Source organism: Odontesthes bonariensis, chromosome 22 (assembly GCF_027942865.1).
Source record: "Odontesthes bonariensis isolate fOdoBon6 chromosome 22, fOdoBon6.hap1, whole genome shotgun sequence".
NCBI classification, from domain to species: Eukaryota; Metazoa; Chordata; class Actinopteri; order Atheriniformes; family Atherinopsidae; genus Odontesthes; species Odontesthes bonariensis.
The window spans coordinates 6,415,393-6,558,413 of NC_134527.1; the positions used below are offsets into that span (position 1 = coordinate 6,415,393).

At 41.3% G+C, this 143,021-nt stretch overlaps 6 protein-coding genes and 1 long non-coding RNA gene across 12 annotated transcripts; 4 read left to right on the forward strand and 3 right to left on the reverse strand.

The window, feature by feature from the left end:
• Positions 1–4,648: 4,648 nt before the first annotated feature.
• stom (stomatin) lies at positions 4,649–19,146 on the forward strand. 2 transcript variants are annotated; one of them, XM_075455687.1, is made up of 8 exons: positions 4,649–4,857; positions 5,647–5,679; positions 6,014–6,123; positions 6,254–6,326; positions 8,986–9,068; positions 9,274–9,477; positions 16,946–17,080; positions 17,486–19,146. In XM_075455687.1, exons 1-8 carry the CDS (start codon positions 4,797–4,799, stop codon positions 17,672–17,674), a joined length of 888 nt encoding a protein of 295 aa, XP_075311802.1. In that variant the 5' UTR covers positions 4,649–4,796; the 3' UTR covers positions 17,675–19,146. The 2 variants fall into 2 exon arrangements, with proteins under 2 accessions (XP_075311802.1, XP_075311803.1); XM_075455688.1 differs by lacking the exon at positions 5,647–5,679.
• A 62-nt stretch (positions 19,147–19,208) lies between these two features.
• On the reverse strand, positions 19,209–39,000 carry gsna (gelsolin a). Of its 2 annotated transcripts, XM_075455685.1 has the most exons (17): positions 38,868–39,000; positions 31,234–31,434; positions 30,048–30,202; positions 29,771–29,932; positions 29,510–29,659; positions 29,343–29,432; positions 28,626–28,758; positions 28,180–28,484; positions 27,928–28,061; positions 26,786–26,876; positions 26,546–26,572; positions 24,289–24,459; positions 23,030–23,204; positions 20,945–21,066; positions 20,654–20,731; positions 20,291–20,351; positions 19,209–19,892 (listed from the first exon to the last, which is right to left on the reverse strand). In XM_075455685.1, the coding sequence occupies exons 2-17, from the start codon at positions 31,427–31,429 to the stop codon at positions 19,723–19,725; spliced, it is 2,220 nt and encodes a 739-aa protein (XP_075311800.1). In that variant the 5' UTR covers positions 31,430–31,434; positions 38,868–39,000; the 3' UTR covers positions 19,209–19,722. The 2 variants fall into 2 exon arrangements, with proteins under 2 accessions (XP_075311800.1, XP_075311801.1); XM_075455686.1 differs by lacking the exon at positions 26,546–26,572 and having other exon boundaries at positions 38,868–38,999.
• A 5,460-nt stretch (positions 39,001–44,460) lies between these two features.
• Positions 44,461–47,227, reverse strand: LOC142372361 (uncharacterized). 2 transcript variants are annotated; one of them, XR_012768225.1, is made up of 3 exons: positions 47,081–47,227; positions 46,780–46,894; positions 44,461–44,549 (listed from the first exon to the last, which is right to left on the reverse strand). It is a non-coding gene; the product is annotated as an uncharacterized LOC142372361 (long non-coding RNA). The 2 variants fall into 2 exon arrangements; XR_012768224.1 differs by having other exon boundaries at positions 46,780–46,897.
• A 1,843-nt stretch (positions 47,228–49,070) lies between these two features.
• Positions 49,071–61,836, forward strand: ppp2r2ab (protein phosphatase 2, regulatory subunit B, alpha b). Its single transcript, XM_075455580.1, has 10 exons — positions 49,071–49,377; positions 51,650–51,718; positions 54,164–54,261; positions 54,386–54,551; positions 55,444–55,556; positions 56,745–56,922; positions 57,031–57,195; positions 58,564–58,733; positions 59,072–59,163; positions 60,568–61,836. The coding sequence occupies exons 1-10, from the start codon at positions 49,371–49,373 to the stop codon at positions 60,845–60,847; spliced, it is 1,338 nt and encodes a 445-aa protein (XP_075311695.1). The 5' UTR covers positions 49,071–49,370; the 3' UTR covers positions 60,848–61,836.
• Positions 61,837–62,714: 878 nt separating this feature from the next.
• Positions 62,715–76,412, forward strand: bnip3lb (BCL2 interacting protein 3 like b). The gene is made up of 6 exons (XM_075456668.1): positions 62,715–63,039; positions 68,465–68,678; positions 70,621–70,699; positions 71,106–71,209; positions 71,961–72,110; positions 73,942–76,412. The coding sequence occupies exons 1-6, from the start codon at positions 62,985–62,987 to the stop codon at positions 73,988–73,990; spliced, it is 651 nt and encodes a 216-aa protein (XP_075312783.1). The 5' UTR covers positions 62,715–62,984; the 3' UTR covers positions 73,991–76,412.
• Positions 76,413–84,376: 7,964 nt separating this feature from the next.
• dpysl2b (dihydropyrimidinase like 2b) lies at positions 84,377–114,429 on the forward strand. Of its 3 annotated transcripts, XM_075455179.1 has the most exons (15): positions 84,377–84,475; positions 84,781–85,156; positions 98,039–98,127; positions 99,127–99,311; positions 100,527–100,691; positions 102,193–102,254; positions 103,928–104,008; positions 104,378–104,446; positions 106,158–106,278; positions 106,849–107,005; positions 107,102–107,243; positions 108,079–108,249; positions 110,093–110,272; positions 110,524–110,689; positions 112,251–114,429. In XM_075455179.1, exons 2-15 carry the CDS (start codon positions 84,890–84,892, stop codon positions 112,340–112,342), a joined length of 1,947 nt encoding a protein of 648 aa, XP_075311294.1. In that variant the 5' UTR covers positions 84,377–84,475; positions 84,781–84,889; the 3' UTR covers positions 112,343–114,429. The 3 variants fall into 3 exon arrangements, with proteins under 3 accessions (XP_075311294.1, XP_075311293.1, XP_075311295.1); XM_075455178.1 differs by lacking the exon at positions 84,377–84,475 and having other exon boundaries at positions 84,666–85,156; XM_075455180.1 differs by lacking the exons at positions 84,377–84,475; positions 84,781–85,156 and adding an exon at positions 87,845–88,192.
• A 14,761-nt stretch (positions 114,430–129,190) lies between these two features.
• adra1ab (adrenoceptor alpha 1Ab) lies at positions 129,191–137,602 on the reverse strand. Its single transcript, XM_075455523.1, has 2 exons — positions 136,352–137,602; positions 129,191–131,057 (listed from the first exon to the last, which is right to left on the reverse strand). Exons 1-2 carry the CDS (start codon positions 137,247–137,249, stop codon positions 130,609–130,611), a joined length of 1,347 nt encoding a protein of 448 aa, XP_075311638.1. The 5' UTR covers positions 137,250–137,602; the 3' UTR covers positions 129,191–130,608.
• Between the last annotated feature and the right edge of the window lie 5,419 nt (positions 137,603–143,021).

The window sequence follows — 143,021 nt, forward strand, 5'->3', positions numbered from 1 at the left end:
AATCTACTGTGTGCAAGTTCCTGAAGATGATACTGGTCAGGTTTGGAAAGAGATGAGGCTCACCTCAGTAGAAAACTGCATTTACGTTTTTGCTGACTTTCTCAACACGTGAGTGTTTCTTATCAGCACCTGGGTCTCACTTTGCACTGATCGCTCAAGGTCAGCGTCCACTCACTGGATTCATACTCATTCATAAACTCTCTGACATGACTGAGCAGATGTAGAGTAAAAGGAACCACTGCCTCTCCATTTAAACATGGAAACTGACTTTTAAATCCAATTGAATTGAACTGTATAGCGATGTTACATGTTCACAAACCTTTTCACAGCTTTACCAACAGAAATACCTCAAACATAATTCATTTCTAAGAGTAATTTCATTTATAGAAAGGTTTTTATATATTTATGTATAAATGTAACTGATCCACTGATATACAATATTTATAATATTGGAAACCCATAATATTCAATAAACTATGCATTGCTCTCAAACTAAAGTTGAAAACAATAAGGCTGATCATTTTGAATTTATTGACTTATTAATTTGATTCTCTGTTAGTTTGTTAATTGTTGAATAGTTTACGTATTGCTGAGTATGGTTTTGGTTGTAAGTGCTGATTGTGACACCAGAGATCTCAGTGGAACCTCATCATAGACCCCTGGTGGTCACTTCTCCAACCACTTAACTAATGACTCGTGTTGCTTTCAAATATTCATTTATTCTTTTGTCAAAACAGAAAATAAAGCTCTACCAAATGTAAAATTTCACACTTGCAGGATTCCATTTTTCATAAGAGTTGTATCGTTCTCTCTCTTTTGGGACAATCACGAGAGGAGTTATTCTATGAGCTTCGTTGTTGGAGCAGTTCTGCATGATCACGCTTCGGTGGTACCTTTTCATAGTTCAGTTTGGCATTTTTTAAAATATACATACAAAAAAAAGGACAACTAAAAAAAGGCTAATAACCGAAAGTGTATGGAGATACAGCAAGCTATTTGAACCTTCCATGCCTAAAGAAATGAATGGACTGAAAAAGGTTGAACACATGATAACTACACAAAATACACTACCATCAACAAATAGATACAAATTAAAAATACAACATACAAATGAATTAAATGTATGTCTGTATATGCGTATTGGTGTTACATTGTGTGTCAATCCGGTATATGTAGGCTATTATGTACGTTAACTTATACAGGAATGATGACTTGTAAATTATGCTAATAGAAAAATACACATCACTATCAGTGAAGTAAATAAAATCTAGATACATACACAACAACACTAAATTCAAAATCTTTTTTTAACCCCCAATATCTAATCAAAAATAGCCTCTGAATTTGAGAAGTGCAGAAATATGAACCTGAAGTTTGACTAGATAAATAAGAATGAATGTGTCATGCGTGTGAAATTCATATCTGAAAAGTACTGATGTCTGTCTGATTCTCAAACAGGTACTGGAAATTATCAACTTTGGATGTCGTAGGATGTGGATTTGTTTATCTTAACATCTTAGAATCTGAGCTGAAGTGCTGTAGGAACTTGTCGTTGATTATCTAGAGCCGGTTATTCTTATAGGATATAAACAAAAATTTCTCCCATAATGTCTAATGTAGTTGCTACAGTGTAGAGTAGAACCTTAAAACAAGAAACAAAAGACAAAGATTCCCATGTGTAAAGCATAAATCAGGAACACTACCATCAACCTTAGGACTGTAAATTGAAGAAAGTCCTCATTTGAAGGTCTTTTGTCAACTTTTAGACCACTGCAGCTCTACTTTTGATGTCTGGCAAACCCATGAGGATTTGGTAGTTGATCAAAATAGATTAAATCCAAAAATCTTAGATTAAAAAAAAACAACTTTATTCTATGAACATTAAACTGTTCTGTCTCGATCCTGTACGAACATTTGTGCAAGCTGCACAGACTATTTGGCTCTCAATTGATTCTTTTGTTCACCCCAATCCCCATCAGCATGAGGCTGAACCTCCATTATAGGCTAAGAAAAGAAGGGATGGAGAAATGGCCAGATAGAGCATGAAGATAGTTGGGGCATGAGGAAATATAACGAGGAGGACAAAGTACCCTGCAGGATTAGCAAAAAGGGTGGATAATAGGGAGCAAGTGTGGCCACAGAAACAGTGGTCTATCAAGTGGGAGTGAAAATGGGGAGAGGAGTGGAAATGAGCGAATCATATGCTGTGACTTATCCTCCCAGTTCACCAAGGACCAAAGGCGCCTCAGTTTGAGGTGCAGGAGGATCGAACTTTCAGGTAGCCGCGGGGAGATGGGAGGGTATTTTTTCACACTTGAGAGGGTCTTGGCTGTACATAACTGGCCACGTTGGCCACCAGTATTGTGCACTGGTCCCAGCACGGTGCTTTGTCAATGTGCTGTGACTAATCCAGGTGGGATCCCACGTTTTCTTTGTCCCTAATTAAAAGAGGATTAGATGGAATGGAGCTCCAGCCCAATACACATAGCCACCGTCCCTTCGCTCTTCTAGGACAACCGTATTTACTGGATTGCCCGGATTTTCTGTGCATGCCACCAGCTGAACTTAACAATCATCTCTGACTCTTTTCGATTTTTTAGTAAGACTCAAACAGGCACAGAAAAAATGGACTGTTCTAAAAAGACAGAAAGTATAGTTACATGGCACAAGAAAATAACAAAAGTATCAAAAGAGGTATTGTGTTGGTTCAATCCAAACCTGGACTTTTAAAATGCATGTGAACACGTTAGCCTGAGCAAAATTGTACGAAATTGAGCTTCAAAGTCTTGGGCCCACCCAGATAATGCGGTTGGGGATCATATAACTCCTGCATGTAAATGCTCAGCTAGACTCAAATAGGCCCGGGCTAATCTTTTCTTTTTAACAACAAGAATGCGTAGGTGTGTACTGATACAGCCGAATTCCCAATAAAGCTGTCAGACAGCTAAAGGTGTCAGAAAAACTGTGATTGAAAATTTGCCCATTTAGACCATGTATTAACTAGTGGTAGAGTGGTAGTCTGTCATAGGTAGAATTCCAAAAATGCATGAATAAAACTGAACTCGATGTAAGATAATTTGTGGTCATCAAACAAATTACACAATAGAATAAATAAATCATAAATAGACAACAGCAGAAATTCAAGTCAATCACTAATAATGGCATCAACTTCCCCTACCCATTAGAAAAGTCATATTCACTGTCACTCTGCACATGAAATTGTATCATATTTCAGTCAAAGAATGTTTGAGTTCACATTTTCAATTTATTTTGATGTTGTTTCGATGTCATGAAATAATGTATGTCCAGGGAAATATATCCAATCCATGCATGGAATATTTTTCATATTGTGGTATGTCAGTGGCTTCTTTCAGCTGTTAACTCACCCTGAATTGTTTCCTTGAAATAGCCAGCTAAGATTAGTAAAGTGCTGATTGATTTAGCAGTCAGCTGCCACACACACGGCTGTTTTACTCACGCTGAACCATTGGTATGTGGGGAGGCCTTAAAAAGTAAACATGTTGCCCTGATCTCAAGCCACACCATTAAGGAAGATGGTTAAGGGTCGTTTTCAGGCCGATTTGCAGCTTGAATTGTTATTCAGTGTTTACTTCCAGACATAGCCATTCAGCTGGCAGCACAAAGTGGTTTGTCAGTTATTGTTACAATAAAGACCTAAAACAGAGCTCAGCGGTTATGTTGAAGATATATACATCATGACTGTCTTTTTTCCAAAACTTTCCACTACATTCTAACCAAAAGTGGACGTCCCAGCAAGTTCACCCCAAGGTCAGAGCGTGCCATGCTCAGAGAAACTGCAAAGTAGCCTACCAAGACTCTGCAGGCCTCAGTTACCAAGTTATTAACTGTTAAAGTTTAAATCAAGAAAGGCTGAACATACAGTATATTTGTTTGTTTAGAAAGGTTTTTAGGAAACACCCTCTCCTCTCTAAAAAGAATATGGCAGCTCAACTTAGATTAGCAAAATTGCATCTGAACAAACCAAACAAACTTCTGAAACAATATCTTTTCGAGAGACTAGTCCAAAGTGGAGATTTTTGTTCATATTGCACAGCAGCACTTTTGATTAAAATCAATCACAGCACATCAGCATGAACACCTCCTACCAACTGTCAAACATGATGGAGGAGGGCTGGTAATTTGGGCTTGTTTTGCAGGCGCAGAACCTGGCCACCTTGGAGCCACTGAGTGAACTAAGAGCTCTTCTACAATTAAATGTGAGATAAACAATCAAACTTCTGTAATTAAAATGCCCGAGAGTGCTGTGTATGAACAAATGCCCACAAACCTAAAACAAAAAAACAAAAAAACGACAGTGAGTCAAAATGCCCAACTGCCAGAGAGACTGAAAACGTCTTACAAAAAATGATCACCTCCAGATTTTGCTGCTAAAAGTGTTTTTTTCGCACACACTTGCATCTTTGCTTTAGTTTTTATTGATTACTCGGTGTAAAATGTCCGTGTGTTGTTATGAAATGATATACTGTGTATGAATAAAGTCATGTGTCAAGCTGGTTTTCGACTTGTTTCTTCAGCACAAAACCGTTGAAATCTACATCCGCTTCCTTGTAATCATGGTTCCCATAATGTGTTCTTCCGCTGCCGTTGCCCACCTTTTGCTGGGAAAACTGCGTGCTGCGTCACAGCGCGAACTGGGACTAATTTCAGGACAGATAGACCTCCTCACACAGGCAGGACAGGAGCTGCCCACGGGGATACTACAGTTCAAATAAACAAACGCTTTCACTTAGTGGCTGTTTTTTTTTTCTCGGACTATGGATGATAATACCGAAGTGGTTGCAATGAAAGAATCCAAACGACGAGCGCGTCAATCAGGTAGTGTTTTTCGGGTATCTTTTGAATGGCACAGGGAATATATCGGTAGCATAGCCGCAGTGAACATAAAATGAAGTTTTTTGGATTTCTCACGTAACAGAAACATAGCTTTCGGTTGGTTCTCTACCTGATGTGAATGTCTTAACCGAGTATCAAATTATGCAATGGCTTCATTTATTAAAATACTGTAACATGACGAGCTGGACGTGAGGCTAACGGTAGCAACCGTTGCCTAACCGTACATACAATGAAACGTTTTCATATTAGAGAAAAAAAGTGTTTTAATGAGAAACAAATGCTTTTCAACAGTGGACAACAATAATTGCACTGCCTGTATCTGCACCCCGTAGGTTGTTTATGTGGAGTGATATTCATAGATAAACGTATACCGTCGAAAAAGCTGAGAAAGATGACGTCCTGTGCGCGTGCGTAGCTAATTTAATTTTGTAAGGTGACACGCGATATATGAAAGATAACGGGTCAAAAAAATTGCTTCGGTTTTTTTTTTCTTTTGCACAAAGCTGATGTATAACTGGAAGCTAACGGATTTGCCGTTATCGACAGGGTGGGTAATGTTTATGATGGTGTTGTAATAATTACGATCACGTCAGTGACGTCATTACGTAGACCCGTCCCGTTGTGGAGATCTGTGCCACATTTTGAAACAAATAAACCTTGATTTAGTTCATTTATTGCAAGTAACAAATGACTGACTCTTAGGTCAGAGCCTACCTGTAACTTTAGTCTACGTCGCCCAATGGCTTTTTTGACTTATAACTTTGTGTGTAGGTCCAGGCGGGTATGATTTGCATGATGTTGAAGGTACGAACCTCGGCCATTGATTGGTTGCATGTCATAATCAATTATCAATTATCAATAGGTATGACTGAGTGTCATCTAACACCGGAGCACTAAGTGTCTGTGTAGAAGTGGGTTCATGTGGCATTAAACCTGACTAACACAACGCACACGAAAGCGTAGTGTTTAGAGATGGATGGAGACATGACTGGATTAAAGCTGAACTTCTAGCAATGAGATGTTTTGCATCTTAAATGAAATGAACAGGTTTTTTTTTTTTTTACAGGCCTTGAGTATTAGATTATTCAAATGATGATGAATTTGTTTCACTATATGTGTTTGTCCTCTGTCCCCCCAGAACTGGAGAATTCAGACTTTGACATTGGCTTATGTGGGTGGCTGCTGGTTGGATTTTCCATCCTTCTCATGCTGGTTACTCTGCCCCTCTCTATATGGATGTGCATCAAGGTCAGCTGCTTGTCAGATCCTGTTTTAATTTACCACTCTACGAGCAAAGCTTAATAACTGAATACTAACTGCTCAGGTTTTGACCTTTTAACTCCGACGCATTACAGTGAGGTATTTTTGCTCTCTGCAGATTGTGAAGGAGTATGAGCGAGCCATTATCTTCCGCCTTGGGCGCATTTTGCGTGGAGGGGCCAAAGGACCAGGTCAGAATCTCTTACTTTTTTCTCTTCTTCTTCTTCTTTTTGTCAAATGAACTGATATCTGTCTTTTGTTCCATCAGTATCTTAAGCCTTATTGTGCCAAAAATGCTTCTCTTGTCCCCATATGTCTTCTTGTTTAATTTTTCTGACATAAAATGGGGGGAAATTGTTGTAAATAGATACTTATATCTGTTATGGATTCTTTTCTATGAAGCTGATCAGTGGATGGCTTTAAGCTGATACAGGCTGCTTTGTCAAAGGAGCCCGAGGATGCCAAGAATTGATTCTGGGGTGTGGCGCTTCGGCTGAAAAAAGCAGCAAGGGGTCACGTGACCGTCGCTTCAGCTGGTCCTTCATCTGTGGTGCAGCTAATTCATTTAGATTTGATGGCTTTGTTTCCTTGTCTGCTTAATGACTTTGGTTGCTATGACAACTCGGAGGCTCAAAGAGCAGTGCTGAGGTATAGTACACAGAGCAGTCTGTACTTAAGCAGTGAGAAATGGTTTGTTCTGCTCCTGCACTTGAAGAGAATTGGTTTGACGTTAAACTAAAAGCTTAGCGTTCAATTGGGGTCGTGTTTACATCCACTTCAGTTGAACTGCGCAGGAATTGCAGCTGCATTTATACACAGCACCCGTGTGTCAGCGCTGTGTGGGTCAAGATATATTAAGCGATGTATATTAAAACATGTCAACGTAAATCTAAATATAGTATCCTGTAAACGGCACAAGCACAGTTTGTACAACTCTAATTACTTTCAAAATAAATATTTGGTGTGATCACCTTCAACACCACTTTTAAAACGATTGTGTGTATATTGTGAACCACAGTAAGAGGCTGAGTGTTTCTAAAGTGAGCAACAGGAAAAAGAACCTGTCTGAAAAGAATTTGGAGATTTCGACATCTACGGGTCAGAGAATCATTCAGAGACCGATATTTTCTGGAGAAGTCCCATGCTGTCAGCACGGAGTTCGAACACGCCTGCATCTGCGGTGGCATGTGAGCGCACTGGTGTACATTGCAGGTTTCGTGGGGAACACGTGCTGCAATCAGGGCAACGTCTATCACTGCTTATTGTAGTCAGACAGTTCCACACCACATTTTGCACCTTTTACAGTAGCACGGCTGTACTGTAAGTGAATTTGGGTGGTTGAATTGGCCTGTCAGCAGTTCAGAGCTGTCACCAGCTGAGACATTTGGTGCGTTATGAAGTTGTATATATATATGTATATATGTTAGATGTATATAATAAAAAAAAATCAGACTATCCTTAGGATGCCTTCTCTTGTACCATAGCATACATTTATCAGTTTATTTTGGCAATCTGTGCAGCAGAACCATAGAAAGCACTTAATTTTAATCTTATTGAGGCTGTGAATAGCTTTACAAGTTTGTGCCAGTCCACAGTCATTGAGATGTTCCCTTTTGTGCCAAAACCACGAACAAATTGGCCAACGGTACTGCATTGCTGTCCCCTAGAGCCATGCCACAAGATGAAGCAGAATTAGTGGGGGAATGTAGATGGTGAGAATCACACATGGTGGGGTGAAAGGATGTCCTGTTGTACTTTCCCACGGATCCACATCCTGCAAGTGGCAGATCCACAAAAGGCAAATCGGTGGTATAAATCTAAAAAGGAAAAAAATATGTTGGTCTGATGTCAGCCACACAAGGATATTCCAGTAAAGAGTTCAGTCAGGTGACATGGATGGGTAGAAATGCTCTAATAATGCGTGTAATCCAGAAGATTGCTGCATGTTTTCCTGTCCTGTTCACACCCACTTTAGTTTGAAAAGAGAAAAAAAAAACGACTTCTGTGAGGTTGAAAATGCATGCATCTCCAAACTCAATGTGTCTTTGTCAGATTTCTTGTTTAACTAGATCTAAAAACCTGCCATTACGGTCTCAAAACCCCTGAAATATGACTCCTGTGAGCGCCGGGGGACTGTGTACATGACAGCACAGGGTTAATTATACCCATCTGCCTGCCAACCTCACGTTCTTGAAAGGCAGGAATAGTCGGCACCAAAGTTGAATCACCTTTACTCCTCTGCTCTCTCTCTGTCTACAATAGCTGTTATGCAAGAGGGGATTTCGATGTGTTTGCTGTGTGTTTTGTTTAAAACGAGCTCTCAATACTGTTTATGGACAGTTTTTTACTGCCACAAAAAGTGCTATCCACTCACAGTTATACCTATAAGCAGTGTTTTTCTGTTTTCTCCGATGTGGCCTTTGTTATTCGGGTGACTGCTGTCATCTTCACTCCCCCTCCCGAACACATGGTCGGGATCTCAACATTTAAATTCACAATATCCTGACAGGAAGAAGCGGCCAACCCCTGTCTTGCTGTTGCGGTGTTAATGTTTGCTAAACGATCGCACACCTAGCATGTGTGTGCTTCGCTGTGGCACATGCTTAGCATTGTCTGAAGCGCTAATCCATTCAGGGCTGCTTGAAACGGGCTAATGAAAGCCTCAGAGTGCCGCGGCTTCGCCTCGCTGTTAACACAGCTGCAGTCTCATGAAGGGAGCTTGACTTGGCCTCCCGCCAGGATTTCTCTCGTCCCAGTGTTTTCAAACATTTGCGAAGAAGCTTCCTCGTTATTGTGTTTACCGAAGCTTTAGTCTTTGCTCAACCTATTTGCATTTTTGTGGTTCTGCAGGTTTGTTCTTCATCTTGCCGTGCACCGACAGCTTTATTAACGTCGACATGCGCACCATCACCTTCGACATCCCACCACAAGAGGTAAAGATGTATAACACGCACTCCTCCAGTTGAACCACACGGAGGATTTTAATTCTTAAGTAAATTGAGCCTTCAGTCCTTTAGTGATTTGCTCTTTGTTGAATAAATTAGTTAGTTTTATCTCTTGTTCTAAGACCCTCTTTCCTCTTTACATCTTGATAATGTAACTGTATAACTTGCTGATACAATTGCTATCCTATCCCAGGTTTTGACCAAGGACTCTGTGACAGTGAGTGTTGACGGTGTGGTTTATTACCGGGTCCAGAATGCCACTTTAGCTGTGGCTAACATCACTAATGCAGACGCCGCCACCCGACTGTTGGCCCAGACCACCCTGAGGAACGTCTTGGGCACCAAAAACCTTGCAGAGATCCTGTCTGACCGTGAGGAGATTGCACACAGCATGCAGGTAGACTATATTAGCTTTGATATCCACTCTGAGCTGGTATTGTTATCCAGAGTACAGTACTTCCTTCCCAATCATTCCCAAATTTACTTGTGTAAATGTTTTGGGAATTTGAAGTGTTAACCTATGCCCAAGTTGTAAACAGCACAGATCCCACATCTTTTGAGACTCAGAGATGTGTCTGGTATCATTGGAAAGGTAACACTCTCAGGAATATTATAGAAGTGTCTGTGTGATGCTGTGTCTTACTGACCCAGAGTGGGAGGGGTTAGAATGATGGGGTTGTTTCCCCGTCCATATGTTTGCCTATACATTAAATTGGGTAAAGCCATTCAGGGACCTCTAGGCCTCTATAGACACAGCTAGGTCAGAGCCACATGTATTGACTTCATGCAGTCCAAATTTGGAGTCAAAAGACCAAAAAATTAATTGTTCAGAGGTATTTTTCAACAGGTATGTCTATGCGTTTTCCTTAGTTCCTTTTTGGAGTCTCCTAAAGGACACTTGGTTACCAAAGCTGTATAACTAGAATCAAACAATAATATAATATAATATCTATCTATCTATCTATCTATCTTAGGGCTGGGCGATATGGACCAAAAGTCATATCCCGATATATTAAGGTTGAATTTCGATATACGATATATATCCCGATATTTTTTTCCGCAAAGTGAGAGCTGTGAAATTAAATGCTCAGTCAAAGTCAAAGCCAAATACGAGTAGATTTATTGAAAACTCACTATAAAATGTAAACATAAACACTGTATAACAAAGCTCCGTAAGGTGCACATTTAAATAAAAAAATATCTTAAATAAAATTGGCCTATAAAATAAGATAGGTAAATATTTTTCTGAGGGCAGCATTTATATATAAAGAGATAACAAAATAAAGTCCTCAGTTTAAGAAAAACGTTTTTAAACATCAGCTTGAGATTACCTGTTTCCGATATTTGAACTATATCGATATATGCGATATGGTCTAATTCCATATCTTATTTAAAAATATATCGATATATCTTAAATATCGATATATCGCCCAGCCCTAATCTATCTATCTATCTATCTATCTATCTATCTATCTATCTATCTATCTATCTATCTATCTATCTATCTATAATAGTATCAATTACAATATCTGCAATATTCTATCTATCTATCTATTACACAGTATGATATAATATCTATCTAGCTAGCTATCTAGCTATCTATTACAATATCTACAGTATGATATAATATCTATCTATCTTTCTATCTGTCTTTATATCTTTATATCTTTCTTTCTATCTTTCAATCGCAAAACCAATATCAAAATCGCAAATCTCTTTGTGTGATTCAATGCAACAATCTGTACGCATTTACATTACGCACCACACGGGGCATTTCCCCTATGATCGATAACGCATGGATTTGTTTTGGCACATACAAGCTTGATAGTATAGTCCCATACACCGTTGGAAACGTTAGACTATTGGCTAAAAGGTTATCAACTTGATTTCCATGGAAATTGCCATTGGCTGGAACTACTGTCATTCAAAGTACTATTGTGGGTAGTGAAGACGCGTGTCCTCATTGGCTTTCAAGACGTGTACTGCCCACTAACCATGCTCCGATTGGCTTGTGTCTGGTGTCAATCGAAGCTACAGTACCTGACACACCTCCACATTGAGAAATTTGTAAGCAATGGACTGGCTTGTGACTCGGAGCCGGCTTGATAAGTTACTATCTGCGTCTTTAGTCGCCCACAGTACGTTTTGCGGTTGGACAATACATCAACATTGTGAGGAGAGGATTAAGTTTATAAGAAAAGGGACTTCATATTTCATAACCATGGATACTTGGCAAGCTTTACAAGGTGTCCCCGAGTCACGAAAAGGTTTTGGTGGATAACAGTAAGGCTTGAAAGGTAGGTTGACATGTCACACTGAAACATGTTAGCTTAGAGGGTAGCTGAGCTAACGTCTGTTTAGGGCTGGGCGATATGGACCAAAAGTCATATCCCGATATATTAAGGTTGAATTTCGATATACGATATATATCCCGATATTTTTTCCGCAAAGTGAGAGCTGTGAAATTAAATGCTCAGTCAAAGTCAAAGCCAAATACGAGTAGATTTATTGAAAACTCACTATAAAATGTAAACATAAACACTGTATAACAAAGCTCCGTAAGGTGCACATTTAAATAAAAAAATATCTTAAATAAAATTGGCCTATAAAATAAGATAGGTAAATATTTTTCTGAGGGCAGCATTTATATATAAAGAGATAACAAAATAAAGTCCTCAGTTTAAGAAAAACGTTTTTAAACATCAGCTTGAGATTACCTGTTTCCGATATTTGAACTATATCGATATATGCGATATGGTCTAATTCCGTATTTTATTTAAAAATATATCGATATATCTTAAATATCGATATATCGCCCAGCCCTACGTCTGTTACTGTTATGGCTGTGAGCAACCATTTGATTCGGGAATGGTCTTGAATGAACCGGGTGAATCTCAGCTTTCTAACGGTGTATGGCATGAATATACCTGTTAAGGGATGGCGTTTCAGGATTGAACTAAAGTGCATACCGCCCAATTCCAATCCCAAGTGTACCGCTGACTAGAACCTGGATCGGGCCGGATTTTTCTGTCCGAGCCCAGCCCTCAACCAACAGAAAAGTTCTCAAATCCGACCCGAGCCCGAGATTAATTAAAATATTTGTGTCCGAGCCCGCCGGAAGCCCGAGACCAGTGACCAACGCAAGACGGCGCACCCTAATCAGTAAATACACATTGGTGACAGCGCACCATTATCCACCATAATCCATTATAGCTTGATTTCCCCCTCTCATTTTCCACGACTTTCAGTTCTCCAGAAGCTATTTTTCTTTTAATGTCCTTCATAGCGCTTCCAGCCAACTGAGCTCGGCTGCACTGATCGCACGTGTTTAATGTAAAGTTGTTTGAATGTTCGATATGCGTGCGTGCGCACCGAGCATGCACAGACCACAGATGCACACAGATGCATGCTGCACGGCATGAGGCACGAACAGCCTACCAACATTTTCATTTATGCATATTCAATTATTTATGTTTATCACAAAAACTGATGTTTGCAATGAACTGAAACCTGTCCTCTGGCTGTTTATAATTTTCACAATGTCTGCTTGCTTTCGAGCCCGACCCGAGTCCGACAAGACATTCTAATTTTTTGTCCGAGTCCGGCCCGGCCCGGCCCGGCCCGGCCCGTCGGGCTTCGGTCGGGTTGCCATACTCTACCACTGACGGCACAGCGTGCAGTAACAGGTTAAGAAACCAAGATTAGTAACATCTATAAACCCTAACGTGCTCTATTGGCTCCGTCCTACTAAAATAAGGCTCTTTTCTATTAAAAGTACCCAGAACTTAAATGATTCAGTTAAATTAAGATAGTTTATAAGGAACGAAGAGATTATTTCAGCTCTTGGTCATCTGCATTGCCACTGAGGTCTAAGGTACATGGTAGATGAGGTAAATCAAATGGAGTGTCCAGGCTGCAACAGAGCAATCAAACCAGTTGGTGCACTCAACCCAAGTCTTCAGGGTAAAAAAAAATCTCCTTACTGAGGTCATATCTGCAGGTAAGATATGTCCCCTAAAGAACTGTTTTTTGCGGTGGAAATGGACATTGCAGAAAGATTCCTGCTTTCAAAATGGAAGAAACACTGTTTATATTTGATAAATTTCAGTATTTCAAAAACCTCATCTTGGTGTATTTAACCATGATGAGTTAAGGAAAGTTAAAGCTTTTGCTGACCAGCGGCAAACAAAAGTCAATACAGTCCACATGGCGCTGTTTTTAGTTGTGGATTCTGGTGGAAAAGCAAGAAAGGAAGCAAAGCAAGTCCTCACAGGTTTCTAAGCGATGATTGACACCCAGTACAGACCACTAACTAATTGTGCCTGTTATTTCTCCCATAGCGAGTGTAAATGTTTAGGCGAGTAAGATATCATTAAACGTGTGTAATGGGGGAGTAGATCCTAGGAGCAGATCCTGGTGAGTGTAGTTCTTGCTAAATAGCCCATAATGTGATTTAAATCAAACCCAATAATTAGTTTATTCTACAATTCTCACTCCACTTATCTTCATGTTTGCAAACGGAATTATCATTGGCCTCACCCCTGATTTCTGTTGTCTTTACCACTCGAATTGGACTTATGTTCAGATTGAACAGAAATAGTTTTTATTGGAGTCTTTAAATAATCTATAACATCTATATAACTAATGAAAATGATTATATCTTAAGGCATGCATGTCATGTTAGTTGGGGTTCCTAATAGCGGAAGTGTAGTGTATCAAACAAGCCATTTAAACAATGTTGCACGGAGCCATGTTGTCAGGGTCCAACATGTAGTTGGCACCTGAACCGTCGGCATCAAACTGTAGTTAAAACTGTGCACGTCGGCTGTCGACCACAGAAAATGTAAGTAATCCTGTGTTCCCCTGTCGGGCCCAGCTTTCAGTTTGCGTTTTATTTTAATTATTTATTAATTCATTAAACTTTTACTCCCAGATTATGCTGAGCTACTCTAAATGATTAAATATTTACTCCTTTGCAGACCCAGTCAGAGGGTTTGTAAGTGATCAGTTGGTGGCTACGGTCATGTGAATTCCCAGATGACCAATTTTACTTTTTTTTTTTTTTCTTTTGGGGGGAAGTTTCAGTTTGAGGGTTTGTTTACATTTCTGTTTGTCTGTTTATGCTATTTATAGCCGGCTTCATCAGGACCCAGCATTTCCCATAGAAATTTCCAGCTCTCATCGGTGTAGAAGTGAAGTCAGGATACTCGTCTGCAGTGACATTTTAGTACTAATAATCCTAAAGTTTGAGATGCTGGTTGAGTTTCCACGTACGAGTGGTGGCCTCTACTTTGGGCTGCTAATGATGAACGCTAGCGTAGCCACTTTCTGTTGGACATCGACATTTGTTTGAATTAGGGCTGGGCGAGTTAACTAGTTATTATCGCGTTAACTCGTTAATTATTTAACGGCGATAAATATTTTATCGCACATTAATGCTTTTTTTTTTTTTTTTTTTAATAATAATTTTTTTTTAAATTTTGGGGGCTTTTGTGGCTTTAATGGAAAGTTCAGAGAGACAGGAAGCAGGGGGCAGAGAGAGGGGGAACAACATGCAGCAAAGGGCCGTCCGATGCGGGACTCGAACCGGGGCCAGCTTCTGCAAGGAATATAGCCTCTTGTACATGGGGTGCCTGCTCAACCCACTACGCCATGGACCACCCTTGTTTTATTATTGTAAAAGTCTGTTGCTCACAGGCTTTTATTTTGTAAAAGTCTGTCGCTCACAGGCTTTTATTTTGTAAAAGTCTGCTGCTGTCTGCTGCGGAACCGGAAAAGAAAGTAATCGGCGGATCCACCAAACATGGAGAAGGGTACGGAACTTTTACTCGGCCATTTTCATTTTAAAGTTCTTCCAGACGGCGGAGTCGACAGAACCAAAGTCATCTGTAAACTCTGCCAAGTTGAATTGTCTTCTCAGCGTAGTAGTTCCAGTCTAAAATATCACTTAAAGGCAAAACACACAACTGATAGCAGCAAGTCATTCAAGGAAACAGACAGTGGAGCGAGGCTTCTACATAAAAACTACAGAAAGATGCTGATGTTAAAAGTGTGTTTGCACAACAAATGTTATGGCACTTTCATTCATATGGCACCACATTTAAAATAAAACTAAACGCTAAAAGCTATACACTACTTTTGAATTCATTTTTGGAATTAGCTTACAAATGCGATTAATCACGATTAATCAGGGAAATCATGTGATTAATTAGATTAAAAATTTTAATCGTTGCCCAGCCCTAATTTGAATACATGTCATCACTGAGGTGTCATCTGTGTAGTTTGGATGTCAGACCACTGCTGAGGATTAACTTGATCATTAAGTTGCTTTAATGCAAGTGCCTGTTAACTGGCAGGGAGTGCGTAACATATTTCATAAGCCGACACAGTTTCCTGAGGTCTTAACTGGTGCAAAATAGTTTTGGGGCGTGACATGAGCAACTCTGCACCCCTCGCTTGTCTTTTCTCCAGTTTGTCTTAATCTAGATCTTTCATACAGCTTGGAGCTACTGTTCTGACATAAATTTGGACACAACTTCCTGTCATTAACCCTTGAAGTACGTTATTACTCTATAGACGCATACAGTACTTTGTCAGAGAGCTCAAATGACCTCATAGCCAACCCATAGAGAAATGCAATTTTATGTTCAGATTCTTACTTTTCCACACCAGTCAAAAATCCATAAACCCTGGGCTTCCTTACACTGAGTACCAAGTCCAACAGACATCAGTACAAACGCATCGTCCAAAATTCTTAAATAAAACATTACAGAAGACCATCTTTCTAAATACAAAGTTTATTCATTGTTGTGGACATGCCGTTATCGTTTCCAACTCATTCACATCTTTCAGTCTTTTAGTCTATTTTCTTCAGTTCATAGGGGATAATTTAGTGGTCAGCACTCTTAAACATATACATTCTTCTTCTTTTTCCCACCCAATCCCTATCCCCATGCATTGTGGAAATGCATTACTTAGGACTACGGTACTTGCTCCCATATGAGCTGCTTTTAACTAAAGTTTGATTTTGTAATAGCATCTGAAATTAGAATATCCAAAAGTCCAACCAATATCCAATCCAAAATTTCAAGAATCAGAATCAGAATCAGAATTACTTTATTAATCCCTTGCGGGAAATTCCTTTTCTGCAGTGCACTCGTTTACAGAAAAAAAGATTAAGTCAAGCAATACAATAGAGCAAAATAAATATAATACAATAAGACAAAATAAGATAAAGTAAAGATAAAGCAAAATTACAACCCCATACAGTAAAATAAAATTACACCCCTCCCATATTAACAGTGTATTACAACCCTTCCCATATAAACAGTGTAAAAATAAGATATAAGATAAGGAAAATCTCAGTATATATAATAAACAGTATTTACAATGCTGCTCAGTACCTAATTACCTAATGCCAGTTAAGAAGCCACATTTCCCAGCCTGGATATCAAACATCAAACGTAGCACTGGTAGAGCACTATTTGCCCATTTCTTGGCAGAGCAAAATATTTTAAGCTTTCCACTCGAAAAGTACAGCGAGTCAGTTGAAATTGAAGTTTGAAGGAGAAAAAATGAGGAGGCGGGATCACTCTCATAACCAAAGATAATCTCAACAATTCCGGCAGAGCAAGTTTTATCCTATGTTGCGTGCTTTACATGCACCTGGTTTCCACATGTATTTACACTCCTCTAAACATCATCTGAAATCTGCCGGGCTCAGCGCCATCTGCTGGGCGGTTGTTAGAAATGCACCAACACAGGTTTTCACTGAAGAGGGAACTTTATGGAATGGCTCTGGTAGTCTTAAACCCAGCCTCTGCACGTGGGGCAGCACAAACTGTATTGTTTCTCTGTTTCCTCAGTCCACTCTCGATGATGCTACTGACGACTGGGGGATCAAGGTGGAGCGGGTGGAGATCAAAGATGTGAAGCTGCCCCAGCAGCTCCAGAGAGCCATGGCGGCTGAGGCTGAGGCCAGCCGCGAGGCCAGAGCCAAGGTGAGTTGGACTGCCTCACCCTTACTCAGATCCTAAAAAGAGGAAGGAATAGTTCATATAAAGGGACTTTCTTCTTCTGATCTGAGCTGGCACAATAAACGAATGCATACAGAGACCGTACAGTGGTTAATTACCATGCATTTACAAATTATTTGTATGTTTCAGTAATTCTTTTGAACGGATTAATATGCCATTCAGTCTCACCCCCACAGGTCTAATCCTACTAAACAATGATAGAGCCTAGTGTGAAAACGGGGGGATTAAGATGAGAAACGGGATTTAAAAGTCAAACAAGAAATCCGGCCTAAGCCCGGTAAAAAGACGCTCTGAGAAATGTCTGTTGCTGAGGCCTCTTCCACCAGGATGTGAGATCAAGGCCCTCTCTGCTCCCGTTTCCTTCTCAAGGTGATCGCAGCAGAGGGGGAGATGAACGCGTCGCGGGCGCTGAAGGAGGCCTCCCTGGTGATCGCCGAGTCTCCATCGGCCCTGCAGCTGCGCTACCTTCAGACCCTCAACACCATCGCCGCGGAGAAGAACTCCACCATCATTTTCCCGCTGCCGCTGGAGATGATGCAAGGTTTCATCAAACGCTGAGGAGCCTAAAAAAATTACTTAACACTCATAGGGATCTGTTAGGCATGTATCTTTTACCCAGCAGTGCATTCAAATTAGCCGTTCTTTATTTGTTTCGCAAACACATTTTAATTATTTATTTATTTTATTTGAGCACAATTAGTGCGTTTTAACATGATTTGAACCGAACAGGAAGTAAACATTTGCTGCGTGACTGAGCAGAGGTCGGGGGCCGTCGGTCCAACATCCAGCACAATCTACAGCAGTCGGCCGGAGGTGCCTGCCAAACACTGACCACTGACTCGCCAGATTTAGCGTTGAAAGAACAAAAGCAGCCGTAGTGCAGCGCGCGGTTCAGTTTTATTCTTGTTTTCTGTGTTCTGTGCCACATGTAACATTGTCAAAGCAGCAGTAACCTCCAACCTTCTTCATCACCTGTTTTACATTTTTAAAGGAAAGTGCCTGCTGCATAAGAAGCCTGCACCTGATAACACACACACACACACACACATCTGTCCTGATGTTGTAACACTGCTAAGACTACTGCCAGCATCACAGTGCTGAAATGATCTCGTACCCTTTTGATTCTATCCGTGCTCTGGCTGCAGTGGCTTCATTGACGGTCCTATAATGGGCCCCCGTCAGCAGCACTGCAGCCTACAGCTTTCAGTTGTGCCTTTCTGTTTTTCTTTCCTCCCTCTCTCTCTTTTTCATTTCTGCTTTGGAGATGCAGGGGCTACAAATCCTTCAGCCAGAAGCCTTAACTTACTGCCATCCGTTCACCCTCATCATATTCTATGCATCTCCTTGGGCATTTCTTTAAAGGGTTATAGTTACTTTTTTTTTAAAAAATCTGATCATACTCTCTGTGAGTAACACAAGCCAAATGGACTTTAGCATCTTTGTTGATACGTTAGACATGTATTCTTATTCTGTTTAGAACGTTACTATATGTACTTTATAGTTTTTAGTCTGTGTACTCTACGATGTTTCGTATTTATAGTATTAGTGTGAAGTTTATTGCTGGGGATGGACGATGCTTCATCTCGCAGAGCTACAGCACTTACTTTTTGTGACTGAATGGAAAGGCTGTTATTTTATACTGCATTAACATGTTGTATTTTTGTGTTTACTGTTGCCATGGCAAGATTATTTTGCTCCATAACCCGTGTTGACTATGAACTGAAAAGTCTGCTCCAGGTAGAAGAGAAATGGACACACAAGCCCTTCAACTTTGCCAAATGTGACACTTGTGTCTTCTCCACGTTCTCAGTTAGCAGCTGCGTCCACGGGAGTTACTTTTTACCTATCAGTTGTTACACTTCAACAGGTCATTAATATGAAGCAGTTCTGCAAAAAAAAAACGTGCACATATCAGTTTTAAAGCTTTATTAAAGGGTTAACAGCTGCCAATACATTTTGCACAGCTGGATTTCATAGTTGAACTTGAATCCACATGTATGCAGACTTCCAATAAAAGGTGTTGTCCAGAAGCATGTTTGTGTGAGGATTGAATTAATTTTTGTGAGTGCAAGAACAGAAAACACATGACTGATTTAATGTGATTTAATCTGGTTTAATGGAAATGATAGTGCGTCACAGGAGATGTAACTGGTTTTAGTTTGACACTGGATCAGGGGATGAAACTTTTTATTATGTGGCATTTTTAAAAAATAAATACAAAAGTGATATCTAAAAGGTACAGACAGCAACTCGATAAAGTGATCCTTTTCCTGGAACAATACCTTTTTTATAAGGGAAAAACAAGAAAGGCTTACTGTAAATTACATTAAAGGAGTAAATGTTATTATTTTTTACAAAATTAGAATATTTTTCTAATCAGTAATTTATTTTTTTAAGTGCAAAACTCATCGGTCAAAGCCCTGTTTCTACTGGTTGGTTCACAATACGTGTGAAGGCACTACTGTAGCATGTAACGTAAAAAAACATTTTAAAAAATCCTTTTGGTTTAACGGTGCATTTGCAGGAAAAAAAAGGCAGATTGAAGCTCGCAGCGCAGCAGAGGGGTCGGAGGGCAAGGCAGAGAGGAGGCAGGGCGAGGCCAGCGCTCACAGGGCCAGTTCTGCCATGGCGCGCTCCAGGGGGTCGCTGGTCCAGTAGTCGTGGTCCCAGCCCAGGAACCAGCCGGTGAACGTGGGCGGCTCGAAGCCCTGCTTGAGTTTGACGATGGGCGTCCTGGAGTCTCTGTTGGCCGGGTCCGTCTCAATGTAACGAACAGCTGTGGAAGACGAGAAAAGCCTGAGTCGGTCCATTCATTCATGACAACGAAGTGAGATTACGCTTTAATGTTTGGAGCTTTTATTGATAAGGAAAATCTTCATGCATGATGGATGAAAGGACTGTGGATATCACTTTTGCAATTTCCGATATTTTTGATTGTTTGCCGATGTTCAACACTGATGAAGTTGAGGAATTGTTGTAATATTTCTGTTACTGTGACGGCTCTAGTTTACAAAGTCACTGGAAAAGAAATTTATAGATAAAAACAAGTTTGACTTGCATCTAAAACATGCCATGTTTATCTTTTTTCAGCCAAAATGACCCACGTTTAAAAGAGCAGTCCCTCAAAGTTGAATGAACCTATGTTAATAAGAAGAAGACATTGTATTTTCTTACCAGATGCCATGGCTTCAGTCTTCTCTTCCTCCTGGGCTTCATTTCCAATCCAGACAAACACCTGAAGAGGAAAAAGGTTCATTTATTCAGATGTTTTTAATAGGTAGTAATGCTCTGAGCGGTGGACTCCGAAGTGAGATTGGTGACTCAGCGAGCTATGTCAGAGTTTTCAGTCTAATGAAGGTGGCTCTTTGTTAACCTGGTTAAATCACCATGGTAACTTAGGTTAAACATAATCACTGTCTCTTAGAGAAGATTTAGGCTTTGGTGACCTGACAAACATAAAGAAAGTTTGGCTGTGTTCAGCTACCTTCTGAATTAACGCGGCTAAAGCAGTCAGGACTTTTTCTTTTTCTTTTTTACCTGCTCCCAAGCGTCAAGGATCATGACATCATCAGTAGCGAGGTCGTCTTGGGTCATCTCCCCAGGTACCTCCTCAATCTGAGAAGAGGAGAAAGCTTTAGTGGTGTGGTCTCAACCCAAAGTAACCTGGCACATTTACATCTATGCTACAATAAGTGGCACAAATGCAGTTGGAAGCCTACACAAATGACACTGAAATGATACTTGAAAGATCGTTTGTTCAAGGGTGACAAGTTGGAAAATTGTATAATATGAGAGGAGAGGGAGAGGAAGCGAAATCCAAAGACTTACAATAAAGTTTCCGGTCTTATTGGAGCAGGCGAAAAGACGAGGTGGATGAGCATCCATCTTGTCCTTGAGTCTGGTGGAGGTACGATATTCTGTCTTCCCACCCAGAGCCTCCCAGAACTGGTCTGTAACCATGACAGAAATACCTTGTTTTTATAGTATTTAAGTGCATCCTCACCAACAATTCTTAAAACAACAGTTTGACTTTTTGGTGCTTAAAACCACCTGCCCCACGCTGTACAGGTCCTCCTCATGTGGCCAAGAAAGCTCTGACCAGATGAGGCGTGCTCAGCAAGACTTCTGAAGCAAACCCTAAAGGCCTGGCATCCATTGAACACAAGTCTTTTTCCAGCACATCCCACAGATGCTCAATTTGTTTTGGATAGAGGAACTCAAGAGACCAGGTCAATACCTTCTACTCCATCATGTTATGATAGATTTGCCGTAGGTACACATTATTACGGACCTATGGTTCACGGGAATGCTGACCCTGTTATGAGGCTATGGAATTCCAGAAGCAGCCAAGTTGTGATGGTGTTTTGACACCTGTACGTCTCTCAAAGCCGCAGTTTGTGCTGCGGTAGCTCGTCTGTTGGATCAAACGATACAGGCCAGGCTTGCCTTTTCATGTGGATCAAAGAGGCTTTGGAGCTGATAACCCTGGTGGTTCGGATTCATTTAACCACTGGATACTAGGAACACCCCAGCTGGAGATGCTGTGACCCAGATCACTGCACTTGTCAAAGGTGTTTGCTCATTTTTGCACGCACCAACTTTAAAAGCTGTTTTGTTCAGTTGGTGTTACTGACAAGTCCCACTGTAATGACAAAATCAATGTCATTTAGTCTTCTTCTGGTCCTGTATTAGTCTTCTTCTGGTCCTGTATTAGTCTTCTTCTGGTCCTGTATTAGTCTTCTTCTGGTCTTGTATTTAGTCTTCTTCTGGTCTTGTATTTAGTCTTTTTCTAGTCTTGTATTTAGTCTTCTTCTGGTCCTGTATTAGTCTTCTTCTGGTCCTGTATTAGTCTTCTTCTGGTCTTGTATTTAGTCTTCTTCTGGTCTTGTATTTAGTCTTTTTCTAGTCTTGTATTTAGTCTTCTTCTGGTCCTGTATTAGTCTTCTTCTGGTCCTGTATTAGTCTTCTTCTGGTCTTGTATTTAGTCTTATTCTGGTCTTGTATTCAGTCCTTTTCCAGTCCTGTATTTAGTCTTCTTCTGGTCCTGTATTAGTCTTCTTCTGGTCCTGTATTTAGTCTTCTTCTGGTCCTGTATTTAGTCTTCTTCTGGTCCTGTATTTAGTCTTATTCTGGTCTTGTATTCAGTCCTTTTCCAGTCCTGTATTTAGTCTTCTTCTGGTCCTGTATTAGTCTTCTTCTGGTCCTGTATTTAGTCTTCTTCTGGTCCTGTATTAGTCTTCTTCTGGTCCTGTATTTAGTCTTCTTCTGGTCCTGTATTTAGTCTTCTTCTGGTCCTGTATTTAGTCTTCAGGTCTTGTTGAACTGTTCTTGGTGAAAAGGTCCTTGAAATGGCTTTTTATACTTTATTTACTTCAAACATTAAAATAATATGAGCAGCTTTTAACAGCTTTATGGGTCCAAATCGTTATGTACTTGTATTTTTTTACACAACCACATGAGGTTTGAATAGGAAAAAGTTTAAACCATCAGGTTCAGCTTGCAGAAAAGTTGAATTTCTCGTTTCTCTTTAGCAGCCTTCAGCTGAGACTAATCTTCAAACATGGGGTGTTTATGAAAAATTGAGTCTTATGTTTTAGCCTGAGGTGCTTTTATGTGGAAAATGTTCAGCAGCAGGTTTTCTCTTCTCTAACCTGACAATCAAATCACACGTTTATTGGTAACAGCTAAAGGGGTGATGCAACAAGGCCCCCCTTTGTTTTAATATTGATGAAGATAAGCACTCAGCTGCAGTACAAGAAGAGAACTATTTAGCTCCACGTTATAGTGCTGTTTTAACAGCTAGACCACACTTAGACCTCGCTGCAGCAGACACAGATATGACTGAGTATATAAAGGGCTGAAACCCACAAAAAAAGAGCGGAAATATTTGAGGCAACTGTCGTGTTTGCTCACCAGTCTCTCCTCCCTCAGGCAGCTCGGAGGCCGACACTCCCAGAATGTCACACAGCTGCTGAGATCCCTGCTTCTCCGTGTCACTGGCACCCACTCCCACCCACATGAAGGTGCCGTCGGGGGTCACCAGAATAAAAGCATCATTGGAGTTCAGGTTGGATGCCGCCGCGTCAAGCTGGACGAACACAGACAAAACTGCAGGTCAACGTGTCGCTCTGCTTTTTAAAAGAGGCCTTTCAAGCTAGTTTTCCATTTTTCAACTTTTGCTAATCAAATCAAATCAAATTTATTTGTATAGCACATTTCATGTACAAAACAATTCAAAGTGCTTCACATAAAATAAAAGCATTGCAGCAGGGAGTGGAAGAAGCATTAAAAATACATAAATATAAAGAGAAACATATAAAATCATTTAAATGAATATGGATACAGCAACTTAAAAAGACAGCAGAAGATACATCTAGAGGAAAACTAGATGCGTTTCTGGCAGCAGCCAGACTTTACTGTGGATCACACATGCACAGTAAGATATTCTGCTGGTTACCAGGAGACAAATTAAATTAACAAAATAGTGTTTTTTTTGTCCAAATGACATTAAATCTGGGCATTTGCACCCAAATCATAGTGAATCTAAAATCTAAAAAAGCTTTAGTTTTCTTGAAATTAAAACGTAAAAAGCTGCTGATATGTACTGATATGCTCCTGTATTTGCAATTATAATATTTATAATCAAAAACAGCTTCAGCCATCTGCCTCATTTTTATCTTTTTTTTTGGATCAATGTTTTCTGTAATAAGCCTCAGCCTCTTGTGTGAAGACGTAAAGCTCAAACACTGGAAAACAAATATAGTCTCGCACCATAAAAGTCAATAATTTCCTAAAACAGCATGCTATCAATCTGTACTCAAACATGAGCAAATGGTATTTGGGGTGTATTTTCAGCTGCAGATTAATACAGATCTGGTTTTCCAGCGTGTGTGTGTTCACAACAGCAGGCTGGCACATGTAAGCTCCCCGAAAATAAACTAAACTTCACTAATGAAGCAACGTGTCTCTAATAGCTAGATCTCAGTACAGCTCTGTGGCACAAAAGAATAAGTCATGAAGCTTCAGCGATTAGTTCAGTGCTGACTTTGGTCCTTACATAAGGATATGGAGACATGAAAATGATAAAATTATACAATTTCAGCAGACTTGTTCTTCAAAAGTTAGCTCTAGCTGCAATGAAGTTGTAAAGTGAACGATGTGAGTTCTCTTACCTCCACCGCTCTGGTGTGTCCGGTAGAGTTGGAGCGCACCTGGAAGAGTCGGATCTCTGCGGGAGCAGACTGACCTCCATCCCTGGAAGTTCCTCCCTTGTACACCACCATTGGTTTTCCTCCAAACAGGCTCATCAGATGGGCCGGCTCCTTCCCCTGCACCACCCTCACCTGGTGCACAAACTCCAAAAGATTAAAACTCTGGACCTAACTCGATGGTTGTTTCTGTGAGTCAGATCACACAAACCTCGTGCGTTTGTGAGTTTTTCCAGTGCGGTGCAAACAAAATCACAGCAGACACATTTCCCCTTGTGTCTCATGTGAAATATGCACGAACAACATGTGACAGACGTCTCCTGCTATATCTAACTGCAGACACAAGGTGGCAGCATGGAGCAGAGCCGTGAGTTCACAGGAGGGGGTGAAGATCTGTCAAATCTGAAGTTAGGACATGAAGAAACGCTGCAAGTCATGGCCAACGTCAAGGTTTGAGCCTTCGACTTTTTGCCCCTAATTCTTTATAGTTGAGAAGCTTTGTAAGTCTGTTGCTCTCAGCCAACAATGCAAATTATGGTAATCCTCATCTTGCACGAGCAAACAGATGCAGGGTAAATATTAACAGATGAGTTTACATCAGATCAGAGAGGAAAAAGAAAAAATATCACAGGAAGCTTAGCAGACAAAACTGACAATTAAACTCCTGTTCTGCAGTTTGATCAAATATTTGACACTTGCTGCTTTGTAGCTGTTGGTACAATGTGATTTCCTGTTTCGCGTCGTCTCTCTCGGGATCCGGACATGTTCTCAGGAACCACGAAAAGGTGTCCCAACCCCAAAGAAAAACAGGCACGAAATACTAAATACAATTTTGTTTCCTATTTTCTATTTATGTACATATTTCTATATAATGTTTTTTTTATACCTTTGTTGTTAAATGAAAAATCAGAAAAACTGTCTATTTATGTCATTGTACCTATTCGACATTCAGTCATTGTACAAGTTTGAAGATTTTGCATTTTGAGATATAATAAAAAATCATCTGGCGCTTATGAGGTTTTAAAATTGGGCCTCAGAGGAGCAACAACACGTGACATATTACACCGTTTCAAAGTTTATTTAATAAAAAACAAGCCTAAATGCAGAAGCAGTGTGTTTAAAAGGGTGGAGGGACGATGATTTCGGCTTCTTTTGCAGTCACAGGACCTGGACATCTGGCAGTCATTTTGTTCACCATGAACTCCTCTCTATACCAAATAATTCTGGAGTCCAATGTGAGGCCGTCTGTCTGACAGCTAAAGCTTGGCTGAAACTGCGTCATGCAACAGGACAATGATCCCAAACACAGCAGCAATGACCCAGTCAGAGTCCAGACCTCCACCTGACTGAAGTCTTGTGGTACCTTTAGTGAAGCGACACCGTAAAGGAGAGTGTTGTTGTGTCACTTCGGGTTACTGCTGTTGAATCATGGTGTTTTTCAGACACTGCTTCTGCATTTTGGCTTAGCTCTCATGGGAAATAATGACAAAGTGTCATATGTCATGTATTGTTGTTCACCTGAGGTTGTAATTACCTGACTTTAAGATCTTGTAAGGACCAGATCTTTATTTTTTTTTACTACTTTTACATGACATCACGTACTGAAATTCAGTTCTTGAACCAGTGATTCTATTTAAAAAACATTCCTTCATTCCAGTCAACTTTAATTTGACAGTCTGTGGAGACAGATGTGACATTTGCTCTAAAACTGGAGAGTGAGGGAAAGGGTACATCTGGAAATATTAATGCACGTCTTAATGTGAACGGATGGATTTAAACACGCACAGGCTGATCATGGCACAACATGAACATAAAGGTTGTCCAAGGCAAGTCGGGAAAGAAAATGACGTAAAGACTCACATGAGTACAGAGCCACTGTAACATTTATGGATGGAACTTGTTATACCATCTTTGCATCTAACAATTGCTGACTGAAAAAGTATTTATGATGTCGGTCTGTTTGGAAACAGGGCTGGTGACAGAGGAGGGAGTCTCCCATTAACATCGGCACTGGAATGTCCTGTTTGTGTTTGACTGAGTGGGTTTTACTGTATATCTGATTAAATCACCACCACGTCCTTATTTTTTTCTGTATCTATCCTCACGCATCTAGCATGGAAACAGAGAGACGATATGTTCATTGTCTCTTTGTGGCTCTGGACAAGTTCATGTGAGTCAGTTTGCAAGCAAGAATGAGGAGCAGCGGATGGCAGGACAATACCTGAGTGGTTATAGGAGCACCAACAACCTGCAACCAAGAAACCAAGGAGGGAGGTAGCAACAGCAGCAGGGAAACAATGTGGGAGAGGAGAAAGAGTGAAAGGATGTAAAGGTCAGACATGATGCCACCGCGCTGAGCAAGCCAGAGGACAGCGCACATTAATAACGCGGATGAAAATATAAGATTATGAAAACAAAACGCAGGTAAACACAAAGCCACTGCAGGAACACCTTACTGTACCTGCACAGGACCACCGCCGAGCTCTTCATCCAGCTGGGCGCCGAGGATTGCAGAGGCCCCGATTTCATCCTGACTGGAGTCCATTCCCTGCCTGGGAAACTAGACCAAGTTAGAACCATTCGGACACACTAGGTGGCACACACTGGATTATATTAGAAAAAATTAGATTTCAGAACAAAGTGAAATAAAAGTCCAGATTTAAACTCCAGTGAGAATCCTTTGGATGTTCTGGAGAAAATTTAACACGCATCCAAGTCTCCCATCACCAATATCTTGGAAAAAAAACTTTTTAAAGTTGTGACTCTGTGTAAGCTTATCGAAACGATACAGAGGCAAAAGTCAATCAAAGCTAAAAAAAAATTCTGAGGTTTTGGTGCCTTCAACTTGTGTTATTTTAACTTATAGTTCCCTTTTTATGATATTTACATGAATATTTTATTTTGCATTCAATGTATGTGTGTTATTGAGCTTATTATAGCTGGCCTGAGCTGGCCTGGATGCTCTTGGAAAAGAGATTTTACGTTGAGTCAACAAAATACATCTTTATAAAGTAGGCCTATACGTTAAGGGTCTGACTCCAGCAGTTATTAATCATCTGTGTCACTTATTTTGGTAGCCTGGTAGCGCTCAGTAGCTCCTGGTAGCGCCCGGCCGGCCTAGCCACAGATACTAGCAGCTAACTCGTGATACAGCCGCTAGCAGATACGGCAGATAGCAAACACTGTGGCTAGCATTGTTAGCAAGCCAAGCACCAGCTTTCTAAGACTGTTGAAAGCCATAGAAAGTTCACACATGCCCATTCTGATATTTTTACTTGCATGCAACCCCTGCTGTTTGGTATGTTTGCGATTGGTTCCTCCTGTGTTTTATGTGGAACAACACCATGTTTCCCTGTGACGTCTGATTCCCAAACTCGCTCGTTTCCCTTTTGATTCTTTGGGTTTTTTATTTGCATACTCCTTAATGGAGATCACCCAATTGTTAATCAAGACTACAGCCAAAGATCTAAAAAAAGGTCCAGTAAGTCTAGTTTTCTGGATTCAGTCAAATTTAGCTGCTTGATGACACCAAAAATAGGGAAACTGGTGGTTAATGCTGTTGCAATCTTTACTGTTCCCTAATTCAATGGGTTGCTTCCTCACCACATGTAGATGATGTGTCCCTGACGTCCTCCGTGACGGTAGTTATACAGGATGATGTAGCTGTCTCCTCCGTAGAACCCTCCATAAGTGGATGGATCCACTGGAACCTTATCAGATCCCTCGATACGCCAGATCTATTGAGGTGGAGAACACGTAACAGTTATCAGGCTGTAGAAATTCCTCAGGAAAAAGTTGTTCTGTTCTTGACAGACGCATCTCTGACATAAACGAGTGTAACAAACCGACTCTGACCTGTTTCTCTCCGCTGCCATCATCCACCATGCCGTGCTGGGCGGCCATGGCGGAGGACTCGTGAAGGCTGGCGGCATCGAAAGGCACCTTCTCGATTTTGGCGATGCTATTGGCGATGTACGCCACGCCCAGGCCCTCTGTTTGATCTCTATCCCGCCAGTTTTTGAAGAACTGCTTAAATAGCGGCGTCTCGCCCATTTCCGGCAGGATCTGGACCTGCGTCTGTTTGGGGTAACCCATCTTCTTGATGAACTCGTCGGCTGCCTTCATTGATGCCTTTCTCTCGTCCATGTTGGCATCTTTGCCTGCAGAGGAAAGATAGGGAGGCTGATTAAATGGAGAGGGGGAACTTTACAAATACGGATCAAACTTTTTGGCAAGTAGAAATAACGTCTTTGGCTAAATCAAACATTGGTGAGTGAATAAAAGTGATACCGTGCACCGACCTTTCCAGACAAAGATCCGTCCGTCCGAGCCATGATCCAAAATGAAGCAATCACCGGACTCCAGGGCGCTCTGGGCGAACGGGTTCTCTGCTGCCACCAGAGTGATGGCCATGCCTCCGTTGGCATTTGACACCTGCAGAAGGGGAAGATGGAAGAGACAGCCGTCAGTTGGAGTCATGAAGCGTCCCTTCCACTGAGATGAAATGCAGTTTGGCTGCTCTGCTTCCACCCGCTCTGCTCTGCTTTTTTTAATCTTCTCACTGAATTTGTATTCATGCACAGCTGCAGTGATCAAATAAAGTGTGCGGTACAAACTAGGCTACACCTGTGTTTAAACTCATTTTTTGTACACTGTTATTTGACTGGCCAAACTACACAGAACCTTGAATATTAGCCCTTTTTAGCAAGTGATTTATTGCAAGAGACATTCATCCTCCTTAATTTTCCACAAAGACCAGTATGATGCATGGGATGTCTGCAAAACAGTTGACAGCCCCCCTGCGACTCAGAATGAGGTTGGTTTTTGCTCTTCCAATCAATGGCGGTCTCACATTGTACAATTTCCACTCAGCATAGTAGTGGAAAGTAGTGTTTTTTTTTTGTTTTTTTTTTTTGCTTATATCATCATCACAATATTACAGAGCCTCCAAACTTTTCTGGCTGGTTTTTATTTGAAGTACTGTATGTGGGCGCCATGTTTAATCCGTCAATAGGTACCTTGTAGAGTTTCGCCCTCTTCCTGTTTGAAGCGTCGGCTTTGATGTCATCAGAGACGCCAGCAGGCAGATCCGGTTTGGGGCCTAAAACCTAAGGACAGAGGCAGCCATTTCATTCGAAAGCCTGAGTTTGTGACTGAGTTTGTTGCTGCAGTTCAGGAGTCTCACCTCTAACATCTTCTCTCTCTCCACCCCCTCATCGCAGACGTAGACTCGAGCCCTCCCACTGCGCTCGTTGTCACGGATATCCTTGGCGACCTGCGTGGCCTTCAGCTTCTCGAAGCGGTTGCTCTGAGAGCCACACCACTGATAGATCTCCTGTGCAGTGAAAAGGTGGAGGAACAGATTGCAAAGATAAGTGACTGAAGTCATGCAGTGTGTTGTTTGCCACAATTCATATCTGAGGATATGCTGCTCGGTCTGACTCACATCTCCCAGGTCCAGGATGAAGCAGTCTCCCTGGTTGAAGCTGTCCCAGCTGACAGGCACCTCAGTTGCCCTGACAACACGACGACCTTTGACCTGGAGCACCCGCTGCACCGTCACCTCGTTGGTGACGACATGCTTGAACCCAGATGCCACGCCTCCTGTCTGGAAGAAAAGAGCAACAACTCAACATAAAGTAAGTAAAAGTAGGACGTACAGAGAAATTTAGATGCAAACTGACAAATTAATGACAGGAATCCATCAATATATGACAGCATACCATGTATTTGAGTCCAGACTTGAAGTAACCCAGAAAGGTTTTGGACTCATGTCCCTGCACCTCTCGGTACTGGATGGGTTTTCCGCCCAGGAAGTCGTCCATTTGGACTGTAAAGATGGCCGCCGAGCCTCTCTCATCCTGGGTGCAGAAGTCACCTGCGCCAGGGAAGTGCAGACACCCTCCATTTTAATTCTGCTTCCCATTTTATCTCAGTCTCATAGAGTTCATGTACACGGTTTTGTGTCTGAAGAATTCTTGAGGAAATGACACCACTGAGTCAGGAGATCGATATGTGGGTGCAGCAGAAGTCAAACCCTCGCACGCCAAAATAACTAGTAAGTAAGTATTATCAATGCAGAACTTCTGTGCTTTGAGAAGTAATGGCAATATTAGAAAGCGGTAAAAGGTTGACTGTCCCACCTTTTTTTAGTCTGTGTCGCAGGCCTGAAATGCAGATAGGCTTTTCCCATCACGCCCTTTTCTCATTGCAGCTTTTGAGTTGAATACGAATTAGATCAAACTATCACTTAAAACTGAAATTTTACATATTAATCATAAATTCTGCATGAAGTTCAACCTGTGGTGCTTCTGCACATTTTGCTGACAGACTTAGAAGTGGAACTTATATATATTTTGACAGTTTTACAATGTGTTGCTGTGTTTATTGCAGTATACGATCTTAATAAGTCATCCATCACTGGTAATATAACTGTGAAAGCTAAATGATGTTGCAAACTAGATAAAACCAACATAACTAAAATTGCCTTCCTATAAAATTCTACTTCCACACGTTACTTTTCACAAGCTGGTGAATGAATGGCAGAGCAGCCATTATCCACCATCACCTGCTGAAACGGTTTGATTTTGGAGACAAAGCCGCTTCTCAGAGCACACTGTGTGATTATCACACGTAGATCTGACTGGTGTCAGCATGTACAGTGTATACTGCAAAGCAGCAACACTGTCGAGTGACATTATTATAATGGGACGCGGTTGCACAGCCTCGTCCGCTTTGCAAGTCAAACAGGATGGTAGCTGCACGGGAAAACAGATCATTTCTTGGTTGTTTTCCCAGATGAAACGATAAAAATGGACCCAAAAACCAAACAGAATCCAAAAAGAGGAAAAAATTATAAAAATCCAGACACGTTTTTTTTCCTGTTATTGTGTGTCTCACTGCACTCACCCAACCAGAAGTGGAGGTCGTACTGCAGGTTGCCGGAACGCTGTTTGATGGTGTTGAGAATGAGGTAAGCGTCCCCGGTGTAAAGTCCCCCGTACAGGTTCTTGGGAACAGGCACCAGGTCAAAGTTCTCCACCCTCCACACCTGGAGGCCCGGGCTCTGTCCGGCCTGCTCGAACTCTGGGTGGTGTGCTGCCATCCTGCCTGCGTGGAAATAACATAACCCAGGGTTGAGGAGCTTTGTAAAAACTTTCTAAAAGCGAGACGGGGACGCCCCATTCAAGTGACACTTGCTCAGGGAAACACAAAGCCACTCCCATTAAGGCTCAGCTGTTTTCATGGATGCAAAGATAAAGTTTAGGGTTATAGTTAGTCATTAAAACGGAGGAGAATGAGTCACCAGTCACACGTATTTCCTCCACTGAGCAGCAACAGGAAATCCTGTTAACTGTTAGTCATGGCTGTAAATTAATGTGGGTACAATTATATATAGAAAACAGCTGTTTCTTGCTCTCAATGATATCACAACTATATCATAACTACAGGCTGTCACATCTTTTAACTTTCGAGAGAACTTTGAAGTTCTACCTTCAATAGGTCGGTCACCGAGGTTCACGTCTTTTGAGTATAAAACTAAACCAACTAAACTAAATGTGGTATAAGGTTTATGTTAAGAAAAAAAAACTAAATTCACTTCATAAAACCGTCAAAATCATATCAATAAAACATCTCCAAAAATGTTTCTGATCATTAATTAGTGCAAAAAATTGTCTAATGCTAGCATTTCTCAAATGCAGTATCAACTAAAATCTGTAATTTCATTTGTTTGAGCACATACTGAGCAAGCACAAGTCCAATTAAATGAATTTCTTCTTTTTTTTTGCTTTGAAGTTGGTCAATGTAGACCCTTAAAATAATTTCTTTGCACGACTCAAACAAATTCTACGACAGATTTAAGTTTTTGTTGTAATTTAGAGAATTTTCCAACTTCTCTGCATAGAGGGTTTGAACTCCAGCCATTCACTCTTGTACATACAGTAGATGAAAAGATAATGCACACATCAGCTTTCAGACATTCATGCACACAAACACTTCAGCTGTATCTGACAGCACAGAAGACACATGGCGCCCAATCAAGTAGTTTCAAGTAGGTGTCTGTGCTGCACTGAATTACAACCCTCTGGCTTCTTAGTAGCATGAGTGGATGTGTCAGTTTTGTATGATGAGAGTCGCCGATCGATTAAACGCTCTGTCATGCTGTACGAGGAGATTACATTTCATGTTAGCTCAGTTTTTAAAAAAGGAACGCAAATACACTTACTAATCTTAGCGAAACATTTAAAAAACGCTTCCTCCTCTTGCGACTGTTTAGCAGCTCCGGGTTAGTAAAGTAGGACTGCACCATTTATTCCAAGAAGTAATTCTTTAGTAAAAATATGCAAAAGACTTTGCAGCAGATTCCAACCCACACGCACTCCACATTAATTGCTAGTTGGGACAATAATCACTGGAAACCATAAACAAATTCTTAAAAGAACATTGAACATGACATCTCTGAATAGTTTTTACTTGTACTCTTGTTTAGTACGCTTTTGCTTTTTTTTTTTTTTTTTTCTTATATGATAAAAGCTGTATAAATAGGAGGCCATGTAGTTCAAAAAAGAGCACAGAATGTAGTTTTCCACAGGAATGCTGCCTTCCAGTTTGTGTGACACTGCATCAAGAATCGGCCAGTCTTCAAGGCAGCCATTTGCCCACAAACATGGTAGGAATCTGCTCCTGACCATGGAACTGGGAAGTGGCTCGGAAATCACACAGCCAGGCCAACCAGAGTGGGGTTCTTTTTTCCCCCCATTTGTTCTCTCTGCTTATGCAACTGCCAGACTCGGTGCCGTGCAGCTTCCTACGGGCAGCTTCAACGTGGAAAACAGGCGGTTTAGTTTTGGCGACAACCTTGCTCAGTGTCAGACTTTTCAAGTTTTTATGACATATTGGATTTTCTTGAGACCTTTTGACTATCTTCTGTCATGATAAGGAAAAAGAATGTACTTTGATGCGACTCTGTGTCAGACCTCGATGACCTTTCTGACTTAAAGCTCCATTTGACTTCACAGTGACACAGACAGTACGGTGCGCTCACAGTCAAAACATTCAATGTCCTGGAGACTTTTGGGGCTGTGCACCAACTGAACTTCCATCAGCATCCACAGCTGTGTTTGGCTGGATTACTTGATCTTTTTTTTTTTAATACTTTATAAAAAAAAAACAACACACAGGTCCAGTAAAAATTTCTAGATTTTAGGTGGTAGTTTGGTGTGTGATGATGGTCTACAATAGATTCTGTAAGTCCAGACTCCAGCCAACACGCTATATTTGCAAGGCGTTGGTATGCTGCAGTTAAGTGCATGTTTGCTACCCTAGCTGTTTAATTCTTATCAATATGTCGTTTGTTTGGTGAAATATAAAATTTTTATGGTGTTCTTGGTGTCTGGGCTGAAAGGCGTGAGCCACCAGCGTGCTGTGTTGGTGTCGTTATCTGTGAAGCAGCAGAGAGGAAGGTGTCACATCGCTGTGGCCGTGTCAAAATGTGCCAAAAAAAGAAACGAGAGACAAGAGATGTCGGAGAAATGAAAAGGAATTTCCTTATCGAACGACACTTCGACCAGGAGGACAGAGTTGCTGGCTGATGACCTCCTAAAGCAGCTAACGATGACGTTAAAGATGCACAGAATAGAGCAAAAGTACAAGCAAGGCAAGGCTAGCAAGACTCAAGACAGTACTAGCAGGGACAAAAGCTTGATATCTCCCCCAGTTATGTACCAGAATGATGGCAGGTCTACCCCTAACATCCTCCACATAGGCATCTTAATAAATAAATGGAGTAGAAATCCAAAGTTATGTGCATTTGAAAGTATGTACCATTTTAATCAAAATGTATTTAAATAATACCGTTAAACCAAGATTTCTAAGCTGTGTCCACTTTATTTTAACAGTCTCACAGCATCTGTAATATCTACCTCAATCAATTTGATTGTGAACATTATTACAATTTTATAACACCAGTGACTAAGAATGTTTCTAATGTGGATTTTCTTTAGAAAGTTCCAAGTTCCTGTTCAGGCTGGTGAATGGACTGACAGGATACTATGGTTCCCTAATTAACCACAAGCCAAAGAGAGCCCTTAGATGTGTTGTGTCTGAATAAACCTAACATCAAAACATCAAAAGTAAGCTGACAGATCCCCTACTGGTCTCCCACATATAGCATTAATTTCTAAAGATGTGCACAGCTGACACACCAAACAAACACAGGATCCGTGTTAAACATGCGTATGAGTAGTCAACAGCAACTGTTTTTTAAGCTTTAGATTGAGCCAATCTAGCTCCAGTTGGACTCTTTTTTTTTTTTTTATGATATAGGCAGCATCGACTTGTATCGTATTCTAGCATTTAGGAATATTCAAAGTTCATCTAAATGAACTAGCAACCACAGCCTTAAAATCTAAATATCTCGGGAACTGTAACAACTGGTGAGAGAATACAATAACACAGGGTGTCCAATCAGCCGTAAACAAATCAATAACTTCCACTTGACATACTGCAGCCGCTTGTTAATTTAAACTACCCAGACTCTGGAAACAGCTTGCATGCAGACATACTCATTAAAACAGAGACGGGCACACAGCATAGATGTTGACTTTAATTTGAAACCAAGCCCCTGACGGTAAAAATAGAAATTTAAAAACTGGTCATTACGCAGACTTTCAGTATTCTACTGTAGGGGGTAATGCAGTTTAAGTTTAGATACAAAAGCAAACCCAAAAACATGCTGAATACTTTCTTCTTTTTTTTTTTAAAGTTGTTTTTTTGCTTGAGCTCTTCTGAAAATCTTATTCCCCTCACCTAATAGGTACGGCTTTAGAATATAAATACACCTTTGTCTACTTTGACCTGAACAAGCACACACAACTCAATGATCCTCAGCTGCTCCGACTGACTGAAGAAGAGGTAGTTTGTCTGACTCAACACACGCACAGCTGCAGGCGTAAATAGAACTTGTCACATGATTAGCGGTCAACGCCTCTTCGCAGACGTAATGGGAAAAGGAGACGGTGTCTGCAGCCTGTCCCGCACCTCTGCAGAACCGGAAGTATTCTCCCAGTCTCCTCATCTGCGGGCCCACCCATCCCCCCATCATCTCCTCACAAACACAGAGTGAGTGTGCCATTCCTACCTCACATATTTTGTCCCCTCCCCCCTTTCTCACCAGCCTCACTGCCGTGTCAGCCTTTGCTCGAGGCCGGAATGAAAACTGAAAATCTGATCCACTGTGCAGCAACTGTGGATTCATATAACAACAAATTGAAAACTATTACAGGCCCTGTGATATGTCTACATAAAAAAAAGTCAATTTTCTATTTTATCGGTTCAAACTTGGATATCTGGGCTTTAACAGAATGCCAGTCCTGAGTTTCCACCCCCAACCCCCTCAAAAAGAAGAGATTCCTCCCTCAGGAAAGGGGGGCTTTCTGATGACTCATTTTCTCCGTGCATGCCACTCTCAGCCTCTTGAGGGCTGATGAGGAGCTCTGCAGCTCGATCAGGACTCATCAGATAACGCACTGCACTAACTTTTTACTGGCCACGCTGCTTCCTTAACATCTGTTGACACAATGTGGGACAAAGAGAGACAAAATGGCTGTTTATGGCTTTGTAAACAGCCCGTTTGATATACAGATGGTTATTAAAGGATATGAGATGGTTATATCAGGAACCATGTAGCTGAAAACAGATCTGGGAAACAACCACAGCTGAGGTGCTCTGTAACCCGTTCTCTTGCCTGAATGAATCGAATGAAGCAAGCAACTACAAAGTGTCCAACACCGCTGCCTTGTCCTAAAAATTTAGGACACAAAGACCTCAGCTGCAGAACTTTGCCCTTGATTTAAGGGGCGTGGCTTTGTTTCTACCAGCAGGGAAACGTTGCCCATATTACAGTCAATGGTAAAAAAGCACTGTCAGTAAATATTTCCAACAGACAGATATGATTCAGGTTTTCTGTCAGTGCCTCACCCAGCAACCAGCCAAGTTACTGTCCAAAACAGACACTCCCATAAGCCGTTAGTGGTAGACTCTGGCATCCATTGTTCTCTTTGTTACCAAACTGAACAACTGCAATCAAACCAAGATATAAAAAGCTCTGTAAAGTCTTCTGGCAAAGGTTGTAATTACCTTTAGTTTGGCCAGTTATTATTAAAGGTTCTGCTAATCAATATAAATAAGCAGTTGGTTATACTTCAAAGGAAACCATCTACGAGTGGCACAGATTTGAAACAGCAGCCTTTTTATCGAGGGCTTTCCGTACCAGCAGAAGAAGAACATTCGATGTTTCTGAGATCCTCGTGTTCCATCACATCATCTGTAGGTTACTCTTGGGACTGTTGGTGGCTCAGTGCAGAGATTGTACTAATTTAACCTGCTTGGGAGGCATGCCGGATAAGATTTTATGCCATCCACAAAGAACATCAGAACTAGAACTAAACTGCAGAGGCAAAACCCAGGTCTGCAGAGTAATATGCACCTCTCCTCTCTGTTAGCCATAGTAAAAGCAGACATATATTGGCAGAATCCAAAGACATCTTTTCACGAGGAAAAACTTCATCTCTGAAGCACAGCGGTGGAAATGTCAGGGTTTGGGAGAGCTTCACTGCCTCACAGATAGGGCAGGTTGCTGTCAATGATTCATCTTTTAGCTCTCGTTTATCTCAAATACAAGAGTGCTTAAAGATAATATTAGGCCGTTTCCACGGAGGTGTATGTTGACCTGGAAGTAGAGCCTTTAAAAGGGGGAAATCCCATGCAAAGCCACAAAGGAGTGGCTCGGAAAAAGGAACATGGCCGTGCCAAAGTCTTGATTTAAATATTGGGTTGATATTTGAAATAGCTAACTCTTTGTTCAGCTCTGTAGGTGCCATTTAAAAAAACAACCCAAACTATACTACATATCAAACTATTGACCCAACCTCCTCTCTGACACTTTTTGCTGAATTACCTTGACATTAACTAACTCTTGTGGACACAGACGACAGCATGAAGTGAAAGGTCACTTAACAGGAAATGCAAAACAACCTGCATTTAAGTTTACAACCATTACAAGTCGTGCCGTCCTTCATTGTGTGAGGTTAGGCTGCCAAATAGGAATTACTGGATTCAGCAGTTGAAAGCGATCCAGAAATGTCTCCCGCTGTTGGGTTGCAAACACACCCCACAGTTCAGCCTTTCACAAAGTATGCCCTCCGTTGTTTGGGACTTAAAACAGTTGGTGAGCTCAGGAATGCCACAATCTCTGGGCTCAGTATCTGATACAGCTCCTTCTAACCAGCCAAGAAAAGTCTGTGCATGTCTTAACACCGTCTGACGTATTCACGTCACGGTGGACGTAACAATCAGCCCCTTATAGGGTGTTGGGCTCCTAAACTTCCTCAAAACAGTCTGTTATTTGCGCATCTCCATAGCTACACAGATGTTTTCCAAATACTGTGAGGGATTTGCATCTGCAGAGGAGAAGCTGTTGAACCGAGCTCCTCACACAGGATACTGCACTGCATGAAACTGCACAATGAATGCTTTTGTGGTTTTGTGTTTCAAAGACAGAACTCGGCTCGTGCTGCAACGGAAGATGTGAACACGTCTGTGGTGACAGTGAAGTCACACGGAGTTTTTTTAAGCCAGTGTTTCTGCAGACTGCCCATAAATGGTAGCTAAATCTCTAAATGGTTCCACGTAAAAGAATCAGAATCCTGTTTATTGGGCAAGTACGTTAACACACACACAAGGAATTTAGTTCCAGCTGTTGGTGGAAAATACAGTAAAGCAATAATACACAACAATATACACAATAGTATGTGTTTGTGAGGGTGGTGGCGTGGGGGAAAGAACTGTTCCTGTACTAATTGGTTCTGACTGTCTCCAGGGTGTGAGGGGTGAGAGATGATTGTTCCTGCTTGTTTCCTCGATCATGATGTGCACAAGGAAGCAGCTCTTTCAGTCCAATGCAGTCTGTTTCTGCCCGTTTGCTTTGTCTGCACCAGCTGCTCCTGGGGGAGACTGTACCAAAGCACATCCTCTGCGGGGCTTTTTTTTTTTTTAGGATGGGGGAGATGTTGCTGCCCCGCTCCAGGGTCTAACAACAGGGTTGACACAGGGCTGCCTGATATTATGAAGGGAAGAAGTGGTGAGGGGGGAGTTTCTTCAAGTCTGCAGTTTGTTCAGCTCCAGGTTGTTCTGCCTGGCTGCACCACAGAACCAGCCTCTCAGCCTCTGACTCTGGTGTCTTCTGCTAACTTCAGGAGTTTAACAGTTGGGTCCATAGAGGATGCACTGTAAAAGCTGCCCTGAGATGTTTTTTTTTATTTTATTTTCCAGAGAACGCAGAAAGAACAGGTTCGGTGTAAAACTAAAAACACTGCGTCATATTGTGCCAGCACGTTATTCCAGTCTGAGCCACAGACGGCAGGTCTGGACCAACGGGCGTTAAATAACGCATTAGCCTAGATTTTATTTTAGTTCCGCAATCTCCGGGCATCACTGTTACATTGAATACAGAAGGGGTAAAAAAAACCTACAGCCGGTCTTACCTGAATGAGGAGGTCGTGAGACGGACGGGTGGACGGGTCTGGACCTGAGTGAGCCGCGGAGAGCGTTTCCAAGCTGCAGCGGGAGCGGAGAGGCGGAGAGTCGGCAGCGCAGCAGAGCTCAGAGCCGCTGTTTATGCCTGTGGGCCGCGGCGGGACACTCCCTGTTACACCCCCCCGGCCTGCGGAGGGACGGCCAACTCCATTAGTCTCTGTTTCTATCTATCACTCCAACATGCACCACTTTACTGAAAAAACTGTTAGCAACGAGTACAAAACTATGATTTTTTTTCATTTTATATTACAGTAGCTGGAAATGTTATCTCAGCCACGATGCAAAGTCCACATTTAGGAGATAGGAAGGTTGCTCGTTGCCTGGTTGTGGTGCAAGAATATACCGCAGAATACACATGAAAGTGCTGACTGCACATGGAGCATGCAAAGACTGACTCAACACAGTCAAACAATACTGTAATAATAATAATAGTTTTTATATAGCGCTTTTCCGAATGCTCAAAGACGCTTTACATAAGGAACAAACAGAAAGCAGAGACAAAACGAGACATTATAAACAAAAAGACAACAGAACAAAATAAAATAAAAAACAGAATACACTGTTAATGACATTATAGGCACAAAGGACATGCAGAAGCCATGCAGGGATACTTGGCTGCACTCTCAGAAATAGGGGTACAGTACGAGTCCTTTTTTGTCCCCTGAGGCTTTTTGAGGGTCCTAAAGGTACATATGTACCTTTTTTTTCTACATGCTGGGGTACAATAGACATTCTGTGTTAGGCCACTTCAGTATAAGGGTACAAAATTGCCACCAGAGGTACAAGATTGGTCTCTGTAAGGTACAAACCACAAGGGTACAAAACTAAACCTTCTAAGGGTACTGCCCCAGTGACAAAGCCATCGTATCCCTAAAGGTACAATTCTGTTCTTTATTTTCTGAGAGTGTGCTTACTGAATGCAGAGCTCTTGTTTGGGGTTATTTTTCTCCCATGTGCACTCCTACGGTCCATCACAGGCATGAGCAGTCTGTGTTTTTTGTTTTCGAGAAGGCCATACTGACTAATTAAGTAATCAGCGGGCCACACATTGGGAATGAACTGAAACACGGCCACAGCACACTGGCAGACCTTATGATATAATTGAAACAAAAGGCATTTTCTTCTTCTTTTCAGTCATGACAAGTTTGAAGAACAGTAGTTCTCTTGCTGTTGTACTCCTGAAAGCAACATTCTCCTCACATATCTAACATAGCACCTTTGAACTGTCCCTTGTGACAAACTACTCACATGTCTGCTCTTGGTTGCTTTTCTTTTTTCTGAAGCATCCATCCTACGATATGTTCTGTCATTACGCCTCCATGACAGCTCGAGGCCTACTTTAGTCCAGTCTAAATCCAGAGAGCTCTCTCTGCTAAAATCAGGAAAAACACACAACAGACTGTTTTCATTCAACTCAAGATTCACTGATGGAATACAGATTTTTTTCATGTGATGATGTCTATGCAGCCTCTGGTTCCCGAGCTGTATTTTGCCCATATATGGTCTATACTAAGGAGTCCTTACACTCTGGGGTTCCAACTGTTAATCCGCTTTTTGTAAGATCATCCAGACAATCAGTAGGCCTAGGGCTCCACAAAGTTCAACATACGCATGGGAATCTGTGCTCATTACTCCTGTCCTGAAGTCGCTTCAGTGGCTCCTTGTTCCATTCACTTCAAAATCCTCCTGATGGACCATAAAGCTCTTCGAGATTTGGTGCATCTCTTTCTCTCTCTCACTGTCTATAAACCGATGAGATGTCTCAGCTCATCAAGTGAAGGTCTTTGCCAGAATTAGATCCAACTTTACTTTCAAGGACAATTTTTTTTTATTCTCCCAGGCTTATAATCAATAAATATGTGTGTGTTGGAGTCTGTCTGTGTGTGTGTGCCTTTGAGTGTGAGCTTGTATGCTGCATCTGCCTATAGTTGTGAGGCATGAATGCTATACTACTGACTTAGCTACATGGAATTTAAACTTTTATTGTTTGATATGCTGTATTTCACTTGTTCTGTTACTTACCATAACTAGTATTCTGTTTGTTTGTACGTCTGTGTTTGTGTATTTTAGTAGATGTTCATATGTGTATTTATGAATATATAAACAGTAAATATACATGTTTTGCATATTTTCACGTTTCTCTTTTCTGTTCAAAACACACTGAGATGATCCAGAAACTGCCATTGCTTGTTTTATAGAGTGACATTTCAACGTATGTTCTTGCAAATGACGACATCTTCCCACAGAACCCTAGATTTGTGCCTGGCATGTAATTTCCAACGTCTACATAAGTGATTAGCAAAGCTGTAGAGAGAGAGAAAATTTTTTTTTTTCCAATGTATTGAATCTCCGAGAGGAGATTTATATATTATATATAAATATATATATAATATATATATATACAGAGTTAGAAATGGTTCCACCTTGTTATAATCAGCGATTTTGTGTGCTTAGAAAGTATAAATCTCACAAAGATTCTATATTTCATTCAGCTTCCATCCATACCATGGCTCAGTGACCTGGAGTAAACTGGTTTTGCATGGATTGCAAAGCTGTCAACATGTTGCAATTGTCAAAAAACTGCTTTTTCATAATCAAAGTTGATAAATGCTGATATTAGGACGCAGAGAAAGTAATAACCAGGTGGCGATTCAATTCAAATCAACTTGCAAGTCTTCAAAGCTTGCTTGCCCTCTAGTGGTCACAGTGACACACTGCAGGTTTGTTTTTATCCATCCACACAAAGCCAGCATACTTAGATAAAAGTGATACAGTTGACTGAGCAACAACAGAACATTTAAGACGAGTGATGTGATTTTATCTCCTTTCCCCTATTTGTATAGATAGGTTGAAAACAACACCTGGTAAGATTATGTATTTATCACTCTTGAAGGATCTTCATTAAGCTGTTTAATTTAGTTTAGAAAAAGTTCTTCTTATTATCATTATTATTGTTATTATGGTTAATGTTGTTACTGTTATTATCATTATTATTGTTATTGACATTATCATTACTAAACATTGTCATGGACCATTTTTTTTAATTTTCTAACATGAATCTTCATTTATATTGAAATCAAGACAGTTGTGGCAAGATTCATTATCGTCCTGAAAAATGACCTCAGTATCACCACATCTGAATCTTTTGATTTACATTTTGGACACTTTTCTTCTTCCTTCCATCTGTGCCTGTGCTATCTCCCCTGGTCCTTTATCTGGCATCAACCCCACATCATGGATGAATGAGGAAATGTGCTTGTTTTCTTCAAGCATTTGTTTTTATATGATTCATTGGACCTACACCCAACAGAAGTTGCATCACCATCACCATCACCCACATGATTTCTGCTCTTTAGCCCTCTGTAACCTTGTTTTGTTGTTGGTGCTTTACGTTTGGCTGTTTTAAGGATATGAATCCCATCCATTCAGCTGGGTTTTGTTGCAGTTTGGTCAGAAACGCTGACACTGACTCCTTTTGCTGCGCATTTTTCATTTACAAAGTGTATTGCTTTGACACTTCGGCATCTTCCTTGGTCGAACTGTATGTTTCCCTTTTACATTTTTCCCATTTTGTTCATACCAGCTCCACATTTTTGACATAGCTGACAGTTAACCCTCTTTAACTGCATTGTACAGGCTAAATTCAACCTAAAATGTGATCCCAAATGTTTTTTTCATCTTAGTGATCTGAAAACTGTTTTATTTAATGTGTAATACATGTTTTAAAAAGCCAGAATATTCGTCTATGAAACAAAGGTTTTGTGCCACATCTGTGATAGTTTTGTTCCAATGAAAGAAACCAGGTAAATGAACATCCTCCAAGAAAAGCGATGCCATATTCTTTGCCAGGGGTTGCATAAGGTAGAATAATGAGCATATGTACAGACAGAAGTCATTTTTTACCACACAGAAAGACACTCAAGAAGCTTAAAAATGCATGAATACAATATGCAAAGGTGACCAAAGCAGTGTGCTATCTATATGAACACATAAGATCATGTTTAACAACTCGGTGCAACGTATTTATGGAATTTGCATGTTGATTTCAATGGATACTGTCTGCTGTATTGTTCTCATTATTGTCTCCCACAGTCTAAAAGCTGTAATTCCTGCACACGTTGGAGAGATCCAGTTGTAGATGAAAACATTCAAACAAGAAAGTCTTGTTTTTGTGCCTTGCAGCTTGAGGCAGGAACGCGTGCCACCGTCAGCCTGGAACAAAGGAAGTTGTGCAATCCTTAACTGACAGAGCTGATCACTTAAGATGCCCTCTGTGGATGTCGTGGTAGAACTAAAAGGATCAGCTCAACCAAATCAGAGCAAGTGTTTCAAAGTGTTGCAGCCTTTTGGGGTACACTGACATTTTTTTCTTGTTTTTCTTGTTTTTTTTTTTTGTATTTTTTTGTACATATCATCTCCTGAAGGGATTTGTTTCTTTAAAGAATGGTTCCCGATGACTTTGATTTTAAGTTTAAGTTACATTTCTTCTATTACCACCAGCAGCACACAACTTTGTCGTCTTTATTATGAAATAACTTATTATCTTCTCAATGGTTTAGAATAGAATATAGAATTTGCACAGACATTAATGGGCTGGATCCTCCTGGTATTGATGACCCATAAAAATGTAATATGTCTGCTGTGTTTGGGGTCATTGTCCTGTTGGATGAGCCAGTTTAAGCCAAGCTTCAGCTGTCACTGACTTCAGAATACTTTGGTATACAGAGAAGTTAATGGTGGACTCCTTGACTGCACGGTGTTTCAGAGGTATGAGGTGTTTGTGTTTGTCTGTGCATTGTAACCAAACATCTCCACTTTGGTCTGGTCTGTCCAGAGGAAAATGTTCCAGAAGTCTCAAACCTTAAGCTGTGCTGCCATGTTCTTTTTAGAGAGAAGAGGCTTTCTCCTGCAACCTTTCCAAGCAAGCCGTACTTGTTCAGCCTTTTTCTAATCACACTGTCATGAAGTTTAACATTTAACATGCTAACTGAGACCAGTGCAGTCTTAGAGCACTTGTTTTTTTTTTTTTGTAGTTTCTCTGAGGATTAGACAATCTGATCTTGGGGGAACTTGCTGGGACGTCCACTCCTGTAAAGACTGATAACTGTCTTCAATGTTTTCCACTTGTGAATAATCGTTCTCACCGTAGATTGACAAACTCCATTTTGTCCGTAAATAATAATAATAATTACCAAATAATAGTGATACTAACGATTCAATTCAATTCAATTCATTTTTATTTATATAGCGCCAAATACAACAAATGTCATCTCAAGGCACTTAGATAGTAAGTCCAATTCAAGCCAATTGGAATTCAATTAATTAATAATAATCATAATTCATAAAATAATCCAATTCGTTCATATAGAGCCAATTCAAAAACAATTTCCTAGCTAAAAAAACCAACAGATTGCACTGAAAACTTTTTGTTTTTCGGTCCAATCTCCCGGCCTGAGCGTGCCTGAGGCGACTGTGGAGAGAAACGACTCCCTTTTAACAGGAAGAAACCTCTGGCAGAACCAGAACCAGGAAGGGTGGCCATCCGCCTCGACCAGCTGGGGTTTGAGAAGACAGAAAGGGGGGGAGGGGGCTGCCGCGGCGGCGGCACTGTAACACCATTCAAAGGATATCTGTTGGAACAGGGAAACACGAGTTAATGACCAAAATAATATCACATATACATAAAGAGAGTAAAGTGAGGAAAGGTGTGACAGATGAGGCCCCCCAGCAGTCTAGGCCTATGGCAGCTTAACTATGGGATGTTTCAGGATCACCTGAGCCATCCCTAACTATAAGCTTTATCAAAAAGGAAAGTTTTAAGCCTGGTCTTAAAAGTGGAAAGGGTGTCTGCTTCCCGGACATTTACTGGCAGCTTTTTCCACAATAGAGGGGCCTGATAACTGAAGGCTCTGCCTCCCATTCTACTTTTAGAAACTCTGGGAACCTCAAGTAAACCTGCAGTTTGGGAACGAAGTGCTCTGTTAGGAAAATATCTTATAATGAGATCTTTAAGATAAGATGGAGCTCGGTCATTAAGAGCTTTATATGTAAGGAGAAGAATCTTAAATTCTATTCTGAATTTAACAGGGAGCCAATGAAGAGAAGCTAAAACTGGAGAAATATGATCTCTCCTGTTAGTTCTCGTCAAAACTCTGGCTGCAGCATTTTGGATCAACTGAAGGCTTTTCAGAGAATATGTGGGACAGCCCAATAATAAAGAATTACAGTAGTCCAATCTTGAAGTAACAAATGCATGAATTAGTTTTTCTGCATCACTCTGAGACAAGATGTTCCTGATTTTAACAATATTACGAAGATGAAAGAAGGCAGTCCTAGAAACCTGTTTTATATGCGAGTCAAATGATAAGTTCTGGTCAAAAATAACTCCAAGGTTCCTCACTGTAGAACTAGAAGCCAAGGAAATACCATCTAGAGTAACTATATAGCTAGACAATTTCTCCCTGAAACGCTCAGGTCCAAAGATAACGACTTCAGTTTTGTCTGAATTTAGCAGCAGACAGTTCTGAGTCATCCAGGTCTTTATGTCTTTAAGACATGCTTGTAGTCTGACCATCCTATTGGGTTCATCTGGTTTTATAGATAAGTACAGCTGAGTATCATCAGCATAGCAATGGAAATTTATGCCATGCTGTCTAATAATGTTACCTAATGGAAGCATGTATAAAGTAAAAAGAATCGGTCCAAGCACAGAACCCTGGGGAACTCCATGACTTACTCTGGTGTGTGAGGAAGATTCTTCATTTACAAGAACAAACTGAAATCTATCAGATAAATATGACTTAAACCAGCCTAATGCAGTTCCTTTAATCCCAATAACATGTTCAAGTCTGTGTAATAAGATACTGTGATCGACCGTATCAAATGCAGCACTGAGATCCAACAGGACAAGCCCAGACACAAGTCCGATATCATACGAGATCATTGGTAACTTTCAGCAGTGCAGTTTCTGTGCTATGATGCACTCTGAATCCTGACTGAAACTCTTCAAACAGATTATTTCTGTGTAAATGATCACAAAGCTGAGCTGCAACTATTTTTTCAAGAACTTTAGACATAAAAGGGAGATTAGATATAGGTCTATAATGAGCCAACACTTCTGAATCAAGAGTAGGTTTTTTAAGTAAAGGTTTAATTACAGCAACCTTAAAAGTCTGAGGTACATATCCTGTCAACAAAGACAGATTGATCAAATCCAATATGGAAGTGTCAATTAATGGGAAAACCTCCTTGAACAGTCTGGTTGGGATTGGGTCTAAAACACAAGTTGATGGTTTAGAAGAGACTATTGCTGTTGTTAGTTCAGAGAGATCAACTGGGCAGAAGCCGTCTAAATACAAATCAGGTTCTAAAGATACTTCTAAAGCTGCTGTACTTGATGATACATCACTGATAATAGTGGGAAGGACTCCATCAATCTTCTCTCTGATAGAAACAATTTTATTAATAAAGAAGCTCATGAAATCAGCTTGATATCTGTTCATAAGTAAAACCATGCATTCCACATGGCTGTATCTGCAACATCAGCATGATAGCATGTTTGCTGTGATCATGCTAGCCTATGAACAGAAATTTGATTTGAAACAATATATTCTGTATAATCCAGAGACATCACTCCGAACAGCTGAGATTAGAAGATTAGAAGAAACTACAGATTTAGACCTATGAGTAAAAACGGCTGACAGGTGAAATGGGCAGCAAAGCATCTCTTTGGGCCTACCAGTGGATGATGTCCCTCACATTCTTGCATTTCTGAGCCTGCTACAGTGCTGTATTTCTCTCCAGCAGGCACGCTTTCTCAGAAAAAAGATAAAGGATCTGATCGTGGGTGGTGAAGCTCACCCAAGTCAAGGCCTGCGTGTTTGTGCTGCGAAGAAATTTCACAAGCTCTCCAGTCCCTCCAGAGTCCTCCAGCAGACAATTGATTTTTTTTCCCAGCATGCATGACTCACAGAAACTACTGGAGGAGGAAAAATATCTTGCTGAGAAACTCTGACAGGCAAGAAAACATACATGTTTTGCTTATTACTGTATAGTAATATCATAGTTTATCCGTGCCATGTCACTATTTGAAAAGGTTTTGTATTAGATTCTGTTAAATATATATCAAGTTTAGCATCCAACTGTAGCAGTTATTACTCACCTAAAAAAGTCGCCTGTGTTCCTGAAAACAGGACGTGTATGTTCCTGCAACGTCTTCCTCTTTTAGTGAATGGGGATCATTGATTAAGCTTAAATGGCCCCACCCAAATCCCTGTCCAACAGCTCTGCAAAGTCTCCTCCAACTGTGCAACACTAGCTCTGCTATGCTCATATTGTAAAGACAAAAAAGCAATAGAAAATCTAAAAAAATCCTACTTACTGATGAGACTTATGGGCTTTTCATAGCAACACTTTACGCTACTCACTTCATCTTTGGCGAGACTCTGACAGAGCTGCCCTGGATTCACTGACTGGAGCAGGTGGGGCAGAACTTTCTCCACCTGGGGCAGAGGGTCGGTAAGCACATTTACAGTGTTTTTCTTTCTGTTCTTTAACTTCTGCAGTATTCTTCAAAGTATAATCCGGTTCAGGAGCTCCAGAACAACCCAGCACAGAGTCACCTTTAACAGTTTGTTCAGTTTCTTCAAATCACTGGCTCTGATGCTGCTGCCCCAACAGACGGCTGCAAGGCTGACTGCACTCTGCACAACAGACTTGTAGAAAACATGCAGCATTTTGGTGCAGAAGGACCTTAGCAAAAAGTAGAAGCAGAGTTACAAGTCTCTCATGCCATTTTTCTTTCAAGACAGCCTCTGTGTTGCACTTCCAGTCCAGTCTGCTGCCCAGGTAGACTCCTAGGTATCTGTATTCAAGAACCTCCACCTCTTCACTGAAGATGAAGACAGTGTTTGGCTTTATTTCTGGAGATGACAGGACTCAGGAGTTATACAGGAAGTCTGAGGCGCGAAGAGAAACGGTGAGAGTACAGTCCCCTGCGGTGCTCCTGTGCTACTGACCACCTCCTCAGACACACAACCCTTCAGTCGCACTTAAGTTGTCAATAATCCACAAAGTTATATGGAAGCATCCATCTGTAATTTCTGTATCTTCAACGTGGTCCTCACTGTGCTGCCTGTTTTGTCTAGATAAGAGCGGGCTTACTCAAGCAGGTAGATGATGGCATCCTCCACGCAAACCCCAGGATGATTTAAGCAAACTGGAGTCGGTCCTGAAAGGCCTTCACTTGTTTCCTTAGGTGAGGCAATAACCGCCTCCCAGGACATTCATGTGGGATGTTCTAGCAGGGTCGGCCCAAGCCTTTATGGGGCCTTAAGCAGAATTTCATTTGGGGCCCCCCTACCATCACCTCAGCTCCAGATGCCTCATTATTCCATAGGCTACACTGTTATGTGTGTAACGGACCCACAATCATTAGCATTATTTGTAATCATCTTACATTATACAGGTGTCAGCAAACTCATAAATATGGTTTAATTAACTTCTACATAAAGAGTGATGTATAAGTATTGCTCATTAATTTAACTATTTGAAAGTAACATCAGCAGGCTGGAGACTGACTTTGTAGTAAACACGTTAAATAGTTTAATTTCTTTCAGATGTGCAATGGCGTGCAAAATGTTCAAAATACAAATACAAAATAGAGTCAAATGACATTCACATTATCTTACAGAAAAATAAAGTTGTAATCAAAATTAAATTCAAAATTGCTCTCGAGGCCCCCTGGTGGCGTGGGGGCCCTAAGCGACCGCATAGTTGGCATATGCCTTGGGCCGGCTCTGTGTTCTAGAATTATGTTTTAACAAAAACATGGAAATGGGGAGTTCATCCTTTGCTAGAGAGGCCATTTAAAAAGTGAGTTTATACCCTCTTTTCCAGGCACTACTACACTAGGGGTTATTCATTAAATAATGGACAAAGCCGTATCCGTTTGTAAGACTTGGACATTGCGACTCAGTAACAAACGTACCTTTTAAGGGAGCTGAACACAGCAATTATAAGCACCTAAATTCATTGCTTTTTTTAAGTAACAGCATTAGTTTACAGATTAAGAAGGGCAGTTCTCTCTCCATCCAATGCCAGATATGGAGAATATACGCGCGTGCCTTTACATCTGCTGTGCTATGTGCGCGCGCATTATAAAAAGCCTTTGGTTCACGTGCGGAAGAGAATCTAGTGGGGTGGGATGCGAAGTAGCCGGCGGCGAGAGAGGCTGATACACAGAGGGAAACAGCGAAGGGAGTAGCGGGAAATCAAACGGGAGAGTAATAATATACCCAGTGAAAGGCTTCATTTGAGGCCTGACATCCAGCTCTGAGCACACAGTCAGCGGGTACTGAGCGGAAGAAAAAGTTCAGATCCCACGAATCAACGCGTGGGAGTGGGAAGCAGGATCGTGACTGACTGAGGCAAGCTCCACTGTCTGTCTCGTCATGGCAGGTAATTACTTCAACCATTGCACTCATAAATGTGTTCAACTGAGTGGCGTCTCTCTCTTTTTTATATATATATATTTTTACTGCACGGCTTTGTTTCAACAAGCTCTCAGACCTGGGAGGTGACAGATTTAGCTTAAGCAGCCGACTGGTGATTTAGCTAACGGCAGCAAGCTAGCCAAAGTTAGCCAATACTAGCCTAATGCTAATGCTAATGCTAGTCTTAGCTAGCTAGTAAACTCGAGTGTCATCGCCCATTTGGCCTGTCTTTACCGGCTAAAGCTCGTTAGCCATCGGCTGTTAGCATCCGATAGCTGGTAAACCGACCCGAACTATTATTACAAGCTAACTATGCATACTCTTTTAGCCAAAAATTGCGATAATTCTTTGACACCATAACCGTAGTTTTAACGGCTGATTCTCAGACTTTTGCATGGGTCCTATGAACTGCTTATTTACATGTTCTGGTATGTTGCTAATGTTCAGAAATAAAAGTAAATAGTCAAAGGTTGTAGGGGCGGTGTCCGCACCACTACATTTCTCTTAAACACTCCTAAGGTGAGCTAGCTTTAGCGCAAACTTTGACATTGCCCACATGCAGGCTAGCAGTCCAGGCCTGCCGCGGACTGAGCTGGCTGTTTTGTGTAGTTCCTGTCCAAAAGGACCGAATAATCACAAGGAATGTGTCTGGGACATTTGAAGGAAGAGAACGAACCGTTCATAAAAGACGGTTGAGAATTAATTGAATCTCGCCTTGTTGTGCTTGTCATTCGTTAGCTTATCCTGACAGTGAGGGTGGAGTTGTTGTAGTTATTGAAATGGGTGTGCGCCCTCAACCCTGCCTTACCTGTTTAATCATGTGGCCCTTCAACGGTGGCAAGACATGTTTCTAGTGGATGCATTTTGTCCATTTGGCAGTATAGACGACGCTTAACTTTAAGCACTGTCATTGGGTGTTATCCCAAAACTGAATTTCATCGTTGAGACACTTATTGGCTTTTCCTGGCACTTTCTTGGGTGCCAGCTCTGTCCTTCCTTATTGTTTCAAATCAGTTTCCACTTCACTACATATGCCTGGCGAATAAGTGTCCTTGATTATTTTTGCATGGCTTTTACGATATGTGTGGACATTATCAGCGTATGAAATCAGTTTTTAGTTTTGCAGAAATGGAAAGAACGATGTGCAAAAACATGTAGGATCATATCTTTCTTTTACAGTGAGCTATGTTGAAGGAGAACCTGTGGAGACGGGTGTTTATTATCAGTTAAGACAGGATGCTTTGTTTTTTTTCCCCTTCCAGCTGATGTATGAGCCTGGCCTCAGAACATCTCCTGTCATTACTAGTTTACAAGTCGTAGAAAAGATGAAAGTCTCTCGGTGATTGTTACTGTGGTCTGGAGTTCATTCTGTGTGGTGTACATGATTTGTACCTGACACTTCCCATAACAGAACCGGTTCTGCAGGTGTCACGTGTACATGGAGTAGTCCTGGAATATCTCTCTGTTTGTATTGCGTGAGAATTAAATGTCAGTTTCATTCTTTTGTGTGAGACTTGCAGAAGTCGTGTGAGGATGTGTTAGGGCTGGGCGATATGGACCAAAAGTCATATCCCGATATATTAAGGTTGAATTTCGATATACGATATATATCCCGATATTTTTTCCGCAAAGTGAGAGCTGTGAAATTAAATGCTCAGTCAAAGTCAAAGCCAAATACGAGTAGATTTATTGAAAACTCACTATAAAATGTAAACATAAACACTGTATAACAAAGCTCCGTAAGGTGCACATTTAAATAAAAAAATATCTTAAATAAAACTGGCCTAAAAAATAAGATAGGTAAATATTTTTCTGAGGGCAGCATTTATATATAAAGAGATAACAAAATAAAGTCCTCAGTTTAAGAAAAACGTTTTTAAACATCAGCTTGAGATTACCTGTTTCCGATATTTGAACTATATCGATATATGCGATATGGTCTAATTCCATATCTTATTTAAAAATATATCGATATATCTTAAATATTGATATATCGCCCAGCCCTAGGATGTGTGCACATCGATGATCACACACAGTTTAGCAACTGGTCTGCCACCAGTCTTTAGTTTCAGCATCTGTGTTCTTCATCAATGCCTTTTATTATTCTGCTGTTAAAGTTTGCATGTACATAAACAAGAGAAAGAAGAAGGGGCTTTCTTTTTCTTTTTTTTTCTTAATGATGTCATAAACCTGTAGCTAGCCAGAAATGCAGTTTTGAGTGTTTGTTCCTCTTTCAGGACCTGGTGGTGACATGCAGTGGTGCTTCTCTCAGGTGAAAGGAGCCATTGATGATGATGTAGCTGAAGGTATGAACTCTGATTTGAGGGGGGAAAAAAATTTAAAGCATTTTGGGAAAATATGTCGGTGTGTCGATGAGATACTGAGCAAACATTCGCTAAACAGCACTGTCACTATTTAGCAATCCCAGGGCGTGACAGTCTGTTACACATTTTAAATGCACACGCCCTGAAACAGGACCGTAATGTCATAGGTTTTGATACGAACTCTGAATACCTTAAATAAGCTGTGTCATTGCTCTGAACTTGATGACTCATCTTTGGTGTTCAGTTTGAAAATGATCAGCGAGAGCGCTGCTCGTTCAAGATTTTAGCCAATATTAAGATTTCAGCTTCAGTGTAACTCGTGTTTTGTTCACACTCCAATGGTCCAGGTTCCTGAAACACTGGTCTTATCAGAGCTGTGTTATAATTATGGTAGTGCCGCTGCAATCCAGACGCTTCTTTTAATTTTAGAAGCTACCTGTCATTGAGCAAAATTGGACACCAAGCCTTATGTTATCTCGTCTCTTATGCCTTTATGTAAAGTAATTGAAATGCAAAGATTTTTGAGAGGAATTCTTTTCGATGGTAAATTCAGAGAGCTGTATAAATGCTGCCCTGTTGGTCACCTGTGCTGTGCCCACACTGTGCACTCTTTTGCAGTTCACGGCGCAGCAGGTGTCGTATTAAAGAGCCATTTGGTTCTCATTTTGTAAAATAACAATTACTGACTTGCACCTAAATCCTCTTCAACAAGTCAAACACCATGGTAATTGACTTCTGACAAAGCGTATACGGAATATTGGCACTGAATTATAGGCTTCGTGCTGCTAACTTGCTGGGTAGCATCGGGGTCCGTTTAATAGCTCAAATATGTTTCTTTGCCCTGTCAATTGGCATTTTTAAGTGCTAATCAGTATTTATAAGCGGCACTACAAATGGGATTCATACAACCGTCTCAAGTGGGCAGTATTATTGCCAGTTGGCGACATTAAAACCCTCAACAGTGTTTGTAACAAAGTTGCGAGTTCAGTTCAAATTCACTGAAAGTGATAGTTGTGAATACGGCACATGGGGATGCGTTTATAAATGTTGCCGTTAAACAGCAGGAGAATGAAAATCCATGTTTTTTTTTTTTGTTTTTTTTGTTCTGTTTAGAAATTGAGCAGTTTGAACAATACACAGTCTCTGAATATGTAAACGTGGCTTTTTAAAACCTTTTAGTTGGTTTCGATTGGTCTCCGTAACCTCGCCCACAGTCCCAGATGCTTCTTTGCTCTGGCCCAACAAAGAGCTGGTCCTGCTGTAGCAGCCGCCAGAGAGTCAAACAAAGAAAGAGGAGAGGGAGGAGGTGGGGGGGGGGGGGGGTTGTAAGTAAGATTCTGGCTCTGAACCAGCATTGCATCTACTTTTAGAGGAAAACCCCCTCGAGAATTCGTCATCACAACACATTCAAGAATAAAGCTCGATGTTGCTTGACTTGTGACAAAAGATCCATCAGAAGAACCTGATTGTTTAAGAGGAGCTGGGACTCCTTTTTACACATCTGCCTGTAACTATTCCACTTGCCCCTTGCTGTAAATAAGTCGGATTCAACTGTCTTTACTTGCCAACCCTGCATATATAATGGAACTCAGTGGGGTGCAACCTGGTGTCTCAAAGCAGACGACTAATTAAAGTGAAGCACCGGCTGATGTAAACTGACGCCGTATAATTTGTTCACACTTGATGCGTCTTTTAAAGACTTTATACTTAAGAATATAAAGTTTCTCTTCCATTGTGACATTTTCTCAAGTAGTAGAAGCTTATTATTTCGACTCTGTGATGTTCTTATTCCTTAATAAGTGAACGAATCTGAAGTGGCACCACGGGACTCTTGGTGTGTCATCAGTTGATGAGTCTACTCTAATCATGGGGTTCTGTAGCACTCCGACATGTTTGAGTTTTGTCGAATGTTTGAACCTTTTTAACACAAAATGCCTGAAGTTGGAGGATCCACAAACTCCGTTCATCTCTTTATCCTGTGTATTGTTGCCTGTTCTGCAGGCTGCATGCACAATTTTTATCCACTTTCTTCTACCACACTGAGGAGTTAGAATCGCATAGGGATGGGCGACTTGGCCAGGGTATTATATCTCTGTATGTTTAGATAGAATAGAGATGTATATATCCTGGTATCCAATGGGAAAGAAACACCTAAACAAGTGCTTATGTGAGTGAGAGGATATTTTAATGCTGTCAGTAAGGAGGGGGGGTAAAGAGAGAAACTAGGTTAGTGATCATCTCCTGTCTGCTCTACATTCTGTGACATCTCTCTGCATTTCAAACATGTCCGTTTATCCAACGCTCCTATTACCAGAGAGAGAGAAATCCAGGGCGAGTTCAGAATGAATGCTTTGTCGGTGTACTTGGTATAAATAAAGTTTTTATTTTTATTTTTTAATAACCTTTCTTTTGTCTTTTTGTTTTCAGCGGACATTATTTCCACTGTTGAGTTTAACCACACAGGGGAGCTGCTGGCCACCGGAGACAAGGGTGGGCGTGTAGTCATTTTCCAGCAGGAAATAGAGGTACCCTCACATTCCAACAAACTATCACTTCCTCCTCCTCCTCAGATGCTTCTTTCTGTTTGTAATGCACCTGATCATTTGACAAAGCGAATGTTAATGTGCATTTTCACATGGCTCCCGACAGAATAAGAACCCGCCTCAGTTTCGGAGCGAGTACAATGTTTACAGCACCTTCCAGAGCCACGAGCCCGAGTTTGACTACCTGAAGAGTTTGGAAATAGAGGAGAAGATCAACAAAATACGCTGGCTTCCTCAGAAGAATGCTGCTCAGTTTCTCCTGTCAACTAACGGTAAATCAGTTGCTGGATAAATGTTAACTGCTGAAGTCTGTGGTGAACCAGTTTTTAAACGAATAGGAGCTGTTCAAACTGTGTTTTCACAGAGAAATTAATCACAGACCCTTTTAGACTGAAGTCAGATGTGAACATGGTGAAGATCTGCAGATGGAAACTCATTATTTACAGATTTAAAGTAAAGAATTGTGCAGATTTGTAGTATTTTGGTGCTTAGGGCCTGTTCACATTTTGTATTATGTGTCCTGGGTGGTCCGATCACAGGTGGACAGCTCTCTGTACGTACGTATACAGCTGGCATTAAAATACGTCCCCACAGTGCTCGTTTGGGATCAGGGGAGCGTTCATGAAAATTCCAAGTGCATAAGCCTGCTCCCTGTCATGACATTTCAGGAAAATTACCAAAAGATGTTTAAGAGGCTTTGGAGTTCCATAAGCGGGGGAAGAAAAGGCAGGGATCGTGTTTTTTAAAGAAAAGTGCACCTCAGTGCTTCAAAAATCAATTAAAAGGACACAAAGAAGGAATGAAACACAATATAAAAAAAGAGAATCACTTCATTTTTATTACTTTTTTTTGCAGATAACAGTAAGATTGATACAATCTGCAAAAAAGCAGAGAAAAAGAGATAAAAGGGTGACAAATAATAAGACCAAACATACCCCTAACCCCCAAATAAGCTAAATTTTCATCTTAGTCACATCACAAAGAGATGCCAGTGTTTGATACACATTACAAAAATACCACATGCCAGAAATGTAATGAATCTCTATGTTAAGATATTTTTTAACTGGGTAAATGCAGCTGTGTCCCTGTGGTAGGATCACCCAAAAATGCATGTTTAAATCAAATGTTAACGGGGCCTAAATGTGATATTTTCTCTTCACACAGATAAGACAATTAAATTGTGGAAAATCAGTGAACGAGACAGGAGACCAGAGGGCTATAATCTCAAAGAGGATGATGGAAGATACAAAGATCCAAACACTATCACGGCGCTGCGGGTCAGTCAAAGATGCAAAACATACGTTACATGAGAAGGAATACAGTGAGGCATAGAAATCGTATTATCAAGATATTGTAAAGAGAGTAAGCAGGTTGTAGACTTTTCATCATCTACAGTAAATAACTCAAAAGATTGAACGCAGAGAATCTGTGTTGGGTACGAGGCGGCATTCGTACCAACAGAAATGGCAACTCGTACATCTGAAAAGGCCCCATGAGTGCTGAAAGGTGTGTTTTAGGTTTTAGAGCAAGATATGCTCCCGTCTTTTTCAGCAAGACGGTGCTAAATCCCATACTGCATCTATTCCAACAGCATGGCTTTGTCTTGGTGCTGGACCGACCTTTAACCAAAAGAAACATTAGATGAATCATGAAGCACAAAATACGACAAAGAAGACTCGGGACTGTTGAGCAACTAGAATATTAGTCATCTATTTATCTTAGTTGTTATTTTAGTCAGTCCCGTTCAGCACAGGTCAGTGTTGTGGCCATTTATGTTTTGTAAATCATAAGTTCTATCAATTTAGTTTTTCTTTGGGCAGTTAGAATATACTTTAGTTTTGACATTTTTATATTTGAAATTGTTTAGATTATTTTGGTAACTTTTAGACCCTCCCATTAATTAGACAGATTAAGAACACACCGGGGGCGTGTTGGAGGAGCTCTTTTTGTTTGTCGGATGTCCGGTGTGAAGGCGGGAGGTGGTGGTTGAATGATTTAATTTTTTTTTGACCGCTTTTAGAGCTTGTTAAATCAGATTAACTTTCGTTTTTCATCCAAATTGTAAGAGATTTTTAGTTATTCTTTTGTTCAGATTTTTTTTTTGTCAGAAATAAACTACATATATTTTTTAAACAATCAACTGTGAAGTGCGTGCAAGAACAAAACCACCTGCTGCCACCCACGGCCTTTGTTAGAAAATATAGTTTGGAAACTCAAAAAGGCCGCGACAGTCAGCCTCTGTCTTTTTGTTTGTGGAGATAGAATTTTGTTTTATAAAAACTGAGAAAAGAAAAGAAAAACCTGAATAAAAAGGGTGCTTTTCCTCCATTTTCATCTAGCCAATAGAATTCCACCCAACCTACTTGTAATATGCTCTGCTGAATAGAAAAATAAGAAGAGATTTTAGTGCTTCAGAATTCAGCTCTCCTAATATTAAGATGATCTCTTGCTTTTTCCTCCCTCAGGTGCCTGTTTTAATACCTATGGACCTCATGGTTGAGGCCAGTCCACGGAGGGTGTTCGCCAACGCTCACACCTACCACATCAACTCGGTCTCGGTTAACAGTGACAATGAAACCTACCTTTCTGCAGACGACCTCCGCATCAACCTCTGGAACCTCGAGATCACCGACCGCAGCTTCAGTATCCTTAAACGCACGTCTGTCTGAGCACCAGCATCTCGATCCGAAATCGAGAGTCAGACTCTCTTAGGAGGCCGTGTCGATGTGTCCTTAACCGTGTGCTCCTCAGATGTCGTTGACATCAAACCGGCCAACATGGAGGAGCTAACAGAGGTGATCACAGCAGCAGAGTTCCATCCTCTTCAGTGCAACACCTTCGTCTACAGCAGCAGCAAAGGAACCATCCGCCTCTGCGACATGAGGGCTTCAGCCCTCTGTGACAAGCACTCCAAGCGTGAGTACTTCCTGTCTTTGTTTTTATCAGTCACTCTTCTTCTGTGCTTAATTCAGGTAGATCAGTGGTTCCCAAACTTTTTTGGCCTGAGTACCCCCTGAGCCTTCTTGTCACACCACGAGTACCCCCTCACACATACAACGCGTGGGATGATTCTCCAAAAGTAGAGCAACACAGTGGTTATTACATGAAAATCATTTTATTTAAAGAAGAACTGCAGTATTTTCAACACTAAGCCTCTTTTATGAATCGTCTGCAATGTTTTAGAACCCCCCTCACTGCTTTTCTGATGTTTACTGCTGTCTCCGGTATTTGCCTAATTTTGATTCTTCTCAACCTGCTTCAGAACGGCAAGTCATGCGCATGTCTAGAAAGGTCCGTAAAAGCACCATAAACGTCCGTTTTCAAAATCATCAACTCACCGGAGTGGTTACTGGTGTGCACTGGTAATCCATATCAAATTTCGTGGCGAAAAGTTGCTTCTGTCGTGTTTTATTTGACATTTTGTACTGGATGTTCGTTGATATTACTCCGCCACCACTAAGAAAATAGTGCGAGCATGAACGAGCTGCCAAATAAAACACGACAGAAGCAATTTTTCGCCACGAAATTTGATATGGATTACCAGTGCACACCAGTAACCACTCCGGTGAGTTGATGATTTTGAAAACGGACGTTTATGGTGCTTTTACGGACCTTTCTAGACATGCGCATGACTTGCCGTTCTGAAGCAGGTTGAGAAGAATCAAAATTAGGCAAATACCGGAGACAGCAGTAAACATCAGAAAAGCGGTGAGGGGGGTTCTAAAACATTGCAGACGACTCAGAAAAGAGGCTTAATGTTGAAAATACTGCAGTTCCCCTTTTAATATCCTAAACTTAAACATAAAATTCTCAGGCTTTCTTTCTCTTTTTTTTAACCTCAGTTGAATTCAACATAAGAATAATAAAAATAAAAAATCTTGAAATATAAATAATTAACCAAAATAGCATAAATACTAAATCAAAATAATCTTCCCTTGTTATCTAACTTAAACAAGTAACATTTCTCTCTCTTTTTAAGAATACAGGCCTAACTCATGTAACATTCATCACAAAACTGGAGTCTCCTTCATAAACAGTCCTCCATAAAAGTGTGACACCTTAATAAATAAATAAATAAATGAAATAAAAACTCCCCGTGTGCCGCGTACCCCCTGCAGTACCTCCGCGTACCACTAGGGGTACGCGTACCACAGTTTGGGAACCACTGAGGTAGATTAAGCACTGAAGCCGTTACGATGAGCAACCAGTTGTCAGCGAGCTGTGCGTCCTTTAACACCGGACTGCACTTTTGATCGGCGTCTCCTTCTGCTTTCAACCGTCCAGTGTTCGAGGAACCAGAAGATCCCAGTAACCGCTCCTTCTTCTCTGAGATCATATCATCGATCTCAGATGTGAAGTTCAGCCACAATGGGCGCTACATGATGACCAGAGACTACTTGTCGGTGAAGGTTTGGGACCTGAACATGGAAAGCAGGCCAGTGGAAACGTATCAGGTGAGACTGCTGAGCAGATGCACGGCACCACCATGTGGTGTGAGGCCTGTTACACAATAAACCCATGTGATAGAATTTAAAGGTCAAGTGCAATCTGATGGCCTTGTTGACACAAACTCCACAAAGTACAAAGCAGCAGGTCAGATTATCCTTTCATTATCATGCTCCAAACCACAGACTATTTTCTTTTAACAGCATTAATGCTATTCAGTGAAATTCAACAAATCTAAGTGCCATTCTTACTGCATGGCTCACAGAAACTATGAGGTGTGAACGGTCTGTTCACACTTGGTGCTCCTCCACACCTTCCTCTTATAACAATCCTTCAATCATTGCAGGTCCACGAGTACCTGAGGGGCAAGCTGTGCTCGCTCTATGAGAACGACTGCATCTTTGACAAGTTTGAATGCTGCTGGAATGGCAATGACAGGTACAGACCAGTCCTCCCGGAAAATACCACGCTCTTAAAATGTCCTCACATTCCTTTTTCTGCTGATGCGCTACTCATTGTTGGTCTCCGAATAATTTAGTCGTTCCTTTTTGGTGTGACGTTCACAAACCGAGTTTTTTTTCCATCTTTGTTGTGACAAATTATTTTTATTTATAATTAGTAGCTGAACATTCTGGCTTTGTAAAACATGCACTCAAATGTCTCTTTAGAAATGTTTCTTTTTCATCAGATGAAGTAGAGTTAAAAACGATACGGTCTAATGAAACTGAGTGGACTTCTCTAATGAAAATCAATATTCTTCATCAGTCGGGTTGCATCTCTCTTGTAGAGCAGGGGACGGACCAGCTTTCCAGGATGAAGCCTCATCATTGAACTCTTGTTTGATTGAAAAATATGGTGGATATCAGTGAAAACAGATTGAGATCAGGACTATTTGCTGCCAGTGAGTTGATATGTGTTCTTAAGAAAACTTCAAGGTTAACCCTAATCCCTGATGGGGGACATTTTTGTCCACTTGGGGTGTACTTTCTCCTCTAATTTCACACTGTTGATGGTGATACTCATCATATTTGGTCCAGTTGTGCATTTTTGACAATTGTTTCGAATTTCAAACGCACATCATATACAATGCAATTTTTTCATTGTGTAGAAAAAAAACTTAATTTCTGAAAAGGGACATTTTTGTCCCCTTTTTAAAATGACCTAAAAACATCATATATTAATATTTTTTTCCACTTTTGTTTATTTATTTCATAAATCTTATATTCCACTTCAGTTCTGATCATAACTACCAAGTTTTCTATTTTTAAAATCAGGCATAACAAAAAATAAAAAATCCCTAAAAATCTATGTATTTGCTACTCATTGACATATCCCAGACCATAATTATCCCTACTCAATAATTCCACTTTGCATTCTATATATTGAAAATATAAGTTTTTTTTACAGAAATTGGCGTTTACATCATATAAACCAATATTTAAAGGGTTACATTTTTTTAAATAATTAAAAACTTATGATCAGAACTGAAGTGGAATAAAAGATCTATGAAAAAAAAAGCAGAAAAAAATATTAACATATGTTTTTAGGTAGTTTTAAAAGGGGACAAAAATGTCCTTTTTACAGAAATTAAGTTGTTTTAAATCAGGTATGAGGGTTAAACATCCTTAAAACTTATTTTTAAGGTATTTTACAGAGCCAGAACGTTCAGCTATCAAATAAAAACAACCTGTTGTCGTCGTCTTCTTTTTCTTTTCTCACAAAATAAAAAAAACAAACTGAATGACCATCTTCCACGCCTGGCGATTTGTGATTATCGCCGGGGGTTGTAGATATTATCGCTGTCCAAGGCTCACACCCTCTCCCCTTGTCCCCTCTCGTCAGTGTGGTGATGACTGGCTCATACAACAACTTCTTCCGAATGTTCGACCGCGGCCACAGGCGGGATGTCATGTTGGAAGCGTCCCGCGAAAACAGCAAGCCCATGCAGGTCCTAAAGCCCCGCAAGGTGTGTGCTGGCGGCAAACGCAAAAAGGATGAAATCAGCGTGGACAGCTTGGACTTCAACAAGAAAATCCTTCACACTGCCTGGCACCCCCAGGACAACATCATCGCAGTGGCAACAACCAACAACCTCTACATATTCCAGGATAAAATAAACTAACCGCAGGGCGATCCTCGTGTGTGTGATCAGGCAAAGGTGTCGTCAAACGTGCCACTCGCAGCCTCATCCGGGGTGATCTGTGGTAACGCCGACAACCAGCATCCCTGTCCGTCGCTACCGAGTGACCAGACTTTGCCACTTTGTTCTAGATGTGGACAGATGAAGACTCTGTTGCACATCATCGGTCTGTCTGAAGCAGAGTGACGTCTGCCTTGTCGTTTAAGTGATGTTGTGCCAAGTTTTTTCTTTGTCATGTCGTTTTTTTTTTTTTTGTTTTTTTTTTCCCTTCCTTGCCCTCTGCCCCTTTGTGTTCTAACTTCTCTAATGTGGGTAAAAACAGTTTAATTTCCTTCAAATTCTGACTACAGACATGCTTATTTTTATAACTCCCCCCCCCCCAAAAAAAAATTGCTCTGTAGTGGAAAATAAACACTTGAGTATGTCCCCTTTTTGTCCTGTGCCATTGTGGTGTTTAATTTTTCTAAGGAAAAAAACTACCTTTTCTGTATTTGTACACTTTTTTTTTTTTTTTGAGGTTCTTGTCTCCGTGTTTATTAAAACATGCACTCAACGGTCACACAAGTATGCTCAGTTAATTTATTACACATATATATATATATTTTTTTTTGTCCCTTCCCACACACTAACTGTTCATACAGGACAGCAACACCTCAACTGTGGTCTCCCGAGGTTTTAAGTACAGTGCGTGTTCCCGGATTTCGGCCCAGAGAGGTGTTGTCCTGCTCGCTGTCGCTGTGCCTCAGGCTCTGGGTGACCAAAACGGGCCCAAACACCAGAAGAGATTTGTTTTTTTTTTTTCTTTTCTTTACTCCCCTTTTAGATTGGCTCTTTGTCTTGACATCTCTGTGCATTGCTTCCTCTTCCCTCTTTTGTTTTGTGTTCAACAATAGTCAGGTATGAGAGATAGAGCCTATACAAAGATAATTATTATAATTGTCATATTTATATTAAAAAAAAAAGTCTCCTGATGTGTTCCGTCCCATTTTGTGAAATGAAGCTGGACCTTTTGACATCTTTCTTGAGTGATCTTAAGTATTGTCTTCCCACGGTGTACTATAAGCTCCCGAGCAGCGCTTCACAACAGGGAAAACTTTGAATCTGACACTGGACTACTTGGATATCTGTGTTGTACGGCTGCAATTTAAAAGAAGAAAAAACAAAACAACATACATTATTATTTGGGGCATTATGTCGTTCAAAGCATCTATTTGAACTACCGCAGATGTTATTGCTTCTTTATTTGGCGGTGCAATAAAGCCACACAGGCAACTTCTGCACTTGATATCTGCAAATGATATTTAAAAATGTGGGGGATTGAGCTATCGATGCCTCTGGTAATGTATAACTGCAATTTTACTCTTGACAGCGAAGGAAAAAAATAATAACAATAAAGGACTACTTTTGCATCCTTGTGATTGCCTGATTAAGCATGTCTTATCTGTTTTAAATCCCTCTCTGGTTACAGTAATGCTCTCATTTTGTTTTTTTACGCCATCAGATTAGTGTTGACACTGCTTAAAATAATGTGACTCTAATTGAACATCTGTTGTTGTAGTTTATCGCACCTTACATGGGATTTCTGATGTAGGCGCTTTGGGAAATCGGCCACAGAAAACTGCAACTAAGCTCGCGTCTGACTAATTAACGTCACGCGTACGTGGAGGCACGCACGCCTCCACCAACACTGGAAACTTGGGCTGGCGCCAGTCTGGATGCCACACGACTTCACGCGTTTTTTTTTACTTTAGTCCGGAGATTATACATTTCTGCTTACAGCTTATGCCTGCAACATCCATCATATGCGCGATTCTTTTTTTAAGTCATTACGTAAATAAGTAACTCAACTCCCTCTCCCTCTCGTTTCAATCGGGCGGTGTTACGTCATCACCCAGCTCGGGAGGAGGTGTGATCTGATCGGCCCGCTGCCGCCAGACCCAGCTAACCCACGAAAACAAACGGCTGTGGCGCTTTTTTTTTTTTTTTTTTAGCTCAGCTAGCCCTTTTTATTTTAAACACAAAGACTGCGGACGGTTCGGGCCACTTGTGCTACCGCGCGTCTGAATGTGTGTAGATAAGGCGGTGCACATGCAACCCACCCTGCTCACCAGGCACGACAATGTCTGACGCTGCTAACGTTACTTCCACAGACAACGGAGACTCGGGGCTAAACGGTAGGCTGAGTGCTGCTCTGTAACACCCTGTCAGCGTGTTTTTCTCTTTGTGAACGCGACATTATGTCTCGCTGAAATGAATTTGTCGGGTTGAAATCAGTAGGGTCTGCTTAATGTGCTTATTTATATATATATATATTTTTCAACGCGAAGCTTTTACCGAACGGGGAGCCGTTGGAACGCTATGTTCCGTGTGTACGTTGACAGCGCTGCGACCAATGGCGATCCTCCGTGCCTGACTGACAAGCAAACGAACCAATCACAGATTGGCGTAGAGGGTGGAGGCGTGTTGAAAGCGCTGTCAACAAGGGTGAAAGGAGGATGAAAGTGAAAACTGGTGAAAACGGTGAAAACGGTGCAAAGGCATTTTGATCATTTACACACACTTACGATATATTATAGTCAGTACATTCAAGATAAACGAAAGTTATGCATCATTTCACTAATTTTTGTATTTTTATTTCAGGTAGTAAACTTGATAAAGTTGAGAACATTGTTGTTTAAGTATAAACACGTTTCAAATCGCTCTTCATCAGTTTTACAGAGTTGACCGTAAATTGAGACAGAGCTTTATAAATTCTGCTTTTTTTTTTTTTTTTAACTAAGGGGGTCTTATGTGTCAGACCTCGGCTTATATCGGTCATTGGAGACGTAAACAAAGGGGTGTTTATTACCCTGCTGCACTGCCGGCAGAGCTGCTGTGGTAAGTTTTGCAAGGCTATGGGTGGCCGTGACTTGGCATACTATTTATGGCCACAGCGGCGGGGGGACAGAAGTTTTGGACATGATGAAGACTAGGGAGGTGTTTTATGCACGCAGCCCACGGAGCCTGGAGACAAACTTTCCAGCATCTCATCTGAGATGCACATAGATGTGTGTTATTTTGTTTTTTTTTAGTGTTTGATGGTCGCCTCTAAAAATGGCCATCTTTTGGGAAATGGGTAATAATGTTTCCCCCTCATTATCACTCAGCAGTGACTTAGGCCTTACCTCCTCCCCCAGCTATGAGATAAAAGTAACAAGTGTTGACTTTTATTAGCTTGTGTTAAATCATTATCCTCAAATTCCTGTCGTTCTCCTGTGTGTCATGTCCAACAGCCCAAACTTTGTATGGATATTGTATCTTATTGTATACATTTCTGCCCGTAAACGGCATGTAAACTCTCTGCCACGCAACATTAATCCTACAAGATTTTTAGTAAATCTAGCTCTGCTATTTGGCTGATAAACATGATGCTCATGATTGCATCGGACTTAACCTGAACTCTGTTTATATTATTTGTAGCTGGTACATGCTGACGCACAGCTTTAAGGAGAACGAGGCCTCGTTTTTTTAATCAGATGGGAAGGATAGCGGCGTGTTTCTGTTGTGAGACAACAGAAGATGCTCATAAGGGTTTTTTTTTAATGTTATGTTACAAAGTCTCCAGGCAAGAGGTCACATCATGTCTCCCTTTGCTAAGCCGATCCAACAGCTGATAACGTCTCTGCGGCCAGAATGTTCGGAAGCGTTAGCGCCATGGCAACGTGGTTTTAGTCCACGGAGTGGAGACAATGGGCTGTGGACAGCAGCTTGGCCTGCGGACCGCTGTGTAATCCACAGGATGAGTGCGAGTGCTGAGTCGATGCCTGTTTATGGGGGAGAGGTTCCCTGCGTTGGCGGCGTGGGTAACACGCTGTTTACTCACTTTTACGGGGTCGTGTGACCCGCTTCGAAGGCCCTCCTCTTTGTTTGTTTTCAGGGGGGGAGAAAGGAGAAGTGTTTTGATAGCATGATGAGGGGTGGCAAAGAATTTCTTCCCCACCCTGTCGCTAACCTGCCCCATCGCTATATTTGTCACCCGGCTCTGACGTGCTGTGCCTTTTCAGCTGCCAGTCCATGCTGGAGCTCACGTACAAACCGGGAAAGCATTATGTATCCCAGTCAAGGTCTACGTGCACAGCACAGCACAGCACGCACGTACACAAGCATTTAATGCTCTCTCATCACTCAGCAATAAATAGAACTTTACTCCTCAGCGTCTTTGACTGACAGTTCAAATTTTTTGCTCCCAGCTTCGGATCGCGATGTAACATCTGACATTTTCCCTCCCCCGCCTTCGGCCTTCTTAGTAAAAAACTTTATGTGATACTCCCAACTTGTCAAAAACTACAGGTGGGCATTTTGACACGACATAACCGGCTTACCCAGCACACAAGAGGATGGACGTTGTGGATTTTTTAGTGACAAATACGAGGAAAACTTTGCTCCTTTGGGAAGATTTTCTGAACAGGATGTTAGTTTTATTGGTTTGTTGACACGGATTATGGTTCCTGTCTCTTCAGAACACCCAGTCAGTTGTGTCCACATATGTTTAAAACAGAGAAGTTCTTTGACAAGCTATGACAAGCTTCTTTGTTCGGTGTATTTTGGTTCGCTCATCTTGTGTATACCTAGTTGAGCCACTGTTTTGTGCACAAAATGCTTACTTATGTAGAGTCTGTTTTCACCTCTGGAGGTAAATAAGTGAAAGATTGAAACAGAGCTGAGACTGGGATGTGTTGGTCATTGGAATGGGAACTCTTATCATTGAACAGCATCTCCTGTCACACATTATCATGAATGTATGTTCAGTTTCTTGCAAGTTTCCTCGTTTAGTGTTTGAGTCTCGTCAGTTGAAACTTTCTTCAGAGAATTTCAGCAAAACTCACAAAATAATGTCTGTTTTAGAGAAAATCTTTTACAGTGAAACAAACCTTTTTTTTTACTTATTTGTACCAAAGTCATCCATAAGCGTTGTTGCCTCAGTGTATTTGCTTATGAGGTTGCTCCACATATGCAATTTGCCTGTGTAAGCTATCATAAATCGCATACGTGATCCTCCCGTAGTGGGATCCCCGTTTCCCCACCCCTCCCCGTACAAACAGGTGATGGTCACCAAAGTGACACAACTCAAAATAGCGCCATCGACATGGTTTCTCCAGCTTCTCTCCGCTTAGTGTGGGAGGCGCTGATCGAATATAATAAAGGGTGGCTTGGAAGAATGGATTTGTCTGGAGGTGGACACATTTTCAATGCTCATCGTGTGGCCTAGAAATGATAGATTAGGAGAGGAAAAAAGAATCCTCTCTGTCGATGTTGGGATTACGGGAGGTACAAGATAGGGAAATGAGCTAAAGGCAGCTTATTGTCTCCTCTTTTATTTTATTGAAACATATAAACTTACGGCTGCAGTGTCAGCTCACAGCACGATGGGCCTGGTTTGAATGTTGCATGGGGCCTTGCTGTGTTTGCTGGGTTCTCTCCGGGTACTCCAGCCTCCTCCCACAGTCCAAAAACACTGGTGATTTGTGCGTGGTTGTTGGTCTCTGTGCTGGTTCTGTGATGGACTGGCGACCTGTCCATTGTGTGCGCTGCCTCTTGCCCGATGGCAACTGCGATAGACTCCATTAACCCCCCCCAATCCCTACTTGTGTTCCACTATATTTTGGGGCGACACAAATAAAGCAATCCTATAACAAGTAAGTCATCCAAAATGGGTGTAGGTTGAATCAACAGCGTAATATTGACTACACTTCGTACCAGGCATATTTTTTTTTTCTCTTTTATCTGAACAAACAAAAGCTAAACACTCATATAAATACTTTCTTAAGTCTTCTTTTCCTCCATTTTTTAAAAAAAATTTTTTAAATTTATTTGTTTATTTAGTCATTTATTATTATTATTAGTTAGTAGTAGTATTTTTACTAGAATTGGTATTATTATTGTTGTTGTTAATACAGTCATTGTAAATATTTAAAAAAATGTTGAGCTACTTCACTAATTTGAATTTCCCCCATTGGGGGATGAATAAAGTATTTTTCTATTCTTTCTTCTTCTTCTTCTATTAAAGGGGAACTCCGGGGCATTTGAAGCGTGTTTCCATTGCTAGGGGTTGTCAAATAGTGATAGTAGGACACAGAGAGGTGCGTATCTGCGCTCCCTGTGTGGAGATCGCTCTGTCCGCACAGCATGTCATGCGAGGCTAATACGTGGTGGCTAAGGGGCAAGCGCTAACCCTTCCACGTAAAACAACAACTTGCACACTGCAGAAACGTCACACCACTTTATAACCCATCCGACAATAAAGTCACAAGCCTTACCATCAAAACCATATGCATGGTTCTCACATTACTGGCATGGGGACGTTACAAAACAACTTTATAAACAGCATGTAACTCACCGGCTGGTTGTAGGCTCGCGCATGTGAAAGCCCAAAAGAGTCGATGGAGAATAATCCCATATACAAAACAATTATCTTCTCTAGAAAAACTGCGTTCAAGTATTTAAAACATTACAACAATACATGCCCAGTAATATTGTTGTAATGTTTTAAATACTTGAACGCAGTTTTTCTAGAGAATATAATTGTTTTGTATATGGGATTATTCTCCATCGACTCTTTTGGGCTTTCACATGCGCGAGCATACAACCAGCCGGTGAGTTACATGCTGTTTATAAAGTTGTTTTGTAACGTCCCCATGCCAGTAATGTGAGAACCATGCATATGGTTTTGATGGTAAGGCTTGTGACTTTATTGTCGGATGGGTTATAAAGTGGTGTGACGTTTCTGCAGTGTGCAAGTTGTTGTTTTACGTGGAAGGGTTAGCGCTTGCCCCTTAGCCACCACGTATTAGCCTCGCATGACATGCTGTGCGGACAGAGCGATCTCCACACAGGGAGCGCAGATACGCATCTCTCTGTGTCCTACTATCACTATTTGACAACCCCTAGCAATGGAAACACGCTTCAAATGCCCCGGAGTTCCCCTTTAAGCGGCCCAGCTGTATGTAAAGAAAGTGAAATCAGCTCCAACTGCTACATTAAATACATACAACAGAGCACTAATTGTAATGTACAATAGAAAGTACGAGTCTGAAACTTACCACTAAGTCTCATCAGTCTACATTTTTTGTGGACTTTGAAGGGCTGTGAATGCAGAAATCTTACGTACTATTCAGACTTTATGCTCCACGTGTGTTCGAAGAGCTGTGAAGCACACAGAGACCGACTCCCCTATTGTTGTCGGGCCTGAACCCTGTAAATGTGAAAAAAAGGATCAGGTGGCCTGACTCTGGTCACAGGGTTTGGGGCTACTTTTTTCCCGACCCATTTGCGTGTTTTGGGCTTTTTTTTTCATCGATGCTAAGTAATGCGCTGTGGTCAGGAACCAGGAACACTCACCGCGGCCAGTTATGAACGGAAAAACGTTGAGAGGTGTTCATAATTTATTATTTTTCTTTCTTTTTTTAAATTTGAGCAGTTTTTATTCCCTCCTTAAAGCATGTTTCATGTCGTTACGTCACAACCTTTTCCAATGAAGTCATTTGAAGTGCACATAAACACAGATGCGGTAGGAAACAAACGAGCGAATTCACAATTTTTTTTTTCTGTTTCTCCTCCCAGGGTCCTGGGTAGAGTTGGAGATGAACCGAGCTCATCAAGCCCAGTCCTCCTCCACAGCTGGCCTGCTGCCCATCCCGCAGGTGGAGGAAGAGGAGGCCATGGTGGGGGGACTGGAGCATGTCCCCTCCTCTTCCTCCATCCACAACGGAGACATGGAGAAGATCCTGTTGGACGCCCAGCACGAGTCCAGCCGCAGCAACTCCTCCTGTGACAGGTAGCGTTACGAACACTTTGCCGCTCGAAAGATCCCGCGATTGGAGGCGAAAGCTTCTTTAGATTCTCTCTCAGCTCCAGCGTTACTCATTTCTGTTTTGAGCTTTTATTTTTCTGTACTTCCATCAGAGATGGCTCTCTTAAGAACTCACAAAGAACCAGGGATAGTTTATTTGTAGAGCACAAGTGCTTTACAGCTACATAAAATCACAAGAAGGCAAATAAAATCATTCCAAAAAACCAAAATATAATCATCGATTAACTAAATTAATAGCGAAGAGTGCAGATAAAATACTTTCAGGTGTCATATGCACAGCTAAACAGAACTGTTTTCAACCTGGATTTGAACATAGTCAGAGTTGAGGCCTGTCTCACATGTTCTGGGAGGCTGTTCCAGATGTTAGGAGCATCAAACTGAAACGCAGCCTCAGCTTGTTTCGTCCTGACTCTGGGCCCCAGCAGGAGACCCCTCCCTGAGGTTCTCAGAGCCCGAGTTGGTTCATATGGCTCTTACATGTCAGAGATGCACGAGCAGAGCTGTTTTAAAGTCTATTCTCTGAGCGACAGGAAGCCAGTGCAGAGACCTGAGCACTGGACTAATATGGTCGTATTTCCTGGTTCTAGTCAGGACTCGAGCAGCAGCGTTCTGGATGTACTGCAGCTGTCTTACAGCCCGTTTAGAGCCCAGTGAGCAGGCCGTTACAGCAGTCTAACCTGCTGGAGACAAACGCATGGAAATCATTCAGCAGCTTGTAGAAACACCTTTTAAGCAAGACATTTTCTGTTGTGCTGTTCACGTATCCAAACAGAGCTCATTGCACAACCATTTTATACAAAGTGTTTAACAGTGGAAACTTGACCTCCAAAAACATATTTGGAAAACAAGAATCCACCCAACATTGAGGAGTGGCTGGTGTTGTGTTGAGTCGGCTTTGAATCAGAGACGCCAGCCTATCAAGGTTTGAGTTTCTTCCAGAAATATAATCATACATGAGCGTAAACGTCTTCTTACCTCACTTTTGTTGACATGTTAGGAAAATGTGACCCTTCATCCTGTGTCCACATCATGCGTTCATGTGTAACCCTGAAGGCTGCGATAAAGCTGACCTTATCAGCACGCCTGACTGCAGCTGTCAGGGAGTCACCTGAGGATGTTTTTAACTGTTTGAGCTGGGGACATTGTGTTACCTAAGCAGGAACAAACATCAATGCAACACTGCTTCTACCACCTTTAGAGCAATACATGTGTCAGGGCGCTCAAAGTTAACTAAGAAAATGTTTCTTTACACATTCCCCTAAGTCGCGGACCACCAAACTCCTTTCATAAGAAAGGTCAGAGTACAGGAGCAGCTGGACTTTACTGTGAGTAACGGACTGGTCAAACATTGAACTCAAGATGACATTTTTAAGCATTAGATCACTAGGAGGGAAAGTATTAGAGCCGCACGTTGCTTTTTCATCATGTTTTTACTGAAGTTGTGTGACTTCTTTGGCTCAGCTTGTAAAATGTCAGAAAATAAAGACACAAAATAATTGGAAAGTTTCCCCAATCAGCAAATATCCAATCACACGGTTGGTTCAATCATTTTGTTTACCACTCATGGGTCAAAGGACTTTCCAAAAGTGTTCCAATTGTCTGTCATAACTGCCATAACAGAACTGTAAGAACTTATCTGTCCTTTATCACACCGATACCACGAGGGTAAAAGGAAAACTTCGTGCTCAAGGTTTGTCATGTATGTTTTCCAGGCAGTTTATTAACTGGTAACCGAGCACACACTCAGAGGTTATCTATAGATCTACTCGAGCGGAATGGTGCTGGTGCATTGGTCTTTCATGTGATCTTCAGTCACACGGAGGAGTTTTCAGTGCATGAAGGTGTCGGGAGGTTTGTGAGTTTGCTGATGTAAAAGGCCTCTGGTTTGTCTGCTGTGACTCCGCAGTCCTCCGCGGCCCCACTCTCCCCAGGAGGAGGGACAGATCATCTTCGATGTGGACGTGACCGGCAGAGGAGACAGCCAAGTAAGCGCTCGCGTGCCTCCGCAGCTTTTCCATCACTCCGTTGCCACGGCAACCTCAACCGCTGGCCTCCCCGAGGTGCTGTGTGTGAACAACTGCCGCCTGCCTGTTGTTTCTATGGAGATGGCTTCCTCACTGAGAGTAGATTTTTCTTATTTTTTTCCGCTTTGCACGGCTTGCTCACCATTACCGTTCCCTCTCTTACAGGACAGCGGATTGTTTGTTTTCTTTTTTCTTTCTGTCTTTCTTTTTGTTGATGTTGCCAGGAAGTGATTTTTAGAGCGAGCCTCTGTCTGTTGCGCATGCTTATACAAGTATTGAGGGCATGTCCCGTTAGTCCTGACAAAATGTGCTTCATAGGGCAAGTCTGCAGGGTCAGGCTGTTAAATAACTCGTTTTGTTCCTCCAGTCTGAAGACGACGCGTTGGACAAGGAGAGGGACATGGACATCCTGATGAAGGACGCAGATTGGGTCGCCGACTGGTCCAGTCGACCGGAAAACATTCCCCCCAAGTACGTCTCGGTTATGTAAACATCAGCCTTCCGTCTCCATGGCAACTGAACACACTCGGCTGCTTGTCGGTGCAGAAAGAGGCGTTTGTGATTGTGGTGATAAAAGTGTTTGGACGCACAAAAATGAAGCCTGCTGCGATGAAATTTCTATGCGTACGGAAACAGTCAAAGGTTTAGTCCTCTGCTGTGGGAGTCTTATGTGAAGAGGTGCATAAAACTGACATGACAAAAAAGGGCGTTCCCACCTGGATTACAACTGTAATGAACACGCAGACGTACATAATGATCCTAACAACTCGTGTCAATTTTCTGACTGTAACTTTAACTTAAATCTGTCTCATTTTTCTTATCTTTTAATACATTTTAATAGACTTTAACCCTCCTGTTGTCCTGCGGGTCAAAAGTGAGCCACTACCATGTTTAGCTGTAGAAAAAAATACCTTAAACTATCTTTTCCCAACTTGAAATTTTATGACTTTTCCTAAAGGGACCCCATCATTAGAAAAAGTCATTCTTTATTTTTGTTTATGTTTCCATGTGGGCTGGACACCACTAGGGTACAAAGATTGTCTTATGGGTCATTTTTGACCCGTGAATTATAAAAACATTTAAACACCAGAAAAAAGTTCACTGTTTTTCAGTCGGTGTGACGAAGAAAAGGAGCAGACTGCGAGGCGTTGGGATGCATGTTTACTTCGGATACGTGTCCGGTGGCATCTGAAGTGAGTGTGGTTCATTTTCTGTCTTGCAGGGAATTTCATTTCCGTCACCCTCGACGCTCGGTAACGCTCAGCATGAGGAAGACCGGGGCCATGAAGAAAGGAGGCATCTTCTCTGCCGAGTTTCTCAAAGTCTTCATCCCCTCGCTGGTGCTGTCGCACATTGTCGCTCTGGGGCTGGGGTAAGACTCAAAACGCCACAAATCCCGTTTCCACTTGCAGCGTCGGTGTGTGTACAACACTGACAGTAGCGACGTTTGAAGGATTCTTTGACCATGGTGGATTTTTATTTTTTTCCAGGCTTATATTGATGGAAATGAACGTGTTTGAGGTCAAAGAATTTTTTATTTTAAATGTCGTTTTTAAAAAAAATCTATGTGGAGTTGTTCAGCTCAAGTGGCTCAGGTAGGGGAGAAGACATTTTAGGAGTTATTATAATTTTCAGCGAAGAAGAATCGCAACAAATGAGACGCAGACATTAGTGTTGGCGCTCCAGACCTCAATACTAGGGATGCACCGATCTGAGGTTTAGTACCATTGTGTGGAAAAGACTGGGATCATTCTTTAGTGCAACATCAGACTTGACTTAAATGTTTCTTTCCTATTTTTAAAAAAAAACAAATAAACAGATATAAATGTACTGAATTACTTATTTATGTAATAATTGTGCACCAGTAAAACAATCTTAACCATAAAAATATAACAAGTGTAACTGGTTCAGTCAGTGCAATTAGGGATTCAAAATCCAATGTAAAACTAAATAAATATTAAATAATAAAGGAGCTCGATAAGCCTGTGACTAACTGGATTAGACATGGCCTCGGATGTGCGTAAGTGAATTAGCTGCTGCGTTAGTTTGTCTTCTTTTCTGTTTTAGCGGCAGATTGAGCGCTGTGCTGCTGCCACCTACTGTTCACTTGGCTGTAACTGCAGTCTGTGGCTCCCACCAAATACAAGGAAATGATTGCTTTGAGGTCTGTCTCGCAAAAGACGTATTTAACCTGATACAGAGTCCTGAATTAAGTGTCAAAGGGGAAAAACAACATTTTGGTGACAAATAAAACAAAAGCCAGAAATTTTACGTCTCATCCATAGACAGAGAAATGGAAGCTCCAAATGGCCATTTGTTACTTTATGGAGTCATTGTGCCAAAATTTTGGAGATGGTTCTATCAGTGTGCATGCACATGTGCTTGACAGTAAAGAGGGGGTTGCAGCTTTTCCGTAGGAGACCAAATAGCCAGTGAGTGGATGATTAGTACATCATTAGATTTAGTGTCTCTTGTGTCAATGTGGTCCAACTACGACATCTGTAGGTTGGTTTTTAAAAATAAATTTATTGTACTTAAAGTAACAATCTGCTATTTTTACTTAAGTCAAAATAATCTTTTTTTTTGTTGTTGTTTTAAGCTAAGATTTCATAGAGAAAGTGACCTCTCCACTCAGTAAAGTTACAAACACAAAACAACTAGTAGCTGTGAAAGCACGTTTTAATTCATCACAGGTTGCTTTGAGTAGATAAATTATATTTAGCGCTTTCAGTCCTAAAACAAAATGAAGAGCCGGTTTATGCTGTTGATGCAGCTGAATATCACCGCCTGGTTTGGGGCCAAGCCGCTGTGATTGCGTAGTTTGTCCAGCAGAGGGAGCCGTACGCCACAGGCAGGAGTCAGCTGTGTCTGTTGGTCTCTGCTGAGCAGCTGCTGCACACCTGCTGCCTCAGATCTGGCTCTGACACTCCCAGCAGTGCCGGCTTTGTGATAACACATGGGCTCCTCAGTCAGTGCAGCAGTCATGTTCAACACCACGAGGCATGAAACGAGTCATTTAAGCTAACCGTCACATCCCCGCTGGATGTCCTGGGCTTTGATATGTTGTAAAATAAATCCTTTTCTCTCTTTCTGTTTAGAATAAAAAGCATTTGTTTGTTTTTTCTTCTGTGGACGTATCCTTTCATATCTGTTTGATTGAATCATTTGCAAACCTCCTTCTTCTCTGTTTCCCCTCCTCTCAGGGTCTACATCGGAAAGAGGTTGACCACGCCACCCGCCAGCTCCTTCTGAACCTGAATCTGAAGAAAAGTGCCTGACGAGTGGCCACGAGCTGTTGGAGAAAGTTTAGCTGTCGCGAGAGGAATGCCCGCCTCCCCTCCCTCCATCCCGCCTGCCCTCGCTTCCCCTTCTCCGCCCTGAGATATGACATGTTCTCAGGAGAAACGCATCTGCCTCTTCCCGCCCTCTCCCCTCCTTCCTCTCGCTGTTTTTTTTCTTGATCGGCTGTTCTGATTGTCTGTAGATATCCCCGGCGTCTCCACTCCATGACTCCCTCACTCATTCGTACGAGCTTTTCAACAATGAGTAAGGTCATATCTCCTTTCCCCAACAATTGGGTTTAAAAGCCTACGATGGGTGGGTTTACAGGCAGGGTCGCAGCATTAAACCAAACTCCTCTACTGCATGTCTTTTTTTTTTTTTTGTTTGGTGCCCTCTGATCATGTGACGGTAGAGGAGGACTGACCACAGATTGTGCCGCCTGCACCAGTAGCCCGCACTCGATCTCGTTAGGGTTCGACCAAATTCAGTCGACTGCGCACACTGAAGATGTGATCATGCCTTTTTTTTTTCCTTAAAATAGCCATTTTGTTTCCGTTTCTTTAAGAAAAATCTTCTTCTTTTTATTTTTTATTTAATTTAGATTCAGTGGTCGTTTATTAGGAAGATTTTACAATTGAAGGAGTTACCACAGTGGCCAACACAAACTATAAGAGCCCTCTGCTTCCGTATGCCACCAGAGATTCATGTGTCCATTTGATTTTCACCGTTTCTGTGGCGAAAAGCAGAGAAAGCCGTGCGTCCGAACGCACACGGTGTGTTGCGTGTTTCGACAATAACTGGAAAACAGGGTGTACGGGAGATGCGAGTCGTCTGCGGGCAGGTTCTGTGCACAGTAACACGTGCACAGATCTAACAGATCTGGCTCTTGGGACCGTGTGCTCCAGGGAAAGTTTCTGTTGGCCGTCCGGACTGCTTCTGTGTCCACGCTGAGCCTCTTGTGAGCGTCCTGGTTTGTCTGCAGCTTAATCAACCTTCACACGGGGCTGGGTGCTACATCCGTTAGTCGTTTGTTTTGCAAAGTATCGAGGGATTTTTGTTTTAAAAAGTCAAAGGTATGTCATGAAGAAACGGAAGGCAAATTTTTTTCTTTTTATAGAAGTTTATTTATTTTTATTTTTTTTCAAGATATGAAACTGCCACTATTTTGGACAAAGCATCCAACACAGCCAGTCCTGGATCCTCCAACACGTTGCCAAAAAATGCCAAGAAAAGGAGCAGAAATAGTTGCATGAAGCTGCAGATGAAGGGATGCTTCTTCAGTCTGACTGGACAGGCAGAGCGGTGACACTCACTTCTGTGTGACGCTGCTAAAGCGCAGCAGCTTCTCGTCGACTGGGGGGGGGTTTGGAGAAGCTTGTCTGCCATGTCCACTGCAAAGCTTGATGTTAAACTTCAGCTTCCGTGAGGCAGACCGATCCGTTTTTGTCTGAACAAGACCAGGGTCGGCAGAGTTTGCTCACATCCTTTTGTGTGGCGTAGAGTGGTTCCATGCAGAGGTGAAATGATTCCTAGAGATCTTGCGTGCTGTGAGATCTAAACTTGCACACCAGCAGCAGCAGCAAGTGTTTTCAGTCATTCAGGAGAAAAGCGAAGGCGGTTTTTAAGCGTTTTTCTTCTTTCTCGGCCTGCGGACCTCTGCATCGACAGGCGAACGGGCTTTGACATGAAATGTCGCGGTAAAGGTCTTCATAGCTGCCTTTCCAAATGGCTTTTTTTTAATATCTATTTTTCTTTGCACTTAAACTTTGTCGCGTGACAGGAAGTTGTGGCTTCGCCTTGTTTCAGTTTCAAAATACATCTCATTGTCGGGAGGAGAAAAGACTAAAGCTCCGACATCTCGGTCGCTGAAGACGCAGTGAAATTAGCCTCTCTGTTGAATGATTAGCAGCACGCGCTTCTTTTAAAGTTTCCTCTAAAGGACTCCTTTAACAACCACCAGAGGCTCGTGTTCGTCGCAGGCCTCACGCTTCAGCCTGTTTGCACGTGCAGCTTTTGAAAGTGGAATTATGAATCATTCTTTCCCGTGTAGTTTGTTTTAATTGTTAGGTTTTTTTTTTCTTCTTTTGTTCATTGGCTTGTTTTTCTTTTTTTCCCCGACTTTGTAGTGAGATTGTGAACGCACAGAGCGGGAGTTGAGTTTGACACACATGGTGTTTTGAAAAAAAAAGAAAAAAAAAAAAGGCGAAAACACAACCCCTATTGTTGACGGCAGGGCCTGATGAATAGAAACGGAAGGCGCAGAAAGAGATTTCCCTTCAAGCTGTGATGGTCGAACAGTAGTTATTGTAATGATGCGTTTTGCTTCAATTTTTTTTCCCACTACATTGATAAAATTGATGAACATTTTGTCATTAAAGATGACCTGAATTAAGCCATTTGTGACTGTGTCTTTTTTTAATTTGAGCAGTTATCAGAAACCTTTGGTGTTAAAGTTCTCTAGAAAATACGGGAATTGAATTTTCTGTTTAAAAAAAAAAAAAACAATAATAATAATTAATTCCCCCCTCTTTGTCATTTTATTTTTATTATGTATTAGATGGAGACCCATCCCAAGTTAGAGAGCTATTTAGACTGCTATTGTTATAGTATTAATAATGTTAGCAACGTTTTTCCAATCTTCTATTGTCCAGTTCTGGTGATCCTGGGTGGCCGCGGGTCCTTAAAAAGTATTAAATTGTCTTAAATTCAGATTGCATGGGTCTTAAATATTTGTGTATTTTTCTTTTTGCTCTAAAGGAACAGTATTTTTTTTTTTAAGTATATTTACTTGATTTTATAAGCATTTGTTCATGGGACTTAAATGTTCTGAAAATATTGTTATAAATTTAATTTAGGACCGTGATGACATTTTTGTGATCTTTTCGCATGACACACATTTAGTCGATGTTCTTAAACTCAACCGTCATTTTACCATACTGTCATTTAGAAGTGGTATTAAAAGGTCTTAATAAGTCTTAAATTTAAGTTGTGTATACCTGTATACACCCTGCTAGAGTACTCAAGTACAAAGTACTAGAGTACAAAGTGGAGTACAAAGTACTCAAGTACTTTTACTTTGGTATTTTTTAACACTAGTACTTTTACTTGTAATTGAGTACAATTTAAGCAACAGTACTTGTACTCGAGTACAAATTTTCAGTACTCTTTCCACCTCTGTACCACAAACAGTAGTTGTTAAAGATACAGTAATGCAAAAAATAATGAAATTATAAGGTTGTACGACTCAGTGTGTGAAGCTATTAAAAAGATCACCTGTTCCTTATCAGGTCTTAAAAATAGCGTAAATACAACCTCTGCTTATTACACCGTGTCAATTTTTACTGAAAAAAAAAACAAGTCAGTGTAGAAGCAGTATTTAACATTTAACATGCTAACTGAGGCCCGTAGAGTCTGAGATGTAGCTCTTGGGTTTCTGACCTTGGGGTGAACTTGCTGGGACGTCCACTCCTGAGAAGATTAACAACCGTCTTAAATGTTTTCCACTTGTGAATAATATTTCTCACTCTGGAATGATGGACTCCAAATATTTTGGAAATGGCCTTATAACCCCTTGCAGATTTATGGGCGGCAGCAGCAGTTGCTTCTCTAAGCTCGCTGCTGATGTCTTTCCTGCTTGGCATTGTGCCATCACACATCTAAGTGCTCCTGACGGGCAAACTGCCAAAACTTCGGCCTATATTGTGGTGCTCACACCTGCTCACGGTCAATTTATCAAGTGTATTTGATTAGAAACACCTGACTGCTTCTCACCTTAGAAGCAGTCAGAGTGAACTTACACTTCTTCTGCATTTTGGCCCAGAGACACAATGTAATGTGTGTTAATTTAGCTGAAGTTGTATTTACTTCATTTAAAGACCTGGTAAGAACCAGACTTGAATAAAAAAAATGTTTTTTGTCATTATGTCGCAATAAGTGGATCTTTCTTTTTGTGGGACTGAAACTGTCTCTCTGTGCACTTGATTTCACACGCTGTCACACTCGGCAGCTGTCACAGCCCTCGAGCACTTTTTTTTTTTTTTTTTTGGCTGTGGTTTAAGTCCACAGCAGCAGAAGCTTTACAAATGTTTGGTGAGTGACTGAAACCTGAGGCCCTGAGCTTCTCAGGAATTCTCAAGAAGTTCTCCGACTTCCTGGAAGGTCCGGTAAGCTCTGCCTGACAGCGTAAGCAGGTTCAGATAAGCTGAGCGAACAAAAGGTTGAGAGGACCATCGTGTCTTTCACAAAGTAAATACAGAAGAAGCTGGACTGCCAAAAAGTGACATATCTGATGAAATGTCGGCTAACTGAACATTTGAAGGTTATATTTTATTCAACATCTTGTTTTACTGCGTCAACCTGTCCATGAAGGCTTCGACCCTGTGTAACCTGGATCTTTAAGCATATTGAAACCAGAGCCCGAAGACCTTCAGGAGGCCCCCATGTCAGTGCTGATTATGGCTATTTGAAACTGCTCAATGGGGCCCCTGAACACACCTTTAGTCTTGTCACTATGAGGACAACAGGGACTCTGTTCAGAGGGGAAGCACTGCACTCCTGTGGCTGACAGTCTGCACTTCCATCCTTCGAAATCCAAATTCCAAAATATGATTTTAAACCACATTAACACAAGAAATGATGTATTTCAGGCTGATTATCCTGAACTAGAACCTGTTTTTCTGTTCAAACTGATGCAGCTCAGGTTGGTTTGCAGGAATCTCGTCACATATATGTCACCACTTGCCAACACAGTCCAGGCTTTGAATAAAGTATCGTGTTTGTTGTCACACTTTTAGTCGAGTAGCAAAGATCTGATCTTTAAAGTAGCCCCTACTACATGCGATGCTCCCTTCTCGCCTCCTCCCTATATGGAACCTCACAACACCTGTTCCCAGCCAATCCAAAAGCTCTGAGACATGTAGCTCCTCCCACTGCAGCTGACAGCGTTACCATGGGTTACAGGGTGGTGGCTGGCTCCATCTCTGTCCCTCTGGCGAGGAGACTTCATCTCCCCAGCTTTCAGCAGAATGTGCTGCAGCAAGAAGCAATTTCCAGCGACAAACATCCAATTCATTTGAGATCAAGTTGGTTTAATGGAGTGTTTGAATTAAATGTCTGTTCATGCAGGCAGGGATTTGTTTCACTCTTATTTCTTGTTATTTTATGTGCTATTTAAAAAAAACTTGTGGTAAGATGTAACAGTTCTGTCCAAACTGACCCGTGGAAAGCTCACTTGTTGAACAAAGTGCAACAAAGAGACATCGGCTTTAGTTTTTTTGTGTTGTGTCTTCACATACGTGTAGGACAGTGATGCTCGTCATTTCTGAAAAATGGTAAACTGCAGGTTTACCTCTCTGCCCACTGGGAAAAACAGCAGACAGGGGGCGCTGTCTTCAGCTAAAGACTCATTTTAGTACAAAAAACAACTAATACTTTTCAAAAAACAAAACTAATTGTGATAAAACAACATTTAACAAAGTGAAGCAATTCTGAATTGTGTTTGTTAGAGCAAAGTAATGCTAATAATCCTTTTGACCTGATGATGGAGCGAAATTAAACTCGATAGACACACATAGAGGAATTTCACTCCTATCCACTGAATAATGGAGCGCCTGCTGGCCAGGAAGTAGACTGGGTCATCCCCTTGGCCTGTCCTACCCCTCTGGTTCACCTCCGGAAGCATCTCTGGAAAAGACACTGAACCACAAACTGCCTCATAGCAAAGCCAGCACCTTGCACGATAACTTGATGTCATCAGTGTGTAGTTGTTCATAAAAACATGCTGTGAATGCAGCATTTATTAGCTTTTATTCTCAAATCTACGCACTCCTTTTTCAGAAAAAAACAACAAAAATAAGAGCATGATGCCAGCTCAGGCATCTCACTTTTTTCTTTTCAGACTGTAAACTGATCAGAACCTGACCGATGATCTAATCTAATCGCCCGTGTTTTCTCTGAGATCAGCCAATAAGAGGATCCACACGGATTTCTCGCCGCTTGTCCTACATCTGTTCTGAATGCCAAGGCCGTGCCCTTCCTGTACAGAGGCCACACACTCCCTCCGCCTCTTCCAACTGTTTATCGGGCCCCCTGCCAACTTTCCCCTCTAATTATCAAACACTTTCCCCCGTCTCTGCTCTGAGCCTTTGTTTTGTTTTGTGGGAAGACGAGTTCGGCGAGGGGGTGGGAGGGAGCGTCGTGACATAGTTTGGGCCTTTTGGGCATAACTGCAGTCCCAACGCTTGGAGACGGAGACGTAGAGTTGTCAACCTTTTGCTGTCCTCTCCTGCAGAGAAGACAGCTCACCCACACATTAAAAAAACGCACACACACAGCAGCCGCCATGGTCCTCTGAGAGAGGGAATGGAAGCAGCAAAGCCATTTACATCCCATCCCGTTGTTATGGAAACTGGGCCGACGAGGACTCGGTGCTAAAATGTTTTCCGTGGCCTCTTGTGCCGGAGAGCTATTGTTTGTTTTAATGTAAGCCAGGCGTCAATGATGTGTGTTAGAGTGGACTCCTATGGCCTGTTCTTATTGATCACCATGCAGTACTAATTCATTCAAGCCTCACAGGGAAGCTCAACTAAAATTGTTCAAACACAACTCAACTTTTTAGCGCCATAATAATAGTCAGGGAGCCAAAGTCTCAAAAGCTCAATAAAATGGGTGGAACCTGACATGGTCTGCCATACTTTGTGTTTTTTTATGTTCACTTTGACCCTAAGAAGCAATAATCAGAGGGTCTGCTCTGCCGGAAACATTACAAAAAAAAAAACTTGTGGCCATTTTAGTGTATGTGCCGTATGTAGCAGTGAAATCATCACAGAGCCAATGATTTTGGTTGGATTTTTCCAATTGTTTCTATGGAATGAGTATACTGTTTGGTGAACAGAATGGCATATTGACTGGTGTCATAATTTGGGGGAATAATTGATTGCCAATGAAGTAAAGATGAAAATATTGGAAAAAAAGTGAAAAAACGCCTGATTTCTTTGCATTAAATTGAGCCAAAATCATGTAGAAGTGTATTTTAAGAGTTATAATTGAATTGGATGTTGTCTCCACATGTGTTCTGTGCATCTGGAATGCATTCATTGACAGCTTACCCAACCCAGGATTTGTGGAAAATTGTAATTTTACAACATTTTCTATCAAAAAATGAAGGGTACATGCACTAAAATGGCCACAATTTTTTTTCGCGATGTTTCCGGCAGAGCAGACCCTCTGATAATTGCTTCTTAGGGTCAAAATGAACATAAAAAACACAAAAAGTATGGCAGACCATGTCAGGTTCAACCCATTTTTGAAACTTTGGCTCCCTGACTATGACTTAATGAAGACACATCCAGGCAGGCAGGATGCTAATGGCTTTCACTGCGGTTTAAATGAACTGACTTTGATGCACCGTTACAGCAGTAATTACACCCCGGATCTTGATGCATGCTGCCGTAAAGTGAGAATTTTATGATGGTCTTCGTTGCTCCGATAACACGTTTGCTATGACGAACTACAGGCAGAGCAGTGTGTCCCTCCACTTTCTGAACGTTCAGCATTTATCAGGCTGTAGGTGCAGCCTGGCTGCAGGGGTGCCGTACTCTGTGTGGTTTTGTTAAACAGGCTGAACTGAACATTACTCGTCTAAGTGACAGCAGAGCGAGCACACCAGATGAATTGGAGTCTTCTGGGCAGAGACAGCGAGATACTAAAAACTGTCAAGTGTGCAAAGTTCGGAAAACAGCGGCATAAGCAGAAGTTTGCAGTGCGGGATTTCTCAGCGGGTTAATGATCAATATCAGGGTAAGAAAGGAAGCGGTAAGATTTAGTGAATAAGGAGAGATTATTGGCATTTATCACAGGGCGAGCTTTTACGTCCAGTAATTAGAATAAGATGTTTAATGATGAATAAAATGATGTGTTTGTACGTGCTGGCCCAAAAGACTTTTGTTGTAATCCTCCACAGGAAGAAAGTGAGGGAAGTTAGAAGCAGGAACAGAATGAAACAAACAAACAAAAAAAGTTAGTTAAGATATGCTGACTCTGAATCCCAACTCCAACACAGTGTCCCTCATTTCCCAAACTTCAACTTCAGCATTCAAATGCAAAAAAGAAAAAAAGAGCACTGATAACTTTTATTTACTGTGACCTTTCCCACAGCCATAGAGGCTTTTTAACAGTGACTGCTGAGTTCTTCTCAAATTAATTGATTGTTTTTTCTTTCTTTTTTTCTTTTTATTTATTTAGTCATAATATTATTAATATTATAATATTTAGTTAATTATTATTATTATTATTATTATTATTATTATTATTATTATTATTATTATTATAAGTTAGTAGTAGTATTTTTATTAGAATTGGTATTATTATTGTTGTTGTTAATATACAATCATTGTAAATATTAATAATTTTTAAAGCTACTTGACTAATTTGAATTTCCCCCATTGAGGGATGAATAAAGTATTCTATTCTTTATTTCGTTAGACCCTGGATGTTTAATGTACTGTCTCATTACAGTCATTTAATTTTGTGTATTTCAGGTCTGCAACAAAAAAAAGTTGGGACAGCGAAATAATTTTGGTACTGGACCTGTCTGCCAAAAGTTCTGTCCTCAACAGGTGGCACTGCTGCACATTTTAAGACGTGTTTGCAGGAAAGATGTGGGACAAATTATGGGCATGTAGTTGGAAAGATGTCATGCCTCTACAACACCAGATCAGGACAAGTTGGAACGATGTGGAAAATGCAATCGAGTTATTTTTTAATCTGTATTTAAAACTGCATTTCTTTGCAGGCAATATAAACCCAAGTTATTTAATGTGTTTTGGCTTATCAACTTTGTTAATGTGCGTTCTTCAGTCGCCCCACAACACAGACCTTCTGTTTCATTGTTTCCGAGCCTGTTGATACCTAAAGATACGTCTTGATGATTCAGCATTTTTATATGTCTGTCCTCTGTATGCTAAATGGCTGCAGAGACATGCGAGTTTCCCAACTGGGACCAAGCATCACCGGATCCTGCAGGCTGATACCAGATCAGCTTACAGATTTTGACATGACAGCAGCAGCAGACCTATTCAGAGGAATCCAACAGCCTTCTAAATGCTGCAGGAGTTGTAATAAGCAGCTTTACCAAGGTTTTGGGGAATAATGTGATTTCAAGAAGTCTTATCTCTGGTCCCTCCTCCTGCATGAGTAGTCAGTGTTCATCTGTATGAAGGTGATGCGAGCGTTTCAGGGAATTTTGACCAGAAGATTTCCACAGTAACTGCAAAATTAGAAGCAATAAGCCCCCCAACTAAATGGATTGTTCTTGTAATTGTACACATGACTTGTTCCTTTTATCCATCTGTGCCTGAAGCTGGTACTGAAGTAGGGCAGGAGTATCTCTTTGGGGTATTGTGTTTCTTTTGTTTTGATGTTTCCTCTTCCTCTGGTCTGTAAAGCTCTGAATGGTCCAGGACCAGAATACATCAGTGACCTCCTGACCCAGTATGAACCTTCCAGACCCCCTCAGGTCCTCTGGGTCCAGTCTTCTATCAGTACCAAGAGTCAGAACCAGACATGGAGAAGCTGCATTCAGCTTCTATGCGCCACATGTCTGGAACAAACTCCCAGAAAGCCTCAGATCAGCTGGAACACTCAGTGTATTTAAGTCCAGGCTGAAGACACACCTATTTTCAGCTGCATTTGAATAAAGCTCCAAATCTGAAGCTTGAGTTTCAAAACTTAATCACATTTTAACTACTGATTTTATCTATTGTTCTTATTTCTTTCTTTTTTGTTTGAAATTTAAATCATGCTTTTTATTTCTACTGTTTTAATGCATCTGTAAAGCACTTTGAATTGCCTTTTAGTTGAATAATAAACTTGCCTTGCCTTCATCATATAGTTTTATTTTCAGTACATTCCTGTGTGTTTATTGAGTATGCACTGTTATGTTGTTTTCATCTGGGTGTTAATGCTCAGACATTCTCAGAATAGAGTTGTTCAAACTTAAGAGTCCATTTTTTCCCCCTAAAACCTAAAAGATGGTGAACTAAAATTAGAGAGACAAAGGTTCCCATTTCTTTTACCAAAGAAAGTGCTGTTATCAGATGGGTTTAAGTCACGTGCATCCTGCAGCTGAAACTATTTGAGAGTAAAACTTGACTGGGTGTGAAACGCTAAGGTGTGTACGTGTATGTGTGTGTGGGGTGGGTGTGGTGCTGAAGGGACAGCGCCCGTCATTGTTAGGACTGGGTGTGACTTTGTGGAACTCTCCGTGGTCCTGATCAGTTCTTGACCTCAGACGTCTGTCAGAGACGCCCCGCGGAGACATCCTAACAATGCATGACACGCTGTACAGTAGGTATTACATTACACAGCGTTAAGACTCCCTGGCAGGCAGGACAAGTCTTCAGTTTGGACCCATCACCGCACTCCAACAGAGTCTGGACAGCTTCTCTCAGGCTACAGGTAATCCCCCATTGGGAAATATCCTCCTCCCATAGCTTATTGAATGTTTTTCTCCCCCTCTCCTGTAGGTCTCCCCCTCATATGCTGACTTATAACTCGCGCAAGGATATAGGATTTGTTCAGACACATGAGTAAGCGATTCAAACATTGTTGATGTGTAGGGAGAAACGGGAGGATTTTTTTTTTTTATCTACCTTTCCCCTAATATCAGTCACACAATTCCAGCCCGTGGTGCAGTTCTCTCCCTACCGTGGGAGTGTTTTCAAGCGGCATTAGCCGAACAGATTGTTTTCCCTTTGTCACAGTGCGACCACCTGCGTTTGAAACCCGGTGAAGGCGGTGGCTGTCCAAGCGCGCGGAGCTGACAGCAGGAATAAGAAAAGCTGAAGAAGCTGCGACACATCGAGCATAGCCATGTCAACCGCCGGGGAAGTGCCACCCTTCTTCCAGAGCATGGGCTCTGACAGCCCGGCCAGGCCCAGGCAGAAATTCTGTGGGATGTTCTGCCCGGTGGAAGGCTCCACGGACAGCAAGACTCTGGACTTTGACGCGCTCTCGGCGTGCAGAGGCAGGAGTGCCTCGCGAGTCATTGACCGGCAGACCGACATCTCCCAGCCGAAGAAGGTGGAGATAAGGCAGAGCACTGGGAAAGAAGCGCTCCAGAACCTGGACGATAAACGGGTAAAATTTTTGGATTTCTGCATGCAGATTTATTTTTTTTTTGCTTTTTCCTTTTTTTTTTTTTCTACTAACATTTACCTCACATCCAACATTCAGCTCTTTGCGCAGACCTGTGTCATTTCAGTGTTGTCAACCACAGCCCCTAAATTGAGTTCATTTAAGCTTACACAGCCCGGGTAATTCAGACAACTTGGCATGACTACATTTCCCATAAAGCACAGTGATGTAACGGAGCAGACAGAGGGCCCATCATGCAGAGCAGTCGGAGGGAGTGGCTCTGTAAGTCAAAGCCCATAATGTTGATTTTTTTTTCCTCTTTCTGCTGAACAGTACATTGACTGAAGGTGAAGCAAACATCTGCAGTGTCAGCAGGTTGGACTCAGAAACACATCTGCATAGAGATGGTTACGTGTCATCCATTATGATGGTTACCAATCAAACACACATGAGTGAATGTGTAACATTAGTTGCTGGAATGATAGTTACACTGTTGCATTATATTCTTGAGCTTATTTGCTGTTTTGTATTCTGTAGCAGCAGAGCTGAGGCCGTAGAGCTGGTGCAACACAGACAGAAGCCACCATGACTTGCAGGATTCATTGTTGGGTGGTCTGCCGTGGCACCATTGGTACTTCCTTTACCTAATATTCAAGCACTCTGGGTGGTGTTAAAAGCTTGGGGCGTTGGTGTTGAGCCATTGTATCATGTTACGTATTGATCAGTTGCATCAGCTACAAAATCCTCTCTTTACTCTCTTATCTTTTTCATGCATATTAAGGTGGTCTTCTGCAGTCTGATACAAGAAAGTACATGTGGAATTAAATGGCCTGATCTATGAAGCATATGAATTATATCAACAATATAAGAGTTATATTCAATTACATCTATAGAATATTTCATGGCAGGCTGACAGCTCAGCCTCATGCTTGAGATACAATAGGACTAGCCACACCTTGGTTCATGAATCCTTACTTTCATGATACATAATACAATAAAAATCATACAATTACTTTACTCTGTAAGGCTGGGCCACTCTTCTCACTTGGTATGTGATATATTTTGTGTTATTTTGTGGTGTGATTTTGCTATTTGCTATCTGAGTGAAATATTATCTAGATTGCTGAAGAGTGTTTGACAATGGATACCAGTATAATAGAGGTTTATTATATTTATTTACTGTGAATTCTGAGTAAGTATGTCAGAATTCTGGCTTTGTATCTCAGATTTCCAATTTAACATCTCAGAATTTTGATTAAAAACTCTGAGATACTATCATATAATTCTGCTGTATCTTAAAATTCTGAGATTCTAGAAAAGCAGACCTAACTTTCTGTTTCAGACTTTTGAGATATTATCTAAAGGTTCTGACTTACAATCTCAAAATTTGGACCCATTATGTCAGAATTCTGGCTTTATATTTCATCATAGCTTGTGAAAAATTCTGAAATTCTGAGATATCTAAAAGTTCAGAATTTGTATTTCTGACTTAGTATCTTAGAATTTTGAGCAACTATTTCAAAATTCATTTTCAGTATCTTAAAATCCCTATTACTTATCACTTGACTTATTGTCTTGGAATTCTTACTTTGCATTTAAAAATTCTAACTAAGAATTCATCTAAAAAATCCAAGTTTTGTATCTTAAAATTCTGTAAAGTATCTTATTCTTTTGACAACTTTGAAGAAAAAAAACATTTCTTCCCCTTGATCATCATGGGTAATGTGAGATCAGAGGCAAATAAAATGGACAAGCTTGGAACTTAGACAACGATGCAGTGGGAATATTGGATTTTAGGGGGTAAATCAACAAAAATAGTACAAAATGGTGAGGCGAAATGACAAAAAAAAAGCTTAAAAAAAAAAACTCTGGGTTTCTCCCTTTCAAAATCTTTTAGATGAATATTTTGCAAGTGTAAAATGTCCTAAGGCCAGAATTGGAACTTTCTTTGTTTATTTTCACCACATTGGTGGATATGGTCTTCCATACAGTTTATTGCTTCATACAGACTTCAGCATGATTTTAAATCTCTTGAGATGACTGGGGTTGTTTTAATATCTGAAAAAAACATAATGCAGACTTTCTTTTCCTTACAAATAACACATTTAACACATAAGAACTAAAACTAACCCTTCCTGAGTGCAAAATACACTTAGTTTGGGTCCTGTGACGAGTTGTGCTGTTTCTACAGTGTTTCATGTTACAGATGAGAGAAACAAGACATACCACCGCTTAATATGACAATAAGTATATCATGCAGTTGATTGCATTAAGCATTGGGTTATTTCCTCTCCTCTCCTCTGAATAGAGCTCTTCTTATGCCTTTTAGTTTTATCCATCAATGCAAATTGGATTTATTTGATGTAAAATTCTATTAGCCCTATAGACTCCTGCAGTTTTCAGTTTCTTGTCACATGTTGGAGTTATCTTGTGACAGTTTAAATCACTGGTACCCACACTAGAACAAGTTCCCCACGCCTGAGCACTGATCTCAGCTTGCAGGCACTGGCTGAGCTCTTCCTTGTCTTGACAAAAACTCTGAGCCGCAACAGATGAAGTGAACTGAGTTAAGATGGCTGCTGGGTGTTTCTTCATGTGGGTGTTTGCAGGCTGCACTCCATGCCTTCCCCCTAATCCATGAGAGCAATTGATGGCATTAGTGGCTCTCTCCTGTCAATGGAGCAGGGCGAGGCTCTGCGCATGCTCCGTGGGGTTCTTTTATGGGGAAGAGGCTCTTTAGCGGTCCCTCCCTCCCCTCTTGTCTGACTCCGTCTGGGAAGGAAAGGCTTGGTGCATCGGTGGAGACCGGGAGGCTGTCAGGCAGCGACGCGAAGTTGAGAGATAAGTTTGATTCCTCACATTTGTGGCCTCCCAAGGATCAGCTGCGCGCCGCTTCATCACCGTCGTCCTCATCGCAACCCGGCTGCAGGCAGTAAATCCGCACATCCTGCGTTGATAGCGGTCCAAGGCGCAGCGCGAGACAAACCACCGGCGAAGATGTCTGGCTATCAGGGCAAGAAAAACATCCCCCGCATCACAGTGAGTGCCTGGCTGTTTGAATGTTGACGTAGGTGAGGAGAATTCCAGCGTGGGGTCCGGTGCAGGGTGGTGCGGGCCTGTGGGTGTGGGTGCAGGATGTCACCGGGGCGGCATGCTTTCTGCGCCGCTGCGCTCCGACACAAATCTGAGCGGAGATCCGCAGGACATCGCCGGTTGGGCTGCCTTATTTAAAGCATTCTGTTTATGCGATTTGTTTTGATGTTTTATGGCAAATCAGATTTTAGGGCACTGAACGCGCGTCACCACCGACGAGTCGACGAGGCCAAAATGTAGGATTTTTTTTTTTTTGCCGCGGCTGTGCGTCAAGTGCTCATGTGTGGATAAACCTGGGGTTTTATTTGGTAGGATGCGTGTTTCTGCTCCCGATCCCCACTCAGCCGAGCTCTCTGTGTCTGTGGTATGCATGACAGTTGAGATTTCACGCCGCTGCTCTTTGTTAGACGGTGTGTCTGGTGTCCGGGTATCACTGCACACCAACTGGTAGAGCAAATGCTTCCCCGCATCCGCTGCAAAGGCTCAGAACCCGGCCGGTTTTTGCTCCGTACAGGGCCCTTCTTCCACCTTGGAAAGCCGCTTTCAGTTTCAATTTATCCTTAGAGACGCAGATTAAGTTCAAATGTATGAACTATGTCATTGTGAGGTCGATTATCTCCCTGAATTCATAGCGGGGCTGCAGGGATGGTGGCGGTTCAATGGAAAGTAGAGAACGGGGAGGGGAAGGGAGGGGAGGGGAGCGAGGGAAGGGAGGGGACAGTGGGTCCTATTTCCTTCAGTGTTTTTCTTTCAGCTGTGTAATGAGGAGAGGATGCATGTAGGCAGAGCTGTTCAGGAAGGAGGTCACTGTCTTTACATGGCAGTGCCACTAAGTGTAAGAACTACAGGAATGTCTCAGAATATGAGCCGTCATTATCAGGGGCTCAAAGCAGCCAGGTAAGCTGGAGCCTGACTTTCATGCCATAAAAAAAGAAGAAATAGGCGCAGTGATTTAGCAATACCTGTGAAAACATGAAGGGAAATACAGTCTATAAGGCAAGTCATGTGTACAGTTCTAACGGGCTTGAAAGTCATTATTTGGTATGAGCACTTTAATTCTCCAATATAACTCTTAGACGAGCTTTCTGTCCATTCTTTAAGGAGTCTTCAGGAATTGTTCTCCAGGCTTCTTGAAGGACATCCCAAAGCTCTTCTTTGGATGTGGGCTGCCTTTTGTTCCGTTCTCTGCCAACATGATCCCACACTGCTTCAGTAATGTTGAGGTCCGGGCTCTGGGGAGGATTCATCCCTCCATCAGACCTGCTGCCACTGATTTTCAGTCCACTTCTTGTGTCATCTGGCACAGCTCAGCCTTTTCTCCCTGTTTCCCTTCCTTAATAACGGCTTCTTGACAGCCACCCTTCCATGGAGCCCATTTCTGATGAGGCTTGGGCCAACAGCAGATGGATCAGCTGAAGGTCCAGATGCATCCCAAAGGTCCTTAGCTGGATTTTTTCCCTGATATAAGAACATCACTTTCAGATAGTGTTTTTTTTTTTTTTTTGTAATTCAAGTTTTTATTTCTTTGTCTTTGGTGTTTGACAGTACAGCATTTTACATTGTGAGACATTTCTTATCATATGCATTACATGTGATATCAGTGTCATAGCAAAACCAAAATAAAATAAAAGTACAGTATGAACGATACTGTTCATAAAGAGGACATATTGATGGTTACATAGCTGGAGAGCATATCCATACAATAAATGATAATGCTGGATACAGGATACAATCAGATACTTCAGATACTGTTCATCTGCTGTAGTTGTTACCACTTGTCAGGTTTCCTCAATGTTTTTCAAGGACACATTGCACACCATGATGACTTATGCTAAGTTATAGCTTTAACTCATCATCATCTTGTTGGTCCAAAAGTAAAATTTTTTGTCAAAGCGTCTTCTTGTATGTTTTTGCCATTTTTTTGTTGATGCAACTTAAGAACTGTGAACAAATGTTGTGTCTTTTTGAAAGGCTGCTTGTAACAAAGTGTCAAAGCTACAATTTAGAATTAGTTTGAAGAGCTTCCTCCTGTGTGTAGACACAGCGCTGGTTCATCCTTTGAGTTAGGTGACTTTTTCCCGCTTTAATGATTCATAGATCAGAGTTGAGCGGCTTGACAAACAAACAATAACCTCTGAAAACGGTCAGGTACAAGGACTGGACTGAGAATAAGTGAAAAAGTAGCCAATATCCAAAGGAAGCTTCGAAAGACCTCCAGAAAGCCTGGAGAATTGTTGCTGAAGAACATTTGGAAAGATATTACAAGCCCTTCTGAGTGGAGGTAAAATACAAAGGAAGGATCGCTGGACCTTTGCACAGCATTGTAATCTTGGTAATGCACATAAATACGTCAACACAAACGTCAGAGTAATTAAAACAGTCGAAACACACACCAAGATTTATGTAAATGGTCTTGTATGTGGAGAAATACCACAAGTATGTTGCTAATTAAATAGAAAAAAGCCTCTCATTCCAGCTTTTCTCAATGTTCAGTGAATATTTCGCCTTTATTACAACCGTGCTGAAACTTTTAGTGTATGCGTTGGTTTTGAATAGTAGCTCAAGTTGATATATGTGCCTGTCATGACAATCAGAAGCCTTTTGAACTGTGTAATTGTTCTTCTCCGCTCTCTCTCAACTGCTTCAGATGCAGCAGCTGGTTGGTGGAGAGCTCAGAGGATTAGTAGGTGTTGTAGGCAGGCCTAAATGGATAGACTGCTTATTCTTGATCAGCGCATGAAAGGAAATGTGGGTCAGAGACAGGACTGATTCCTTTAAAAAAGTTGCTGTACTCGTTTCCGTCGGAAAAGAAACTGATCAATGCGTTGGCCACCTCACAGATTTCTGCCAGCTTTGGGTAACAAAGCTACAACCGTTGGATTGCTTCACAGAGCCTGAGGAACATATGAGCTAATTAAACCGAACAGACGCTGGAGAGGAAATGAGTGTTAAATTCAATAAAAAACTAGACAGAAAAAGGCCGGAGCGGAAGCAAAGAAAATCAGTGTGTGACACACCTCTTAGATCAGTTTAAGTTACATATTGCAATGAATTTAAATGTTAAATCCTTCTTAGTCACTTCCCAGTCACTATGGGTGGAGTGCTGGTGTCCGCACAGGGAGCCAGATGGAGTTAGATCAGATGCTACTGGTAGCTCTCATTAAATATGAACGAAGCTCTGCAGGTTCACCACCTGGAACTGGAGCTTCTTTGTGACCTCAGATTTATACAGCTAAGCCGTCAGAGCAGAGATCAGAGGTGTGCCGGAGAAATGGACATCTAGACCAGGCTGCCGGACTTCAGTTTTATTATAATTACTGCTATTAATTCATTAATAATTTGGTTTTTAAGTGGTCAGAAATAAAAAAAATTGGGATTTCTCAGAGCTGATGGCTTTGCAGTTTTAAAAGTGCTGAAACAGATACAAAAGTTCATTCAAAATTTGGATTATTTGGTTATTTATATTTATTCATGAAGTGCAAATATTAATGTGAAGATTTTTAGCATTTAAATGGATGAAAAATAAGGAGATTCTTTTTTCTATTTAAAAAAGAATAAAAAAATTCTATTCCTGTTCATTTGATCATGTCTTTTCTGGCTTCAGCCTTCGAGTCCACTCGTTTTTTGTTTTTTTTCCCCCTAAACAAGAGCAGCCTGGCTCGACATGCTTCACAGTACAATAAAATATAATGCAGATAAAAGCAAAGTATGAATGGAACAAAAATCTGGTGAAGCTGAGGGAGGCTAAAAATAGCCAGCTTCTATTGTAAGACTGTCCTGGATTAACATCTCTGTGGCTCCAATCCTCTGCAGATCATTAGGTAGTCTGCTAGTTTACCTGCAGCACAGCAGTGGTCTCCGGTGATGGCTCAGCGTGTGCGCAGTTACTGCTGATGGTGCCCTGCTCATGCTGTTGTCTCACAGTGCGGAGCAGCCCGGAGAGCCGTCTCCTCACACTTCTCACGCACAGCACGCCAGCGTCCCAGTCAGCCACCAGAGTCAGTCTGAACTCCATTCATAAAGCCAGAAGTCAGAGAAAACTTGTACACAAACACCGTTGCACCCGGCTTCTGAACGGAGGAGGATCCTGTTAAGTAACAAAGTGCCTCCGGCTGCTCAGTGTCCGCAGCAGAGTACAGGAAGAGGTCAATAATGGGTGTTATTTTTAGAGGGTAGAATTTAAATGAAGGACTGAGTTTGGAAGTGAGTTTAATAGGAAATAATGAGCAACGTTTTCTCTTGAGGCGAGACTTTATAGTTTTTGCTTCAGAAGGGCAATTTTAATAGTTAAAGAGAAATAAAATAAGTTCAAGAGAATTTTAATAGCAAAATAGTTGTTTCTTTATGGATGCAGACACAACTTTTCAGCTTTTTTAGCTAGAGAGGATCTACTTAGCTCGCATTAGCAATGCCAGAATTAAATTAATCATACTCAAGGAGAATTTTAGTAAGTTGTTAATCCTAAAATGGCTTGAAGTAAATCAGCGAGGCTAGTTTGAGTTAAAAGCCTTTAACTATGTATTTCTTCTTCTGATTTCAACTGATGCAACACTTCCATCCAAAGCTCCAGGTCTCTGTTTTTATGTTTGTGTGTTAGATCGATCTGTATTTTTGTTGCCAAGGTGCAAAGTTACCTTTTACTGTTTGGTGATTTACTTTCTCTCCTTCTTTTCTGGCTGCTCTGAGAAACCAGCTCTTCTTTTTTGTGTGTTTTCATGGCCGAACGTCTATGGAGATGGTTTTGGTGGCGTGAATGGTTGTTGCCCCGTCCAGAACACACATGATTCATAGTGCTGACTGTGTGACCTGGCAGCGTTGGCTACCTGACTTCACAAATGTTCCCAGGATATTTTCCATCTGCACAACAACACACAACGTTGCCGGGTTACGTGTAACTCTGGCAGACGTTTGCTCTGCACCTAAGCTGATTTAGTCTGTTTTTTAAAATGTTCCTTTTTTAAAAAAAGAAAACAAAAATCAGTCACTGAGCTTCTGTTTTCTTCAGTTTTATGAAAATGTTATGTGCACAACCTGATTTTAATAATGGTAGCTTCTGAGTATCTTATTATATTACTCTTAATAAAGTTTTATAATTTTTTTAGTTAACTTATACCAATGTTTTTTTCTGTTAGCCTACATAGTTATAAATGAATGTTGCACTCATAATGATGAACACTCTGTTCCTCAGCTCTCTGGAACATTTTAGCATCTCTTAGCTCATTGTTTTGGTTTTACAGCGTGCAGCTGTTGTAGTTAAGGCTCATTACTCTATTCAGCATTAATCTCAGCTGCAAGCATTACAAAAATATAAAAACTCTCTTGTCTTGCTGAGCATTTAGTGCACAAACCAACTTCGCGGCAAGTTGTTGAACAAAGACAGAATAGTTTCTTCCTAGCCTCCCACCTCCCTGTGGGGAATAATGAGAAACGGGGGAAAGAAAAGAAAAACAGGCTCTCCTGAGATATGACAGTGGTGCTTGTGGGAGTTTGTTGGGTTTGGATTAGGGTTAAGATTAACCCAAGGCCCCAAACCTCCCCAAAAAGAAAAGATTGACACTTTTTTTGTGTGTGTTTATTTTGATAATTTAAATGTTTGCTCCAGAGGGGAAAAAAGGAGATATTTCTAAAATTCTAAATGCTTAACTTGAAAAAAGGATAAAAGTTGGCAAACTATCAGAATATTGGAAATGAAGCAGAGAGAGAAAGGAGCAGGGTTGAAACCTCCAGAGATGGCCATGAAAGCATTGGGGTATTGTGTCTGTAGCTCCATGACAACCGAGCTGATGACATCACACGCAGTGTCAGCAGGTAACATGGATGAACTTGGAGTCAAACTCCAAGCCAACAGTTCAGTAACCAGGTACAAGATTCTGTTTTCAGCAAGCACCGCGGGCCCTCCTCCTTTACTTTTACCGCTCTGTCTGCATTTCTAAAACCAGGTCAGAGAGATGCTTATTATATATTTATTTATATTTAGCTCCTTATTGCTCTCCCGTGTTTTCCTGTCCTGCATCCTAGATGTTTCTTCTTCGACTTGTCTGCAGTTGGAGTCTAAATAATGGCACAAATTGGGTTTTGAAATACTCAATATGTCATTCCTACTTCCCCGTTGGCATTGTTTACACATAGATACAGATCTTACAAACAGCCAGTGAACAGAACCAACAGGACAACATCCAAACAGGCTTATAAAAATGTTTCAGAAATCATAGTTTTCACCCCCCCCCACACCACCACCACCACCAAAAAAAAGCTAATCAAAAAAATCTCAAGAGATCCAAAGCACAGCATGACCAGCGTTACTGTAACAGGTTACCACTAGTGTGGTGCCACTTTAGACCTAAGCACTGTGCGTTAACAGAATATTGACCTGGAAAAGGAAGGACACCTGCTGTAAAGAGCTAAGCTTTCCCTGGAGGCAAGGCTTTGCTGTGCTGATTGTTTTAATCAAAGAAGAAGGTAGACTTTTTGTGCTGTTTCACAGTTTAAACCTGCTGTGCAGAGGAGCCACTTTTTCTGGGGGTATCCATGTTTGGTGAAGGACATGGAAATCAAAAAGAGAAATTGAGCTTATTGACATAATTTGATTCTGAGTGACTAAACGTTGGACTGATACTTTTTGAATTGCAGCTTTCCAGTAGTGCAAACCGAATTTGTGAGGTGGAACAATATCAATGACATTACACATTGCAGTCTGGAATGAAAACAGTGAACCCATTGAGCTTTGTCCACATCCTGTTTGTGAGCTCTCCAAGAGATTCCCATGCAAGAAAGGTCACTGTCATGTTTGGCACACATCCAGTACACCCAGACCCAATCTCCAGTTACATTGTCACAGAAATGCAGCCAAAGCTTCAAACTTTTCTGCATTACAGATTCAGAGTTTACTCAGGAGCTGTAGCATCTTGGCGAACGGCAGTGACTAATGCGATAATGACAGTCATGATGGTGCACATGATGTAACGGCATATTTCAAAGCAGTCGTTGGGATGAAAACATGCCAACAGTGGGCTGGAGCGGGGCCACTTGCTCCACAAGGGCAGTCCGCTCCACACAGATCGAAGATTACTACATGATCTATTTGCATTAGTCCCATCACTGCTGTCAGAGTGTGGCCACACCTTTAGAAAGACAACTGCAAAGCATTTTCTTGGCCAGCTGAAGTGTGTGCGCTGTAAGATTTTTCACTCTATATTTAGCAGACTTTTACTGTTTGTAACTTCATAAAGAAATGGTTGATTGAAGTCTCATCTGGATCCGGAGGCAGCTGCCTGTGAACCTGATCAATATTCTCAAATGATATCATGGGAATAAGGGTTGACTGAGGCTGAAGATTCCAAGTTTGAGAATGGAAAACATATTAAGGCATGGAGAAAATGAGGAACTTATATGTATCAAGGTGTCATGACCCTCTAATAGTTAGGTAAAGTGTTGCTAGGTTTTAGAACATCTTAATTGATTAAAAAAACAGTTTTTTTCTGATGGATTCATCAACCATATTTGAGAAGTGCTAAGCTAAACAGGTGGAATGTTTTTAAAAAAGAATAAACTAAAAATCAAGCATTTATCCTTATTAACTTGTCTATAAGGTATTTTTTTTAATGTATTATAAGATGTGTCATGAGTAAAAGCGGCCTTCAGTGTTGTGGATGAGGATTTTGGCAATTAAGACAAAATAATACATGCAGGGTGGAGAGGCTAGTTGGTGTGTTTTGCTCTTGTTGTGAAGATGACAGACCTGATTAATTTTTTCTTCAGTAGTGAATTAAGTTTTCAGTTTATCTGCAGTGTCCCATCATATTACCAGAGAGGACACACATATGCAGTCTTGATTTTTGAGGACTGACTGCTAAACTGATTTGACCAAAGTACAGCTTGGTTTTGCCGCTGAGCTAATTATGAAAACTGACAATGCTCCAAACCATTTTAGCGGGACACAACGAGAGTTCGGGCAGGCATGTCGGTCAGGTGTGTTATTTCTCTGTCCAGCACACCCAGATGCTGCTCCGCCGTCTCAGATCTCAGGAGGCCCGAGCTGACTTGCTGACTCACAGCTCGGGGCAGAGGACTGGCTAGCTTAGCACTTGGGTGCAGGATCTGCTAAAAAGAGATAACACGTTGGAAAAATAAACCTGCTGGTTCACCGACATGTCTGTTTGTGCTCGTGGTGTCTCCAGGAGAAGTGACTAGAACAGCATCAGTCTTCATTGCTCTGGAGGCCCTCGCTCTGCTCCACTTTCCTTCAGTCAATCACTCAGGGCATCTCTGTACGTTGTCTCGCTAAAGATGAAGTGAGTACAAGCGTGTGCCACTGTGAATAGCTTATTAGTCTTAAGCTCAGTAATTGAATTATCACCGCTGTTTATCATTTAATTGTATTTCGTCCTTTATTAATGTAGCATAGCTAGTTTTCCACAAACTGAAGAGGCTGTGCAGAAATGAGCATTTTCACAGATCTCCTTTCACTTAAAAATGCATGATGATATTAGAGTTTTGTGCATGGCGTTGGAGGTGCAGGGTGGGGGCCGGCAGGGAAGCAGTTGTGCTCGGGCCAGAGCTGCTGGCCAGGCGGCAGCCAGCGGCAGCAGCTCGAACAGAGCAGCCTTTGTTAGCCGTTGATGCTGGAGTTCTTGTGACCAGAGCTGCCACTCCCTTTTTGGAGCGAGGGCCCGGGCCCCCCAGGGTGACTCAAGGGGGAGACAGGGGGAGGGAGGGAGGGGCTGATAGTGGAGGTGGTAGACTCCCCCCTCCCTACTCTCCTGAACAGGGACAATTGGTGCAGCAGCAGGAATGGATGATTGATCGCACGGTCCGTTCTCTCACTGGTCCTCACGTCTGCTACTGCGACAAATTGACCATGAGAAGGGAACGGATGGGTGTATCTGAAGGCAGGCTGCTGTCTTTCTATGTGAATCTTGTTGTTTGAGCAGAGCAGAACTGATCCAATGGCAAGTGGAGGAGTGATGAAAATTTACTGATGATTTCTGCTGGGCCCTGTGATGGGCCCTGTCCAGGTTTTAAACTGCCTTTTGCCCGATGTCAGCTGGAATAGGCTACAGAATTGGATAAAGCAGGTCTAGAAAATGGATGGATGGATGGAGTTTTTGCTGGAAAACAAGCTGCCCCCTTCTATTATCAAAGTTTCTTACTAAGTTTATCACAAAATCTTTGCTTTTGCAATTGCTTTGGTTATCCTCAGAGTCTTTGAATTTCAATCTTAAATCTGAATCAAAACCTTCAATTTCTTTACTTTGTTGTTCTTCTTCCATCCTATCGGCATCCTTTCTTCTTATTGCTTTTCTTGTTTCCTTCTGTAACTCCCGCTTGACATTTTGAACATCCACTAGAAACTCAGTACCGCTCCAACAGGCCTATTCTACTCCATCCACTTATTAATAGTGCATGCACTGTGTTTATGGGCACCGCTGCGTGTGTGTGTGAGCCAATATCAGCTAAAAAAGGCATCCCAAAACCATGTGGTCTTTATCACGAAGACAGCAAGCCGTGTAAATTTGGCAGGTTGCGGAGGATTATTGTTTTGTTGCGAGTGCCAATCCACTCTTTTATGTGACATTTCCCAAAATGTCTTCCATTAAATGCCCTTAATCCTGCATTCAAATCAAGCCAAATCGGATACTCAACCTCGTAAGAGTTTATTTATAGGTCTATAAAATCCCCAAACCCAATGCAGCGCTCCATTCCCACAGCTTTAGTAGCTGCGCATTTCAAAAACACGACCGATTTAATCAGGAATGGTTCAAGTAACTGTCTTTTTTTTTTTTTGCTTTCCAGAGTGACCGTCTTCTGATCAAAGGAGCGAAGATTGTGAACGATGACCAGTCCTTCTGCGCTGACATCTATATGGAGGATGGAGTCATTAAGTGAGTTTAGTGTTTTTTCTTTAGGCAGCTGGCAGTTCATGAAAACTCTCCTTTTATTAGTTTGAAGAGTTATCTGCGGAGTGGAAATCAGTCAGCGCTGAACCATGTGCTTATTCAAATGGAATATTCTGGTTTCTCTCATTATTATTGACTGTGAGGGACCGAGCCGGTCAAGCACGAGGACACAGAAATAATTTTCAAGAAAAATGGGTGTATTCCCCAAAAAATAACAAACTTCAAACAATAGTTACAGGGCCCTTAAAAGAGGTCAAATGAAGAAACTAAACTCAAAGCCAAAAATCAAGATTTTAACATTACATAACCTCAAGCTAACGGTTAAAAAAAACAAACAAAACTGACCTCACACACAACACACAAAGGGGACTTAAATACTGGCTGATCAGACCATAGTGACACACTGAGGAAGAGGGAAGGGAAACATCTGCACAAATTTAACTAACAAAAGTAACTAAACACAGTTGGCTTAAGAGTCAACTGAAATGACTAATAACTAAACAAAGTTAACAAAATAAGCAAATCGCAAAAGCAAAGAGAACTGATGCAAAAATTAGAATGAAGACTCCATAGTCTTCCCCCATGGAACTCTAGATGGTATCACCCAATCAATCTGGGATTGGAGTGTGCCAGCCAGAGTGCTTTGCTTTAGCCCAGTCCAAGGTACTCCCCCACAGCACCAGCAAAGAAAGCACAAAGAAATTAAATATTTGACAAAATTAAACATACAAAAGCTACAAATAGAACTAATGTACTTCAATATTATCAAATGAAAATAAACAACCCATATATTTGGGCTACAGTAAACGTGTATATGTAAACTCAGAATGAAAAAGTGTTGGTGTGTGGGGTTACCGACTGTGTGGCTGCAGGTGTGGCCATCACACTGACCCTTTCTAAATGCCATGAGGTGAAATACGGTGTGATTCAGCACTATGTAAGTCGAACTGAATGACAGCAACAGATTCTTTTCTCCGTTCTCAGACAAATTGGGGAAAACCTCATTGTTCCCGGTGGGGTGAAAACCATCGATGCCCACGGTCGCATGTTGATGCCGGGCGGCATCGATGTGCACACACGTTTCCAGATGCCAGATCGGGGCATGACGTCTGCAGATGACTTCTACCAGGGCACCAAGGCGGCGCTGGGCGGCGGCACCACCATGATCAGTAAGTCATTCGGGAAAAAAGTTCAGGCTCTCCGTGACCAAAGATTCAACTGTGAGGTAAAATGTTGGTTTAGACATTGGTGCTTGCAGCGATTCTTCATTCACTGATTGGCTCTAATGGGAAGTTTCCTAATGAGAACAGGACGGATGCCAGGACCGTTCTTGTCCGAGCCACATTACGAAGCAGTCCATCTAGTTTCTGGAGCCATGAAGAAGTCATACGGAGTCAGGGAGAGTTTCTCTTTGAACACATGGACACAGTAGATTAGTTGCCTGTGTTTGCCAAAGGCTGTTTATCTTTCAGGTTTCATATTTGTGTGTTTCTGTTTTGGATTTCATCGTGATTCGACTCCCATCAGCACGTTCCTTTTGGGTTTGACACTCCAGAGTAAAGTGCCCAGTTTCATCCTCTGTTTGCATTCTTGATGTCACCTTTTGCAGAAAGTTCAGTGCTCAACAGTGCAGTCATTGCTATAGTTTTTGTTCCTGGTGTGAACGGCATGTTAGTCTTATTCATTATGTTATCAAATTAATACTCGATATCAAATCTCAGCCATAACAGTGGTTAAATGTTAAGTTTTTATCTTTTTTCAAATAGGTACTAGACTACAAAGATTAAAAAAGGTAATGAAATGGAAAAAGAAAACAAATCAAAATTAAAACTTGCTCTCTTAATGCCACACGGGCCCTCCTCCTGCTAATTCAGCAGCTACACCGTCCTCTCCCGGGATGCTAAACAAACTCCCCCTGCATGCCGCTGTCGCCTCAGGCTAAAAGCTGACTGGCTGCCTCAGACCCAGCCAGAGTCAGACAGGTCTGGAACTTGGGCATAATGTACTGCAGCCACTGGTGACTGGCGCCATTTCGCAGGCAATACCGGGACACATTTTTACAATTAATTACATTATACGCTACGTTCTGTCTGGTCCAGGCTTAATGAAATGGAGCTGAATCCACAGTGAACATAAAGACAGAATTGTAACCGCTCACACCCCGCATAGAGAATCTGAATTTTTTCAGAATTCATGTTCTATATGTGGGCGTGTTTCCTCTCTAAGCAGTGACTTGTGACACATTTGGAACATGTTTGACTGCCAAGTGTGAACTACATCTGTCCTGCTCAAGTCTGTTCACAACATCAATCGATCTTAGTTAGATATGATATCAGTTCAAATGACTGTTTTGTGTCTGACTGTGTGTGTGTTTGCGTATCCAGTTGACCACGTGGTCCCTGAGCCCGGCGTCAGCCTCATCTCTGCCTTTGAGCAGTGGCGGGAATGGGCCGACAGCAAGTCCTGCTGTGACTACTCGCTGCATGTCGACATCACTGAGTGGCACAGGGGAATGCAGGAAGAAATGGAGGCACTCGTGAAGGACCACGGTAGGACCAACTCAAAGTCACTCTTAATTAATTAGTTAATTAATTAATTAGAGAACCATTCAGGAACTAAACAAAATAAGAAAATGAAGTATTTTTAAGGCTATTCCAGGCAGCTCTGATCAGATTTTTGAAAGAGGTGAACACACATTATTCTCTGTCCTACACCCACTGCAGCAAACTTCTCCAAAGCAAACTTGTGTTCCCATGAAACAGGGAGCAGGGTGCTATTTGCATCACATATTGAAGCGATTCTTGTAAAAACAGAAGCTAGAAAAGGCCACTCATAGGTCAACTCCACAGGGCCGAGCAGGCCCCGCCCACCATTCTTTATCAGTTCCACAAGTTCCTCCTTTGAATTTAGGTCCACGAGAGAGGATCATAAAAATGTTTTTAAGTATTTCGCTATATAAGTGTTTCATTAGCAGCTGAACTAGTTAACACCTCTAGGTGCAGAATTAGTCACCAACGCCTTTTTTTTTTTAGTATTTCCCAGGAAATTATGAGCTCTAACACCAGAAAAGAAGGGATGTCCCCTGGACTTCCATAAGGTTCCCACTACAACATTCTCAACACCATGTTGGAGGGACTTTACCGCGTGACAAGTTGTCATTTGGTCTCAGTGCTCTATTCAGAATGAGATGTAAAGGCCTTTCAGCGGACATCCCCTTTCCTCCTCCAGATGACATTTTCACCGGGACATCGGATATTTCCAGAATGCTCATTAGATTACGTTTAATGTGTGTATGTGTTCAGATGTACATAAAATCCGTCCCCTCAGTCAAACGCATCCTTTAATGTCCTGACTTAAAATCTCTCACATCTCAACATCCCGGTAACTAAAAGTGAACTCTGAATAGCAACATATGGTGTATGTTCGAAGAAGACCTTTAGTGAATGTCCTAGAGACATCTCTTTTTTGTCTGCTGGGAAATCTCATTAAGAATGATATTTAAAAAAAAATAAAAAATTGCATTGACCTATTCAGTGTTGTACAAAAGTCTCGAGCCAGCCCTTTTTATTACCATATTGACGTAAAACATTGGTTCTTTGCTGACTTGTCTGTTACACAACGCTAGTTCATTCTTTGAGCTACGTGGCCTTTTTAATTCTTGAATGATTCATAGGTGTTTTAATGGCTTAACAAACGAGTGTGAAACACAGCAACTGCAGAAAGGGGGATAAATACTAGCGGCCTCTAGAGGTGGTTATGCTCACTACACTACTGAGCATAGGGGTCATACTTCTCTGCAAAGAAACATTGTGGTGGATCTACAATGTTTGAAGTTTGGGAAAGTCAGTCATTTGGTTCATAGGTGGTTTTGATCTTAGAATAAACTTTTTTTTAGATAATTATGTCACCACATTGCTATCAAAAGCTGTAAGAAATTCACTTAACTGTTTTCTATATGATAATAAAACTCAAAATGTGGCTCGTTAGTGCTTTCTAATATATATGTATATTTTTCTGCTGGTTTTTATGTTTTTATTTTGTGTCCCACAGGTGTCAACTCTTTCCTAGCTTACTTGGCTTATAAAGATATTTTCCAGCTAACTGATGCTCAGGTCAGGTGTCTTCCTCTTCTTCTTGTCATTAGAATCTCCTCTGAAATGTATTTGTGAGAAACAACGGAGACTTGAGACCAAAACTGATACTTTTTTCTTTTCATGTTTCAGCCTTTGAAATGATGATAGATACTACATTTTTTCATAAATTGAAAATAACCAGTCGGAAACAGTCGGAATGCCAAGACAATGACCACATTATGATGCATGGAGAGCAGAGACAGTAGCCTACGATAAGCTTGTCCTCAAAATACATCATAAAAATCCTGTATCAGTGTTAAGTTTGGGTATCGCACTCAGACACAGTGTGAGTTACAGTGTGAGTTTGTTTGTCTTGGCAACACTTTGTCTCATACCGATAGTTTGAATGTTCCTTCTGGAAGAGAGAGAGATATAATTAAAGAAACGTTTGGTTGCAGATTTCATTCTGACTCATGGTTCAAAATGAATTAATCTCACTTGAAAGCAGCTTTGAAACAGTGTTGGTCTTTGCACCTGCGTGAAGAATGCTGGCAGCGTGGTGCAGCCTGAGTTTATAATTTTCTCTCCCGTGTCAAAATCTGATGAGTCTTTATTGTTGCATGTTTGGCAGTCGGGAGGGGATGACTCTCTCTGTGAACTCATGGCACTGCGTGAACAGCCAGACTTGGAGGCTTGCTTACATTGTGTGAAAAACAGCCCCCGTTTCTCTTTTACCACACAAATATTGTGACTTTTTGTAGCTAAATCATGACCGGATTTCCAAAAGGCATAAAGAAGACGCATTTCTTTTCAAGTTTAAGCTAGATAACGTCCCTGTTCTGACAGTTTCAAAATATCAAAAAAGGAAAAGAGTCTGAAGCTAATAAATGCTTTTTATAGCTAAAAGTCTTTCAGCTGTTGTTAGTCAGATATTCGTCCATTCTAAAAAGTCAAAGGCATGTAGTTCTGTGAGATTGTTGAGCTACCTTGCATGCATTTAAGTCAATCCCCAGAGTTTTGTGAGACTGAAGGAAATAGTTAAACAGGTGATTGCTGCACAGAACACTGCACCAACCCTTGGAAGAGTCTGTTCAGTCAACCTGAAGTCTCTCTTTTACAATCAAAAGGGAGTATTGATCTTCCTTTTTACAAACCTTACAAGCTGCTTTCTTGGATATGCTTTTTCATTCTCACTATCGACCTCCACCATTCCTGTTGACTGCTGTTTCTTTATCACATTACAAACTGAGGAACTGGCCACCTCAGAAGCCTTTAGTTTTTTTCTTATAGTCTCCTCCTGCTTTGTGGGGTCCGGTTATTTTGGTTGTGACCGGCTGCTGATCGTAGAGACAAGTTTTGAGGGTTATTAGCATTTACCAAGCTGTGTAACTAAAGGAGAGTTACACTAATTTAGCTAAAAATGTTTTTCCTGTGACGTAATGCCTCTCACAGATCAAAGAAACTCTGCTCAAACCTTTGCATGCTGCTAAATAGATGTGTGATTATTGTCTGAAAATCCATTATCTTGTACAACTGTAGTTATAGCGACGTAAATATCTTTCAAGTCAGTTTTACAGAAAAATCCAAACGTTCTCTGACTCCAGGTCTGTACATGTAACAATTTGCTGCTGTTCTGTGCCAAGTTGGATTAAAAAAATGATTCATCTGCACTGAAAGAGAAACTCATATCTGTGCATTTCTCTTTGATACAGCTGTATGAGGTGTTCAGTGTGATCCGCGATCTGGGAGCCATCGCCCAGGTTCACGCTGAGAATGGGGACATCGTAGCTGAGGTACACCATGTCATACCAAAGTGAGATGCCAACTTGAGATAAACAGACAGTTTTCTGCTGGATTTCCTAATTGAATTCAGCTTTAGATGGAACAGCCCTGAGCCTTGAGCATCTCAAGGTGCTGCTCGTCGCCAGCACCTTGAGCAAAAAGGGGCCGTGATGCATCGTTTCCTCCTCTGTCATGACCAAATCTCAGCTCTTAATAGTCAACAGATGAGGATAAATATTCATGAGGGTCATGGCTGTGCTAAGTTTTTCTCTGCCAAGACTGCTCACGAGAAACATGTGAGCACCTGCACATGACTCAACATTTCACATTTCCCATGGTAGCCTATTCGCTTGTGCTCTTTCCTTTTCATTCACATTTAGGAGCAGCGCCGGATCTTAGACCAGGGGATCACTGGGCCTGAAGGACATGTGCTGAGCCGTCCTGAGGAGGTAAGAAAGAGTGTCAGCACTGTGGATACTGACTGACGCCTCTGAACATTGGGTGAAATATTGCTTTGGCTTTTGGGCAAGAGGGATCAGCTCACAGCTCTTGGTGTTAACGTGTTTGACAGTTTTATATTGACACTGTGGGCGTTTCACTATCTTAGCAAATAGCATCCTCTTTAGGCTCATCTTTAACAAGATGAGTGTAAATATTCCTGCCCTTGAACCATGAAAGATAAGAGCACATCCTGCCTACGTGAATTAGTTACTGGTGTTACTGCAAGATGCAAAAAACAGATTAGAGAACGAGATTTTGCCTCAAGACATCTGCTGTAAAGATAACACACTGTGTTGCAGCTAAAACTTTTTCTTAGCTTTCTTTAACTCTCCCCTCTTCTAATTCCTTAAGGCATATTACTCAATGCCCAGTGAGACGAAGGAGAAAAGTTCTCCTGCTAATGTTCCGGATCCTCAGGCTAATCAAATGTGGATTGGGATAAATGGTGTTATTTTTGATGATTTCATCGAAAGTTAAAGAGGCTGGAAAAACAGACAGAAGTGAAGAATTCAAAAAAGTCTCTTTTATTTTTTGTTGCTATGGCTGGAGAACAGATTTTAAGGAAATAAAGCAGCAGCACTGTGAAACGAATAGTTCAACACTTATTCTCGTAAAGAGTTCGATGAGAACACAGATACTACGGTCTGTCAAATGTGAAACTACCACTGCCAGCAGCTGGTTGCATCAGCTTATATTTGTGGAGGGAAACAGCTAGCTTAGCTCTCAAGTTAAAGGTGCCGTCTGCAACTTTTTTTTAGTCATATTAGCTTGAACTGTCATGGGATTCTGGAAGTAGAATATTAAATAGGCTGTTTAGGAAAAATCCTGAATTCTGTAGCTCCCTCTAAAGCCAGTAATCGTGCCTGCAAAAATCGAGCGCTCCCGGCTGTTTTTAACCAATCACGTTAGGTTTATTATTCATCTATTATCTGAGCAGAACAGTCACCAACCACGTCTTCCATGCTGAGTGTGAGTCTGCCCCCAGCTTGTGTGCGTGCACACTGGTGTGAACTCACGTGCACAACCTCGTCCACAGAGGGGTGGGGGGGGGGACCTGAAAGTTGTATCAGTTTGAATTTTCCGACTTTAGACTCGGAATTTTGAAAACCTGCCGACGGCAGCTTTAGCTAGCTTAGTTAGCTATCTCCGAGCTGTGTGCCCCTCCGGTGTTTGATCTAAACTGCTGAGCTATTGGCTGACCGTTGGCCGTAGGAGTAGGAAAGCAAATGTACCCTGAATAAATTAGATTTTATTCAACCTAAATCTATCAGTGCAGCTAATTCTAGAAAGGAAAGTATATCCTTATAATCTGTATGGTTGTAGCAACTCTTTGTTGTTATACTTAAGTGATATTTCATATTTTGCCGTTTCATTTTTTTTTACTTGATTAAGCGTTCCAAGATTGATCTTTTCTGTATTTTTTTACAAATTCTAATTCTTTTAGCTTCATGTCGTCATAAAAGTTGACCATTTTTCAATAATGAGCACGAAGACTGGAGTTTTCCCTTTCATGAGACAGTATGGAAATCTGGTTTTCAGAAGTGAGCGAAACATGACACAGGTCTTCTCTGTGGCGATGGAGGAAGAAAGTGTGGTGGGAATGTTTCAACTCAATTTTTACACGCCCCATTTCTCAAAGAAAACTTCATCGTTCACCAGGTGGAGGCAGAAGCTGTCAACCGTGCTGTGACCGTGGCCAATCAGACAAACTGCCCCCTGTATGTCACCAAGGTGATGAGCAAGAGTGCTGCTGATGTCATTGCTCAAGCCAGGAAGAAGGGTGAGGAGCTTAAACTAAATACATATATTATTTTGTATCAATGCTACCTACATACACTGGAAAAAATCAAAATCTTACCAAGTATATTTGTCTCATTGAGTATCTCATTACACTTGATATGAGACACAATTGCCTAACAAGTACCATTTCAGCAAGATATAGGGACTCGTTTTAATACAGTACATCTTGAATATCTTGTTAAGTGAAAAAGTCTTGAAAACATCTTGTTTTGAGTCATATTTCACATGAAACAAGCTTTTTTTTTACATTTGAAGAGGTTTTTAAGCTAATTTCAAGATCACTTTTAACTCAAAAGTCCTAAATATCACATTTTATTTCAAGAAATCTTGACAAGCGATTTTCACCAGTTCCATTGGCAGATTTTTTTTTGCTTATTTCAAGCAAAAACGTCTTGTATTTGTTGTTTTTTTACTTATTTTTGGAGGGGCATTTTTTCCAGTGTATCCTGCAAAACATCATTTTCAGGCGCATTGTTGATCCACATAGTTAAGTAACTACAGCTCCAGCAGTGTAGTAGTGCCTCATGTTTTAATAGCACTGGACTTTCAGGCACTGTGGTCTATGGAGAGCCCATTACTGCTAGCTTGGGAACAGACGGTTCACACTACTGGAGCAAGAACTGGGCCAAGGCAGCAGCCTATGTCACCTCTCCTCCTCTGAGCCCCGACCCCACCACACAAGACTATCTCAACTCCCTGCTGTCCTGGTAAGTGTGATCCGATCACTCAAAGTGACAACGCATTTCAAATAAATGTTGTCTGAGCAGTACGATCAACACCAATGTCTTCCTTTCCTCTTAAAGTGGTGACCTGCAGGTGACAGGAAGTGCACACTGTCCCTTCAACACTGCTCAGCGCGCGGTGGGAAAAGATGACTTCAGCTTGATTCCCGAGGGTGTCAATGGCACCGAGGAGAGGATGTCGATCATCTGGGACAAATGTGTGGTAAGTGTTTATTAGGGCTGGGCAATGATTAAAATTTTTAATCTAATTAATCACGTGATTTCCCTGATTAATCGCGATTTGTACGCAAAATCCAAAAATTAATTCAAAAGTAGTGTATAGCCTTTAGCATTTAGCTTTATTTTAAATGTGCTGCCATATGAATGAAAGTGCCATAACATTTGTTGTGCAAACACACTTTTAACATCAGCATCTTTCTGTAGTTTTTATGTAGAAGCCTCGCTCCACTGTCTGTTTCCTTGAATGACTTGCTGCTATCAGTTGTGTGTTTTGCCTTTAAGTGATATTTTAGACTGGAACTACTACGCTGAGAAGACAATTCAACTTGGCAGAGTTTACAGATGACTTTGGTTCTGTCGACTCCGCCGTCGAAAATGGCAGAGTAAAAGTTCCGTACCCTTCTCCATGTTTGGTGGATCCGCCGATTACTTTCTTTTCCTGTTCCGCAGCAGACAGCAACAGACTTTTACAAAATAAAAGCCTGTGAGCGACAGACTTTTACAAAATAAAAGCCTGTGAGCAACAGACTTTTACAAAATAAAAGCCTGTGATTGCTAATGGATAGATGGAAGAAAGTTTTTGAAAGATATACACAGATACATTTACGAAGAATTACAGCATGCATGAGAATATATACAGGATGTGCAAAACAGAGGTAAAAGGAGGGGAAAAAGTGTGTGGGCTGTTACCCACAAAGCAAAGCCATGCAACTCCACAACACACAAACGTAGAAGAAAATGAACCGCACAAAGGGGAAAAGGATCGATTGAAGGGAGGAAAGCGCGCTTTTCTCACTCTCAGCTCTGATTCATTTCAGGTGACGGGTAAGATGGACGAAAACCAGTATGTGGCTGTGACCAGCACCAACGCCGCTAAGATCTTCAACATGTACCCCCGCAAGGGCCGCATCGCCGTGGGTTCAGACGCCGATCTGGTGCTCTGGGACCCAGACGTCACAAAGATCATCTCTGCCAAGAGCCACAACTCGGTATGATCTTCACGGCTTCATTGTTGATACAGCAAAGCCCAAAAATGTAAACGAACTGGGGCCATGGAGGTTGCATTTCACACAGAGCATCTCGATATTTCTACAAACCACAAATCGTTCTACTATGTGACAGATGTAATAAATGATGATTCATTTTTTATTTTTTTTCATGTCATTACTCAGTCTGAGCGACTGGTTTGTTTGTCCACTTCTTTGTTGTAAGGGATGACTTATGGTCGTCTGTTCGGCTGCTGAACAGGGCGTGGGCCTCACACAGCGTCGAGGGAGTGATGTCATGCATAAAATCTGCCAGAGAACTCAAACACATCATCGTGTGATTGTTAGCAGGCCAATCTCTGTGTATATGTGCGTGTGTAAGAATGACAGAGAGGCCATTACTGCGTATGTTCTTCCGATCTCTTTGCTTTATCCCGTCTTGTTCTTCGGTTTCTTTTTAATTCCATTTTGTCCGAAAATAATGCACCACGGGAAAGATTACTCATTGCTTGGTGTGTAAATGTATGTGTCATGGGATAGACCAGCCTACTGGTGATCTCATTTTGGACTCTAAAAGTTTGCAAGATTGCCATGACTTCAGCTTTAGCTCCAGTGGCTTTCAGGAGAGAGCAGTCATAAGTCTTCCAAACCACTCTAATGGCCGCGGTTCTTTTTTTTCCTTTTGGCATGAGAACTAATGCGTTGGGGCCTGTCAGCTGACTTCCTTCCTTCCCCTCCTAACAACTTTCTTTATTAGTATTGGGCTAGAGAGAACGCTTTGAACACAGTGTGAAATAAATAATTTAAGCATTTTTCACAACTGCGCTTTAATCCACACATTGGGACTGGTTTTATATTATTGCATCATGTATAAGTCCAACAACATAGCGCGTAGTCTGGGTGTGGTTTCATAAAACTATGAACTAAAAGGGGCATTCACCATATGCTACAGGCACTTACATCATCCCGAAGGATAGGGGAAAAATCAGCTGTGAATAACTGTATCCCTGCTTTGAAGGTATTTTTGCTCTGACTTAATGTATCGGCACTGAGGATTAAGCGGGTGCAATAAAACATCAGAGGAGCACAGCTGTGGGCTGTCAGACAAGAATTCTAACTAGTTTAAAATTTTAGAGCATAAACTAAAGATCAGCAGGCAAAGGGATCTTTTTAAGATGTCATATCAGCTGCATCATGTCACGGGTAGGTCTTCAAAGCTCAAAATGTAGAGCCCAAAATGAATAATGCAATTATTAGCTGACCGACGTCAGGGCCTTTTAGGTCAAAAAGTCATGTGTTGGTGCTGCTTGCTGTTCTCTCATGTCCCCCAAGTTCTTTTTTAAACCAGTCAAAATCCACTAACACCTGCTAACATCTGTGAGTGTAATGGGAAAGTGTTTAATTGGCATTCAGTCCCCCATCAAATGACTCTGCAGTAGTTACAGGTGTTTAGCAGCCCAGAGCTCACCTTTTCTTTACAGAAACACACCTTCAACAGCCTCAGGGTCTCATATGGAGGCTCTGAAACTGACAAAAATACCCACAAAGTGTTTGCGTTGTCACAAAGGGACAAATTAGCTTTACAAAGCATTTGTTGTGCCAGGCTGTGGAAATATTTATTTCTGTCATATATTTGGGCCTTTAACACGGGGTCTGCGGAGTGTGGCTCACATCTGTAAACAACCCCTGGTGGTTATTCGAGAAAGTGCCGTTTATGGCAGTTGGCTGGAATTTTTTTAGCCCCAGATGTTCGTGTCTGATCTGTTGTACTGAAAAAAAAAAGCACTGGATTTATCCTCCTTTCCAATTAACATTAGTTTGAAATAATTCCTTTTGTCCTCCTCAGACTGTGGAGTACAACATCTTTGAGGGCACAGAGGTGCGCGGCGGGCCTCTTGTGGTTATCAGCCAAGGGAAGATCGTGTTGGAGGAAGGGAACCTTCACGCCATTGAGGGTTCAGGACGTTTTGTGGCCCGTAAACCATTCCCTGACTACGTCTACAAGAGGATAAAAGCTCGCAGCAGGGTAAAATGTTTCTTTCTTTCAGCTGTGTTTAGTATGCTTGGCTGATGTTGACATTGTAATACATGTGTAAAAAAAATAAAAATAAATGTGGGCCACAACTCAAAAAGTCAATTTGACATTAAAGTTGCTCCCCACATTCAGTACAATTTTAAATAAATAACTTATGATTGTTGAGTGAAAAACTGGAGGCACCATGCAGCTTGTTGGGGTTTAACTTCAATGAATGCTGTCTTTTATTTCCCACAATGCAGCTGGCTGAGCTGAGGGGTGTACCCAGGGGACTGTATGACGGCCCAGTCTGTGAGGTGTCAGTCACTCCTAAAACCATGACTCCTGCCTCCTCTGCCAAAACCTCACCTGCCAAGCAGGCCAGCCAACCCGTCCGTAACCTGCACCAATCTGGCTTCAGCCTATCCGGTCAGTCATAAAACCATAACTCACCGTTAGCATGGAAGTGATGGTGCAGTTTAGGGCCTTCAGTTTGTTTTCTTTCTCAACTTTCAGTCAAATAAATTCATTAAGACTATAGTAGAGCTGCCCATGTTTATGGCAAAAATCAAAAAAATGTGCTCAGGCTTGAATCAGTTCAAAGATTTACTTTGTATTACTGGACAAATTTTAAATTCTTGTAGTTTACTTAAATCTGATTGTTTTCTCACGGCATTTGAGAGGAACATAGTATACTTATCTGACAGCTTTAGTGACAGTTTCTTTGTTGTTTGTATGCACACTGAGCACGGGAAGGATTTATAAAAAATATGATGCTTTATTAAATAAATCAAATAACAGTTTAGAGAGGTATATCTGGAATTATTTAGAAATTAGTTGACATCAATGTAATTGGACATTAGCTTTAATCTTTATCAGCTTTGGTTATGTTCAGCAGTTTATTGGTTGATCCCTACAGTCTACCGGGAAAAAAAACATCAAAGTAACAGGCTAAACTCTTGTGACTCCACATCCACAAAGCATAATTATCTCTCTCTGAATTATAGCATTTCTTTTTAAAGTCATCATTCCTGAGCAGTTTGAATAAGGAGCCCAAGTTGCTCTGCAAATTCAGGCATCTAGGGGAAATTGATATGTGTGACAGAGCCAGCATAGTTAGCTAGCTAGTTGTTAAATGTTTAGCTAGGTGCTACCATTCATCCATTTTCTATACCCGCTTAATCCGATTTAGGGTTGCGGGGCCTATCCCAGCTGTCCTTGGGCGAGAGGCAGGGTACACCTTGGACAAGTCAGCTAGGTGCTACAGATAGCTAATCAGATGCTAATGCCTTTAGCATTTAGAACATGATAGTCGGAGCAGTGTCATTTGATTTCTGACTCACCAAAACAATGCTAAACACAAAACATTGGGGAAAGAAGGTTAACAGTTTAACACCACAATTCAGTATTACACGGTTTTCAATAGTTTTGAGCTATTTTTTATTCTTACAAGTAAAATTAGTTTTGAAGCAAATCTTCAAATTTTCGGAATACAGAATTTAAAGTACAACACAGACATTAAGCTTAAGTGAGGTCTACAACAAAACTTTTTTAAGGAGTTAGCTAAGGTTAGCCTACATTTAGCTATGGGTCTTTGATTGGTGCATTGATTTTAGTGTATTGATTAGCTTAATTAGCTTAACAGACACGGCATGTTGGGTTTCACTGCTGCGAGTGAATCATTTTTGTCTTTCACTGCATTTTTTTCCAACTTTCATTTAGGCTTTGTTGTTGTTCAGTTAAACCCCTTTTTTTCTGGTTCCAACAACCGCTTATAGAAAATATTTTGCAGCTTGTCATTGCATTGATTGAAAACTTCATATATGGGTTTCAGAATTTTATAAACAGGTGATATCTGCAACAACTAAATTAATCTTTTGATGTATAAATCAAAAGATGAATTATATAGCAGATAAACGCAGGTTAACTTCCAGAATGTAGATGGACATATAACAAAATGAACTCCTGTTTTTTTCCTTTGGTCATGAAGGTGCTCAAGTAGATGACAATATTCCTCGCCGGAATACCCAGCGCATCGTGGCGCCTCCAGGCGGCAGGGCTAACATCACCAGCCTCGGATAGAGCTCCGTCCCCTGCTGCAGAGGAGGAAATACAGATTTGTGGAAGGATGGCCTTCAGGAAGCGACGTTACTACACCTGAAGCCAAACCCTAGACGGCACCTGAGCGGGCCATCCAGCCTTAATCTAACACCTCCTCCTCTGTCTCCTTTTTTTTTTCCCCTCCCACAAACCCACTCTCCTCATCCCCTTAGCCTGATCCTAGTGGACACAGTAAGAAACAAGAAAAAAAATCTGCCTCATATGATAGGATAAAGAGAAAAAATGTAACACTGCTTATTTGAGCACTTTTGTTATTTTGTTGTGTTTCTTTTATACTGTACTTGCTCCCTGCCATGTGTCCTTCTGATGCTTGCTTTGCTGTGTTGTTTTCATTGAGGTCAGTTGAGAACAAAACTGAATTAACACAGTTAAGGAGAGAGGATAAATTTCATGCAGGATGTTCATTGTATTTCCATTCATTCTTTTCATTTTGGAAGTAGCTGAAATGGAGCATGGGTACAAAACCAGTACTGTCATGTTTTCTTTTTCTTTTGTTCAATAAGCCAAACACAAGCTTGAAATTGAACAGTCTTACGGTCGTGCAGCCAATTTAAGGATCTTCAAGCTGTTGACTATCTGACTACCTGTGATTTTAATTGATGGTTTTCTCTGAGGGCTGCCTTAAGATTTGACATAATTAAACACAACAGTCTTTTATTTTCACTTTTAACTGTCTTTGCAGTGGCTCTCATGTTTTCCCACCTGTGGCTTTGCTAAAGTAAACACGGTATGAGTCGGCGGGAGAATATTGTGAAGCAGAGCGAGCTTTGGCACGTCATAAAACGAGCTTTAGGTCACGATTAAAGAAACAATGTGTAGGATCTAGTGACATCTATTGGTGAAGTTGCAGATTGCAACCAATACAATAACCCTGCATCACTTTGAATTAACATGTGGTGCGTGAGATTATCCTGGGACCCAAATGGCAAAAGAAATTGTGAAACTCCAACACCAGAACCAGGGTTTGTTATGTTATGTTATTTCTGGGCTGCCATGGAAACACGATGGTACACATATGGGGGATTAGCTGAGGGAGGACCTGCACCCTCTGAGATATAAAGGCCTCACATTAAAGTCATATTTTTAAACAATTCTACACAAACGAATCCATCATTTTGAATACAATATGGAACTTTTGTCAAAAAGATCTCTCTAAATCCTACACAATGAAACAAAATGGAATTTAATTTCAAGAATATGTGGAAAAGAGTTATAGAGGTAAGAGGAAGTTTTACTGTCTGCCTGTCACTTCAAACTTAGCCTTTCCTTGCCTTACTGTCTCTTAACTCAGAGAGTCAACTTAACTAAGAGAGATTTTAAAAGTGCGGGAAAGGTGCCATTCACTACGCAGATGCTCATTTTCCACGTTGTTTGCGTTCCTATGAATCACAAAGGTCCACATTTCTTGATTGACGGCTGCAGAAGCATCTGATGGCTGTCTGTCACCAACCAGTGCATTTACATACAGAATGTTTCTCCTCCTCCAAATGTGACTTTTATACTCATCAAAGTCCCTCTTTTTCCTTTCCACTCTTTATGTGCCTGAACCCACAGAAGTTGTACTGATAGTCTGATCTTATAGTTCTTGTTTTGTTATTCTTTTTGAGGTAAGTGAAGGATGTAAGATAAAAAATGTAAAATAGCCAGGATTAACCGATTCAAAGGTGCCAGACTTTGCGCTTTCGTAGGGCCTATTGTGCCGATAGAGCCCCTGTAAAGACGAAAAATGCTCGTTATCTTGAAATGTTCTAATGTTTTAGAGTTTTTACCTTGTTGTCAAACTGCTTTTTAGTGTTATTCTGTAACTAGGTGCCTACGGGCTGAGCACTATTGATTTATGCTTGAAAGTAGACATGAGCTATTGTACTTCTGACTAGTGTAAAGTGTTGATGTGTGAGGGATGGGACACGCCCAGCAGGCTCCTGGTTGTGGATACTACATCACGCTGGGCAATCTGTTCAAATGTTCTCGTTTTTTGTTTTTTTTTCTTTTTTAAGCATCTGGTTTTCACTAAGCTATCATTAAACAGATTTGCTGTCCTGCTTATATTTAAAAGGTCCTGATCATCTTTCTGCAGCCTTTTTCCTTCCCTATAAGTCAACACAGAGCAGTAAACTCACTCTGACAGACGTAACCAGGGGCCATTTATTTAATAAAGACCAGAGTAAGCTTCTGGCTGGGCTTAAATTCTGCAGGTTGACTCATTTTGAGAAGCTGATGTTGCCACTTGGCTTTCATTCTCAAAGCCAGAGTTATTCACTCATACCTAAAGTTGATGACCAAATGTACACCGCCTCTTTCTGTTTGTGCTTTCAGCCTCTGTTTGCTTCAGTCTGCAGTCCGTAGAAGGCAAAGTCCATCACTTTCACAACCGACACATGTATTCAAAGAATCCAAGGGACAATGGATCGTAGCCAACGCACGTCCCTTAGGCGTTCCAAGATGGCACGAGATAGGAATGGCAAATCAGAACTTAAACCTTTGTGGCAAATTACACACAACATGCGTTTTTTTTCTTCGTCTAGAACTTTCTGTTGAAATCACCAGTCTTTATCTCACACTTTCCTTTTCTATCATCCACGTTAACATCTATGTGCCTCATTTAAAGACACAATAAACTGTTACTGCAAAAAAAAGATTTTGATGGCAGCCTAGACGAGGATAAAGTCCAGCACCACTAACACAATTTGGCAGCAACCTTTCCTTTCACTCGTTCCTTCCTTTCCCTAACTCCCTCCCTGCTTGGATCTTTGGTTGTTTCTGGCTGTTGCCGTGGGGACAGACCCCTCCGCTCTCACTCGGTGCTGCTTCTTTGTTTGTCATGGCAACGCTTTGTCAAACTGGAGGGTGCCGTTAGCAACCCGCCCTGACCTGGTGCTATTAGTACAGCTTTGTGCGGACACACATATTTTTCCAATTATTCTGTTACTGTGCAGCAACATCTCTGCATAATCCCGCGCTGACTTGGGTGGAATCCAGACCCGACTACACCTTGAAAAAGACCGTTTTAGAAACCGTTGCTGTGATGCATCGCCTGCACTGGCATCTTTGCTGTGTCCCATGCCTCCTCTGTCTTCACACACATACACACACACTTATGCTCCTTTGATGCTCTGTCAGCTTGGATGCTTTTCTATGCCATATTATGCTAATGATATATGAGTGATATGTATGTACACAACGTGCTGCAGACTGAAAGGAAATTCCTTCCGTTCTGAGGTTGCCGATGCTGTTGAACACCGTCTTTCCCCCTGAGCCCCTTATAGTCGACCCTTGTAAGCTTTCCCCCGCCTTTGTGAAAGTGAAACTGTGTGATGGTGTTTGTCTTGGTGGCTGTAGGGTTTCTGGGATGCTTGCTTGTTATGGGAAAAGTGTCAAATCCCTTGGATGGTGATGTAAAAAAAGAAAAAAAAGAAACAAACAACAAGGATTTCAAAAAATAAAAAAAGGAAAAAGGAAACAATGTCTTTCATTTTTTCAGATTTCGGAGGTTTTCTGAGAGAAATTAACTACACCTGCAAGATTATTACCGAACTGCCTCAGTCTGACCTACATAACAACCACTTTAGAGATGTGTGAAGGTGTTCCATGATGAACTTTGAGAAACTGGAGGAGTGACTGGAAGAAAACACTGCCAGCTTAGTTGTAGCAGTGTGGCTAGTCACAGTTCGCACTCAAGCCTTTGCTATGCTTTTATCAAACCAGGCCTCTGTGTTGTTTGACCATCTCAAGAGGAAAGTGTTAATACCTGTCCTGAAAAGCGACACTCAAAGGCAGGGTCAAACACACAGTGAGCAGTTGCAGCTGCACGGTTTGCAGTGTAAACACAACTGCGGCCATATTTGGTGAGGTTGGCAGCAGCAGTACAGGGAGGTGGAGCGGCGGCTGCTGCTGCCCGAGTGGGTGCTGCTGCCTTTGTTTAACTTAATTATGGCACTGCCTTTTCAAGCAGCTCGTCATGTGACCGTGGCAACCACAGAAACTACAGCATGAAAACGACACAGGAGCTGAGGTCCCCGGGCAACACTTTGTCACATGCAGAAACCAAACAAACCAATGAAAAGCAGCATTACGTGTATTAAACCACCTGACTTATACAACATTTCAATTACAAAATGATCCATCTTCTATACCCACTCAATCCAATTTAGGCCTATCCCAGCTGTTATTGGGCGAGAGGTGGGGTACACACTGGACGGGCCGCCAGTCCGTCACAGGACCACACAGAGACAAACGAGACACACAACCATGCACGCTCACACTCACTGCTAAGGACAATTGAGGGGTCACCAATTAACCTAACATGCATGTTTTTGGACGGTGGGAGGAAGCCGGAGTACCTGGAGAGAACCCACACATACACGGAGAAAACATGCACTCAGAAAGGCAAGGCAAGTTTATTTGTACAGCACAATTCAACTACAAGGCGATTCAAAGTGCTTTACAGAGACATTAAATAAAAAGCATGATTTAGATTTTAAACAAAAAAGAAAGAAATAAGAACAATAGATAAAATCAGATAAAATCAGTAGTTAAAATGTGATTAAGTTTTGAGCTTTATTCAAACGCAGCTGAAAATAGGTGTGTCTTCATCCTGGACTTAAATACACTGAGTGTTCCAGCTGATCTGAGGCTTTCTGGGAGTTTGTTCCAGACATGTGGAGCATAGAAGCTGAATGCAGCTTCTCCATGTCTGGTTCTGACTCTGGGAACTGATAGAACACCGGATGCAGATGACCTGAGGGGTCTGGAAGGTTCATACTGGGTCAGGAGGTCACTGATGTATTCTGGTCCTGGACCATTCAGAGCTTTATAGACCAGCATCAGAACTTTAAAGTCTATCCTCTGATGGACAGGCAGCCGGTGTAAAGAGCTGGACTGATGTGCTCCACTTTTTTGGTCTTAGTGAGGACTCGAGCAGCAGAGTTCTGGATGAGCTGCAGTTGTCTAACTGACCTTTTTAGGTAGACCTTTAAATATGCTGTTACAGTAATCAAGCCTACTAAAGATGAAAGCATGGACTAGTTTTTCCAGGCCCTGCTGAGACATCCGATCTTTTAACCTCGATATATTCTTAAGGTGTTAGTAGGCTGACTTTGTTATTGCCTTAATGTGTTTTTCCAAGTATAGGTCTGAGTCTAAGAAAGTCTTTAGGTCTGAGAAAGGTCCCAGCCAGGATGTGCTAACCACCACACTACCGTGCAGCCTGTACAAATATATACTTCAGCAATATCCGAATATCTTTGTCTCGTTTTTTGTTTTGTTTCCACTTCCTGTTTGATTTTGAAACGTTCTTCTGTTACCCTTCCCAGTTAGTTTTGCTTGCCATCTGTTTTCAATCAGGTGATTATTACTCCACACCTGCGTTCACTCTGTTCATCACTCAGTACATACTGGGTCCGGTCAAATAGTTGATTGCTTAAGGACCTTCCTAACCGAGTGAAATGACCTGGAAGAATCTGCGTAGCAGCTAAGATAAGAGCTGTTCAGATTCTCTACATACTAAAGGAGCTGCAATCCTTCCTTAATGATCTCCTTTAGCACAGGATGCACTGGACAATCCTTTATGAGAGAAAGGAGATAATTCCATCTGACAATTCCTTGGGGCTGCAACTTTTATAGTGACGCCTGATTATTACTGCGAATAACGTGGATAAATATGAGAATAGGATGAGTATGAGTAGCCTGTGGCAAGACTGTATTTCACTTTGATATTTGTCATATCATTTTCACTTTTGTGCTTTGATTAAAAAAAAGTTATCGACATTATCTTTAAAGTTATATATAATACATAATTTCCATGTACCAAAGTGATAAGATTCCAACAGGCAAAAATTTCTGAAGCACCGTTTGCAGACTATGTATTCAACATCTGTGGCTTCAGCGCAAGTGTGGTCAATTCTTACTGCAGCACAGTTGACTTTTTCTAAGTCCTAAGATTTTTTCCCGCCATCTTTGTTAGTCTCATTTTGTCATTTTCATTTGTTTCACCAGTTTTTAGTTGCCTGCCCCACCAACACCAACACGAGCTCTATCTGTTTCATAAACTGGATCTAACTACGTCTCTCCGGTAGGTTTCGGTCCACCGTTCCTCCTAAACATACGGCTCAAATGATAGAATATACTGGATGGGAAGTTCAACCCCATGGTGTGCAGGCTGCAAGGATTGGAGATTTTTGTTAGGACACTCACTGATGTCACTGGGTGGTTACGTCACTCTTCTCTTTCTGAAACAAATGCACTTAAACAATCGATCCAAATCGAACTGTATGCAGTTTACTTGGTGCACACTTACGTCATGCTGTTGGGACGGCAAACCCAAACATGACTGTACAGATTAGAGTGAAGGACACAGCAGCGAGGCAAACAACCCCCAGCCCTCCCCCTCACCAGACCCTTTACTCCACATCACCCAAGGTCTCCAAAGTTATGCAGACAATACACAACTTTAAGGGTCTCGAATCTAAACCCAGCAGAGCTCTTAGATCCAAGGACTCAGGTCAGCTGGTCCAGTCCAGAGTCCAGACTAAACATGGAGAAGCAGCATTTAGCTGTTATGCTGCAAACAAGTGGAACAAACTGCCAGTGGAGATTAAACTTTCATCAAATGGAGACATTTTTAAATCCAGGTTAAAGACATTTCTTTTCTCATGTGTCTATGCATGAAATCTGCACGATATCTTTAAACTTATCTAGATGGTTGCTTGTTTTTAAATTCATTTAAATTATTTTATTTGCTTCTCTTTATATTCTTTGATGTATTTTTAATGCTTCTTCCACTCCCTGCAGCAATGCTTTTATTTTATGTGAAGCACTTTGAACACTTGTACATGAAATGTGCTATGCAAATAAACTTGATTTGATTTAATTTGAATCCTCATGTTTGGATGGTGTCTCTTTAAACTTATTCTTAATGAAGTCATTCAAACTTGGTTGCACACAAGGAAAATTGACAAAAAAAACAGATGGGTTTAGAATGAAAGCCATACTTTTAAGTTAAAAGTAAAGTGAATTAGTGAAGTCATTTAGTTTCTAACCATGCTGTCTCAAACAGGGTGTAGTCCTTGCCCCAAGGTGACCATCTGGGAGCTTTCAGGATGTCTAGTCTTGCAGTAGATGTGCATGTTCGACGGCCTGGAATGGCTGATCTGCATGCTTTTGCCTTTCCACCGGTTGAAATAGTCCCCAGCCTTTTGCAACTCTACATTAGATAAACCAAAGGTAAGCGATACACCAATTACTTCATCCTTAAGGGAAAGACCATTTTAATCCATATTGCATACAATCTCTCACATCATTTTCTGTCTCCTCACAGTGAATGCTCCAATGAATGCATTCTATTTTTTACACTAGATGGCAGTGCTGTCTCGCTGTTCCCACCATCGCTCCCATATCATTCTGCCACACAATATTGAGGGATTTCTGTTTTTTTAATTATGGTATGAGAAATTCTGCTGCTGCTACTTTTATCTTTCACATTGCTTTGCAATTGGAAATTCACCTTTGACTGAGGCGGAATCAAAAGGTGAGGTAATTCAGCTATACAGTCCACGCCATAAACCTGCTGAGCCTGTTTTCAAGAGCATTAAGGTGAATCCATAATTTCCCGAAGCATAAAAGTGTTCTGACTTCAGAGGAGCTTTCATGTGCTCTCTTCAGAGGCACATGGGAAAAAAAATGTGGGGGGATAATGTGGGGCAAAAAATATGTGCTCTAAATGAGTGAACTGTTAGAGGTTGAAATGAATGTATTCAATGAGGATTTCCTTTTCAGGTTTAATCTTTCCTTGCATCCTAAAATTAAAGTATTCAAAAAGCCAAACTCAAGTTCACCTGAATTTTCATAGATCAGCCTTATTTCCCATCCGTGAGATAATGTTGTAATGTTTTCTCATACTTTGCCCACTCACAGATATTCTTAGAAACACATAAGGTTTGAAAGGTTGTGTTACACAGAGGATTTTCATGGTTTCGACTCGGCTTGAGTGCTTGGCTTATGTAACATACAATTTGTCATCTGCACCAGTCTGTAAGGGTGCACTGGATCAGTCTGAGGCCAACCATGTGCAGGCCAAAAATTTGTAACTGGGCATGCTAAGGCTGCCAACTGCACATGTGCCTGGATTGATCTCCCATTCAGGAAAAAACAAAGAAGACAAGGATTACAATAACAAGATGGATTCTTGTTTCAAGGACAGATTTTGCAAGGAAATAGCTTGTTATACATACCTGTACAATGGACCGATTCTATGTCCATAAGTGCTGTAACAATATAGTTTGAAAACAAGATCCCTGTGGTGGTGGAATCAGAATAAGATTATGGTAAAAACAATAGAAAAGCTGAAAATAAAACATTGCTATCAGACTACTCGTCCCCTTTTGTTTTTTGGAAATTTAGAAGGGAAGGAACCTATGAATAAAAACACCAACCTCCTTTCTATAAAGGTTTGAATTAATCAGTTGAGATCAGATCAGGAAATCACACGTGTACAATCAACATGGATATCTTTTTTTTCTTTTCTTTTTAATGTCAAAATTATCGACAACACGGATATATGGCGATACCTTTTTTGCCGCTGCATGAGAAGCTTTTGTGTGACTGACCCACACCACTTGCATCGGGAGTGTTCCAGTTTGTTTGCACACAAATGTGGAAACCGTGAATTTGACGAATTTGAATTTGCATTTCACACAGTGCTCTCACAGCTCTTGTGAAGCTCTCTCATGGCCACTCTGCGTAACTTTGGGTGCCTTTTTCTAAAATATCTCACTACCATGTCAGTCTCGTATAATCCACCACTCGCTGGGCAGCAAATTGGGCATTATAGTTTTATTATACAGGAAAATTGGTTCTGTTAGTAGTTCACTGGTGTTCACATTTAGATAGTTTTTATAACCTCAAAACAACATGGTTATACTGTCTTCAAAAAAAAGGGCCTTGGTTCTTTGTCTAGCTTAGACCAATGTCTGAGATCTGTATTCCTTCACAGTCAGAGTTTGGTTCTGGCACCGTGCCTGTAGACGCTTTAGTAATGGTGGAGCAGCTCAGGGATATGTTGTTCTTTGTAGATTTCCAAGGACTGCACCAGGTGTTTTAGTTATTTTTGTTGATTTAAAACTTTTCTGAGGATGAAGTTTAAAGAGATGAGCTCTAAAAAACGACAGGCTAGAAAACTCAAGGTTCTGTACCTATAAGAATTATAAGCATGAATATAAAGATGTCAATCAGTCTGCAGACGGAGTCTTAAAAAGACGCCAGTGAAATAAGTGAAAACAACTGTGTAGATGCACTCTAGTGTGCTTTCCATTTGGTGCTCTTTTAACGCAATATCAGTGTATGCTCATAAATTAGCCTCGCTGGCAGTTACCTCAAGCCCCATGACACCTTGTGTAAATTACAGACATTCCAATTTGTCCATCCAAAAACGGGGCACATTTGAACCAAATTTCCTTCAGCGACAGGGAAACCCTCCCCCCAAAAAAACATGTTTCAGTTATGAGAATATTCTGGATACACTGACATGTGTCATTTGGAAATTTCCCAGCCTTTTCTTTTTCTTTTTCGCCTTATGATAGCCATGGGGAAAGATGGTACAAGACCAATTGTTGAAAAGAGTACTTCTTAAACCTCAAATGATGGAAATCCAGCATAGTCTCAGGGAGGCCTTAAAACTGCCACTGAAGGTAATCTATTGATTCACATCCTTGGATCGGACTTGATAGATAATTCTCTATTGTCTCAAAGGAGTATTTATCAGATTTGACAGATGCAGAAGTCAACAATTTGAGATCAGAGGGGTTTGGTTGAGGAATTTCACTTTTGAGTAGCAACCAGAAGATCCAAGTCTGTTTCTTGTCAAAACCAGTGCTTTCTCAGTTTAATTTGGCTTGAAACTTGACTTTTGTTTCCAGTAGCTGTTCTGCTTTTCAGTTATTGTTTGGTTTGGTTCAGACATGAAAAAGGAGAAACTGAGAAACAATGAAGTTGGGTTATAGAAAGCGTAGTGGCTTAAATATTCTATGAGAAATACTCTCTTATACAGTATCTTATACATATCTCACACGGATGGCAGCCAGATATATGTCCCTCTCAAAAATAAAGACGCTTATTCTGTGAAATCACTACTCAAGTGTCTGGGCGACATAAAGGCCTGGATGACTATAAACTTTTTGAATTTTAACGAGAAAAAGACAGAAGTGATGGTTTTTGGTGGCACTACTGGGGCCCCCCTTGTAGATCTTGGCTCCTTGGCCCAGTTCATTAAGCCAAATGCTTCAAACTTTGGGGTAAAAGTGGATACTGATCTCAACTGTCAGATAAATTCATTTGTTAAATCGAGTTTCTTCCACTTGAGGCAGCTTGCCAAAATTAAACCTATTCTTTCAACGCAACACTTTGAAACAGTAATCTATGCCTTTGTGACCACTAGGCTGGATTATTGTAATGCACTTTATGTGGGGGTTAGTGGGTCCTCCATCGTCCGTCTTCAGATGGTGCAAAATGCTGCCGCACGTTTTTTAACTGGCACACGTAAATACGAGCATATTTCCCTCATTTTAGCCTCACTTCACTGGCTGCCCATACATTTCTAGGATCAGTTTTGAAATGATTTTATTTAGTTTTAAAACCCTCAATGGCCTTGCCCCATCCTACCTCTCCGAGCTGATCGGCTGCTCCTGAGTGTACCGAAAACAAAGCGCTAGCTCAGAGGTGACCGTGCCTTTGCTGTGGCGGCTCCTAAACTGTGGAACGATCTGCCTCTCCATGTCAGACAGGCTTCCTCTCTGTCTGTTTTTAAAACCTATCTTAAAACACATCTTTTCTCCTTGGGTTTTGACATGATGCGAAATGTTGGATGTATTATTATTTTAATATATTTTTGTTTATTTTAGTATTATCATTGTTCTAATATTATAGCTGTTTTATGTCTTTTAATTTGTCTTTTGTCTCATTGTTGAGGGAGCTGGGTGTAAGTGGACAGAGTGTGAGGAAAATAGTGAAGGAAGTGTCAGATGAGGCAGTAAAGTCTAGTCAGTGGATTTGGATTAGAAGAAGCAATAGTAGCTGGGGGCCCAGCAGGGGGAGCACTTAGGGTAAAGGCCCTGTCACACTGTTGCGTATGAGAGAAGCGTATGAGTTGCGTATGAAAATTAATCATACGCACGAAAAGTCCTTGAAAATAAAGAATGACTAGCGTATGAGTAGCATATGAACTGCGCATGCCCAGCGTACGTTTCAACGCGCCTATAGAGAATGAGGAGTCACGTGACTCCGGTCGGCCGGTCGGCCATGTTGGCAGAAGACGCTATTGGTTGCCAGGGGCAACGCCATTAACTCAGCAGCCTTTCCACATTGCTCCATTATTGCAGTAGACGACGCGCTATCAACATCTCTCGAGACATTCATCTCGATCATGCCTCCCAAGAAGCAATCGTCGTTTGCCCGTTCCCTGGGCCGAGGCCGAGGTCGAGGAAAAGGCAAAAAAACACAAGAATCATTCTCACTCAAACCTGCTGAAATGCCTGATGCACCCGCGGCTGATGAGTTACATGCTTCTGAGTGATCAAGATCCCCAACTCCTCCTCCTGACCGCTCCCGTGAATCGTCGGTTGCCTGCCGCAGGCTATAAATACGCTAGCTGTACGGTACACCTTCATGCCAACATATGGCAATTTATGTCCAGCGTTCTCGACCTATCAGTAACGTACCTATATCGTACCTCTAGCGTATTCAGCGTATGCCTATCGTATGCTTAGCGTATTAACCATACGCACAAAAGTTTTGAGCATGTTCAAAAATTTATTTCTGCCTCAGTGTATGCCAACGTATGCCAACGTATGCCAACGTATGCCAGCGTGCTCGAAACGTATACAACCTATGCCTAACGTTCCCCTGGCGTATGTCAGCGTATACCAGCGTATGAGTGATAATTTTCACACGCTAGTGCCATACGCAACAGTGTGACAGGGCCATAAACAGACTCTTGGAAGAAGCAAGAAAGAAATCCAGGATGTATTTAAGTGGAGGGTGAGGCCCATGTGAGCCTTTTGAAACCAGGCGGCCATTTTAGGTGAGTTGGCCTGTATGGCCTTGTTTTTGCTGGCATTTTTATTGATTGTAGGACTGTTTAGGTGAGTTTGTCTGCTGAATCTGCTAGTGTGTCTTGTCCTGCCTCCACCTCTGATACCCTCTATACTTTAAGTACCCCTTACCTGAACCAGGGTTTGAATCCCATTCCTACTTATCTTTACCTCTTCTATTTCTACCCCCTACCCAAACCAGGGTTTGTATCCCCACCACTATGACTGGTGTGTAGTTGGTGAGAGGCTGGGGTAGCTTGTGGTTGTGGAAAAAAAAGATTGTTGTTGTGTTGTGAGGAGCAGTGATGGCTGGCATTAGGGGAGTGACTCTGGGACGCCAGTGATCACTGTCTTGCCTCCTGGAGGTGTTGTGGGCCCAACTATGTTATGTTATGTCTCATGCTGCTGACCCGTTTTGGCCAGGTCACCCTTGTGAAAGAGATCCTGATCTCAATGGGCTTTTATCTGGTTAAATAAAGGTTAAATAAAATTAAAATAGAATTAAAAAAAAATTAAAAAACTAGACGAAACACAGATGAAAGGAGATTCCCACCTGATGACCCCGAATACGTGTTGGTCAGCACTGCTCACTGGTCTATATAGGGATTATAGGGAATTATTCAGGGTGGTCAATTTTTTCTTTAGCACAAGTTTCTTGTGTTTACCTTGAATCTATTCTTGTATTTTATTCTTTTATTTTTGTTTTTAGTTTTCTGTACAGCACTTTGGTCCACTGTGGTTGTTTTAAAGCACTTTATAAATAAAATTGGATTGGATTATACCACATAAAAATCTACCTGGATTATGAGTCCTATCGACTCTGCAAAAGAAAAGACTTTTGAGAAATTTGTTATTGGTGGAGGCATAAACAATACTGCCAGGGAAATGGATTACTTCTAAAGTTGAATGTTTTCTTCGTTGAAATTCACAATTTGTGTCCACCCATACGTACACAAATATTTGAATCTTTCTTCTTAAGTAGACTGTACAAAATCACATCTTAAGTTTCCATCTGCCAACTTTTTGGCAGCCACAAATAAAATGTTTGAAATCGTTCAACTATTAAAAGAATTTCAAATTATTTATCTTCAAGAGATCGCTGTTCAGTTGCGTGTGTTTTCAAATTGAACACGTTTTTAGTACAAAACATCAAATGCACATTAGAGTTTATGGAATCTTTTTTGGGAGAAGCAAAACTCATCTACAGTTATTCTTATTCATCTGACAAATTCAGATGTAAAACACTAAGTCATAACTTTGTAGATACTGTGACCATGCTGTGCTGTCTCCCACAGATAAACAATCCAGAGAACTGTGACTTTTATATTTCGAACCAGCTCCATTAAAGCCTTTTCTTTGTTTATCCCTAATGATTTCCTAATGACAGGAATAATGTCCCTGAGCTCACACTTCAGCTAATGCTAAAAAACATCTTTGATTGTTAAAGCATGCCTCTTTAGATTATTTTGCCAGCCCGTACAGATAATTTTATTTATACACAACCCCATTTCAAAATATGATCATTTTAAAAATTATATCTCTTCAGGGCAGAATAATAGACTTTTGGCTAATGGGGAACTTCCAAAACAAGCTAATAGAAACAAAGCAACATTAGCTTTCTTGTGCTGTGTCTATGAAAATAAACTGTACAGTTGGTATTCACTCAGTGGGCTCATCACTGCAATTGTCTCCCACATCCACTTTGATTAAAATATATTGATTCTTGCTGATAATTCAGGTCTGTTGGTCAATGCAGAAAATGCCTGCCTAAGCTGAATAAGAATAAAGAACATTAGACTGCAACCGCAGAGACATTCTCTTTAATTTAATCATATTTCAGAGGTTTTTTTTGCAGCCTCTGCTCATTCCCATTAACACAAATATTAAAATAAGCTAAATGAAAAGACCGATTTGACATTTCTCGTGCCGCAAAATATCATCATAACATTTATTGAGACAGAAAATAATTCAAGTAAACAACGCAGATGAAAATTGTGGCAGGTTGACAACAGCAACACGAACAACAACTTAAACATGGGAACATTCTGGATATTTTGGGGTTGGATATGTTGTTTAAAAAACTCTGTCCAACATGCTCTTATAAGCCATTATTTCAGCAGGAATGTGTGTTGATAAAATTCAGAATGTGTGCAGCCACTGGGAAAAACATTTTACACAGGAAGGGAGTTTCAAGAAAGTTTTCCAGTTTGATACATGGCACAAAGACACATTGACAATAATTTTTCGACTTCCTGATGCAGTTTCAATTCTTGTCATGTGCCTTACTTTGTTGCTCAACATTATTAATCATGATCGTCCCTTTGTAACGAAACCTCACTTTTCTAAGTGATTAGATCGAAGCTCGCCTTTCCACTTATGAGCCTAGATCCACTTATCATGACAGTTTTTACCTTAATGTGACTGGGCAGCAACTCTCATTGAATCATGTGCTGCTTCTTGAAAATGAGAGCTGCATGTTTAATACGAGTCTGGTGAATTTATTTCCATAAATAATACTGAGAATGATGGAAGCAGACACAACGCTGCATGAGTGCTCTTCACACACACACAGTTAACACACACACACCTAGTAACACGGGAAACAAATACTGCTGTACACATACACAGAAAGCAAGCAGTGTTTTTCATGTATCTTCCCCTGCGAGTGCCCCTCATGACCTGTTATTGTGCTGTGAATCATTACCTGTCAAGCCGTCTGTTTTTCTTTTTTATTGATAAAAGCACATGCAGTGTCACGTTAAGATAATTCAAGCCAGTATTATTTTGTATCATGAAATGTCATATGGCTAGCTCCATAAATATTTGGACTTTTAACTGTCTACCAAATCATATTCCCAATTATCAGTTGATATAATTAATATGTCGAAATAACTCCCTTAGTCCAAGTAAGAGCAAAGAGGGCCCTCCACAAGCTGCAAAGCATTCTTAACACTATTGGGAGAAAGACCAGATAAGAAAACATCTTAAAAAGTTTTGGATCATCATTCTGGTGATGGATGAAACTAAAACGTGAAGAAGTGGAGGAGTTAGTCATCTGATCTCTGCTCTGCTAAGATTGAGTTTCACTCTCTGAAGATAAAAGGAATAAAGGGTGACCGAGAACACACGCAGTTAAAGACGAGGCAAAGCGTCACAGGGGAAGAAACCTATTCTTTCTTTCTGTCTACAGATTTTTAAAAGGGGAAAAAAAAGGCACTTAAAATGAACATTTTCATGATGTTATGTTCATTGCCAAAGAAAACAAGTACACACGATAAAGAACCCTGCCTTCAGTTTGGGTGTGAATATCATGAAATTAAAGCTGGTAGTCTGTCCTTTAAGCATACAGCCACTGTGTAACTGTAACTCTACTGTATCTTGGTTAATGACTACAATATAAAAAAAGAAAGTAAACAAAATTCCAGCACTGTCTGTGTATGTGCAATCTCGTTTCTCGATGGAAAGAGTCAGAAAATCTCTTTCTGCTCATTGCAGCGTAAAATTAAACCTTCGGCTGCTTAATTTCCAATAACAACAGCTGCATGTTTATTAGCAATCTGAGACAGTCCAGTGGCTACATTTATGTAAAGTGTGGGAGCTTACAGAGTTTAGAAGAGTTTGAAATGAGATGTTAAAGTACAAATCCTCAACTGCAGAGCAGGATGACAAAACTATTGAGCCCTGACCTGGGGTGATTGCATAAATGAAAACCCATTTGTCTTCTGGAACTTCTTTTTACATCTTCCCTTTAAGAGATAAGCCTTCTCGGGTATTCGTCATTTTTACAGTGTCTGAGGGGAAGAAAAATGTTTCTGATCCAAGCACTATGGGGTGGGGGGGTTGATCGACAGAATCAATAAAGATTTGTTGTGTTGTCAGGGCAGGGTGGGACAACACAGACATCTGTGGAACATGCCATCCAATACCAGCCTGCAACGAAATCTATCCTCTGTGAATCCTGTGTTGCTGTGACTGGTCATTTTCTAGAGTCGGCAGCGTGATGGTACAACAAGTACTCCACTTAAAAGGACAAAATAGGTTGTTTGTTTGGAGCCTCACAAGCCGTTACAGTGACCTCTAAAGTGCCATCTCTATAAAGCAGCAGGAGCGAAACACAATGATTGCCCCCCACACTCAAGCAGACACCACTCAACTGATTCCTTTAGAAAGCCCCCTTTAGAGATGGGCTTGAGCGGTATGGTATGTGTGTAGATGTAACGACCAACTGTTCTTTGGTTCAACCTGCAGTCACTGTAGAGACACATTCTGCAAAATTTTCATGCCAGTTAGCAAAGCGCTCTGTGCGTTACCACAACCTTGTAGCTGCTTTCTTTCCTGATGTACTTTAAAGGGATAGTTTGCCTCTTTTGACATGAAGCTGTATGACATCCCGTATTAGCAATATCATTTATGAACATTTTCTTACCCCCCGCTGCGTCCTGTGAGCTTCGCGCTATTTTGTATGTATGAATGTATTACTCTTTTGAACGCATATTGTTTTGAGAAGCAAGACGCTTTATTTTCTGGACCCTTGCAAACTAGCCGGACTACCTTCGTCAACGCCAAAACGAGGCTGGAACTCGGCTCACAGGACGCAGCAGGGGGTAAGTCAATGTTCATAAATGATATTGCGAATATGGAATGTCATACAGCTTCATGTCAAAAGAGGCAAACTATCCCTTTAAAGTCTGTACAGAAGCTTCAACAAATCCACGATAAATCTTAATCATACACACCTTACAACTTAATGTTTCTAAAACAAATAAAGTAGTTGTACCAGTACATTGTAAATAAAATATATTTGTGATTATAAGTTAGTTAATAACTTAGTGTCATATAATTTTTTTGTCAGTATTATAATTCTGAGTCACTCTGGGCCCCTCTTAATCGTTTGCCCCTAGAATCCTTCTCCTTTTCCCCCCTTTTCGGCGCCCCTGCTCACACTACATACCGTCACTTTATGAGGGCCCCAACATCCTTTAGCATTGTTTTTGCCCGTGCAAACCTTTTGCTGTGAAAGGGAGGCATTTTTACCCAAACCGTGGCCAATTTCTCCCTTTAATCAAGTATGTTTTGTGCCTAAACTGTTTTTGATCAATGCTAATCAAGTTTGTGAAACAAAAGACCATCGGCTCGTTCCAAAACCAAGCTCTCCTTTGCTTCCTAATTGGAACTTTGTTTTCATTATTCATGAGTCAGTTTTTTTGCTCACAGCATCCATTATACTACGGCTGGTGTGTCACAATAGCATCATGACTTTGACAAGACAATATTGTTTATTGTCCTGGGAGTGGGAACCAGTCATATCAAACCAGTGGTGCTGTAACCACTCTTGCATCAGTTTTACAAAAAAAACAACAGTGTTTGTATGCAGTAAACCCATCCGTGAAGCTCATCACTGGCAAGAAAACAGCCTCCACACACAGCGGTCCATCATCACGGCAGAGAGAGAAAAACATCTGACACCTTCTCATTTATCTAACACCACAAGCAATTATGTAAAACACGGAAAGCTGATTCAACAGATCTTTGATGAGGCCTTTACAAAAAACAAATGCAGGACTTTTTCAAGCTTCAGAGTGGTTTAGTGAAGAACCTTTGCATTGAACTGTACAATGAATTGTTCCCCTTTATTTACCCCATTCCTAAATATGTGTCAGTACATGTAATACATACCAATGCACTCTTACACCAGCCAACACATTCTCAAAGCTGTCAGTGAATGCTAATTATCCCCACAACTCCCGAATAGCTCGACCTGAACGGCTTTTGTGCAAACTACAGGAATATCACTAAATATTTAAGAAGGTTGTTTTACAGCTTGGTTTTTATTCCTTGGCAAGCAGATAGCAGGATATACTTTATATCCTTGTGTCCATAATGGGGAAAAAAGGGCTTTTGGCTTGAATTTATCAAGTCCAGCTTCATATCTAGTCCAAGAGCAGCTCTGGAGTGGTGGTCAAGTGTATTCAGTCTCCAAATTAAATGCCACTTGATGCTAATTTTCCAGAGCTAAAGCAACAGAGCCATCCTCTGCCTGCTCTGGACTTCATCTTGGCCTGCTACCTGATGCCTTTGAGGATTATGCTCACCTAGGAGTTGTACATAAATGTTGCTCAATGGAGACCAAAAGCTCAAAAAGGCCAATCAAACAGCCTCCCCTGAAATGCCAAGAGAGAGGCGTAAGACCTTAGTAGACCCGTGAGTGGAGGAGTTCTGTGGTACCGGAGTCTGCCTCGCTGAGAAACACCAAGCCTTCAGCAGACTCTTACTTTGGACTTGTGAACTGCGCTCCTGGTCCAGACCACCAACAGATGAGGAGGAGGCTGAAAGATCCCTGCAGCAAGCCCACGAGGTGACGGAAACATCAGTTGTGGGACCGGAACTGGAGGAATGGGCGGTGACGTGTCCTTGCATTTTGGCAGATGGCACCCCTGTTCTCAGGCAATGCCCACGCAACACATTGTGGAAGGCTTTTTTGAACTCCCGGCTGAAGCATGGGTAGATAATAGGGTTAATGCAGCTGTTGAGGTAACCCAGCCAAAAGGTTATTTTAAAGATGGTTTCAGAGGGCTTTAAGGATGGAAAGATAGACCCTGGAAAAGAAGCACAAATGGAGACTAATCAGAAAATGGACATAAAAGAGTACAAATAATTAAGCTCACTTGGAAAGCCAGAATGGCTGCCAGGTCTTTTATTTTTTTTAGGCGTCCTACTCCTAAACTTTTTTGTAAAGTCCGTGTGAGAATTTTTGAGAACATGCAAGTCTTCAAAAAAATTGGCCCAATACAATTCTTTTGATCCTGAAAGAAAAATAAAAGCTATTTAATCCAGACATCTGTTTGGTTTTCTTGTTCTTTTTTATAAAAATGAGTACTTCACGGCAGCTTTTTATTCTGCTGGGTGCTGTACTCACCCTGTTTTAAGAGCTTATTAATAACTCCGTGTGGGACATGCAGAATTATAGCACTTGGAACACATTTGCAGCTTCTGTGAAAGGTGGGAGACTAACAAGTGATGAAGTCCACAAAAGGCTTTTCATCTTCATTTTTTTTCTAACCTTCAGTCTATGGTTCTTAGACTATCATTGAATCAGTTTTTCAAAGAGTGTTGTGCTGTGAACCATGAAGGTCTGTCTCAATTGAAATGTATAACTGTCCTTCTGTGACTGGCTGCCTTGGGAGTCCAAAGAGTGACTCGATGCCTCTAGGCATTACAGCCCATTAAGCCTCATGCTTGTTATCTATAATAGCTTTCTTAGAGTGGAGCAATAGTTTGGTTCATTCCATTTCATCTCACAGTAGAAGGCAATTCTGATGTTTTGTTTGTTCTATTTGGTTGCTTGTAATTGAATTTCTTGATGTCCCTCCAGAGAAACTACAGAGTTAGAAGAGTCGAGGCTCTGCAGTCTTGGTGAAAGAAGGTCCCGCTTTGACATTTTGCCCACAAAGCAAAATATTTGATCATGCAACATTATGGAAATAATTCAGGCCTCAACAGCTTTTGTTTCATTGTTGTCGCTGCAGCGCTAACTCATATTCGGGTTCCTCTTTTTAAAAGCTGAATTTAGACTTTGAGTTTTTAAAACAGTATGACTCTGTTGGTCCGTCATTCCACTCGTCTCTCAAATGGTTGGTCAGCTTGTCAGTGCACCACGTGAACTTCAGAGTGAAATATCTCATCAACACCTGGGTGTATTGACACAAAGCTTTGTGAAATATCTGATCAGTTACAAATTCAGGTCACCTAAACATTCCCTGTAATTACTTTTTGTGATCCTGTGAGTTTTCATCCAGTGCATCAGGTCAGAATCTCAATTTGTTTGATACTTTGATCTATGATGAAATGCCTTTGAAGTCACGAAACAAGAATTCTTCAAAGGTAAGGATTCTTTTATGAATATTGCCATGCAATGACAGCGTGGGTCTGAGTCCAGCATGCCCAGCATGCCCAGCATGAGGAAATGGAATTCAACCATCGTTTTCCGGCCCTGTGGTGGCCTGGCGACCCATCCAGAGTGCACCCTGCCTCTCGCCCAATGGCAGCTGGGATAGACTCCAGCCAACCCGCGATCCTGAATTGAATTAAGAGGGTAAAGATAGTGACTTACGACTTTTTAAAACTGCTCTCAGTGTAATCGTGTGTACACAACAGCGGAAGATCTGAGCATCTCAGCTTACTTTGCCTGGCTTTTGAACTGGAGATCGCAACAAAAATGGTGCCAGTATTTTTGTTCACGATATTCTCTTAGGCTCTCATCAACTAAATTCATTGTCGGTCCACACGAATGAATCACATTCGTCTTTCTGCTTTGCTTCGCCATTGCATGAACTTCTGTTTTGATTCTGAATTGTTTTCGCTAAAGGAAAATGAGTTTTTCAAAGAGTGTTCATATCCAATCCAAGCTAGGGTTAATGCAGGGTGAATGCAGATTCACGAGGAAGCGGCGTGGCTCTGTCAAGGCTTGATAGAGAGAAGTGCTACAAAAATGATAAACACAGAATTGTTGATGCAGCCGGTGACAACAGTCCCAGTGGTTACCGTGGTTACCAAGGCTACCAAATCTACAGGCAGCACAGGAATGAAAACAAGATGGTTGGAGCCAAATCTGCCGGCCAAAGACATAAGATACCGATGAATAAATCATGTGGGGGTGGGCAGGTCCCGTCACTTTCTTCACCCGACAGAATATTGCACACGTGCGTGAGTATGAATGAATTATAAGGCATATTAAATCCATGACACTTTCAACAGCAGAGGACCCTGAAGTGTCATGGATGTTTTCTTACTTTTCTCTGTCTGTGAACACTGTGGCTCCCCTTGACCCACTCCAAGAATCACTTAATGAAGTGAAGCCATAAAAGCATTTTATTTAAAAGGTAAAACATTGCTTTATTGAGTTTCGTCCATAACACCATCATTATTATCCCCCTCTTTGACAGTGTTTTCGAAGGTATGATTAATTATAGATAAAGCTGAGAACCTCTGGCTCAGCGGGGGTTTTTTTTCTTACCTTTTCCTAGAACTTAAATCCTCTTCTGGATTCTGTGAATACATTTCCAGAAGAGATCATTCATTTAAATGCGTTGTTTGCATCTTATCTCTAGATTTGCATGATGTTACTGTATGTGTAGAAATAAAAGGGGGGAAAAAAGTGGAAAGGCTCTCTCACAATGGTATCACTAACTGCAAGACTTCTGATCCAACGAGATGCAGTATGTGGCACGTATATCTGGTTCCCTGTGCATGCAGCATCAGCAAAATGATAATTCTTTTTTTTAAATTGACACATTTCCCAATGACGGGCTTCGAAATTGGTGTTTAATTGCTCCCTCTGGTTGAATGTTTCAAGTCTTCTGCAGTCATAAACACACTCACCAGTGATGTCAGTGTACTTACACATTCCCACAGCAGCAATGTTAAATAATTCATTTTTAGATTATTTGTGATTTCTATATCCACTCTTAGTTTTCATGAAACTTACAAACACACACAGACATAATTTTCTCTATGTTTCTGTGGGGAAACTTCATTGACACGCATTCCCTGGCCCCACGACTGAAAGGCTAACCCTAACCCAGCATAAACTTTACCATGACTTAATTCTCACCCTAAAGCCAAGTCCTAACCCTCAAAAATCCCTTTGTCCCTTTGGTCGCCATATTTATGAAGTAAAGTAACTTATCAGGTTTAATTTACAGTGTTCACGCGACCTGATTTAACTAATAAATGGGAGTTTTGTTGCCTGAAAAGGGACAGACCATTTCCGGTTTCTTTTTCTAATTTGCAAAGACGAGAGATTTGTCTTAAGAAATGTGAAACGTTTTTATCAAAGAGCATAACATTTCCAACAGTTACAAGATATCAAAGGCCAAAGGCCTTGGGTTCACAATGTTTGCAGGAAGTTTTAAAGTCCTAAAACTGTTAAGACCCCCTTAGGATGTGGTGCTGAGAAGAAACTCAATAAGAGAAGTCTGAAAGAATTTATGAGGATTGTGGAAATGAACCACACTGAACGTCTGAAGGGCCTCGGGGTGAGCGAGAGCCAGTGGTCTGTGATGAAGTAGAGAAAGAAGTTTAAATTGTGAACCTGAATGAGCTGAAGGTGTCAGGCTCTCTTAAAACAAAGAACACTGATTTTTTTTAAATTTAGTTGATGAAATATGGTTCAGTTCGTTAAAGATATATTTCATATAGAAATAGAGCTGAAATGATTGATTTTACCTAACTTGAAACAACAAAAAAATATTCACATCCTCCTTTTGAAATGTGGGAATTTGCATCCGTTTCTTTCAGCGCTTTTGTTTCATTCTTTTCATTTTGACTCACTGTGTACTTCAGAGATTTCTGAGACCAACTCAGGAAATAATCAGCAAATCAAAGGCGACAATAATTAGTTGCTGCCTGATATTTTGTGCTCCAGCCCCATCAACTATAACCGTGAAATCGCTTTTCATTCTACACGAGATGTAATGATGGAAATGTGATTGTGTTAAAGTCCCAGGGTGAAATTTTCACAGCTGAACTTTAACATGAGCGTTTGTACTGTGTTGCTTTTGTATTTCTGCTTCAGAGAGCCTCTGAATACTTCCTCTACCATTATAAATTCCACACTGAAAACCGCGAGACTGACCTTTCTCATTGGCACTGCAGCGAAAACTCCCCATCTGTTGACTGAGTCCATCATAGGCTATATGGACTATGTCCTATCACACAAAAACCTGTCAGACCATGTTGCATGAACGTGCACGGATCCTACATTATTGATTCTTCTGCGTCAAAGCCTGGAAGGTCACTGAACCAATCACAAAAACAGCAGAAAAGCAGAAGAAACAACTTACGAGTTGATCTAATCAATATTCTGCAGCCCCATTAGTTGTTTTTCTTGTGAATTCTTTTAAAACCATTTATGAAGCACTGCTTCATCTACTTAATTATTCAAGCTGTCCCCATTTGCAGTAATCTGGAGTGGCAATTTCAGCCTGTATTATCCACTGCCCACTTAACCAAGCCCAGTGAAGACACCGATGTTGATGGGAGAGAGGCACAAAAAGGCAAGAATGTTGTTTGTGAAAACAAACTTAGAAAAGCCACAGTATTTCAGGGATAGTTACTCTGCATGTGGAGAGAAGAAAGCAGAGTAGAGCTCTTTGAGAATGCATTGCATCGGTCTGAATATAGGCATAGATAGTCAAACGTGGGGAGGTTGTGTCATGCTTTGCTTTTGAAGGCATTCAGTGTTTTAGATTAGAATATCAACAAGGCATTTGATAGCAGGACGGTGACCCACATCCACACATCTCACAGTGCAGAAGGGTGGCTGAAAAGGAAAGGATGGGGTAAGCTGGTCAGCAATGTGTCCACTCCTAAATCTCACTGCAATCTCTTGGAGAGAGCTCAAATTTGCCATTAAACAAATTCTTGAATCTAAAGTAATGGAGGAGTGGCAGAAACTACAAGCAGACTGGTAAAAAGAAGCTTCTAGATGGCTACAAGAGAGACTCAGAGATTCTCATTGTTGCTAGAAGAATGTGAAACCAAATATCAGAATGTTGCCAACAGTCATGTCAGGGGAACATCAGGGGGTCTTGGTTTGTTATTGTCGCTGTTGCTCAAATTCTTTGGGCACTGTGTTAAAAAAAAACTGATACAATACTCGATCATTTGCATTTATGTCTGAAGATATTCTGAATGATCTACTTGGAATTCAAGGCTAAAATGTTCTGCCAATTATTCTGTGAAGCACATCGGTTGCTGTTTTAGGTTTGGAAGATGACAATTCTTACTTTCACTAAAACAGATGCTTAGCTTTGGGAATCTGAAAATGAAACTTGAGATGCAACTTGGGTTTTTATCAGGTTCGGTGCGGAGAAATTTAGGAAGTACCTACCAATCGGTAAAACCAGAAAAAAAGGGAGCCAGCACAGAATGAAGCACCCGACAACAATGCCAAGTGTCTTGGCTGCCTTTTTTTCTTTTGAAAACTTCAGCAGCCTCAGCAGGTGGAAGGAGGGCCGTTTATGCGTTGCAGGGTCCTCACTTTCCTCCTGTTTCCCTGCCTGAGCAGCATTCCCTCTGTGCATCCTCAGCGTCACCCCCTCCATCTCCACGCCCTCTCCCTGACTGCTCTTCCTGAGGGTTTTGGTCTTTCTTCTCGCCACTATGTACACACGGCAGTACATGGTCAGGATGATGGCCAGTGGTATGTAGAAAGAGACTAATGCTGAGAACAAAACATAGCCAGGCTCCTCTGTGATCCGGCACACTGTCTCATCTTCTGGGTCAGGCTCCTTCCAGCCAAACAAAGGACACACAGAAATGGCTGCTGAGAGTCCCCAGAGGGCAGCCACTGCTGTCAGGCCTCGCCGCCCAGTTGCTATGGCGGGGTAGCGCAGAGGGTAGCTGACAGCCAGATAGCGGTCAATAGAAATCACACACAGGCTGAGGATGGAGGCGGTGCAGCAGAGGACATCCAGGGCAGCCCAGACGTTGCAGAAGAAGCGGCCAAACACCCACCTGCCCAGAGCTTCTGAGGTGGCGGAGAAAGGCAGGACGGCAGAGCTGAGCAGCAGGTCCGCCGCTGCCAGGTTGGCAATGAAGTAATGCGTCACAGAGCGCCACTGGTGATGCAACAGCACAGACAGGATGACCAGGACGTTACCAAGGACTCCAAACACTAAAAAGACCAGCAGCACAATCCCCAAAACCACCGCCTTGCCTACATCCACCTCTTGGTGGGTGGAGGAGCTGCAGTTGGGGCATATATCTGCTGAAGAAAAAACACTCATATTCTCAGCATGAACCACCGTAAACACTTTCTTGAGTGTCTGGCACACTGATGGCACTCACAACCACATCTGTTCCTGAAGGAATTACTGCTCCATGCCTCTGCTGTGTTCTGCTCCGTCCAGCGCAGAGGGGGAAAGTTTTTCCAGCTGCAAAAGCTGCTCTTCCACTTCCTTTGCAGACGCAACAGCTCTTGCCAACAATCCAGCGATCATGTGGCCGGGCTTTCTTGGCTTATTGTCGTATCTTGACAGCGTGACACCACCACAGTCTGTCATATTTAGACTGAAAAATGGTAATGAAAAGGACACACGCACAAAGATAAGACCTAAGTGGCAGTTGCTGATGGATTCGATGCTGATGCTGAACGGCCTCAATGCGAGAAACCTGTAAAAGAAGGAAAGCCATTAAGTATATTTAACCACAAATCAATGATAGTTTCCTTTTATAAATACTCCAAACACGCTCATGATTCCTTAAACCCTGCTCTGTTTTTGACCCAATCGATTCAACATGTTGGCCATAAATAGCTGTGAAAGCTCATTACAATTTATTAAACTAAATAAAAGGTAAAAACATCACTTAATAGTCTGACTTTGTTACAGCTTCAGCAAAGAAAACATAGCGAGTGCTTGAGTGAACAAGGGAGCATTCGCAATTTACTTTATATGCCACAAAAAATCCAAAAAAAACAATGTTTCCTGCTGTTCTATCATTTTTTACCGCTGTGAGTAAACAACTGACAACCATAACAGTATATCATTATTGAGATCTGTCTTTTGTCTAACCTTTATTTAAGCAGCCAGATTGATGTTGTGGGGATTATTAGAGAAAGGGAAAAATATGATATAATCACAGAACAAAAGGGGCGAACACAAGGACACCAGAGCAGAAATAATGATCCTCAGGAGCAAAAGGAAAATCATTTGTGGCATTATGAGAAATCCAGCCAACTGCGCAGCGGGAAGATAAATGAAAGCACAAATTATTATGTTTTTAAGGGCAGACTTTCAGCAGGAGCCTGTGATGTGTTCCTTGAAGGTCTTGTGTGTGTGCAGACCAGCCTTTAAGTCATCTGCCGAATGACAGGCCAAGAATTGGACTGTGAGGAGGGCAATATATAAGCTCCTGTGAGGGCTTTGGCTGCTGATAGTCCCGCTCAGAATCACTCTCAGTGTACGTGCTTGAGACTGGGGATGTTGCTGAGTGAGATAAGCCCCGGCATGGCGGAGAGGGCCGATAAAGCAGCTGCGATACAGCCTTGGGAAAACAGAGTTATGCTTGTCACACGTTCATGCAGGATCAAAGGCTTCTGCTCGCTGAATTGTGCGGCGGAACCAAATACACCCAAATAAACGCTGGGATTTCAGTGTCAGTGGCCAGTGGGGAAATGAAACAAAGTAGATGGGGAATGGATGTCTTGGATTTACCGGGAAGTAAATTCAGTCATATTGGGAATGTATTTTCAACAGTAATGAGATTCTTCAGTGTTGTATGCAAAAAAAGAGACTGTTGCGTTACTGTGAAAGTGGTGAAACAGGAATATATTTACCCTGACCTGAGGTGAAACAGGATTACTGATATTTATATGTTGCCATTTGTTATTCCTACACTCAGCAGCAGTGTATGTCCTCTGGCTGTGAGATCTGCTTTTAAAGACTTTCCCGGAGTTAAAACCCAGAGCAGTAAGTCAGAAGTAGGGACACATTTATGTCATGGAGCTGCTCGGGTGACGCACGACACACATTAGATTTTATTTGCATGCCCTGTGTTGATGGCTGCCCTGAGGCCCGAGACATAGCTTTATATTGGCAGCGAAAAACACATCTCTCCACTTCATGTTTCATTCATGAATTCATGCAGGTATTACCATGGATTGGGCATTAAGGCGACAGCAGCACAGAGACAAAATGAGGAAGTGTTGTGTAAAATGACCTTTTCAGTCTGGTCCGCTATGTATTGCCCTCCAACCCTCTCTCAAGTGTCATGGTGATTACTTCTTAGTGTCTTTTCATCATATTTTTCTCGCCCAGAGTAAACAGAGTTAGCATAGGCTACTCGTTAGAACACTCAATTGGCCCCAAATTGCTTGTTGATTCACTCACATCTGGGAGCTCATGTAATCACTATGTGTTGCACAACCACGTATTACAGCTTCTCAAATGTGAATATTTGCTGTATTTCTCCAATTTTATTTCGTTGTGGACTTAAAATCTCTGTAGGCTACTTTTCGACACTGCAAACAACAAAACTAACGTAGCGACTAACAGATAATAAGAAGCAGCAGTAAGAGACTGAGGCCAAACACGTTCTCCTTTCTCAATGGACAGGATTTGATTAAAGGCTATCAGTGAACATTCTATTACTCCAATTTACATTTGAAATCCAAAGGGTGATCTGCTCACGTTGTTGCATTATAGGATGTAATGGAAAGCTGGTGCTTTGTCCTTGAAGCTAAGAGGCCATTGCAGAACTGAAACTTGTAAGTCAATTAAATGCAGGATTGGATTCATGATTAGAGATTTGTTTGAGGAGACAGAATATTAGCGAGCATAATAGGCTGCCTAATGTACCCTGACTGTGGGCAGAATTACTCAGAGGAGTAGTTTATAGCACAGATGTTACACACAATGTGAATTTGGGCGACCCTAAATCTGCCTCATACTGTAAATTTCTCCTGATGGCATATGTGGATATTTTTTGTGACACACGTACACACCGCTGCGTAGTGTTAGTCACATGCTCGCCCAGCAAGCGCAGAATGTGTTGCTAACATTAGCCTGCGGCTCTCCTAAGGTTAGATTGAAAAGAACCATAAATTAACATTTTTTTTCTCAAGGTTGATTGTAGTGGGCGTTTTTAACATTGCTGTGGACGGTAGCTCCAACGGCTGTGGGACGTAGCCTGCTGTAACCAGTGTTGAATTTAGTAAAATAGAATTCATGGGGGTGTCTCCTCTTGTACAATTATTATTTCTTTGTTTATTTCAACTTATAAGTGCATTACCGCCACCTTCTAGATCGGAGTGTGTAAACCTTGCTGGATGGTTTAAACTAAAAGGGCTACATTAGGATCAGGATCACGTCAAATGGGACCAGCGTAGCAGAAGCAGGCAGTAAATTTTAAGGATTCCAGCCAGAGTGAAAACAAGGAAAAGTTATGTTCAAGGCTCCACTTACCACATCACAAGCTTTATGGTAACCCAAAGGGAACCAAAACATGTAACTGAAAACTAACATTATTTTTACAGAAACAACTTTAAATGCAATGAGACATCAGGAGAAAGAGCAGAAAAGGCTGTCCCAAAGATTTCCACAATATAGAAGTTCGGGGAACCAAAGCAAGAAGCCAAAAACTAACATTATATTTACAGCAGAAAACCATAAAACAACCAAAACAAACTTTTTACAAACATTCCCACAACCAGATATAAGATGTTCCAGGAGCATTCTGGGAAGCAGAATTAGTTTACCGGGTCTACATGTATAATATTTTGTTTGACACTACTCAGGAAGTTTGCACTTTCCGAGCTCACCTATAACATGACAGATTTATTACATTTGCTTACAAACTTTGGAAAAAGGCATATTTTGACTTAAAAAAAAAAAAGACTCATCTAACAAACATCTATAACCTCCAAGAAAACATCAGTCAACAACAGGAGCCAGAAAAAGCTAAATTCCCCACAGCTTTCCTCAGAAACTCTACCTTTACTATTCTTACTAAAATGTTTCAAAACACCACAATAGCAGCTCAGAGTAAAATTCTCAATATGTCCTTCCAGTCACGAGAGAGAAATAAACTGCCGCCTCCTCCTCTGCTGCCAGAGACGGTCAGTTTGAATAAAATTGCTGTTTCCATAAACTCTGTAATATAACAGTTTGTGTCAGGTCTATGGAGAGGGGCACTTCCATGATGAAATACAGCTCCTCGGAATTCCATTTAAAAAATGCTGCATATTGTCTCCAGGGATGAGTCACTCGAAGTTCATAACTCAGTTCCTTTGTGATATTCGACCTTATGATGCATCAGCCCCGTACATTAGCTACCTGATGCCCTTCAGAGATTGCTTTACTTTTGCTTTCATCCACCTGAAGAGGTTCTGTTCTTGGTGCTGTTAGTCTGTCATTAAACTGCAGATGTGTTGCTGGCTTTGCAGCCACTTTGTGTTCCTCATTTATTATATTATTTCTGTTCGTTAAGCATTCATATCGATTTTCTATCTCATCTGTTTATAAAGGTGGCCCACCTGTTGAGGGGGGAGGTTCAGAATATGAATCTAAATCAAGGCAAAGGGACACACCCTGTGTTCTTTTTGGCTTATTAGCAATAATATTCTCATGTATATATAGTTTATATAGTTTGTAAACGTGCAAGAAACAGAAAAAGAAGCTGCATGAATGAGCATTACCAACTGATTTTTAAAATATAGCATTTTCCCTCTCTTTGTGTTCCTTTGTGGCCTGCAGAATCCCTCACTTCAAAATTAATAATAATGACAAAAACCCCCATAATAGTCCATTTAGAAAACTGGAAGCCATTCAGAAAGTGAAGTAAGCTGCTGGATGGAAGGAGAGAAGGAAAAAAGTCTTACCTTCCTCAGAGCGCACTGATCTCACAGCTCCCATAAAAGAATTCAGTTCATTTTCTCTGAGAGCAGTCATTCGTTATTGTGTCTGCCACAGAGAGCACAGTCAAGCGCTTTCCTCCCTCCTGCACTCCTGCTGCCTCCTCTGATAGAAAATAAAGTCACAGTGAACCACCAACCTGATCCTCCCAGGCTCCGCCCCACCCCCCACCCCCACTGTAGCAGCGCACAACCTTTGATTACAGGGGTGTGTTTACATTTGTGTGGCTGTGAGAGCTGCCCAGGTCGATGCTCTACGTTATCATGATAATCGGGTAGGTACTGTATAAAAACTATTTTACATCCACAGTTTCATGCTGTGATGAGGGTTACGGGGTGTGATGAAGGGGCGGGTTGGGTATCTAACCCCTTACTGAAGTCCTAGACCTCTCACGAGTTCAACAGTTTATGAGCTGGCTTTGTATGTGTGTATAGAATTATGATGAATTAGACTGAACTGGACTGGATTACCACTGACTTCACCTTTTAGGGCCAATGGATATCAAGTCTGAGGTCCACAGTCTTTTTGTTGCCTCCCTACGGTATGAATCTGTAGATTAACAAAAATCATGAAGTTATGTTGCTAGTTCAATGCACTTAACTTTCCTACCTTCTCTTTTTTATCGGGCATAGATTGTGTCACTGTCACACCAATCTGAAGACAGAATGTGTTATATCTTTCAGTGATATTTCTTTTCTCTTTTTTTTTGTACGGTGAGTTCCCTATAGAGCGCTTACATTTACTTCGTCATCACGTTGACATTCAACATCTCCTTCTGTTTTGCAACGTGATGATAATCACGATCTAGCTTACATTACATTACATTACGGTCATTTTGCAGACGCTTTTAACCAAAGCGACTTACGATAAGTGCGTTCAACATCGGTAGGCATAAGAACTTCAGGTCACAAGAAATCATAAGTGCATTTCCTTCCAAAACCAAACTAGTGCTAGAGTAAGTGCGATAAGTCAGGTACCTAGAGCTAGGATGGAGCAGGTGATGTCCTAAGAGGGCGGATCAGGGTAGTGTTTCCTGAAGAGGTGGGTTTTCAGCCTGCGGCGAAAGATGGGCAGCGACTCAGCTGTCTTGACATCAGTCGGGAGATTGTTCCACCATCGGGGTGCCAGAACAGAGAAAAGCCGTGA

Excerpts from the sequence above, each read along its gene's own strand:
- stom (XM_075455687.1), top strand. The coding sequence starts at position 4,797 with ATGGATGATAATACCGAAGTGGTTGCAATGAAAGAATCCAAACGACGA. Across the intron at positions 6,124-6,253 it reads CTATATGGATGTGCATCAAG|ATTGTGAAGGAGTATGAGCG; the intron begins GTCAGCTGCTTG and ends TGCTCTCTGCAG. Across the intron at positions 9,478-16,945 it reads AGATTGCACACAGCATGCAG|TCCACTCTCGATGATGCTAC; the intron begins GTAGACTATATT and ends CTGTTTCCTCAG.
- gsna (XM_075455685.1), bottom strand. The coding sequence starts at position 31,429 with ATGGCAGCACACCACCCAGAGTTCGAGCAGGCCGGACAGAGCCCGGGC. Across the intron at positions 28,485-28,625 it reads ACGGATCTTTGTCTGGAAAG|GCAAAGATGCCAACATGGAC; the intron begins GTCGGTGCACGG and ends TTTCCTCTGCAG. Across the intron at positions 20,732-20,944 it reads ATAAGACCGGAAACTTTATT|ATTGAGGAGGTACCTGGGGA; the intron begins GTAAGTCTTTGG and ends TCCTCTTCTCAG.
- ppp2r2ab (XM_075455580.1), top strand. Across the intron at positions 51,719-54,163 it reads TGATGATGATGTAGCTGAAG|CGGACATTATTTCCACTGTT; the intron begins GTATGAACTCTG and ends TTTTGTTTTCAG. Across the intron at positions 58,734-59,071 it reads GGCCAGTGGAAACGTATCAG|GTCCACGAGTACCTGAGGGG; the intron begins GTGAGACTGCTG and ends CAATCATTGCAG.
- bnip3lb (XM_075456668.1), top strand. The coding sequence starts at position 62,985 with ATGTCTGACGCTGCTAACGTTACTTCCACAGACAACGGAGACTCGGGG. Across the intron at positions 63,040-68,464 it reads CGGAGACTCGGGGCTAAACG|GGTCCTGGGTAGAGTTGGAG; the intron begins GTAGGCTGAGTG and ends TTCTCCTCCCAG. Across the intron at positions 72,111-73,941 it reads ATTGTCGCTCTGGGGCTGGG|GGTCTACATCGGAAAGAGGT; the intron begins GTAAGACTCAAA and ends CCCTCCTCTCAG.
- dpysl2b (XM_075455179.1), top strand. The coding sequence starts at position 84,890 with ATGTCAACCGCCGGGGAAGTGCCACCCTTCTTCCAGAGCATGGGCTCT. Across the intron at positions 108,250-110,092 it reads CTGCCAAGAGCCACAACTCG|ACTGTGGAGTACAACATCTT; the intron begins GTATGATCTTCA and ends TGTCCTCCTCAG. Across the intron at positions 110,273-110,523 it reads GGATAAAAGCTCGCAGCAGG|CTGGCTGAGCTGAGGGGTGT; the intron begins GTAAAATGTTTC and ends CCCACAATGCAG.
- adra1ab (XM_075455523.1), bottom strand. The coding sequence starts at position 137,249 with ATGAGTGTTTTTTCTTCAGCAGATATATGCCCCAACTGCAGCTCCTCC. Across the intron at positions 131,058-136,351 it reads TTTTCTGGTTTTACCGATTG|GGTCTATCTTTCCATCCTTA; the intron begins GTAGGTACTTCC and ends CTTCTTTTCCAG.